At 49.4% G+C, this 141,328-nt stretch overlaps 2 protein-coding genes across 13 annotated transcripts; one reads left to right on the top strand and one right to left on the bottom strand.

Moving 5' to 3' along the window:
* The first annotated feature begins 5,104 nt into the window (after positions 1–5,104).
* On the top strand, positions 5,105–64,539 carry ADCY7 (adenylate cyclase 7). Of its 9 annotated transcripts, XR_009537152.1 has the most exons (28): positions 5,115–5,347; positions 10,157–10,225; positions 37,812–38,249; positions 39,600–39,803; positions 40,948–41,109; positions 41,964–42,113; positions 42,412–42,560; positions 43,598–43,709; positions 47,036–47,163; positions 48,552–48,710; positions 48,928–49,060; positions 52,201–52,392; positions 52,776–52,810; positions 53,306–53,389; positions 53,506–53,578; positions 54,845–54,942; positions 55,875–55,959; positions 56,355–56,480; positions 57,329–57,427; positions 58,448–58,641; positions 59,361–59,616; positions 59,983–60,138; positions 60,829–60,975; positions 61,563–61,667; positions 62,055–62,169; positions 62,780–62,904; positions 63,105–63,522; positions 63,662–64,539. XR_009537152.1 is itself a non-coding variant. In XM_060131382.1 (27 exons), the coding sequence occupies exons 3-27, from the start codon at positions 38,079–38,081 to the stop codon at positions 63,258–63,260; spliced, it is 3,414 nt and encodes a 1,137-aa protein (XP_059987365.1). In that variant the 5' UTR covers positions 5,115–5,347; positions 10,157–10,225; positions 37,812–38,078; the 3' UTR covers positions 63,261–64,539. The 9 variants fall into 9 exon arrangements, 8 of the variants coding, with proteins under 8 accessions (XP_059987368.1, XP_059987365.1, XP_059987370.1 ...); XM_060131382.1 differs by having other exon boundaries at positions 63,105–64,539; XM_060131387.1 differs by having other exon boundaries at positions 40,948–41,097; positions 63,105–64,539.
* A 4,349-nt stretch (positions 64,540–68,888) lies between these two features.
* Positions 68,889–107,201, bottom strand: BRD7 (bromodomain containing 7). Of its 4 annotated transcripts, none has more exons than XM_060130193.1 (17): positions 106,935–107,200; positions 106,279–106,487; positions 93,295–93,424; positions 92,886–92,943; positions 90,068–90,212; positions 86,185–86,295; positions 81,543–81,727; positions 80,423–80,546; positions 79,689–79,764; positions 77,099–77,206; positions 76,231–76,366; positions 74,007–74,118; positions 72,368–72,424; positions 70,196–70,307; positions 69,751–69,894; positions 69,398–69,541; positions 68,889–69,073 (listed from the first exon to the last, which is right to left on the bottom strand). In XM_060130193.1, the coding sequence occupies exons 1-17, from the start codon at positions 106,981–106,983 to the stop codon at positions 69,018–69,020; spliced, it is 1,956 nt and encodes a 651-aa protein (XP_059986176.1). In that variant the 5' UTR covers positions 106,984–107,200; the 3' UTR covers positions 68,889–69,017. The 4 variants fall into 4 exon arrangements, with proteins under 4 accessions (XP_059986176.1, XP_059986175.1, XP_059986177.1 ...); XM_060130192.1 differs by having other exon boundaries at positions 70,196–70,310; XM_060130194.1 differs by lacking the exon at positions 77,099–77,206 and having other exon boundaries at positions 70,196–70,310; positions 106,935–107,201.
* Between the last annotated feature and the right edge of the window lie 34,127 nt (positions 107,202–141,328).

The raw sequence follows: 141,328 nt of genomic DNA on the forward strand, positions 1-141,328 counted from the left end.
TCGAGTGGCCTAATCAAATGGTGTGTCAATCAATATTCAAAAGAGCGATTGCTCAACGTGGGTTGCAAACCACTTTTGTACTTAAATCACTCAGCAGGTATCTTTAGGAATGTGGTTTTGTGCAAGCACTCAAAATAGTTGAAAGGTGATTACATCATGCATCTTTGTTTTCTAAAATCCAATTCAGGGAAACAGTGCTTTCACATAAGTAGGCAAGACATCTCCACAGGAAGACCCAAGTGAAGGGGAAACGGCGACACAGAACAGCCTATGGAGATAGGGGTGCGTAAGGCAGCCAGGCTGGCATGAGGGGCCCTGCCAAGGAAGTGAAAAGCAGGTGGATAGGGACAGAGCAGGAGTTGTGTTGTAGTTTAAAACCAATAGTTCTAAAAGTTTGTCTCCCATTCCCTCCCTCTGCTTTCTCCCTCCCCGCTTTTTTGGGGGGTGGAGTGTTTACCTCCTTGTCTCTAAATAATATACCTTTAATACACTTCTTGATTTTTTGTTCTTGAAATTGTGTGTTGACTTCCCACCAACCCCAAACTTCTGTGCCCCAACCTCCCAACACAGTTGTATTGAATTTTGCTTAGCACAATAGACAGTGGTTGCATTATCATGACTGTGTAGATGCTGTGCTTATCCGTTGAGCTGGATGATAATATGACTCCCTTTTCTGCACAAGTTTTTTTGTTTTTCCTGGAGTTTTTTGTTTTCAGCTTTCCACATTAATTCACCCTAAACTCTGCCAATTTTCTAAGCCTCTCTAAATGCTCAGGTGCATCAGAGGCATCTCTCCTGGAGCTTATGGCCTGCTGTGCCTGTGCACACATCACCCTTGTCTGTCCAACCTCCACCTGGACATTCCTATCACGTATCCTGTGTTGCAGCTCCTGTTCTCTGTATCCCGTTTCCCTCTTTTTGATAAACTCTCTCCTTTCCTTAGCACACATTCCAGTACCCTGGAAAAGGGTGCACAGACAGTAAACATCTGAAAATGTCTTTGTTCTTCATTTATGCTCCACTGATAGTTTGGCTGGGTATGGAATTCTAGGTTAGAAAACATTTTTCCTTCAGGATTTGAAAGCATTCCTTCATCACTCCCACTGTTGTGAGAAAAGCTGGTTGTAACCTTTTGTTTGTTTGTTTTTTTTCTCTTGAAACGTTTAAGAACTTCTCTTTGGTTCCCAGTGGTCTGAAATTTCACAACTATGGAGATTTGGTGGTTCTATTTTTGTCACTTGAACTGGGGCGTTAGATAGTACGGGCCCTTCTGATCTGACACCGCATGACCTTTAGTACTGGGAAATCTTGAATTCTTATCTTCCTTTCTTCTGTTTTCTCAGGAACTCCACAATTATTCCGCTATTGTGTCTCCTGGATCAATCTCTCATTTTCTTATCTATTCTTCCCTATTTTCCATCTCTGACTTTTTATTCAACCTTATCTTCCAACGCTTCTGTTGGCTTTTCATTTCTGCTATCATGTTTTCATTTGAGGATTCTTTTTTTTTTCCTCATATGTTCCTTGTCAAAAAATAGTACCCTATTTGTTTTCATGGTTACAATGTATTTTTTGAATCTCTGAAGATATTAATGATACAGTTATGGTTTGCCTGTATAGTCTCTGTGAATGTTTCTCCCCCTCTTGCTGTCTTGGACTCTGCTTTCTTGGGTTAGAGGCTTTCCTCGGATTCCTGATGTCTTCTGCTTGCCTGCACATGTGTAAGAATGGGGCCTAACAAGCTCGTGGGAAGCTCTGCACTCAGTGTGGCAGCCAGCTGTGTGCTTCTCTCAGGGTGATCAGGCTTGATGGCGGTGAGGAGAGGATCTTCAGGGGTTCCCCAGGGAATCCCTCCAGCCTGGGGGTAATGGTCTGGCTGCCAACACCCTGGGACTAGCTGAGTGGAGAAGAGGGCTGGCTTGGGGCGGGGTATGTCTCAGCTTCCCGTATAAATGTGCCCTTTAAGTTTCTCTCTTCCCACAGCTGGGCTTAGTGTGGTCCAATCCAGAGACTATTTTAGCTTTTCTAGAGAAAAACCCTGCAGATTTCTGCTTGCCTGGGGAGGGGTACTCAGCTGGGCGGTGGTAGTCAGGGGTGGGGGAGAGACTGGCACTCTTAATTGCTTCTTAGGTTTTCAACCTACCTTCTTTACTTGAGCTCTACCTTGCTTCCTGAGATACCCAGCACTTCCACTTTCGGAGACTTTGGAGCTTACTCCAGTATAACTGGGATTGAGTCTTTCCCAACTGCCAGTGGGTGATTCAGTTTCTTGTGTCTGCCAAGTCAGTACCACTGGTCCATCTGCTTTCCACCCTCCAAGTTTGTACTCTTTACTTCCCCTCTCATTCTCTTCATTTTTATGGGCCTTAAAAAATCCCTTCATTGCTGTTTTAGTAGGTGTAAGGAGGCAGCAGGAGTAGATAACGGGTTCAGTCCACCATCTTTTCTGACCATTGTTCCCCCCTAATTTTATTGAGATACAACTGACCTACAGCACTGTATAAGTTTAAGGTATACAGCCTAATGATTTAATCTGGTGAGTTTTCTAACGTAAAATTGGGTTGCCAAGGAGAAGGGTATAGAAAGAATATATCCCAAGCCTTGAGAGTCAATTCTCTCAGGGAGTGGCATGAAGGAGAGGACAGATTTCCAATCCTTCATACCTTCGGATTGTTTCATTTTTCTACTGTGAAGTACATATCCCCTTTCTAATTAAAAATCGATAGCTGCATAGCCCATTCCACAGGTACCCAAAGAACACCTGTCCACGACAAGTGCTACTCGGGGGAGTGAGGGCAAGAAGAAAGCTCCTTCTTCCTTAGCGGTAAGTGACAAGGACCATCCGGCTGGGAAGGCTAACGCGGCTTCACGTAGTGACGAGTGAAGAAGTTGTACCAGGACTGCAATGACAAAAGCACCAACTTGGCATGCTCTCCTGCTTGGCCTGATAAAGAGAAGGGTTGAGTTTACTGAGATAAGCAAATCACAGCTTCCATTGTAGTGATTTATTTTAGGTTTTTGAATCTTCTCCCTACACAAGTGAATCAAGGCCCCTGAACTGTTGCCTACCACAGAAATTCATTCAGGCAACAAATGCTGACGGTTTTCTAGCGGCAGATGCTGGCCCTCCATGGGGGACTCTGTCCCTGGGGCAGTTAATGAGGGACTCTTCAGACAGACGTGCTCTGGAGGTTTTCAACACAGTGGATAATTAACATCACAAACATACTCGATGTGGACATTTGGAGACCCCTCACCTGGAGAGAGACGTTCAACTTTTAACTGCAGCCCTTCAGTGTGGATTTGATTTCCTGTGCAGACTTGTCCACTCCAAAATTACTAAAATATCTTCTTTTATAAGGTTTGTTTTCATACACAAAGATCTGATTCTATTGGTTGACCGTTGTTGTTACTGAGGTGCTTTCTAATAGTTTTGCCTCCACGGTAGCCAATTCAGCACTGGATTGAAGGAGCTCTTCCTTCCCTTTCTGATTTCAAGTGCCGTCTTCGTCATGAACTAAACTCACTCTGGGCTTTTCAGTAATGCATATTCGCAGACCTACCCCAGGATCAGAATCTCTGGGAATAGGATCCAACCGTATTTGGAGACCAGTGCCTTAGAGCCTTGCTACACAGGCTGGCCTGAGGGCCAGCAGCATTGGAATCACCTGGGAGCTGGGTAGAAGGTAAAACTCTTGGTAGCCATTGCCAGACCTGCTGCATCAGAAACTCGAAGCGGGGCCCGGCAGGGTGTGTTTTCACCAGGCCTCTGGGCGATTCTCATGCTGGCTGTAGTTTGAGAATCACTGACTGAGGACTGAGTATGCAAGGAGGTGACTGCCACTGAGGTGACCACAGCACTGATGGGGTGATGGAGCTATCCTGGCAGTTCATGGCAAACGCTTTTGCAGGCATCATGCTTAACTCACTTTCTCTGGCTCTGCTTTTCTGTTCGCTGTCAAGAGAGTTGGTCACAGAGTCGCATAAAGATGACACACACAACAGGGTGGGAAATCATAGCATAGCTCCCCGCCCCCCCGCCCCGCAACATCACGAAGGGCAGAAGGCTTCTAGCGCTCTGCATGGAGAGGCCAATGGAGGGAGACAGCTGAGAGCAAGCCCCAACTGGGCCATCCCATGCCCAGGGCTCCACCTCACTCTCCAGGGCTGACCTCACACGGCAGAACGCACTGCTGCGGGGCTGAGACACACACGGTTCTTGAGGCCTTGGGGTTAAACAGGTGGGTTCCCTGACTTCCTGGGTGGTTGAGGAGGAAGGGCTGCAGGAGGTAGGCAGGCACAGCTCCCAAGTCAGCTCTGCTGAGCATGAGGTGTGCCCACCATCTTGCGCACTGCAGGGCTTCCCATTTCCTGTGGGGGGAAGTCCCAGCAGCTGGGAAGACCTTCCCCTGTGAGCCCTCGGGAAGCAGCAGTGACCGCACCAGGGCTCCAGCCTAGAGGGCCAAGGGCCACTGTCTGGACACCCAGAGGCTGTGGGAGCCCAAGGAGGTGCCTGACCAGTCTCCAGGGAACCAGGGAGGGCTTGCTGCTGAGGACAGACGTTTCAGCTGGGATCTTCCCACCTTCCATCTGGAATGGAAATCAGATGTTCACCTTCCAGCATCCCATCATCTGATTCCTCATAATAGTTCCAAAGTAGGTGGGCTCTGGGCTGGGTTCTAGGCCCACTGCAGGGTCAAGGCTGTGACACATCCAGGGTCTCTTCCCCCTGGAGTAAGCTGTGGTAACTTGCTCCAGGATTCCACCACAGGGTCCCAAGTAGACCAGGGTTCATGAACCTGCTTCTCATAGGATCACCTGGGGGCTCGTTAAACTGCAGATTCCCAGTAATCTTTCCTGTGGGGCTCTGACCTCTGAGGTTGGACCTGAGAAATGGGTACAACAGATGCTCACGTGATTCCTCTCAGCAAAGTGGGAGCCTCGGGATTCCACGGTGGGCATAAGGGCGCTCCGGACAAGTGGGAAGGGAGAAACTCATGCAGGTGTATGAGTTAAATGCCTCCTCCTCTTGATTACCCCTTCAGTCAGCCTCCTTTGTCCCTCCCAGTGGTGACTCAGAGGAGGGATTTCTTGTTCTCCCAGCCTGGGTTCCTCGGAAACAGGACAGATTTTTTTGCTGCCAGCTCTGGGGCCTCACCTGGGTTGTAGGCAGCGGTGAGTGGGATCACGACGAGGTTCGGCACCTGCTTTCTGAGGACAACTACTTTCTGAAGCGAGCTTGGTCTTCCTGGTGCCCGAGAAGAAGGTCAATAAAGGGCTGAATCTCGCGGGTGCTGGGGCAGCTCCCGCCTCCGGACCCCTAGGAGTTTAAGGCCTGAGTGAGACAGTAGGTTTCGACTAGTTTCCCTCATCTTGGCAGGAGGGCACTAGACCACAGTCCATGGGTCCTTCTAGAAACGGCGTTACTGGTGGGGGTGGGATGGGAATCTGGAGCAGAAACAGCTGAAAGAATTTGCTAGAAAGTGTTTTCCTCTGGGGCTGGGGCTGCACCTGGCGCGTCCAAACACGTGCGTGGCCTTGAGTTAGAGAATGTGTTTTGAAAAGGTTTTGTTTTCTGCTCACGTTCCGAGGGTGCCTGGCCGCTCGCTCCCACACCCGCGTGGGAAGGCGGGCGGCGGCTGTGGGATGCTTGTGCATTTTCCGCGTTTCTGGTGAAAACCGAGTAGGGTGGCGGCACGCGGCGCCCGAATGGGGGCCGGGGCGTTGGAGCCGCCCTCCCTCCCGGCCGCGGGGCCCGGGGCCCGGAGCTCCGGGCTGGGCCGGGCGGCCAGCGGGGGGCGCCTGCGGCCTCTCCGCCGACCCCGCCCGCACAGCCCGATCCCGCCCGCGGCGGCGCGCCCACTCGGGCGGCGGCGGCGGCGGCGACGGCCGGCGCAGGAGCGGGGCGGCGGCGGCGGCGACGACGGCGGCAGGTGAGCGCGGTCCGGACGGCCGTGGCGGGGAAAGGCGCGGCGGGCGGGCCGGACCGAGGGGGCGCGCGCCGCGGCTCGGGGCCTGGGGACCCGCCCGCCGGCCAGGTCCTTGGACCCCCGCGTGGCAGGGCCTCGGCGTGGGGGGCGTCTGCGGCTTTTTCGTTGCTCGCCCGCCAGGCAGCACCCGAGCGGAGGGGTGGGCGTGGGCGGCTGCAGCCGGGCCCCTCGCTCGGCCCGCCTTCCCGGGCCTCGGGTGCCGGGGAGAGGCGCGGGGTCGGCCGACTGCCCCCTTCCCCCGCCCCGCGGAACCGCACCCGCCCCGTTCCCCGGCCTTGCTCTTTCTCTGGCCCAAGCTTGGGGTGGGTCTTCTCAGATGCCCCCTCGCTCAGACACTGCGGGGAGACGTTTCCCACATAGGACCTCAGCGCAGGAACTGGGGCCCAACCCCACTTCCCGGATGACAAGACTGAGACCTCACTGAGGGACATGGCTCTGCGTCCCCCCTGGGTCTGGCGCGCTCCGACCACTCTGTTGGAACGCCCACTGGCTTGTGATGGTAAAAAGAGGGGCTGGTTTTTCAGGTTTCTCAGACTCAGGCAAGGCAGGGGCCCCAGGAGGGTCAATATGGTCTGTTTAAAGTAAAAAATAACTCGAAGGCAGAAGGCTCAGGTAAGGGCAAGACTACGGCCTGGGGTTGGAAGCAGTCCAGTCACAGCCACAGTGAGCAGGACGCCTCACCAGTTAAGGGGGGCGGTGTGTAGATGGGAGAGCCGGTGAGGCGTTTGCTCTGGCTTGCGTCCCCACTGGGACACTCCCGAAACCTACCCTTTTACGCGAACGGCATGGTAACCATCTCTGCTTGGGGGTGAGACGATGGAGCCTTTCTCAGTGTGGGCTGGAGTTGTTCTCTCTCCTGGTGTATATCTCGGGTCCCCTTCCTCAAAGGCGAAGAATTCGTGTTCTTTCTGAGTCCCAGAGCCAGAGCTGGAAAATGAGAGTTTGGGCCCTTTCACTAGAAGTGGAGCCTTTAAGGTGAGGACCACTGGTGCCCTTGGTGGTTAGGCTGTGCCTGGAATGGCCAGATCTGGACTGGCCTTAGGTTCAGGGCCCTCATTGCTTGCTGAAGCCTCCTCAGACCTGGTCCAGGATGATGGTCAACAGACGCATGAATGAATGAATGAACGAACGAATGACCAGCAGGACTGCAGTGGTCTCAGGGCGTGAGGCTGAGGGCACTTGGCAGGTTGGGGCTTTGGGCTCGGAGATGAGGGCCTCTGGCACTCAATCAGTCACCGCTCTCACACGTGGGCAGGTGCCCTCCTAGGAGAGGTGAGCGTGTCCCGCTGTGGACCTGGAGCTATAGGGGCAGATCCCCAGTGTAGTGAGGAAGCCCCACAGGGGTGGCCAGCTGGGTCCGGGGCATGGAGTTGGGTCCACAGGGTGACCTTTGGAGCTGCCTCCCCCAGTGCTGAATGTTTGGGATCCTCAGAGGCTGGGTCTTCTTCCTCAGCCCTCGATGCCCTTGGGCTTTTGAGAGCGGTTGCTCTTGGGCCTTTTATGGAGGAAGGCTGAAAGAGGTGGGGGAGTTCCAATTTCTCAGGCCAGATGGCTTACAAAGCCATGGCATGTCCCTTGTACCGTTTGATCCTGTTAGGAACAGAATGACGAGCACCATTTATGGGTGGGAAAGCTGAAGTCCTTGAAGGTCTTGTAGCAAGTTAGGCCTGGAGTGGGGACTAGGGCCTGGCCTTCTGGTCTTCCCATCCTGTTTTGGCCTGGTTCTGGTGGAGTCTGACTAAGTACCCATTGGGAGCCTGATCCCATCCCAGCAGGCAGTCTTAAGTGAGAGCATTAAATCCCCCTCAAGGGTAGAGCACATTGCCTGCCCACCTACCTGCCCACCTCTCTTCCTCCTGTTCCTCCTGCTTACCAGGAGATGCTCTGGACTTCGCTGCTGACCTCACCTCTTGGATCCCCTTCCTCTGCAGCTGGGCTCAAAGGGACTGCTAATGGGGGGATAACGGCTTATGTTGCCTCTGTGGCTAACTCCAGCAAGGGAGCCTCGACTGGCCTGCCCTGGTAGGAGGCAGAAAAGCGAGTTAGGCGTGGTCCCTGCCCCCTGCCAATAGGGGCGACAGAGTGGTTGCACCTTGACCCCAAACACCTCTGTAGAGAGAGGCTCACAGAGCAGGCAGGCCGGCCTGTACACTAGAAGGATGGGCGGAGGGGTCTTCATTGTGATATCTTTGGGAGAGTTTGTCGATAGGTCATTTTCTTATTTCTTCATGCCTTCTGTATTTTCAAAATTGTCTACAATGAAGAAGAAAAGCAAAACTATTCCGTTTTTTGTTTGTTCTGGAAAATTTTCAAGAGCTGTTCTGCTTCTGAAACTTGGAATTGGGTTTGCAGGTGAGGTCGGTAAACTTCCGAATTTAATAGGGCATCCAAAGGGAAGGTCCCAGGATTTTGAGATATTTCAGCACAAATTAGTCTACAGAATGGCCTGGAGCTCAGGCAGAAGTTGCAAACTTCTTGTTGACAGTGTTGCCTCTCCCACTGCGAGTCTGCTGGTATTTGTGGCTCACGACCAACTGTTGGAGAGCTATCTGATGGGGCCTAGCTGGTGGGTGGGCAAGAGCTAGAGGTGATGGAGGCAAGGTTGGTGGCAGCTTCCAGGCCCTGAGCCACACCCATCTGGGAACCAAAGCGAGTGGTTTTTTAAGCTGATGCTGCCCGGCCTAGGTTGGAATTGGGGGTAGGGACTTTGGCCAGAGAAGAGTGGACAAGTCCACATCCACGTGGGTCCTCCCCGAGGAAGCTGAGTTTGTGGGATCAGCCCACAGCCTCCTGGTCCTCTTTGCACGCAACACAGGCTGCGTGATGCCCTGGAGTCCTGAGTCCTTGCTGCGAGAGCTCCGCTCCCACCTCCAGCCCTTCCTTTTGCTATTCCTTCTCCCTATAAACCCTTCTCTCCAGTGCAACTCCGTCATGTGTCTTAGGATGTGCTCAGCCCCCTCTTGGACAACTGACCTCAGGGGTCCCCTTCAGTCTGGTGCTCTGTGGGTCAGGGACATGGCCTGAGGGCCCTTTTGACTTCAGGCTCTGTCCCTGGGGTATTTGCCTTGCTCTGATTTTGGGACATGGGCATTTGTACCTGGACTGTCACTTTAAGAGGGGGAAAAAGCAAGGTAGGAGCTGTGGGCCCCTCCAGCTCTCCACCGTCCAGCTTGTATAGAGGGAGCTAAATGGGGCCCCACAGGGTGGGGTGGTGGGCCTTGGGCCAGGGCCATTGCCAAGTGTGGGGAGCTGGCAGCAGGAGGTCCAGCCAGTGTGTGCACAGGAGGCCACCCCTTCAGTTAATGACCACCTGCTGAGTGAGGTGGCTGTGATCAGCCATCCACCTGTTTGCAGAGGGAACCACTGTTTTCAGTTATTAACAATAAAAGTTACTATTTGCAAGCTTTTATGCTTGGAGGACAAGAACACAGGCTCTGGAGGGAACCTCTTGGGCTTGAGTCCAAGCTCAACATTTCCTAGCTGTGTGACTTTGGGCAGGGGCTTCAACCTCTCTGAGCTTCAGTTTCTTATCTATAAAATGGAGACAGAGTAAGACTACTTATCTCAAAAGCCAGGAACAGTTCCAGATTAAAAGAGACCAAAGTGACGTGACAACCAAATGCAGTTATGTGAACCTGGGCTGAAAAGAATTACATAAAGGACATTATTAGGACAGCTGATGAAACTGGATATGGACTGTAGATTAAAGTAGTGTGTCAATATTAAATGACCTGATAACTATATTGGTCCTTGTTCTTAAGAAACATGCACTAAAGTATTTAGGGGTAGAGGCTCACGGTATAGGCAAACCACTCTCAAATATTAAAGAGAAACATATGTATAGACAGATAGTAAAGAAAGTGAGACAAAATGGTACAAATAGGCAAATATGAATTAAAGTATAGGAGAGTTCTTTGTAGTTTTCATCTAACTTTTCTGAAAGTTTGAAACTGTTTCAAAATACACAGTTCAAAAAAATGCCTATCTAATAGTATGAATGAAATGACATTAACTGATGTTACTTAGAACAGTGCCTCACACTCCCTGAACATTAGCTGTTATGGTTAGTGTTGCTTTTTGTTATCATTAATATGGACAAAGTATACATCTTTGTCTTTGTCTTACTTCATTGTCACAATACCCTGTGTTATTTTTCCACTTTACAGATGACAGTTGAAGCCCAAAGAGGTTAAGTGGTTTGCTCAGGGCCACACAGCAGTGAGTCCAGAGCACTGGTAGGAGAACTGCTTAAAATTTATTTTGGATTCATCGCCAGCATCTGCAACCATGAGATTTTATGTAAAAAAAAACCAATTTCTTTTTTTTCAGTTATATATATGTAATGTATATATATTGTTATCTATATGTAATTATATATATATAATTTAAAAAAATACATATTTTTCAGATTATTTTCATTATAGATGATTATAAGGTGTTGAATATAGTTCCTTGTGCTATGCAGTAAATCCTTGTTGTTTATTTTATGTACAGTAGTGTGTATCTGTTAGTCGCATACCCCTAGTTTATCCACCCACCCCACCCCCCCTTTCCTCTTTGGTAACCAGTGAGTTTGTTTTCTACGTCTGTGAGTCTGTTTCTGTAAAAACCCAGATTTCTGATTTCCTTTGATAACTCAGAAGGCTTGCAACACTCGCCACATTCCTTTGTGGCAGCTACTGGCTGAAGCTCTTTACACAGCTTCTCTTTACACAGAGCTTGGGCCTCCAGTTTACCCTAGTCCCCAGCCAGCCAGCTGGCATCTCTGGTTGATGTCCCGTCTGATCTCTGGGGGCTCTGAGTTTGCGCCTCTGGGAGAGTGCCATTGTACGCCTGATCCCAGGGCTCCAGGCCAAGGCTTGGGTTCTTCCCTTCCCTCCTGATGCCCCACCTTGGGTTCTCCCCTCCGCCCACCTGCTCCTCCAGCCAGAGGGTGCAGCATTGCATGTCCTTTGCTCAACCTACACTTGAGCGCCTATCAGCTGTGTGGAGGGGGGCTGGGGGGCCGGATAGGAGGAGGTGCCGGAAGTTTTGTGGCTCCAGCCTGGTGTGTCCTATGACGTTCCTCGTCTTCCCTCGGTCCTGCCCGTGGCCCTAAGCAGTGCGCCTGGCTCTTCAGAAAGGGCACAGGATGGTTTGCTGATACCCCATGAGGAGGGTGTAGGAGGAGCTCACAGAAGGGCCCCCAGGCTGCAGTCTTCATCTTGGTTTGGTATATGTAGATGGGTGGTTATTTCTTTTCTCTGAGTTTCTGGTTCTTTCTCTGTAAATCGGGGCTATTCCGCCTTCCTGGAGGGTGGTCAGAGGGCTGGAGGGGCTAGCCTGTCAGCCTCGAGCAGCTGGAGATCTGGGGGTGTGGTCGTGGGGATTGTTTCATTCCACGTTCGGCCTCTGATGCCCCTGGTTCCCCACCACGCTGGGTGTAGAGTCAGCAGGTGCCCAAGAGGCAGAGGAATGAGCAAAGGCTGGAAATGAGGGCACCAGTCCACGGGCAGTGGGGGAGGGGAGGCTAGGCAGGTGGTGTTTATGTGGCCTTGTGGGTGTGCCTTACTGTACCCATCTCACACAGGAGGGAACAGGCTCTGTGAGGAGGTGGGAAGAGCTCACTTGGTGGATTTGGTGTCTGACAGATGGGGAAGCTGAGGCTCAGAGAGGCCGTGTGGCCTTGAGAAGTCCCACAGCCAGGCAACTTCTGCCTCCTGGGCCAAGACTGAGCAGCATTCCTGGGGAGGAGGAGAAGGTCAGCTCATTTTTTATTTTCAAATGGCTTGAATTTTGTGTTAATTACCCAAATAATTCACACTTATTACTAAAAAATCATAAAACCTAAGCAGTAAAGTGGGGATGGGCTTCCCTGGTGGCGCAGTGGTTGGGAGTCCGCCTGCCGATGCAGGGGACACGGGTTCGTACCCCGGTCTGGGAAGATCCCACATGCCGCGGAGCGGCTGGGCCCGTGAGCCATGGCCGCTGAGCCTGCGCGTCCGGAGCCTGTGCTCCGCAACGGGAGAGGCCACAACAGTGAGAGGCCTGCGTACTGCAAAAAAAAAAAAAAAAGTGGGGAGAAAAGCCAGAATCTGTACCCATTAATGTAACCTATTAGTGTATTGGTGTACGTCTTTCCAGACGATTTCTTGATTTGGGTTTTTTTTTTTTTTTAAGCATGTGACAAGAAAAAAAAAAAGCATTACAACATTTCTTACTGTGTCTGTCCTGCTTGCCCCCAGGCTTTGGGAGTGGAGTTGCTGGAGTTCTCAGACACATATCAGGCCCGCTCCAACATTTGGTATACTAGGAACCCTGGTTGATTTTCTCTGTACCTTATTGCTGGACATTTAGGGTTTTTTCCAGTATTTTTGCAGTTAGCTCACAGCGCTAAGTAGTCCGTAAGTTAAGTCTTCGTACACACTGGGGATTATTTTCTGTAGGGTTTGTGGCACTGCAGACTGGATGCAGGTTTGTGGTTGGGCCGTGTCTGCAGGCGTGGAGGTCCTGGGTGCCCCACTCCCCTGGTTAACTGCTTTGCGGTCAGAGGATGCGACGGGGAGGGGTTCCCACCGGAGGGCTTTGCCAGAAAAGGGGTTAAGATGCCGCCGTCCAGGCTGGTACTGGAAGCCTTTAAGCTCCTGTGCGGGAGTTGGGTGGAGGTGGAGGCGAAGGAGAAGGTGGCCGCTGCTCCAGGCTAGTACATGACGGTGGAGCCTGCAGCCCTGCAGCCTCCTGTGCTACCGCAGAGGGGCCTGGGGGCGTCTCTGCCCTGCTCAGGCTTCAGGCTGAGAGTGCATCCACCCCTCCCAGTCGGGAGCAGGGCTGAGGCTGATTCTGTGTTACTGGCTCTGAGACTCCCTGGGGGCAGGGTGGGGGGCATTCCTCATCTGTAGGAAGGGGCTGAACATGTCGCCTTCACCAAGTGAGACGCAAATGAGACAACAGACGCCAGAGCTCTTACAGTGACAGTGTTTCAACATTCCATTATGGAAAAATTAAACACCCACAAAGGAAGACAGAATAGCATGTCCACCCCCATATACTCAACCCCTAGATGCCACGGTTTCCAGCTCTTGGCTAACCTGGAGTCATCTCTCCTCCCACACACTTCCCTCCTTCAGACCTCATATCACTTCATCTGTAAAAATTGTAGTTCGGGCATACGTCGTTTTATTGTGCTTTGCAGGTATCGTGTTTCTTTTTTATTATAAATTGGAGGCTTGTGGCCACCTTGCCCTGTCAGATGATCTTTAGCATTTTTTAGCAATAAAGTCTTTTAAAATTAAGATATGTACATTGTTTAGACATAATGGTATTGCACACTTAACAGACTACAGTACAGTGTCAACATAACATTTATATGCATTAGGAAACCAAAAAAATTCGTGTGACTCACTTTATTGCAATATTTGCTTTATTGCAGTGATCTGGAACTGAACCTGCAATACCGAGGAACTATTCCTAAAGGAGAAGGAGTAGAAAAACAAAACAAAACAAAAAAACCCCAGAGTATTATTACCACACCTAAAACTTATCAATATTCTTTAAGATCATAGCTATCCATGCAGTGTATTGTTTTCAAATTTCCAATTGTTTCGTAAATGTCAAAAAAAATATGTATATATTATTTTCGTTTTTTAAAATCAGCGTCCAAATGAGGTCTATGTAATGAGATTGGTTGATATATTTCTCAAGTCTTCTTTCATCTGTATGATTGATATTCATTCACTCTCTCTCATGCCATGTTTTTTTTTTTTTGCTTCCTATAATGCTTAATGTGTTTTTTATCCACCGAACCTCCTATAGATTGGTAGTTGTATCTGGAGCCTTGATCTAATTTACTTTTGACTTTTTTTCCACACAAGAGCACATTGGAAATGGGGTTGCAAACTTCTACTGGGAGGCTCACATTGTCTGGTTCAATCTCTTTTTGTGATCTTCAGTGGCTTTTTTTAAAATTTATTTTCTTTATTTTTTTTGTCTGCGTTGGATTTTTAGTTGCGGCACGCAGGATGTTTCCGTTGCGGCACGGGCTCTTCGTTGTGGCCTGCGGGCTTCTCTCTAGTTGTGGCATGCGGGTTTTCTCTCTCTAGTTGTGGCATGCTGGCTTAGTTGCCCCCCGGCATGTGGAATCTTAGTTCCCTGACCAGGGATCGAACCTGTGTCCCCTGCACTGGAAGGCGGATTCTTTACCACTGGATCACCAGGGAAGTCCCTAAGGTAGTAATATTTTAAATTATCATAAAAACTTTCCATTTTCACTTGGGTACAGGTGGTGCTGAGTTTGGCATTGGGTGGAGACCTTCCAGTCTCAGGCCATTGTTTTTCCTTATTCCTGCTTTTTCTTCATAGTAGTTGCTTTTCCCTGTTATCTTTTAATTACATGGGAGGTATATTTTCATTAGAGAAAATTGGAAAACAGGCATAAATAAGAAAATATGCAATTAAAACTGTGCTAAATTTTATCACCTAGCGATAACTCCTAAGATTTGGAGTATATTTTTCTGGATTTTCCTCTGTGTTAAAAAATATACGTAAATCTGTGATATTGTTGAATGAAAGGTCTGTTTTCGCCTCGTGGCACCTCCATAACCTCCTTCCCAGGATCTGTAGGGAGGGTCATGGTTTTCCTCCCTGTCCATCAGTAGTTCACACCAGACGGGGTGTGGGGAAGACAGGCGGCCGCTGGTGTAGCCCAGCTGCCAAGTTTTTCAAAGGAAATAAGGACTTTTGGTTGGCAGGGCAGTTGCTTTCACATCTGTTCTTTTAGGATTCTCTGCAGTTACTCAACACACTGTGACCTGGGCTGCCCCTTTCCTTCTCCAAAGCCCTGTCCCCGAGGCCTGGCAGAGGCTGGGGCCATGGGGGTCATGGGAGCCAGCCCCCTGCCCTCTGGCAGGCTGTACCACCAACATGATGCAGGGTGGTTCATTTTTCCTTGTCTGGCATTCTAACTGAGACAAGCAGCAGCTATTTAGATTTCTGCATAGGAGGGGCAGTGGCTAAGGGAGCTGAGTTTGGTTGCAAAGGTGCTGTTTACTTATTAACACATGCGTTTCTTTGGAGTGGCTTTGTATCTCACCCCTTAGGACCACCACTGATTAGGAGTGAAGGCCTTTGTTCCATCCTATAACTTGTAACTGGTTGCATGACCTCAGTCGGCCCCTTCTCTGGACTGAAGGAGTGCGCCAGAGCATCTCCATATGTTCCCAGCCTGGGGAAGGAAGGGGTCCTAGCACATCCCTGAGTTTGCAGTCGACTGGGAAGAGATGGTGGCAGAGGGGCCAGAGGTGAGTCACTGCATTGGAATGCACCCCACCCCCCCAGTGTGAAAAATCATTCTGGGAGGAGGGTGAGTGATGGGACCCCAAGGCTGTGCCTGCCTCGGTGAGGCTGTCTCCTTGGGGATCTCCTGGCCCAGAGCGTGGAAGAACTGGGGGCCTGGAGGAGTGGGGCCAGCAGACCTGACACCGGTACTGAGCCAGACTGCTCTGTCCTCCCAGGCAGGGGGAGTGCTGCTGTCTGCACAGAGTGGGTTCTGTGTTTCTGCTTTATGTTCTTGTCAGGAGATTCTGGGTGCAGATCAGTTTGGCAGAGATGTCGTGAAGGCCTCCTAAGTGCCTGGTACTGGGGATGGGTGGGTCTGCTGGAAGAGCAGAGGTGCCCCCCTGTCTCTCCTGATCAGGTCGGGATGCTACAGTGAGAGTGCATCAGTCCAGTCTTGATGGGGACTGGAGGATCTGCTTCCGAGGTGACTCAGTCACATGGATGGCAGGTTGGTGCTGGCTGTGGGCAGGAGGCCTCAGTTCCTCACCACAGGGCTACTTGAGTGTCTCACGACACGTTGGCTAGCTTCTCCCCAGAGGAAGTAATCCAAGAGGCAGCAAGGTGGAAGCCAAAGTATTTTTCATGACTTCAGAAGTCAAACATGTGATTTCTGCAGTATTTTGTTGGTCGCCCAGGTAATGTGGGAGGACACCATACAAGGGCGTGAACACCAGGAGGCAAGGGTCATTGGAGGCTGACTACCACTGTGGCATAGATGAGCCCAGCAGCTTCCAGTTCATATCCTCCCAGCCTAGTGAAATGAGAGCATCTTCTTTTTCCAGTTAGTTCCAACAAAAGTCCCAGAATTCAACATTGTGAGTCCCATGCCCGTTCCTCAATGAACACTGATCAGGAGCCCACCCCTGCAGGGCTGGTTCTCCATAGGAATAGGGAGCTGTTACTAGAAGTGAAAATGGATGCTACAGAAGGAAGGGAACAGTGTATGTCCTCTAAGGAGAGGCCTGTGGCACTGTGCCCCAGCGGAGGTGACGATGGGGCGTTGCTTCCTGAAAGAGGTGGCGTTTGTACTTGTCTTGGCAGGTTGAGTAGCATTTTGACCATTCCTGGTTGCAGAAAGGCTTGAGCCAAGGTATAGCAGGGTGAGGCAGCTGGATCATGGGGTCAAAGGAGATCAGGATGGAAAGACGAATTGGGCCGGGTGTGGAGGCCCGAGAGGAGGAGCCAGGACTTGACTCAGGAGGTACCGTGAAGCCATGGAAGTTCTTTGAACAGGACAGGTGTGCAGTAGAGCCAGGATCTAGGGTTTATTACTTTTTTGTTGTTTGTTTTTTTGTTGCGGTACGCGGGCCTCTCACTGTTGTGGCCTCTCCCGTTGCGGAGCACAGGCTCCGGACGCGCAGGCTCAGCGGCCATGGCTCACGGGCCCAGCGGCTCCGCGGCATGTGGGATCCTCCCGGACCGGGGCACGAACCCGTGTCCCCTGCATCGACAGGCGGACTCTCAACCACTGCGCCACCAGGGAAGCCCAGGATCTAGGGTTTAAAACTGAGAGAGCGCCCTCTGTCCAGCCTCCCTTGTCTTCAGCTGTAACTGAGCACTTACTGTGTGCCTTATACACATTTCTCACTAACCCTCACAGCCTCCCAAGGAGCTGGATGATGATGTTGTCCTGACTTTACAGATGGGCTCCTTGAGCGGCCAAGATCGTGTAACTTGGCCAAGGTCACTTGATGGGGACTCTGCTTGCAGAGCTCTCAGCCTCTTCATCCCACATTCATGGGACAAGGGACTGGGTTGGGGGTGAATCGCCAGACCTGATTGCTCAGACCCCTCTCTGGGGTGTGGTGACTGTAGTATTGATGGTTTCCGTGCTCACACTCCCTCTCATAAATCTGCCTGGAGTTTGAAACACGCTGGGGTACTGTGGGGTTTCTTCCCAAGGGGAAAGGGATTGACATCTGGGTTTGTCAAATGGGGCCAAACTATGTGCTCAGAGCTCAGTGTTATTTGTCTCTTGGTCGACTGCCAACTGTGTCTGCCTTGTTTCTGCTGCAGTTTTATTCTTTCTTGCCCACTATTTGACAGCCTTGCCACTGTCTACAGCCTATTGCTCCCACGCAGCAGTCAGGGATTGGCTGGGCCATCTCCCGGGCCTGGGGCACCCTCTCTTGGGTCCCCTTCTTCAGGGAGGCCCTGAACCTCCCCCAGGTGGGTGAGGTCTTTCTCCCCTGAGCTCCGGACCACATATCTTGCCTTCACGGACGCTTCTCCCAGATCTTTGTGCCATGTCATGGGTGGTGGGCACGCTGTGTCCAAGTCACGCTTGTGTCCCCAGCCCAGAGGGAGTCCTGCCCACGGGGAGGAGGGCGGGTGCTGCTGAGTGGGACAGGAGAGGGTGGGGCTGTGCTTTGCGCCTGGCACCTTAGCGAACAGAAACCAGTCTTCCCTGCCTGATGCTGAGAAAGCCCGCGGTTGCCCCTCCTTTGGGGAAGTTTCGCTGGCAGGTTTGGGAGCACCGAGTGCCAGGGCTTGGAGACCTCGGGCGACGGCCCCTGCCAAGGAGGGCGTAGTGGGATCTGGATCAGCCTGTCTCCAGGGAAGCCCTTCTTTGCTCCTGGGGAGGGTCATGATGTGAGTGGTTGAGAGAGCCTAGGCCATAGAGTCAGACAGACCTGAGTCTGAATTCTGGCTCTGCCTTTTTTTTTTTTTTTAAAGCTGTGTGTGCTTGGGCAAGTGGGTAGCCTGAGTCTCAGTTTTCTCTTCTGTAGAATGGGCACAATAGCGGGACCTCCTCATGAGGCTGTCAGTGTTTAAAGAGTGATCCTGGGTGCGTTAGCCTGTGTGCACAGGTCCCGCCTGCTGGGACCTCGCAGTTGGTATGAGGGGTGAGGTGTCAAGTGCCGGGGGGCTGGGCCTCGGGGTGCAGCAGGTCAGCAGAGAAGAGTCTGCTTCCTCTGAGGAAAGAGCTGGAAGGGAGACCTGGGGAGGGCAGGACGTGCCAGCTGGGAAAATTGGACACCGTTCCCTACTTTGTTACTGAACAGTAGGGTTTACTGTCAGGATAGAAGGTGGAAGATGATCCCGGGTCCCCATGTCTCATGCTCAGAGGGCTCCCTGAGGACCAGGAGGTGCTTTCCCCCTCTGTTTTGGGAGGTCTGTGCGCCCTGCTTCCCAGTCCCTCCTAGTCTCCTGCCTCACCACTGAGCACCCCATGATCCCAGTGGGGAAACTGAGGCTCAGAGCCTTGTGTGAGTGGCGGAGCCAGGATGCGGCTCCCTGCCAGGCCGCTCTTGCTTCTAATTGCTCATTAGGGAGGCGTTTACTCCCTGCCTTCAGAAGCTGTCGCCGGGCTTCTCATGCAGGCTTTTGGTCCTTGTTTTGTTTGTTACTTCTTGAAAATGGTTCCAGCTTAAAGCTTCCAATTTCCATGAAGTCACTGGAGGCAGGAGCCTGGCCTGACAGCTCTGCCCCTCCTGTTGAGGGCTCTGTGTGGCTGGGAGAGCCCCACTGCACACCCGAGAGGCCCTGAGCTGAGGGTTGAACGTGAGGGTTTCTGCTGCTCCCACCGCCAGAGAAGGAAGCTGTGGGTCCCAGATGTGACTCACTCTCATTAGGTAGCTGGTGGAACGAGCCTTCACACGTGTGAGCCTGGACACTGGCCTAGGAGGGGCAGGCGGCGGCCACTTCCACGCTGGCCCTGACCCTGGCCCAGCTGCCGAGGGGCCCTGGAGGAGAGCCAGGTAATGTGGGGAGGGGAGCTGGGGCACCATGTGTCCTAGTGGCCTGGGCCTGAGGGGACCGCTGGGCAGCGCCCCTCCTCCCCAGGCGGGCCTAGCCTGGGAGCGGATGGACAGGATCTGGACTGGAGGTAGGGGAGGCTTTGGAGGCTGCTGGGCAGGCGGCAAGGTGGGGGGGCTTCTGGACGAGAAGGAGATGCCTTGTCACCGGCTTTTCCCGGCCTGACCGGAAGGTGCTGTTATGACTGTGGTGGTGTTTATTTGGCTTGGTCCACCTAGACTGCCGTGACTGTCTCTCAGGTGCCCGAGTTTCTTTGCAGGGTTGTAATTTTACATTTACAAGTACACTACTTTTCTCAATGAAAGTAAAAGTTAACTGGGGAAGTGCAACTGAATTTATGTTGTTAGATTGAAAAAGAATAAGCAAAAACCAAACCCTGAAAGTGATGCGTGCCCATGAGACAAAGAACCGAGATGCCTCAAGAAAATGGAACAGCCTCTCTTTCCCTCCAAGTCCTCCTAGCCCAAGGCCCCGGGACCACCAGTGTGGATCATGGGGAGTGGGTCTTTCTGCCCACTCATCCAGACACACGTGCACAGACACAGGGCGAAGCAGGCATCTCCTGTCCGTGTCATCACATGGGGTTCAGGACAGCTGGCCCTGGGGGCTTCCTTCCTGGCCAGCCCTGAGGGGAGGGGGAGGGGAGGGGGTTGGGAAAGCAGAGGCCTGGGCTGGGCCTCTGGGAGACAGAACCCCGGTCCGCAAGGCCTGGACGGGTGCCTGGAATGGCTGTGTGACTGTGGGCTGTCACCGGCGGTCCGCAAGGCCTGGACGGGTGCCTGGAATGGCTGTGTGACTGTGGGCTGTCACCGGCTCTCTGCCACAGACGTGCAGGTGGACGATGTGAGGGGGTGACCAGACCAGCGTTTCTCGGGGTGGGGACCCTGCTCCTCGGACGGTTTAGCCTGGACGTGGGTGAACATGCTTCACATGTAGGTATTCGTTTTCATACATTTCAGAAAAAAAATTTGGAAATAGGACATTGGATCTGTGACTTCATGCACGTATTTTTGCCTTGGACAAGGCCGAAGAAGACACAGAAATGAAACGGGTAGACTTAAGAGGAAGTATAGTGGGACTGGCTCCACAGGAAGTGCGGGCGTCCAGCGGGGCGCGGAGTCTGGAAGGCCCGTCTGAGCGCCCTCCGTTCTGACCAGGCTGCGGACCTCCCCGCTCCAGGTGGGCCCTGGGCTCCCTGGAGTTTTCCTGGGGCTCCTGGTGTAGGGGAGGGGACGCTCAGGTTGTGCACATTCTCTGCCCTCAGTGGGGAAGGTGTGAGCTCTGGCAGGGAAGTCGCCAGTGGTCATTCATCGAAAAGAAGTGACTGTTTACTGGCGGCCGTTTTCCCAGGGGTCGGGGGTGAGGGTGGTCTCACGGGGCCTCTTTGCCAGGAGTGGGTCTGGGGAGAGGCAGTCTTCCTATGGGCCCTATGGGGCTGGGGGCTGGCGCAGTGAGCCGGGGGTAGGGGGTGGGGAACGGGGCAGGAGTGGGGCTTCCACACAAGCCAGAGGTGCTTCTCAAGAGGAGACAGAGGCCCAACTTGACATCACTTTGGGCATGTGCACCCTCCTTTACAGTTTGTAACTATTGGTCTAACCCATTCCCTGCCTCCCCGCCACCCTGTGTGGTAGTGTCGTCTGTCCCCAGTTGACGGAGGAGAAGCCCAAGGCCAGCAGGGCACCATCTCGTCCTGGGCCACACAGGGAGTCGGTCCCCGGGGGCGTCCACTTGCACACACCACCTCTCACGGAGAGCCGCCGCGTTCGAGGCCTGGGGTTGGGTGGGGAGGCTGGTGGGGGGCAGCACAGCTGAACAGGGGCTCTGGGTGGCTTGGGAGGGCTGGTGCGGGGGAGCCTTCCTGGCGGAGGGTCTTGCCTGTCCCCGCTGCGGGGTGGCTGGGCTGAGTCAGGGCTCGCACCCCAGCTGGGCCGTGTGTTCTTGGACCCGTGCTCGAGTCCTGCCTCAGCGGGGAGGTGGATGACCCAGCCCTTTGCATTTTCCATGACTTGCCATCCCACCATTACCAGGGGTCATGAAGGGGTGGCCGGTGGCCTGTCCCTCACCTCTCTCCTCCTGTCCTGGGCACATCGCACTGAGCAGAAGGCAGCTTTCCACATCCCATTGCCCAGGCCAAGGGCAGTGACTAACTCGCCCGGGAAAGTTCCAGGGCCCCCTGAGGGAGCAGGCAGAGTGGGTCACACTGGGCACCTGAGTCTGAGTGGCTGATTCTAGCCTTTTGTGGGGTCGGGTCTTAGGGATGAGAGGGAAGCGCTGATGGTGGACCTTTGGGGCGTTTACTGTCTTTAAAAAGGCCTATGTAGAAAGAGCTGGGAGTTAGTTTGGCTCAGTGAATGAGGCCTTGGCGTCTGAACAGTCGCCAGAGGAGCTGGGTCTTCCGGAGGTCGCCGCGTCCAGCCTGTCTCCAGGTAGAGCTGGGTGATGGCCTGGGTTCAGCCGCACTGTGCCTCTTCCCGGCAGCGTGCGAGATGAGCGAGGGGCTGAGCTAGTTTCTTGCATCTATAAAATGGGCTGCTCGTGCTACCCAACGTGCCAGGTAGTTGTAGGATTAAACGAAGGGACGTACGTGGTACGGCTCGCACAGAGAAGCCACTACCCAAGTGGAGGTGTTTGTCGTTACTGCCCCGTCCTGCCTTGGGTGGGAGGGTGGACCTCCCTAGGGAAGGGCGCCTCGGAGGTGAGGATGGGCAGGGCCAGCTGAGGGGTGTCACTGAGAGGCCTCCCTGGTAGCCGGTGGGCCTGGGGGTAATCACTGACTCTCTATTCCTCAGTTTCCTCATCTGTACGATGGCAGTGCCCAGGCAGGTTGCTGGGAAAGTTAAATGCGTGAAAAATGCTTCCCAGGCATCTGAGACCAGCAAGCCGAGGCCTAGAGGTCCCTGGCAGTGGCGAGCCCCCCAGCCTGTGTGTGTGGAATCCTGCCAGCCCCTCCAGGGGTCCTCTAGCTCTGCCCCCACCCTCCCAGCTGAGCCTGCTTGCGGAGTCTCCACTTGCCCACCTGTGGCTCCTGCCAACACCCCCCAAGGAGGGTGGCACGGTGCCCACCTGACAGCCGCTGGCATCTGGCTCAACCTGCCGCTGCCCACGCATTTCACAAGGGGCTGCGTCATGGCTGGGGCATTGCCCAGTCCCGGGCGCAGACCTGCTGGGCTGAAGCACCTCCGTTCCCTGGGCTCCCCTTTCCTCATGCCCACACCCACCCCAAGCCTTCGGAGGAGGACAAGGTGTCGGGATGGGGCGGGGCGTGAGCCCTGGGCAGAGGTGGCCTCATTCCCTCTTCGGTTACCCTTCTCGCCGTGATGCCTGGGATGGTCGTTTCTCCCTGCACGTGCTGATCTCTGACGAGTGTATTTCACAGGCGTTTTCTGGGGCACTAAATGCTGTGCTGGGGGATAGACCTGAGCCCACCCTGTTGTGAAGATGGGGTGGGACAGCCCTGGAGAGGAGGCCCGTGGGGTTCCTGGGTTCCTCTTACACACATGTCAGTGAGTTCCTCCTGTCTGGTGTCACGTTTGAACCCCTTCTCCTGGCTTTTGCCCCCCTCGCCGTGTTGGCGAACCACCCGCCCGCCCCCAATTCTATGTCTCAGGCGCTCTGGGCCCACCCCCAGGCTTGGGCAGCAGGTCGGCTTGCCCCCTCTGCCCTTTGCCATGCATCCCCTCTGCTTAGAGTGCTTCCCCACCTCGAGCCCCCTTTTGCCTCGTGTCACCCCCTCGGGGTCCTCGGGCTCAGGAGAAGACGGGGTGCAAGTGTGTCTGCTCTACTCGGCGGCCTCCCCCTTCCCCCTGGGCTCTGCTGGGGGCACCAGGAACACCCTCCTCTTTGTGTCTCTGTCAGCCCACCCGCCTTGAGCTCTGAAAGGAGTTACCCTGCAGCTGTGTCTGAGGAAAAAGAAACAAACTGAGGCCTTTGTTGTGGGTGCCCTGGTCCTCAGACGCGATCCTGGCCCCCAAGGCCCACCTTCTCTGCTTTCTTCTGAGCTGGGCTGGAGGTGATGGGGTGGATGACCCAGGGGGGACTCGTGCCCACTTGGGGGTGGCAGCGTGGCAGGCCTGGCTTTGGGGCGTCGTGAGGCCCCCGGGGGTGACGCCGTCAGTGGTGCCACTACCCGCCTTCAGGACCCAGAGTACCTGCCGGAGGCCTCTTTGTCTTCCAGGAATCCAGGCCTTCTTGCCCTTGGAAGTGGCTTAGTTCACTACCTCAGGTGCCGCTGACTTGGGTCGACGGTTCCTGGAGTCACTGGCCGAGCAGGGGGAGGCCCAGGATCCAGGGCTGCGCCTTTCTCTGCACAGATGGGGAGACTGAGGCCCAGAGGGCTCCACAGCCCCGGGGCGAGTGTGTTTTCCTGGTCAGGGCTGTTTGGAGGCACATTTCCCTGGCCTCGCTCAGTGGGGGATGTGGATTTGGGGTGGTCGTCCTCTCCTCCTGGCCTCTCTCCTCATCTCTGCAGTAGTCAGGCTGACCCTATCCCTGCGCACCTCCCTGCTGTGCGGGCCAGGGACCTCCCGGGCCTGCCCACCCCTGCTGCCCAAGCCCTACTCCCTGGCCTCTCCTTCGGGCCCCATCCGCCTGGGGGAGGAGGTGCCCTTTGAATAAGTCGTCTGGAGGCGTTGCTTTAATGGGGTCCTGGGCTAATGGGGAAGTGTCCTCTTTTGAAATATTCAGACTCCCTGGAAGGGGTGCCTTAGTGCCAGGCAAGGCCTGGGACAGGGGCTGGCACCCCGGCATCCCTTTGTCAGACCCCGCTTTCTGAGCAGGGGACCAAGAGAAGAGAAGAGCTGCCTTTTGGGGGCTGACAGGAAGTGAGGCTGAGGCCCCTGGGACTCGCAGTGTGTCCCCCAGGTCTTTGTTGTTGAGGTCTTTGTTGTGGGTGCCCTACTCCTCGGCCGTGTTCCTGCCCCCCAGGGCCCACCTCCTCTCTCTCTGTCTCTCCTGGGCCCGGCTGGAGACGATGGGGTGGGAGTGATGTCAGCGTTTCTCAGGCCCACGCCTCCTGTTTGGAGCCAGTTGGGGTGGACCCACGTAAGAGCACTCTCTGTGTCCCAGCCTCTGTGTGAGGCCCTTGGGCATTCGGTACCATCACCAGTCCCTTCTACAAATGAGAAAACCGAGGCCCAGAGAGGTTAATTAACGTGCCTCAGGTCACACAGCTCCTCTGATGTGGAGCTGGGGGTCTCGCCTGTTTGGTCTCAGAGCCTGTGCTCACAACCACTAGGCTGCCCGGCCAGAGGCTGGGCCCTCTCCCACCCTGGCATTTCTTTGCCTCGTGTGGCTTCTTTGGCACACGTGTCTTCCCTCCCCGCAACATGGGCTCCCAAGGGACCCTGCGTCCATCTTGTTTGCTTCAGCACTTCACCTGGTACCTGGCATGGGCAGGAGCCCAGTGGGCACCTGTTGGATGGTAGCGCGGGAGCCTTAGGCTGGGGCCTGTTTTCCTGTGGTAGAAACAACACAGCAAGGTTGGCCCCCTTCCATGTGCGAAGTTTCTGGATTTGTAAGGAGTGTTTTAGCCACGAGGTCATTTCACTGCCAGAACAGGCCGGGGAGTGGGGGAGTGTTTTCATCCCCATCGCTCAGGTGAGAAATCGAGGCCTGAGAGGCAGGTGACGTGCCAAAGCTCAAGCGGATGGGACTAGGGACCCCAGGGTTGGGGGCCGGACCCTGCAGTTCAGGGCGGGCTGTATTTGACTCAGTTCGTGAACTTGGGGTTTGAGTGTCCGCTATGTGCCAGGCACTGTTGGGTCCTGAAAGCAGGGCGGCGCGTGGCCAGACATCGGCCTTGGTAGAGGCATCACGTGATTGGGCAGTGACAGGCCAGGGGCCCTGTTCTGTGGTGGGAAGTGCAGGCACTGAGTCAAGGCTGGGCAGCCCTCCTGGAGGAGGTGGCAGCTCAGCCTGGCTCTCAAGGGCCGGTAGGAGTTTGCCAGGCAGAGGGGGTTTGGGGGTGGGGAGGTAGGCAGTGCTTTTAGACTGTCTGAGCCTGGAGACAAAAGGGTGGGGCTTGTTTGGGGAACCGAAATAAGTCAAATCACACAGCCGAGAAGAAGGTCTCAGGAAGCCCTGGAGGAGTTGGTTGGCTGGCGGTGAGCAGGACGGGGCTCGTTGTCTTTGGGGTCGCGGACAGGCGTGGGGAGCCCTGGTGGAAAATCCCAGGGGAGGCTTGGGTTTGGGGGGCCTGTGGCTGCCGGAGACTGCGCCTCCATCACAGCGACTTCCTGTGCCCGGCGGAGGCTGGAAGGAAGGGGAGCCCAAGCACAGCCGTGGGGAGGGCTCCCGAGCCCCTGTGTTTGTGGCTCCGGAAGCCGGGCTTTTAGGGGTGCAGGGGAGGTCAGCTGGGGCTGCTTCCCCTGCAGAAGGGCTCTTCCGGGCTCTGGGCTGGGCTTTACCAGGTAGCCCTTCCGCCCCTGTCCCCCATGTGCCCCTTTGACCTCGCACAGTCCCCAGGAAGCCTTGGGGAAGGGGGGGTCTTAGCATCTTAGGTTAGGGCCGGGCACTCTTGGTGGCTGGTGTGGCGGGAGTCCGAGGGAGGACCTCTTGGGGAGGCACTGGCTTTGGGAGCCAGACTAGATAGACAGTGATGCCTCACGGGTGCTGGGGAGGCCACGGCCCCAACAGGGCCGGCTGAGCTCTGCGTGGAGGTGCCTCTCCACGTGCCTTTCCCGCTGCCCTCTCTGTGGCTAGCTTCTCTGGTAGTCTCAGTGAGGAGGGACCTCGCACACCCTGGGGGCCTTCCCTGCCCCTGGGGGAATCAGGCCCACCGAGGGCGAGAGGCGGAGCGGGGCTGGACCTTAGGTCTCTGTCCCCCGCGCTGCTTTGCTTATGGCAGGTGGGGAGACTGAGGCAGGGGGCGCTTCGCAGCCCTGCGCGGGAGAGGCAGGAAGTACGACAGGAGGGTCTTTCCTGGTTGGTATTCAGTGCCTTTTCCCACTTTCTCTTCCCCAGGGCAGATTGCTTCCCCAGCTGAAAACTGCCCTAGGGCAGGGCCTCCTCCAGTCTTCCCCGAATGCTACCCTGAAGGCCAAGGTCAGGGCTGGTCCCTGTGCGCCCACGCAGCCCAGCCCAGGGGAAGGTGGAGGCGGGGGAGTCGGGGCCCAGCTTGAGGGAGCTCCCAGGCTCTCAGAAAAGGGGCAGATCGTGGCCTCTGTGGGCCACAGTTGCCCAGGGAGTCTTCTTGGGGGAGGATCCCTGAGCCGAGTCTTGGAGATGCCAACGTCAGCATTTCCCCAAGAGGATCCCTTAGAGATTTAATGCAAAAAGGGCCTCGTGAGCCAAAAAGACTGGGAAATGCTTAGCTGTGTTCATTAATTCAGCAGCTTGCTTTCCTGCAGGACTTCTCAGAACCTTGAATTTGCTAATGTGCACAGGGTATCTTTAGAGAAGGAGGAAGAGAATGGGAAGCCCAGCACTGCCTGTGACCAGAAACTGGCGTGCGTGTGGCTTTTCACGGCCCTGCTGTTGGGCAGGGCACACCTCAGGAAATGCAAACGCAGGGTTAGGAAGGAGTCTGGGCCTTGGAGTGGGCAGCTCTGAGTTTGAATCCCAGCCAGGAGGCTTTGGACGAGGAGCTTAGGATCCCAGAGTTGGTTCCCCTGGCTGGAAACAGAGGGAGAGCACCCTAACCCGCCCTGGGGGTCTGGATGCAAGGACCTTGCCTCTTCCCTGCAGGTGCTTGGAGGCTGATGGCAGGGGCGCCTCCCGTCGGGTTTCCTGCCCTCTGTCTCCCAGTTGGGTTCAGGGTGTGCAGAGCGTGTCTGGAGGGCCGGGCGTTGTGTTTCCTCTCCTCTCCTCTCCACAGCCCTAGAGGCCTTGGGGTGAGGACCCCGTGCTGCCTGGAAGCTCTCTCTGGCTCAGGCCCACCTTCCCGCTTTCCTTGACCCAGTGGACAGCTGCTCCCTTGAGGTCCAGCTAGGCTCTGCGTGGGCGTGTGAGCCCACGCGATGCTGATGCTGCTTGTACCCCAGAAAGCAGTCCCAAGGTGCTGACGCTGCTGTATCCACCCCAGAGGCGAGGCCACTTCCAGAGCAGGGAGGGGGCCGGGGTGCCTTGACCTCGGTGCTGAGGCTCAGGACAGAGTGGGCTGAAGGGGAAGGGGCAGGTTCTGGGCCCACCCACAGCCCTTGAGGCCCTTTCTGCCAACTTGGTAGTACTTGTCGTCTTGACCTGGCGTGTTGTGCCAGGTGCAGCCCCCTCCCCGCCCCCCGCCACCGTGCTCTGCTTGCATCACCTCCACCGAATCCCCTCAAAGCCCTGGGTGGTCTGAACGTTATTCTCCCTTTCTTTCAAATGAGGAAAGTGCGGCTCAAGGAGGATAAGTAACTTTTTCAGGGTCATGCGTCTTAGACCTGATGGACCTGGGGCTCGTTTTCCTTTTCTTCTTCTTTCGTTTATAGGCTCTGTTTATTTTGTGTGTGTTCACATACATATTTTATAAGTTTTTTTAGAAAGATTATTTATTTTTGGCTGCGGTGGGTCTTTGTTGCTGTGCGCGGGCTTTCTCTAGCTGTGGCGAGCGGGGGCTACTTGAGGTGCGTGGGCGTCCCATTGCGGTGGCTTCTCTTGTTGCAGAGCACGGGCTCTAGAGCGCAGGCTCAGTAATTATGGCGCACAGGCTTAGTTGCTCTGCGGCATGTGGGATCTTCCCGGACCAGGGCCTGAACTCGTGTCCCCTGCATTGGCAGTTGGATTCTTAACCACTGTGCCACCAGGGAAGTCCCCACATACATATTTATATATGTACACACACACACACACACACACACACACACACACACACACACACACACACACACCGACAAACATGCCAGGAACACATCTTTCCATGTTAATAAACTTAGAGCATCACTTCAATGATCAGTCGCTTTATATTGCCCTTTAAGTTTTTCTGTTAGGGTCGTTATTTTTTACTTTATGTATTTATTTTAAAAACCCTTTATTGAGGTACGAGTGACATACAAAAAGCTGTGCATTTTTATTGTATACAACTTCATAAGTGTGGCGATAAGTATACACCCGTGAAACCATCACCACAACCCATGCCATAAACCTGTCCCTCACAGCCTAAATTTTCCTCCCCCCTTTTAGTTTATCATTATTATTTTTAAGATAAGAACACATAAAATCTACCATCTTGAAAAAAATTTTTTTAAATATATTTTTATTTAGTTTTGGTTGCATTGGGTTTTTGTTGCTGCATGCGGGCTTTCTCTAGTTGCGGCGAGCTGGGGCTACTCTTGGTTGCGGTGAGTGGGCTTTTCATCGCAGTGGCTTCTCTTGTTGCAGAGCACAGGCTCTAGGCGCGCAGGCTTCAGTAGTTGTGGCACGTGGGCTTCAGCAGTTGTGGCTCTCAGGCTCTAGCGTGCAGGCTCAGTAGTTGTGGCACACGGGCTTAGTTGCACTGCAGCATGTGGGATCTTCCCGGACCAGGGATTGAACCCATGTCCCCTGCGTTGGCAGGCGGATTCTCAACCACTGCGCCACCAGGGAAGTCTCTTGAAAAAATTTTAAGTATACAATACAGTGTTGTTAAAGATAGGCACTATGTATATGGTCGATCTTGTTTTTTCTACTGAAAACTTTAAAAAAATTGCATAAGCTACATTATAACAATAGAAATAGAAACTGAAAATGAGGAGGAGTAAGATTCGTTCACTCTGACAAAGCAGCAGTTTTGGTGTTTCTGTGTCCTGGTTCAGTCCTAATCCATTCTAGGCGTGACCTTCGCCATGTGGATTTTTCACAGGATGCCCTTCCACAGTATGGTTCAGGCTGCTGCATCTTTTTGATAGCTGCATTGTATTCCACTGTAAGAATGTATTATGATTTATCTTCCCCAGACTGATACACATATTGTTTTCAGTGTTTTGCAGTTACAGATAGTGCTGCAATGAATAATTTTGTACATATGTCAAATTTCACACATGTGAAAGTGTTTATAGGATAAATTACTTGATGTAGGTTTGCTAGGTCAAAAGGTGTGTGTGTGTATTAGTGAGTCTGTTAGATAAGATGAAACTGCCTGCCCCAGACGTTGTGCTGAATCACACGCCCGCCAGGGGTGAGTGTGAGTGTCTGTTTCCCCCCTCCCCCCGGCCTAGCCAACACAGATTTATGAAATGCTCTGATCTTTGCCAATTGGGTAGGTAGAAATGGTTTTCCATAGTAGTTTTAATTTGCATTTCTCTTGTTATGGGTGAGGTCAGCTTCTTTCCAAATATTTAAGAGATTTGTATTGTCTTTCTGTGAACTTTCTGTTCATCCTCTTCTCCCATTTTTCTACTGGGTTATTGTTCTTTTTGATTTGTAGGAACTCTTTACATATTAGGGAGATTAGCTCTTTAGGGAGATAAAAATTGCAAATGTCTCCATAATCTCTTGCTCATCTTTTGATTTTGCTTTTGATAGTTTTTACTATGTAGAAAAAGAATTTTTAATTGTAATTGAATGTATCAGTCTTTTCATTGTGGCTTTTAGGTTTTGTGTCAGGTTAGAAAGGACTTACTCACTACAGCATTATATGAGAATTCTTTCATGGTTTCTTGCTCTTTGGAAATCATCCTGGTATAAATTATGCCTCCAGCTTTCTCTCCCTCCTCTGGGCTCTGCTGACTTTTTAAATAGGCAACTTAGCAGTGCAGAAGTTAAGACTTAAACCTAAATCTTTCTTGCTCTTTCCAGGACAGTGGCTACTCTGGGTTAAATCTTCTGTCACCAGCAGAACCACTGTCTGGGTGGGCCATGGGAAGCCCAGTGTTCTGCCATCTTGGGCAGAAGTCGCACCACATGAGGTCCCTGAAGGCCAGCTAGACTTTCCCTTTCTGTTCTTTGTTATCGAGGGGAAAGGGATCAGGAATGAAACATGGGCATGAAAGTTTTCATTCTAAAGGGGGAGCCTAGTGAAGATAGTGCTTAAAGGAATGAATAACTAATGGTGGAATTTCAGGCAAGAGTTGGGGGAAGATATAGCTGTTCTTTCCAATATGGGAACCTGGTTGTTTAGTTGGTCAGTTAGTAAACATTGTTGCCTGAACACCTCCTGTGTGCAGAGCCATTTGCAGACACCTGGGGGAAGGGGGCACCAAGGTCTCTGCCTTCTGAAAACTTGTGCCTGGAGCTGAGTTTCCTCTTGACGCATAGAAGGTGTTAGTGCACATCTGCTGAAGGAGTGAATGCGTGACTCTGTCAAGATGCGTGAATGAATAGATGAACTCTTCTAGGCAATTACTAACCATCATTAGAGTTGGCACAGGAGATGGCAAACTGGATTTATTATCCTTGGCGGCTGGAGCCTTGCGGGGGAGGGGTGACAAGGTATTTGTGTTTTAGAGGAGAGATTGACTAGGGTAATGCCTAATCCAGAGGAAGAGTGGAAGGGAGGATTTCAGGAGCAAAGAACAATTCCCTACCCCACCCCTGGAATGAGCCCTCTGGGGCCAGATGGCAACACGCAGGCTTTTCAGCTTTTCCTCAGTTCTCTTTGTTTTATGATTTAACCTCCGTTCCTAGCCCAGCCCAGAGCTGGGCCTCACAGGTTTGACATAACCATCTCCTTTGGCAGAGGGAAAACCGAGGCCCGGATCAGGTAGGGGTCACAGAACACGTTAGTGGCAGAGCTGGGACTGGAACACAGGTCTCTAGACCCCAAGACTGAGTGACAGCTTGTGGTCCCTAGAGGCTGGGGTAGAGTCAGCCTGGGAGTTCTTGGGGAGCAGGGCTGCCTGGGGGCATATGCTACTGGGGGCTTGGCTTCTGCTCCTGCCTCGTGGCTTTGCAGACTGTCGCCAGGAGGTGGGGAGATAAAGTGGAGGGTTGTTAGGGGCTCTGCCCCCTGTGCACCTCTGTCTCTCCTGTTTGGACCTCATGGTTGGGCTTCCTCAGCTCTAGGAATTGAGCCTTCCTTCTGGGTGCATTTGCTATTTTGTTCTCACAAACTTGGCCTGTTGGCCGTGGGGACCTGCGCCTCGCTCTCCCCCGAACTTGGGTATCAGCACCTCAGTTTACTGAAGAGAAAACTGAGGCCCACTGCTATGGCCAAGGGTAGCAGAGCTGGAATTTGAACCCAGGCCTCCTCCCTCCAGGTACAGCTTACCTGCGGAAAGGTGTGATGCAGCAGGTACTTCCGGTTCTGGGGGAGACCCTTTTGTCTGTTTTCATCATCTTCCGCCCTAATGCCCGCCCCCCAGCCCCCTCACCAAAGCCGCCCTGCCTGCTCTCTGCACCTTTCTGCCTGACTCAGGACTCGAGTTGGTTGGCTCATCCATCTGTCATCCCACAAGCCTCTGCCAGGGCCTCGCTGCAGGACACAGACGTAAATCCCACTGCAATTTGGTGAGGCAGGTGCGGGGATGTTTGACAGAAGTCTCGGAAGGCCTCCCGAGGGGCGCAGATGTCCAGGAGAGAATGGTATGGGGAGGGAGGTTAGGCCTCGGCACGAGCTAAGGCTTGGGGAGGCCCTTAGTCCCATGAGGTTTTCTGGGTGCCCCTAGGTGCCAGGCCGGGGCTGGTGGCTCTCCTTCACAGAGCTCTGGGTCTCCTGAGGGAGGTGGCATTAACATGAGTCCCTCAGCAAACAGAACATCTGCCAGTGACCCAGCCCACCAGGCACTGGGCTGGCCTAGGGGGCAAGGCAGTGCTGGTGGGTTCCTGGCTGCAGCTGTACGGTCACCTGGGCAGGGCGTGGGTACAGGCTCCGGCCTGAGGGGCTTGAGTGGGCCCTCTCCTCTCCTCAGGCCTGCCTGCCTGCCCCGCTTCACACTCCGAGGCCCCACTTCCCCTTTCTGGGGCCACCAGGCCCTGTACAGCTCTGGGGCCTGCCAGGGCAGGGCCAGAGGAAGCCGGGCTGGGTTCCTGCCAGTATTGCTTGGGTGAGGAAGTGGGTATCCTGTCTGTGTCTGTGAAAGCTGGGGTGGGCTAGAACTCCCCCAGGGGTGTGGTAGGGCTGGGGGTGCTGCCAGATCAGCCAGTTCCGCTGGGGAAGGATTTCCTGAGCACCCCTGAGGGCCCCGTCCTGCAGTCATAATTCGAGGTCCCGGCGCCCTATCTCCAGCAGCTCTTCTAGCTGAGGAACCTGGACCCCGCCTGGCAGTATTTGGCAAGAAGACCCCAGTCCTGTCTTGTTGCAGGGAAGGGAGAAGACGGTGTGTATGGGGTAGTTCAGAGGGCTTCCTGGAGGAAGAGGCCCTCCTGGATCTTGCTGGCTTCGAGGAGGCTCCCTGGCATGGCTGCCTCATCTTGCCCCTGGAAGGCAGAGGGAGGTACCTTGATGGAGTCCACTTTGCCCCCCACCCTCTGTCTGGGGCCTTGAAGGGGGAGGGCAGAAAGGGGCTGACATTTTGAGATGTTATGGGCTCTTTGAATGTCAGCATTGGGAGGGTGACGGGCAGGACCCTGAGTGACCTGTATTCAAATCTCAGCTCTCTTTTACTCGCTTTGTGACCTCAGGCAAGTAACTGAATCTCTCTTTGCCTCAGCTCCCACATCCATAAAACAGACACAGCAGTCTCACCTACAGGGCAGGGGTGCAGATTTAGAGAGACTACAGTGCTGGGTACACAGCAAGCAGTCAGTAGCTTTTGTGATGGTCTGTCCTGCTCAGTCACAGGCCCTGCGGCTGCGGGGAACTGAGTCCACCAGGATCGCTTGGGGGAAGAGATTGATTCCGCCGGTATCAGTTTCTACCTAAGTACATCCCTCCGCTCCCTAATTCCTCCCGCAGCCTTGGGCCCCCTGCTGCCCTGCTTAGTTTGGGACAGGGTGACAGAGGTATGAGCTGGGGTGGGGATGGTGAAGGGTTCCCCTCGATGGCCGGCGTCCCTCCAGAGGAGGTCTTAGCCAGGACTGGCTGCGTCTGCAGGGGCCCGCTCTCACCTTTGCGCTAACTTCTCCCGACTTGGACTCATCAAGGGGCCACGAGGGCTTTCTGGACACAGCGAACTGGGCAGGAGGCCCAACATGGGCCTTGGGACTCGGTTGCAAGTGCCGGAAGCTCCCCTGGCTTCAGCTGGGAGGGTATTGATTATCCCTTGGAGGAAATATCTGGGGGTTGCCTGAGCCTCAGACAGAGCTGGATCTGGGGGCCGCAGCGGGTATGTTCAGGGCTCTGTCTCTCATCATTTCTCCGTGTGGGCTTCCTTCTCAGGTGGGCTGTCTACTGTGGTGGCTCAGGTGGTACCAGCGGCTCCAGGCCGCGGGCAAAGAGAGCATCTTTTCCTCGTGGGCCAGCAAACGTCCCAAAGAGTAATGTCACTGACGTGGTTTTGGTCACATGTGCATCTTGAAACCAGTCACTGCGGCTTGGGAGAGACTGCGCTGATGAGCCAGACCTGGGTCGTGTGGCCCCTGAACCAGGGCTGAGAGGGGGGGAGAGGACCGTGTCCAGCAGAAGCGGGAAACACCCTCCCAACTGGACCCTTGGGGTCCCCCTCCTCCGTGAGATGGGACTGCTCCCCTGCCAGAGTTATTGTGAGGTGTGGGTGACGGTGAGGGAGCCCTGGGAACCCAGCCTCTCCAGGTAAAAGGGCCTCGATGTCTCTGCTCTTGGTGTCTTTGGAGTTCACAGAGGACCCGCGGGGTGTGGGTGAGGGAGTGACGGGGAGGCAGGGCCTGGCTTGACCTCAGGTCGGACTTACAGCCCGAGCAGCGCCCAGTGCTGGAGAAGACTGGCCCGAGAGGGGCTGAGCTTCCCATCGCCGAGGCCTGCGAGCTGAGCTTGTGGCAACACTTGCTGGAGACCTGGCAGAGGGGCTCATCCAGGGCCTCATGGGGCCCTCCCAGTTATCAGCTGAGTTGGCAGCTGGCAGAAGAACTGGAGATTGGACAGAGGGGCCTTGAAACCTGCCCTGACAGAGGGGCCTCTGGGTCTCCTCCTGGAGAGGAGCTGGCCTGTGCAGGTGCCTCTCGGTGCTGGGTTGTCTGCAGGAGGGAGAAGTGCGGCCCTTCCTCCCAGCCCTGCCTCGTTCTGCCGGAGCTGGACGGGGTCCCCGGGGGGCCTAGTCTCCGTGCCCAGTATTGCCCGTTGTCTGCCTCCTCTCCCGCCTGCCGTTGCCCAGGAAGTGGCCTAATTAGATCCCCAAGAGGAGTGTTTACCAGGCCTGAGTTCCCAAGACTCTCGGAATCTTCCAACTAATCCCTCTCTCTTCATGCCTGGCTCAGCCCGGCTTTGTGTGCCTGGAAGGGCAGGTTGGCATCTGGGGGTGAAAGGCTCCATGGTGTGTGTGTGTGTGTGTGTGTGTGTGTGTGTGCGTGCGTGCATGCGTGCACACACGTGCACACTTGTGCATGTCCTGGCCACCCACAGCTCTGCTCTGGGGGCTTTGCCTGGGGGATGGAGCAGCTCTGGGGAGTTGCCTTGGCTCCTTGGAGTTTGGGGTTTCTCAGCCTGGCAGTCCCGGTGCACTGGTGTTTGCACCAGGCCGGAGGGACAGGCAGTGTTGTGTATACTTCTGACAACTGGTTCAGTCACTGGGACCTGCTGCTTCTGGAAGGAGCTCCATGGGGAAGCCTTTCTCATTTCAGTAAGACAGTGAGGCTGGGCCAAGGAGCCCTGGTTTGGTTTGGAAGCTGGCAGACTCAGGTTTGAATCCCAGCCCTTCTACCAACCAGCTCCAGCTGTGTAATCTTAGGCAAGGCACGCTCCCTCTCTGGGTTCAGTCTTGCATCTGGGAAATGGCTGTAACACCTTGGCCTTAGCAGGTTATGAAGGCGAGAGTGGAGGTGGATGTGCAGGCACCTGGCGTGACAGCATGGCAGCTGTTTTACACGTGCCCTGGAGTGGGGGCTTCTCAGGGCAGGGACCTTACCTTGTTTCGTGACCCCTTTAGCACAGGGCTGGGCATATATGGTTAGTACTCAAAAAATGCCTCTTGTGGAACAAAGACTGGTGAGTATAGCTTTAGAGGCGGCAAACTAGTGGGCTGCGCTATGCAAATTTTATAAATTTTTAAAATTGAAGTAATGTTGATTTACAGTGCTGTGCAGATCTCTGCTGTGCAGCAAAGTGAGTCGGTTACACATATATTTATGTTCTTTTCCATTAGGTTTATCCCAGGAGATTGCATATAGTTCCCTGTGCTATACGGTAGGACCTTGTTGTTTATCCCTTCTAAATGTAATAGTTTGCATCTACCAAGCCCAAACTCCAGTGCATCCCTCTCCCTCCCCTCTCCCCCGGCAGCTACAAGTCTGATCTCTATGTCTATGAGTCTGTTTCTGTTTTGTAGATACGTTCATTTGTGCCGTGTTTTAGATTCCACATATAAGTGATATCATTTGGTATTTGTCTTTGTCTTTCTGACTTACTTCACTTAGCATGGTAATCTCTAGTTGCATCCATGTTGCTGCAGATGACATTATTTCATCCTTTTTTATGGCTGAGTAGTATTTCATTGTACATATGCACCACATCTTCTTCATCCATCCCTCCGTTGATGGACATTCAGGTGTTTCCACGTTTTGGCTGTTGGCACCAAGCACATTTTAGAAATCAGCTGGCAACAGTTGGAAATCAGTATTTCACGTAGAAATCAGATTTGTAGCTTTTGTCCAAACACTTTGCACACTTTGGCGGTCCTGGCCCAACCCCCTCAGGGTTGCCTGGGTTAAACAGGTAGTTGCCGAGGCTTGTAGACACCTGCCTGGGCCCAGAAGGAGCAGAGGGGCCAGGACTCCAGGCAGACAGCCCCTTCCTCCCCCACCAAATATGTGGTTTTTCCATTTTGTTCCTGGGGTTTGAGGAACAGGAGCTCCCAGGTGGAATAGTGCCGCAGGTGACTCCCGATCCAAGGTGGCCCCAGGTTACTCAAGGCAGTTGGCACTCACTGGGGGACTTCACTCAGACTCTGGGATTCTGGGTGCCCTGCTATTTTGCCTTTGGGGGCTCTGGACCAACTTTCCTTCACAGCTTCCACCAGTGGCCATTTGCACCCTTTGTGACTGCCCTGAGCCTTCCCATGTCTTACCACCTCCCTGCCCCCTGCCCTGTCGTGGTTCCTATCGCTGATGCAGGCCTGGAGGATGTTGGGGGCCTGGACTCCTGGTCCAGGGCTGCTCCCTTGACACAAGCTTCCTGCTGGGAATATGTCAGCCACCCCAAGCCCCAGTCGCAGCATCTAGGGATTGCACATTTTTTTGGTAACTTTCTCTCCCTGGAGACTGGGAGCCCTAGGGGGAGAGAGAGCTAGCCTGACACACAGGAGATATAATGGGCTTGGTGTGCCCTAGGCATGGTTAACGAGCTGTTTGGGAATAAACAAATGGGCAAATAAATGAATGGTGCTGGGGAAAGAGGGAGCCCCTCTGGGCTAAGCATTGCAAGCCTGGGGTCCGCTCTCAACTTTGTCATAAAGGGTCCACCGTGTTCTTCTCTGAGGTGCAGTTTCCTTATCTATGAAGCGGAGCTTGCAAGGTTCTTAAATTCTTGTCAGTGGGCCCTTTTAGAAAAATTCAGTCTTACGTGGAAGCTTAACATAACATGAATGCAAGGGGTATGCTCTGAGTGAAGCTGGCGTTAGTGTCTGAGACACAAGACTCACTGAGAAGTTCCAGTAATCGAGTGAGTGAGGTCTTTGCACAAGAACCATTGGAACAGAAGAAAGCCTGCGAACAGACTTCACATGCATGGCCACCTGACTTAGGACAGAGGTGCGTCCACTAAAACTCTTGAGGGAAGGATGGCGGTTCCACGAAAGGCTGGTGGGGTAATTAGATATCCATTCAGAAAAAAGAAGCTTGGTCCCTGCCTCACACCATACACAGGAGTTCCTTGACATGGATCGGAGACCTACATGTGAAAGTAAACTGTTCAAACTTCGAGAGCAGTGCCTTCCAGTAGAAGTTTCTGGATAATGGAAGGGCTCTATCTCTGTGCTGCCCAGTGTAATAAACGCTAGCTGTGTGTGGCTGTTGAGCGCTTGAAATGTGACTGGTGTGGCTGAGGGGCTGACATTTTTTTTTTTTAACTTTCAAAATGCTTTAAATGTAATCATCAAGCTATTATTATACGCAAAAAAATTAAGTGTCATTTATTAACTTAATCCCACCTTCAGTTCACATTTAGATTTCACCAGCCGTTTCAACATTTTTTCTGTAGTTGCAGCTTTTAAAAATCAAAATCCAGGTAAAGTCCTTTCTATCGCATTGGGTTCGTAAGCCTTTTAGATTTATTTTATTCTGTGACATCCCCACTCTCTCTCATGGTACTGACTGGTTAATAGTGGGTTATTTGTCCTGTAGGCCAGTAGTTTGCAAAGTGTGGACCAGCAGCTTCAGCAGCTTCTGGGAACATGTGAGAAATGCACGTTTCTTCTCAGGCCCCTTCCAGTCCTACTGACACTGGGGATGCAGCCCAGTGATTTGTGTTTTAACAAGCCCTCCAGGATCTCTCCTGGGTACCACTGTTGTTGACTAGCCCAGGTCGTACATTTGGCCGCCTCCTGCCACCATTTGTCTTCTCCACGTAGCCTCTACATGGGACTGAACTTTTAATTTCACTTTTAATAAACAAATTAAATTTTTGATAGTCACGTGTGGCTAGTGGCTGCTGCATCGGGCCGCGCAGTTCTCGGAAACGCGGGAGACCAGCTTTATGACCTTGGGGTGGGCCAAGCTTTAAAGACCTAAAAGTTAGGTTTGGTTAAGGTTGATAAATCAGACCTGGGGCTATGAGGCCTGGCCTTGCTCTCGCCCGATGCCAGCCTTCCCAGTCCAGGTCAAATCTTGGTCTGCCTTGTGTCTCTGCAGAGCTGAGGACCCTGCGTGTCTGTTCATTCGGGCCTGGAGGCAAAAGCAGATGCGGGCTCTGCAGTGAGCGAGGCCTGGCGGCTGGAGCAGTGCAGGCCCCGCGTGTCCATGGAGCTGCTGGCTGAGGGGACTCCTGCCCAGCTCCGCCTGCCTGGCTCGGAGAAACCAGAGGCCTAGGCGCACAGGGGTGGGTGTCGGCAGACAGATGCTCCCCAGGCTGCAGGGTTTCCTGCGTGGACTGCTGGGCGGGTGTGCCAGAGGTGGAGGATGCCGGCCAAGGGGCGCTACTTCCTCAACGAGGGCGAGGAGGGCCCCAACCACGACACGCTCTACGAGAAGTACCGCCTCACCAGCCAGCATGGGCCGCTGCTACTCACACTCCTGTTGGTGGCCATCACTGCCTGCGCCGTCCTCATCATCATCGCCTTCAGCTACGGGGTGAGTGGGGGCAGCCCGTGGGCGTTGGGGGCTTCCCTGGGCTCCGGGTCTCAGCTCTGATGCTTTGTACTTGTGAGGCCTTGGGCAAGTCATCACCTTCTTAAAGCCTGAGTTTCTGCATCTGTAAAGTGCTACGGAGCATATTTAGGCTGGAGGAAGACACATTTTTTATTTTAATTTTTAAGTCTGGGGTGGTTTTAGATGTTACATTAATTTGGCCAAATAAATTACCCTCACTTTTCTCCACAATGGACTTTGATTTTACTGAAGGCCTGTGTATCACCACTCCCACTTCCAGTACCGTGGCAGACATCATGCATCAATCCCAGCACTCTTTCTCATGGAGCCGGCCGGGGTGGGGGCGTGTGTGTCTCAGAATCCTTCTTAAGACAGCAGGCACCACTGATATTATCTCTGCCTTAGGCCTCGTCCTGCTCTAGCCATTACCTCTGCGTGGCTGTTGAGCCCTTGAAATGTGGCTAGTATGACTGAGGAACTGAATTTTCAATTTTATCTTTAATTGTTGGAAATTTAATTTTGAATAGCCACATGTGGCTAGTGGTGGCTGTATGGGACAGTAAAGTTCTAGAAGAAGACATCAGAGACTACAGGCTGTTAACGGGGTGATATGTGTAAGGTGGCCAGCACCCAGTAGGTGCTCTGCCGGTGCTGCCTGTATCTCTGTGGATGTAAACCCGAGGGCCTTTGTTTTGTCATCCGGCACAGAGTTACTGAGCACCCACTGGGTGCTGGCCCCAGATTAGTCTCTGTGCTCATGGAGCTTACGGGCCTCTGGGGGAAACCAGGTGCTGTCCACCTGTGAACGTCTTGCCTGTTACCTTCTCCCCACAGTGTCACATTTCTGTACCTTTCCTTCCGCTCTTCCCCTGTCTGGGATGCCTTTGGTCATATTTCCTCATAAACATCCATTCATTCTTTATGAGTTAGGAGCACTGGCCTCTCCCCCAGGAGGCTTTGCACAACTTTGCTCCTGTGCTCTTGTACCTGTGCCCTGCAGGTGTGCACAGAGCTGCTGGGGACCCCGGGGGACGCCTGAGGGGGAGGGGTGGGGAGTGAGAACATCGTAGGGCTGGGCCCCACAGGTGACTGGGGAAAGGTGGTGGTGAAGGCACCCCTAGCAGAGGCAACAGCACAAAGCCTGAGGTAAGAAAGAACTTGATGTTTAGAGGCAGGATGGACACCACCCACGTGGAGGAAGCAGCAAGTGACCTTGCTTAGGGCAGGCTGGACAGGCTAACCTGGCAGGCTTTCTGGAGGAGGTGGCACCCTGCTGGGGAAAGCTATGGCATTTCTGTGTGTGTTCTCCCCCCGCCCCCTCCCCCCCCCCAGGACCCCTCCAGACACCAGGCTGTCCTGGGGACGGCGTTCTTCACGCTTGCTGTGTTTGTGGCTCTCTACGCGCTCGTGTATGTTGAGTGCCTCGTCCGCCGGTGGCTCAGGGCCTCGGCGCTACTCATCTGGGCCTGCCTTGTGACGCTGGGCTACGTGCTGGTGTTTGACTCATGGATGAAGGAGGCCTGTGACTGGGAGCAGGTAACAGGGCAGGGGACCCTGGCGCCCTTGGGGGCTGGGTGCTGCCAGCCAGCTGTGCGCTCGGTAGCTCCTGCCCCCGCTGGGCATCAGATCCCTTCTGGAGACCGGCCGCATTGGGTGTGCTAGCCACGGGCCCCTCCCTCTCTCCGGGCTGTGGTTCTGTGACTGAGATGGGCCCTGGGCTGATCTTGTTCTCTCGGGCCTGTGCTGATGAGATGGGGGTGAGGTGGGAGAAGAGTGTCCACTTGAATGTCTGGCTGTGCTCTTTCTGGAAATGACACATTTCCAGCTCAAAGAGGCAAAAAGGCACAAAGTGGCTCACGTGCCGGGAGGGGCCCAGGGCTTGGTCTGCGGCTTCAGCAGGAAGGCCAGGTCCCGAGTTCTCCCGGCTCTGCTTGCCTCTGTGCTCTTTCATTCCCTGTCAGGCCACCCCCAGCTCGGGACAGAGGTGCCCGCGGCACCTCCGGGCTGCCCGTCCACCAGCCTACCCAGGCCAGCTGAAAGAGACAGCCCTTTCTCAACCAGCTTGAGCTGCGCTGGCTGGCCTGGGCATGGGCCCAGCCCTGGACGGTCATTGTCACCGGGGAGGGGGGCGGCTCTGACCACTGGGGCTGGGTCCTGTGACTGGGGTGGGGTGAGGCTCGGGCAAGCCATGCAGGTGGGAAGCTCGGGGGAGGGTGCCGTTCCCAGCAGGGGTGGGAGCGGGCGGGTTGGGCGGGGTGGGGGGGGTGGGGAGCAGCAGGGGCCAGCTCAGAGCGTGGGCGGGGCCGGTGAGCTGGGCTGCTGGGGGTGGCAGTAGTTACCATTCCTGCGGAGGGAGGGCCGTGGGCAGTGGGCACCAGGCGAGAGCTCGCTGGGTCACGAGGGCGGCGGAGGCGCAGCCTCAGCCCCAGACGGTAAATAGCTTGTAGGAGATGATGCTGGCTGGGCATCGTTTTCTCCTTCTATCCTGTGTCTGTCGCTGCCTCTCGCCACACAGGGTGGGGGAAGGGGCCGACCTGAGGGCCGAGGGCGCGGGGAGGGGGGCGTAGCCTCAGAGTTCAGGCTTCCAGGGCCATCCCGACGAGCCGGGGCTGCGAGTGACCCCAGCTGGGCCCCGGGGGGGGTGGCGTGGTGGCCGCGCTCACGACGCCTCTGTGTGCAGGTGCCCTTCTTCCTGTTCGTGGTCTTCGTGGTGTACACACTGCTGCCCTTCAGCACGCGGGGTGCCGTCGTGGCCGGGGTCGTCTCCAGCACCTCCCACCTCCTGGTGCTCGGCGCTCTGATGGGGGCCTTCACCACGCCCAGCGTCCGGGTAGGGCTGCAGGTGAGGGGCGTGTGGGTCTGGGCGCGGGGGCCGGCTAAGGCCTTGGGTGGGGCTTTGGTTTGGGCCGAGGGCAGCCAAGGCTGGAGCGGGTGAGTTGGAGGCCTTGGAGACAGAGGTGTTTGCCGACGGGTGGCCTCGAGGCCGGGCTTCGTCCAAGTAGGCAGGTGCCCTGCCCTGAAGCCTTTTCTTTGCTGGCCTGGGGTACCCCAGAGGCTCAGCCCCTCCCTCGAGCCCTGACCCTCGGGCCTCCTTCCTGGGTCCAGTGCATTACTGCTGGGTGAGGCCCTGTTCCCGAGGTTTCGCTCGTTCAGCCCAGAGCCCCATCTGCACAGGGTCGGACGCCGCGTCTGGTGTCCTTTGCGTTGAGTGATTATGAACAGTTAGCGGTGACGCGCAGATGTGTTTTCCTCCTGAGCAGGCCTGGTGTCTGGTCTGGGAGGTGGGGTCCCGAGCTCTGGGCAGCCAGCCTGGCCCTGTGCCTTCCGTGGCTGTCCTTGGCTCTCCCTCTGGGCTCCGGGCTCTGTGAGCGGCTGTGCTCCTGCCGCCCTGGAAGCGGCTGGCTGCTCTGGTCTCTGGGGCCTGAGCCCTTCTGCACCAGGGAGTGTCTGGCGGATGCTGAGACAGGCCTGAGTCCTGGTCCTGGGGTCACAGTGACCTACTAGGAGACCAGTGAGTCTAGGAGACCAGTGAGTCTGAACCTGTTTCCCTGCCTGCCTACCCCAGGGAGGCTGCAGCCCGAGTGGGTTGGGAGGCCAGGGATCGGGGAGGGGGTGCCGTCACCAGCCCAGCAAGGGGGTCGGTGTCCTGGGGCACGGGCCTGGCCTGATGCTGAGCCCGCCACGGCCCGCCCGCAGCTGCTGGCCAACGCTGTGGTCTTCCTGTGCGGGAACCTCACGGGCGCCTTCCACAAGCACCAGATGCAGGATGCCTCCCGAGACCTCTTCACCTACACTGTGAAGTGCATTCAGATCCGCCGTAAGCTGCGCATCGAGAAGCGCCAGCAGGTGGGACCCGCCTGGCCCTGCCCGGCCCCCCGGCTGTCCCCCGGGCCCCACGCCCTGCATCCTTTCTCTGAGGATGTGCTCACTGAACGGCACGGTGAGGCGCCTGGGGCACCTGGCCAGACACCTGTGCTGGTGCCATCCCGGGGGCTGCTGGGGACACGGGAGGGTGTGTGCCTGCCGGGTTGGTAGCAGGGTGTAGGCCAGCAGCAATGGGGCACGTGGTGGGCAGAGGGGCAGGAGGGCAGAGAGGATGGAGACCCGGGGCCTGACGCCACCCTGCCTGTGCCCCACGTGCCAGGAGAACCTGCTGCTGTCCGTGCTGCCTGCCCACATCTCCATGGGCATGAAGCTGGCCATCATCGAGCGGCTCAAGGAGCGCGGGGACCGCCGCTACCTGCCTGACAACAACTTCCACAGCCTCTACGTCAAGCGGCACCAGAACGTCAGGTGGGTGGCTGGCCGGGCCCGTATGCACAGTGTCTCCCAGGGCGGCCCCGGCAGGTGGCCCGCTGCCCTCCTACCTGTAGGCCCAGGTCCCAGCCCGCACGGGGACTGGGGAGAGGTAAATCCAGGCGCCTCCCTGGGCCTCAGTCTCCCACTTGTTCCCCCAGGGGGTGGGGGCAGATTAGATTAGTATTGGGGGAGATCCACTGCCCCCTAAAATTGTGAAACTCTGTGCACGAACGTGACTGTTGGGAAGAAAGGGGTCTTTTCAGATGATTCTCAAAGGGGCACAGGCCCCCCAAAAGGAGATGAAGCCCCACCCAGGTGACCGCCAGGGACCCCCCCAGTCCTGACACCATCTTTGACTGATTTGAAGGGGCTGCAGAGTCTTACTCAGCGGCGCTGACCTGAGCAAGCACAGATGTGGGCGCTGTGAGCTCCACCCTGGTCCTCCGCCTGCAGGCTCAGCGTTACCCCCGACGCTGGCCTGCTGCCTCTGGGTTGTGGACGGTCCAGAACTGTAGACTCAGGAGCGGGGAGATCTGGCGCAAAATGCAGCTCTGGCTTCCCAGCAAGTCTTAACCTCCCTGGGACTCAGTTTGCTCGTCTGTAGAATGGGGTTCCTACAAGGGCAGCGTGAGGACTAGATGTGTGAAAGCGCTGGGTGTGGAGCTCAGCTGGAGGGAGCGTGCAGTCACATCTTACCAGGGCTTTAGCGCTGAAGTCTGCGCAGAGGTGAAATCCAGGTATAGGGAAGGGGAGAAGTTCCCAGGTGCCCGAGAACCCACCTGTAAGGGCTCCGTTCAGTCATCTGTGGTGAGGCTCTAAAGGGGTGGGGGTGCCCGAGGGCCCCTGCAAACTGGGGCTTGTTTCATTTTGCTTTGATGTGAAGCCTCTGGAACTTTAATTCATCCTTATGGCGGGGGGTTTCTCTCCCAATCCCTGGCGGCAGAGGGCTCGCAGGGGTGATTGGGTGCAGGGCTGGCAGATGCTCAGGGGCTCTTGGCCCTGACCCTCCTGCTGGCCCCCCCTACCCCCAGCATCCTCTATGCTGACATCGTGGGCTTCACGCAGCTGGCCAGCGACTGCTCCCCAAAAGAGCTGGTGGTGGTGCTGAACGAGCTCTTCGGAAAGTTCGACCAGATCGCCAAGGTGAGCCCACTGACCTGTGCTGCCTCCCCTCCGCTGATGGTAAAGTCAGGAGCCCTTCCCACCGCATCCACAGCGTGTCCTGTGTCCAGCGCTGTGCTGAGATGGGTGTGGGGAGGCCTGGGCTGAATTTTAGTATTCAGTCAGCAAAGCTTTCAAGTGCCCCATGGTCAAAGTGGATGTTGAGCCAGGATCCTGTCCCCCAGAGTGTGAGGCCTCTGGGGAGACTGTCAGTGCACACTGGGGAATGCACTGGGCTTCACGAGCTTAGAGGGGGACTCCAGAAGGCTGCCTGGAGGAGGAGACGGCTCCATCCTCACTACGCAAGGTCAGCAGCCTCAGCTTCCCCTGGGAGCATGGGAGGACTGTGGGATGCCAGGCCTCGCCCAGAATCTGCCTCTTGACAAGATCGCAGGGTGAATAGTCTGCACATTAAAGTTTGAGAAACCTAAAAAGAAACTGAAGAGGAAAGGGATCAGTGTTATGGGCAGAGGGAACAGCATATGCAAAAACCTAGAGAAGAAAGAAAGCTCTGTGTGTCCATGCAATGAAAGTGGCTCAGTGTGAGTGGGACAGAGTGTGTTGGCGGGGAACATGGTCACAGGGTCAGACATTCAAGGACTTGAGGGCTGAGTTGAGGAGCGGGATTTGACCTCAGGACCCTGGGGAGCACAGCAGGTGGCAAGCAGGGAGGGCATTGGGCAGGGAGAGCCTCCAGGGTTCGGCCAAGGCAGGAGGGGTCTGGAGACCAAAGAGGGCTGAGCTGAGATCTCACTGTTTTGTCTTCACAAGCAACACCCAGCTCCAGGGGTGTGTGTAGGGGGCTGGGGAGGAGCCTCAGTTATTCATTAATTTACCACCTGGTCCGGGAACCTGCTGAGTAGCAGCCCTGGGCTGCCCTCAAGTTGCTCCCGGGCTACGTGCTATGTGGTTGGAAGAGAGGGGTACAGGGGGCAGGACTTGGGCGTGCTCATTTAGCCCAGCCCCAGGTGGTCAGGAAGGCTTCCTGGAAGTGGTAGCCACTGAGTAGAGACCCAAGTGTAAGATTTAGGGCAGTGGCTCTCCATCCTGGCTGCGTGTTTGAATCACATGAAAAGCTTAAGTAAAACCCCAGTACCCATGCCCGCACCCATGAGAGTTTTTCAGAGCCTCCCGGGTGACTCCATGTGCAGAGAATCGATGGTTTAGAACTTGACGGGAACAAGTTCTGGCCTCGCACTCAATCTTGGGAGGGACTACCTCACCAGGAGCAGGCTCCACCTCAGGAGATGAGCTTCCCGTCACAGGAGGTAACCAAATTACAGTTGGACACCACTGGCCAGGGGTGCTCTGGAGAGCTGTCCCCCCTGGGTACTGTGGACTGTGTGACTCTGAGGGTCTGTTTAGCCGGGAGCCTTCCTTTAGGAGCTTCCTTCCTTCGTGATTTCTCTGGTGGAGGTTCCTAGAGGTTGGGCCTCATGTGGGCCCAGGCTCCATCCTCACTACGCAAAGCCACAGCTGGCTCTTCCCCTGCCACAAAGCCAAGGACCTGCCCTTGCCCTTTTGGACACAGTCCGCTCTCCATGGCAGGCCCAGGAGGCAGCCTCATTTTATAGATGAGAAGAGGGAGGCTATGGCAGGTGCCAGTCTTCAGGCCAGAGTGTCCAGTCCCTGGGCAGACACAGCAGGCAGAGCTGGTCCCAGCCTTTTCTCCTATCAGCAATCAGATTCCAGAACTGTAACCTCCTGGCGAGAGCCAGGGCCTCCTCTCAGAGGTGTCCGCATTGCGTCTGGGCTCAGGCATTTTCTGTCCCAACACACTCACACAACTCCTCCAGTGTGTAAGTCTCAAAGGCGCGGGGCAGAGCAGCCTGGGGAACGTGGCCTCCTGTAAATCCCTGACAGCGGGGCTGGATCCAGACTGTTATCCTGCGCCTGGCTCTGGAGGAGATGAGATAAGGGCAGCGGTGCCCTGAGCCTGTGCCTGGGTGTCCCAGCCCTCGCCAAGCTTCTGCTGCTTTCTAGGAAAGCGCTGTCCTCACCCACCTCCGTTAGGCCATTCAGGACTCAGCACGCACCAGACGGAGCACACCGGGAAGCAGCTGGCATACACTCAGATGGGTCATTGCAGGAGGGCTCAGGAAGGGGACTGCTCACAAAGGCCTGGCGGGTAGGGGACCTCGAGGGAGGCGTGGGGCCTGGCCTGGTCATTGGCGCTGGGTGGCCACCCACAGGCCTGGTGGGCATGCCCGGGAGTGGGCACTGGATCTGGAGACAGAGGGTACCCTGGTTCTAGGGGCCAGCCCTCTGGGAAAAGGCAGGAGGGAGCTGGGGCAAGGCTTCACTGGAGCCCAGTAGGCAGCTTCTCCTTCCTGTTCCCTAAAACCCCACCCTCAAGGCCTTGATATGTATGGCCACCTTTGCTAAGGGCTTATGGAGGTCGAGTAGCTGCAGCACCACCTCAGATGGAACCTCAGACAGCCTACCTGGGCCTCCCCTTCCCCTCCAGGGGCATTTTTTTTTACGTGACCCCACCCTCTCTCCCCACTCCCATCTTTCGTCTCTGTTCTTCCCCCACTCCCCAAACCCTGTATCCCTAGCAGCAGAGTCATCTCTTGGGTCACCTTGACACCTGCTGACCCCATAGCTTATGGCACCTGCTACCTCTGTTCTCATCCCTCCTGCTCTCTCCACTCCACCCACACTGACTGCTGTGCTGTGTCTCAAACACCCTTCTGGCCTCAGGGCCTTTGCACATGCTGCGTCCTTCTGCCCAGATGCTCTTCCTCCAGATCCTGGCATGGCTTGCTCCCTCAGTTCCTTTAGGACTTTGCTTGAATGTTACCTTCACTGGGAGGCCTTTCCTGGCCTCCTGGGAACTTCCTCTTCCTTCCCATTCCTCATTTTTCTCCATAGCACTTATCATGGGTGTCTGCAGATTTTATTTATGTAGCTTAGTGTCCAGCTCTGCCACTGGCTGCAGGGATTGTTTTCTGTTTTGCTCACTGCTGTGTCCCAGTGTCTGGGGCAGGGCAGGGCACTCCGTAGATGCTCAGACATTGCATAGATGAATGAAACGAAGGTAGCGCCTCCCTAGAGGCCCTCAGGTGGCCGCCCTTGGTAACACTTGCTTTTATCCCTGACACCTGCTTGGGGTTCCTCCTGCAGACCCCCCGTGTTCCCCGTCCTTTTGCCGGGCCCAGAGGCAGCTGCTGGTGGCTGGTGCCCCAGGAGAAAGGCCCTGGCCAGAAGAGAGCCTGGCTGACTCTGGAGGGTGTGGGGAGGTGGCCAGCATGCCTGCTCCCTGGCCCCTGGGCCAGCTGCTGACCAGGCCTCCCCTTGCCCTGCAGGCCAATGAATGCATGCGGATCAAGATCCTGGGCGACTGCTACTATTGCGTGTCAGGCTTGCCCGTGTCCCTGCCCAGCCACGCCCGCAACTGTGTGAAGATGGGGCTGGACATGTGTGAGGCCATTAAGTAGGTACCATGCACAAGCCTGGCGCACTGGGGCCTGTTCCCACGGCGGGCCCCTTCTGCTCCCCAAGGCATGCTGGGGAATGCATTGTCCCTGCTTTGCATATGAGGACACTGAGGCTCCAGGGGCGCAGGAGGCTTACCTGGACCACTCAGCAGTGTGTTTGCATCCCTCCCTCTGGGCCCACTGGGACTCCGAGTTCCAGAGAGTCTCAGAGCTGAGGGCCATGAGGGCGGGCAGCTGGGCTCCGTTTCTCCGGAGGCTGAGCCTTCGCAGCAGCAGGGGAGCTGGCAGACGCAGGGTTGGGCTCCAGGCCTCCGTCTGCTTCCTGTTCCCCCTGTGAAGACCCTAGAGTTGGGGGACTAGCCCTCAGCCTCCTGCGGCTCCTTGCCACCAACATCCCAGCTCCCCACAAGGCTCTCTGGAGCCCGAGCAGCCGTGGTCTGTGGTGGTCAAGCGGGTGGCGGAGGGCCAGGCGGGCTTGGCCAAACGGCCCAGCGTTCGGGTCAGAGCCGGGCGCGGCTGGGCTGCCGGGCAGCGCACAGCTTCCGCGCAAACCCAGCTCCGGCTCGTCCTCCTGAAGTCTCACCAGAAAAAAACCCGGTCAGGGAGTCGGTCCAGGTCACAGGCTGGCTCTGCGTCACCGCCTGTGTGACCTCGGGCTGGTGCCTCAGCCCTGGGGCTTCCTTCCCTCCCTGGAGCGTGTGGAGGTTGTGCGGGGCCCTCTGCTCCCACTGGCTTTGACCCCGGCAGGCTCGGTCCATCCCTAGCCCGTTGGCGGACACGTGGCACTGGCTGCTGCCCAGGCCCTCACGCACTTATCAAAGGGACCCGGAGGCCTGCTCGTGTTGGGGGTGCCTTGGGCCCCAGGGAACTCTGAAGTTGGGGCTCCTTGTACTAAGTGGTGCTGGCAACCCCCAGTACCCCCGGTTCCCAGAGATGGGGGTGTGTAAGGCCCCCCAGGGCTGGCCCCACGTCCCTTGTTTCTGCTGGCTTTGGGGCGGTGTCTGGATTCCTCTGCAGACTCCCGCTGGGGCTGCCAGGCGGGGGCAACACCCAGCGACAGTGTGTCAGGGCCTCCAGCAGGTGCCACCGCGACCAGTGACAGTTGGAATTCCTCCTCCTTTTAACAGCCTTTGAGCTTGGGGCGGCCACATCCATTTGCACACTCCTAGACATGGGGGGCTCATCCCCTTGCAAGGAGGCAGCCCCCTCAGGCTGAGAACGTTCTCTTCTGTGAGCTGGGCCTGCCCTGTTCCCATACGCTCCCCGCACCCTTGCTTTGCCCCCACCCCGTGCCACACCCCCTACCAGGGACCTTGAGCCTGTCCTAGGGTTCAGGGCCCCCCAGCAGCCCTGGCTGGGGTGGGCTGACGGGCCTCTGCCCCAGGCAGGTGCGGGAGGCCACAGGCGTGGACATCAGCATGCGTGTGGGCATACACTCGGGGAACGTGCTGTGCGGCGTCATCGGGCTGCGCAAGTGGCAGTATGATGTGTGGTCCCATGACGTGTCCCTGGCCAACAGGATGGAGGCAGCTGGAGTCCCTGGGTGAGGCCCAGCTGGATGGCGGTGGGGTCACAGGTCTGGGGCTGACTCTGGGCTGCGGTGGTGGGGTATCAGCATGGGGTCAGAGAGGGAATCAGCGACCTGAAGGTGGGGGGAGCCCGCCCAGGGTCCGGCCTGCTCAGCCCTGCCTGCTCTGCACCCCCGGGTGGGTGTCTGCCCTCGCTGGGCCCTGCTGCTGTCTGACTCTCGTCTCCCCCAGCCGGGTGCACATCACAGAGGCGACGCTGAACCACCTGGACAAGGCGTATGAGGTGGAGGACGGGCACGGGCAGCAGCGGGACCCCTACCTGAAGGAGATGAACATCCGCACCTACCTGGTCATCGACCCCCGGGTACGAGGCTCAGCTGCGGCAGGCTGGGGGGCGGCGCTGGGGCTGTGCTTGGGAGCAGGGCCCATGCCCGGGGCATGGCCCCCGTGGAGGGAGAGGTGGGGCCCGCCCGGGGTAGGAGGCAGTGCCCCGTTACTAGACATGGTCTAGGCCCCAAGGGACAACTTCTCTGGGCCTCAGTGTTCTGTTCTATGAAACGGGGAAAACAACGGCGCCTACCTCAAGAGGAGAAAAAGCTAATCTGAGTGAAGCCCTCCCTGTCAACTGGGTGCGTCATAAATGTTCTAGAAACAATAGTCACTGTTAGTTTATTTTCCATGAGGTTGTCACTAATCATCCAGATTTTCAAAAGACACGTTTTAAAAACACGCTTTGGATGGGAGTCAGGGAAGCAAGGAATGGCCAGGGGGCCAATAGGCAGGAGCCCCTGTGTGTCCTGGGCTCTTACCCGCCGCGTGCACCCGCCCAGGTTCTCGGTTGGCCCCACTCCCTTCAGGACCCCGTGGTGGGGCAGGCTGTGAGCCTGCTTCTGGGCCGTGGGACCCAGGCCTGCGCCGGCAGGGGCCTTTCGCTCCCGCCCGTGGGAGGCCAGCTCGTCTGGGCCCTCGGTGAATCATCCTTGGGGCTTGCTCAAGAATGTCGGCAGTGGCTGGCTCCTTCCAGCTCCGTCTCACTCTGGCCTTTGCCGTCCTCGGGGCTGGCCCGCCTGCCAGTCTCTGGGGTAGCCGCGGGCCCGCCTGTGAGCCTCCCCCGACACCCTCGGGCTTCATCCTGCTGACGTTCCCAGTGCGCCCTAGGTGGGTCAGCCATGCTGAGCGAGCATTGGGGGAACCCCTCCTGGTACCTTGGGGCTGCTCCCAGCCCACTATCGTGGAAACCACCCAGCCCCTCGCCCTGTCCCTGCAGCTCTGGGCCCCGCCCACTCCTCTGACCCCCCCCTTCCCCCCCCCCCCCCCCCCCCCGGCTTCCTTCCTCCCCCGCCCTGTACCAGCCTCCTGTCCCTCCACTGCCAGGCTCTTTCCACTGCAGAGCCCTTGTCACTGCTGCCCCCTCCGCCCAGAGCCCTCTGTCCCAAATGCTCCTGTTTATCCTTTTTACTGTTTATTGTCAGTGTGAGCTCCACGGGGGCAGGCTCGGGATGGGGTCCCTATTCTCCAGGCTTCAACCCCCGGTCCTAGGACAACGCCTGGTACAGAGCAGGGCCCCAGATAGCTTGTGAACGAGTGAAGCAGAGCCCTTGACCCCGAGGTGGTGGCAGGCGTAGTCCTGTAACCCACCCCGCAGGGCTGCCGGATCAGCAGGTATGACCGCGGGCGCCCAGTCAGACTCGTGTTCCGGATGAACAAGGGAGAAGGCTTTAGTACGAGTGTCTCATGCAGGGTTTACTGGGCACCCTGTCTTTTATCTGGCAACGCTACCTTCCCCGATCTTTGTTTAATTTTATTCATTCCCATAGTTGAAAATTCAAAAAGCATGAAGGGTGTGCTATAGAAAGTTTTTCGTGCATCCCTGTTCGCCGCCGGCACGTCCCCCCTGACGGGGACCCGTGTGGTGAGAGGTGTCTGTGCGCATCTAAGTAGAGGGGGAAAGACTCCTCTGGCCTCTCTGCTGAGCTGGCGGTAGCGCCTCCACCAGTGTGAACTTTGCTTCACCAGCGACGTAACTTGGAGACCTTGCCTTCTGCGCACAGAGACCGCCCTCATCTCTTCTGATGACTGTGCTGCACGCGCCGCGCCGAGGCGTGGTGGGGAGGTCCTTTCCCAGCTCTGGCTTCTGTAGGCTTACGTGTGTGTGAGGTGCCCCAAGGGATGAGTGTCCAGAGGTGGCTGGTAGGGGGCCCGTGGCCGGTGCAGGTTGCAGGTGCCCTCCCTGGGCCCTGCTTCTCAACAGATGCGTTTTTGCTCAGAACTGATGGATCATCAGGACCCGTTTAATTTTGGGGGACAGTGTCTGGCTTCCCTGCCCTAAGAGGGAAGTGGCAGTGACCTTGAACTTGAAGAGCTGGCTGCCGTGTAGGCAAGAGTTGCTGACGGTGGAGGGGGAGGCAGAGAAATGTAACCTCCCCAGACCCCCAGGGCAGGTCACTCACCACAAGGCTTAGCTCACTCTCAGGACCCCAGGACTCTCTTCACAAGGACTGAATTCCATGCCATTCCCTCTGGCCTGGCAGACAGACATGGCTCAGAGTTTAAGAATGTTTCTGTCCTAGGAGGAGGCAAGAAGTTTCCAGGAAAGTTGCTGCCTATGGCTTAACGAGTGTTTGTGGCAGTAGGTGTTGGTCTGTGTGGGTGTTTGTGGGAGCCGCCAGAGACTGGGACTCCTGCAGGGCAGGGCTGTGAGGGGATGAGGGGGACTCAGCAGGCCTCGAGCTTGTCCCTGGTGGCCTCGGGGGTCTTTCTCTTCCCTCCCCCTTTTCCAGTCCTGTCCGGCCTCGCCAGCTGAGGATGGTCCCAGGCGGGTTGTTGTTCTTGGCGTGGGGTTGGGGGAGAGGGAGGCAGGGCTGGGCCCCTCCTTCAGGGCCTGGCTAAGCCACCGTGTCCCTGGCATGGCTGCGGCAGGCTTGTGGCAGATACTGGACCCATGCTGTGGTTTGGGGGCTGTACGAGTGGAACTCCCTGGAATGCTGCCCCGTGGGGAGCAGCCCTGGGTTGGCCAGCATTCCCCTTCCTCCTGGCTGCTCCCACACGAATGATGTGTGCTGCCACATGTGGGTGGGCAGGGCAGGATGCCTGTGGCTTCTTCCCTGGGTGCCATCTCCCTGGGGTGCGTCCACCGGGAGGGGCCGATGGGCTTTCAGACCCAGGGAGCTTCAGGGGCCAAGTGGAGCCTTCGGGCTTGGGGCCTGACCCCACCTCTTGCCCTGGGGAGGCAGAGAAGGGCCTGAGGGGCTGTGCACAGTTGTGCCTGTGGCAGGGACAGGACCCCGAGCTGGGGCCTCCCCGGTGCCCGGCCAGGGAGAGCACTGGGCTTCCGCCAGTCCCCGAGGGGCTGCAGACCCAGCAGCTGTTTTGCCATTTTCCCTTTTCGCCAGATGGGCCGGCGTTCTGGGCAGCATCGCGCTTCTGGGGGAGCGGGATGGGGGCGGGCCGTTCCCGTGCTGAGAGGGGAGGGGTGGGACAGGCCGTGTCTGCGTCTGCCCGCAGAGCCAGCAGCCGCCCCCGCCCAGCCTACACCTCACCAAGTCCAAGGGGGACGCGACCCTGAAGATGCGGGCCTCCGTGCGTATGACCCGCTACCTCGAGTCCTGGGGGGCGGCGCGGCCCTTCGCACACCTCAACCAACGCGAGAACGTGAGCAGCAACGAGACCCCTGTGCCCCACGGGCGGAGGCCCAAGGTAGGACCTCTCCTCACAGAGAGCTGGGAGCAGGGGCCGCGGGCAGGGGCGGGAGAGCACATGCTACGGGTGTCCTTCCGCTAAGGGTGTCCTTCCGGCCAAGCCTCACTTTCCGCATCTGCAGGATGGTTCCAGGCTCTGCCCTCCCTCGCTCCCTCCTGGGGCCCTTGGGGAAGTGAAGGCATTTGGAGAATGCTCCAGGGTGGCGGGGGATGTCCCTGGCCTCCTGGTTCTCCAGACCAAGTTCAGTTTCAGTTCTGGGTGCCTGCAGCTTGGACAGTCCTTGCATCCGAGAGTGCCAGAGATGATAGATCCAGTCCGGTGAGGCGCATCAGGGCCCCGGGTCCTGGAGAATAACCGTCTCCCCCTCCCTTCCCTTCCAGGCCATTCCCCTACGGCGCCACCGGACCCCTGACAGGTTTGTGCCCTGTCTCCTGCCTCCCTGGCCAAGTCCTGCCCCAGTCACCTCCTCCAGGCAGGCTGCCCTGACCAGCCTCTGTCCAGGAGGGCAGCTCCACAAGGCCCAGCCCTGACTATGGGTTTCACCATGGCTTGGGTCAGAGTGTTTTTAGGAACCAAAACTTCACAATGATCGAGTGGCTGTTGTATACCCACCCTGTAGTGGGGTCAGTGGGGTTGGTGTGATGGAACCCTGGGGTTTAGTGGGAGAGACCTTGGACCGGGGCCTGGGGGGTCTGCCCTTTGCTTCTGGCTGGGTGATGCTGGGCCTTCGCTTGTCCTCTCTGGGCCTCAATGGGACCCGCCTGTCCCTCCTCCATCCTGCACGAGGCTCTGGGACCTCCTGCAGGCACCTGGGAACCCCACTTGGGTGAGCCATCTCGTCCACACCCCTGCCTCTGGGCAAGTAGATGTAGGTTCCTGGGCTGATGGCGTTGCGGGTGTCTGATTCCAGAAGTGCGTCCCCCAAGGGGCGGTCAGAGGATGACTCATACGATGATGAGATGCTGTCAGCCATCGAGGGCCTCAGCTCCACGAGGTGAGGCTCCGGGACCTGTGCTCGCCTTGTGCCTCATGCCCAGTGGCTGTGTCCCCACGCCCTCCCCCCGACTCCTCCAGGCGCCACCTCTCACTGCCTGTGTCTCCACCCCACAGACCCTGCTGCTCCAAGTCTGATGACTTCTACACCTTTGGGTCCATCTTCCTGGAGAAGGGCTTCGAGCGAGAGGTGAGGACCTCTGAGCAGCCCCAGGAACAGGGGCAACAAGGCCTGGGGTGGGGGGCGGGTGCTGGCCACAGGGCAGCCAACACCCCCAGAAGGTCTGCTCAGGGAGGGCGCCGGGGAGTCGCTCCAGCCGCCACTGGGGTGGGGACAGGGCTCAGTGCAGCCTGTTTGGGTTCTCTTCTTATTGGCCTCGCCCCTGCCCCTGACAGCCCCGTTAGTGGTTCCCCGACTTGGGTTTGGGAGACTTTGCTCCCTTCAGATGCCAAGCCTCAGCCAGTGCTGTCAGGGGCCAGCGTGCACCTTTGGCTCTGCACTTTTTAGGAAAAAGCCCCAAACTCAGGATCAGTTTGACGGGGCCTGACCGGTTCCCCCTTTTGGCTGCTGTAACACCATGCTTGTGTCCCACTAGTGACCATTGGCTTATTTTTCGAGAGCCTACTGGTTCTGGCAACGTCCAAGGCACGCGTGTGCCATTCTGCCCTCACCTGCAGGGCAAGGTGGGCGACGGTACCCATGTCACGGACCCCAAGGTTTGGGGCGTCTTGGCCTCAGATGTGGCCTGAGAGAGTGACCCAGCCCACGGCCCTCTGGTGCTGGGACCTCTCTGCCGCTTCAGCCTCCAGGACTGGGGGTCTCCCTGAGTTGGGGGCTCCCTGTGTGGGGAGCTTGGGGTCTGGAGGCAGGTGTGGTCACCAGCAGAGCCGCCTGGCGGGCCACCTGCTGGCTGTGAGACCTGGACAGGCTGCCGGGCTCCCTGAGCCTCGGTTTGCTCATCTGCGGCAGGAGCCCCGTGGGCTGAGATCTTGAGGTGGTACTGGGTGTGGCAGGGCGGGCAGCACAGGCCCCCCGCCCGACGGCGTGGGGCTCAGGCCTGGCGGTGCTCCTCGGTTTGGGGTGAGAACAGAAGCCCCATAGCCCCAGTCGCAGCAGCCCCAGAGCTCCCATTTGGTTCTCGCCCACGGACTTGGGCTGCGGGCTTTACAGGGACCTTGGAAATGAAGTCAGAGACCTGGGCGGGGTGGGGGAGGGGAAGGTAGCGCCTCTAAATATAAAAGAGAGACTGCAGAATGGAAACAGATGAAAATTGTTTGTTCGGTGATGATGTAACAGTCAAGGAGGGGAGGAAGTCAAGGAGGGGGTGTAAGGCTTTTCTTAGAGATGATTAACTCGAGCCAGGGTGGAGCCCAGGAAGGGGTCAGAGCAAGGAGCCTGCCCTGCGGGCGGGGCCTCGGCCGCCCGGCCACCCCTCACAGTCTCTGTCGCCCCCAGTACCGCCTGGCACCCATCCCGCGGGCCCGCTACTACTTCGCTTGTGCCAGCCTTGTGTTCATCTGCATCCTGCTCGTCCATGCCCTGCTGATGCCCAGGTCAGTCGGGGGGTGGGCCGGATGGTCAGGCACACTGGGGTCAGGCTAGGAGGGGTGGTGACCTTGCAGATCCCACCAGAAGACCTGCAGGAAGGGGCTGGCAGAGTTAGTACCTTTAGTCACTTTAGGCGTCAGAGCCCCAGAAACTGGACCTGGCACCGTGGCCCCCATACCTGGATTTGCCAACGTTTAGTTTTAGTGTTAGTTGAACATGCTTGCGCGCTCAAGCCGCAGGCCTCCCCACTCCCAGATGCCTCTCGCCTTCAAAGTCACCTGTTTTCTGTGTGGCCCTTCAGGCATTTCAGTGTCGGTGACTGTTGCCTTAGGCGTTTGGAGTCCTAGAAGGGCAGACCCCTAAAACGGTAGCTGCTGCCACCTCCCTCTTAGGGGTGGGAAATTGAGGCCCGGGGGGCTTAATGCCTTATCCAGGGTGTGTGGCCAGTACACAGGAGCCGCTGAGATTCACGCTTCTGCAAAAGGGCTCTGTTGCTGGGGACGGGGACAGGGGGCTGAGGTCCCAGGGAGGTAGGAAGGTCAGCCAGCTGGAGGCTTCTGGAAGGGTAGTTAGGCCAAAGGATCCACTAGGATCGTGGTTCAGGACGTGCTTAATAAAGACGGAATAGGGAACGCTTTTCGATGGTGCTTGTGTGCTGGGCAAGAGTCTGAAGGCTGTATGATCAGTTATTTCTGGTATACTTGGCCTGGAAAGCGGGGCGTGATGTTGACCTTGGTCCTCGTGTCTCGGCCAGGCCTTGTGTGTTGTTCGTGGGGCAGCTGGACCACGGTGTGCAGTGTGCCCCTTCGGCTGAGTGCAGAGGAGCCGTTTGGGAGGGGGGAGAAGGTGAACTGAGGCGCTGGGGGTGGGGAGCATGCCGGTGGCTTGGCCCCGGGCAGAGGGTCCCCCAGAACTTAGGTTTTTCCTTCCTCTCCAGGATGGCGGCTCTGGGTGTGTCCTTTGGGCTGGTAGCCTGCGTGCTCGGGCTGGTACTAGGCTTGTGCTTTGCCCGTGAGCTCTTGGTGAGTGGGGAGGCCCCTGACTGGGTGGTGGGCAGGCCGGGCCCCCCAGGTGTCGGGACTGTGGTGGTGCGAGCCCCGGCCCCACGACCCCTGCCCCTCCGGCCTGGAGCGCCGTCTGGAGGCTTCTCCCAGGGCTCTCCGTCCTATGTGCTAGTAGTCCGCAAGCGGCTGTGGCTGTCCCCAGCCCCAAGGGTGGGGCTGTCCCTTCTGTCTACGCACCACATGTGTCCTGAGCTCTGGGCCGGGCGGGCACAGCACCCTTGACTCCCCAGCAGAGCTCTCAGAAGCTCTCGCTCTGCTGGGCCCTTGGGCTGTGGGCCCCCGGGCCAGGCCTCCTGCGGGCTCTCCCTGCACCTTGGGTGTGGGTGCTGGGTGATGACACTGCGATTCCGCAGAGGTGCTGCCCAGCCCGGGGCGCGCTCCGAGCCATCTCCGAGAGGGTGGAGACGCAGCCCCTGCTGCGGGTGTCCCTGGCCGTCCTGACCATCGGCAGCCTGCTCGCCGTCGCCGTCGTCAACCTGGTGGGTTCTGCGGCGGGGACAGCAGGCCTGGCAAAGACCCCTCGGGCCCTGCACGCTTCCGGGGAGGAGGGAGCAGTCTTTGACCCTGGGGACCTCCGGATTCTAGAATCCTATAATCCTGTTGCCTGAAAGCCCATCTGGTGTGACTGTATCCAGAGCCCTGTGAGGTTCCCGTGGCGGCTCTGAGCTCCTCACGCTGTGTTTGTCACGTGAGGACTTGGGGGCCCCCAGAGCGTTCACGTGGCTGACCCCACAGGGCCACCACGGCGTCCTGACGTCCCGGTCTTTCTTTCCTGCCCCTGAGGAGGTCCTGTCTCAGCCTCTCTGAGACCCAGTCTCCTCGCTGGGGATGAGCAGCCCTGGGCACAAGCTGGAGGGGACGCCTGGGCCCTGCTTCTCGGGCCGGGCTCGTGTGTTCTGGGCTCAGACAGCACTTGTCCCACCCGGTCCTCCCCCGCTCCGACATTTAGAGCCAGAGTCTCTCCCATCTCCGTGTCCCCTGCACTAGGGACTCTGTGACCACCTCCCTCAGCGTCACCTGAGGAGAAGGGGGCTCACTGAAAACGCTGCTCCCAGCTTCTGCCCCCGCCCTGAGTCAGGCGCTGGGGTGGCGTCCCTGTGCCTTCCTTGGGCTCCCTCTTCCCACAGTGAAGCTGCCAGCTATGGTGGGACGTCGGGGGCACAGAGGCTCCGGCCAGGCTTAGAGCCAGACCTGGCAGGAGATGCCCGTGGCACTCTCGGAGGCTCCGGCCCTGCCCTCTGCCCGCTCCGGGTCCCCAGCCCCGCTCAGCCGGGGCAGACCCTGGAGCCCCTGGACCACCCCTCACGGGGACCTGTCTTTTCCGTAGCCGCTGATGCCTTTCCCGGCCCCAGGGCTGCCTGCTGGGAACGAGACGGGCCCGGGGGCCGTGGGCAGCTGGGAGAGGACCCTGTGCAAGCTCCTCCCGGTGAGTGTGTCCCTCGGGGCTCCTGGTGCCCTCACTCGGACTGTCCCTGCGTGCTCAGAACACACTGAGCACCGGAGCCCATGGGCATGGAAGAGCTGAGTCCCCCCCACCCCAGGCGAGGCGACAGAGCAGGGCCGGGTGGGGCTAATGGGTCCAGGTGCTGGCGCCTGGGTCCAAGGCGAGAGGGTGGGAGCGCCCTGCGCTGGTGGTTGTCTCCTGACCACGCTCGTCATGATCTCCACTTCATGGATGGGGGAGTGGTCGCGGGGAGGCCGACGGATTTGCCTCATAGGTGGCGGAGCCAGGACTGGGCCCAGGTGGGCTGACACCAGAAGCTGTGCCTGAAGCGCCCTCCCGGACAGGATGAGGGCTGTGGGACTTGAGGGGGCGGTGGCGAATTTGAGCTGGTCTCTAAAGGGCACAAAGGTTATGGGACGGGGGTTGGAAGAGGGGACAGCGAAAAAAAACCAAGGCAGGTAGTGGGCACAGTAGGTTTCAGGTGGTCGTGTCACGGGGAGGGGTGGGGGAGGATTGGGAGATGAAGCCAGAGGTAGGTTAGATCCAGCTCCAGTGGAGCATGAGTGCCAGGGTGAAGAGCTTGGTCTTTATTCTGGGGGCAGTAGGGAGCCACAGCATGCTCTTGAGCAGGAGAGTAACGTGGACAGAGATGCACTTTGGGAGGCACCGGCTCATGGCAGAACTCAGATCACTGCCTGGACCTTGTCACAGCCTCCCCAGCACCTGCATTTTTATTTACTGCGTTTCTTTTTCCTTGAGTTCACTTGCCATAAGTGGAAGTAAAAATATAGTAAGCACAACACAATATAGAAAGTTTTAGATTCCGTTGCCTGCTCTTCGTTAAGGGAGGTCAGTGAGGCAGGAGAGTGGTGCTGAAGGCACACTGGATCTTCACGGATTCCTCTGTGGCTAAAGATGTCCGTCCCTTGGGTGACCTCTGATCCGGGAGGTGCCTCTTGGTGACGGGAGATGGTGGGGTGACCGACGTCCCCGTCTCCCCAGTATTACACCTGCAGCTGCATCCTGGCCTTCATCGCCTGCTCTGTCTTCCTGCGGATGAGCTTGGAGCTGAAGGTCGTGCTGTTGACAGTGGCCTTGGTGGCCTACCTGGTGCTCTTCAACATCTCCCCGTGCTGGCAGTGGGACTGCTGTGGCTACAGCCCGGGCAACCTCACCAGGACCAATGGCACCCTCAGGTGGGGCCCAGACCCCACACTGCCGGGACCCCTGCCCACTGCCTGTCTCGACTGTGGCCCATTGTAGCACTTTTTGTCTCGTCTTAGTGTCATTTCAAAGTAAGGTGCTTTTGCATTCACAGTCCCCTCTGGACCGGACACCTTGTGGGCTGGACCGGCAGGTGGCATGGTTTCTGCTTTACAGGAGGGGAAGTGATGGGCTCAGGCCCTGGGTCTGCAGCACTCAGAGCTGAGTGGGACTCGTTTGCAGGGGGTGTCCCCGGCCCCAGAAGGCCACCTGGGTGATCCTGTCTCTAGGCCAGCCTGGGGGCGGGAGGCGGAGGCTTCAGCTCTGGCCCAGTCCCCTGCTTTGAGCCATGTCCTGGGTCTGCAGAGCTCTGGAGAGAGCAGTTGGCTCTGGTCTCTTCCCAGACTGATGCGAGGGGCTGGCGTGTGCGTGGTTCTGGGGGCTCTGGGCCTCAAGTGGATTGAGGAGCGGGGGCTGGCTCCCCTTGAACTAAAAGGCAGGAGCCTGGGGACCCAGAACTAGGTGTGCTCCCGTGGATCTGGCCTGCACCTGCACATTGCTTCTGCTGACCTGCAAGGCCTGTGGCCGCTCCCCTGCCTGCCTAGAGTGCTTTCCTTCAGACTTCGCCATGAATATCCCTTGAGACCCAGGTGTGAGCTCAGATGTCACCTCCCTGTCAACTGTACGTCCCCCTTTTCTTTACAACCTGAAGCGTCCTGTTTGCCAACCCCGAGAACGTGAGCTCCGAGGGCAACGATCTCCCATCTTGTTCACTTTCCCGTGGGCTGGCCCTGCGTCTGGGCCTCGTGCCATCCCCTGAATGTGGGGGGCTTTGGGCGGAAGTGGAGATGACGCCTGCCTTTCCCCTCATACCCGGCAGCTCCCCGTCCTGTTCATGGGATCTGAAGACAATGATCAATTTCTACCTGGTCCTGTTTTACACCACCCTCATCATGCTCTCCAGACAGGTACGGCCCAGGAGGCGCCCTCTGCGTCCCTAGCTCTACCTGGCTGCTTGTACCTCTTTCTGGAGAGGCTGGGGGTGAGGCTGGGGCTGCCTCAGATTTGGAGCAGCACACAGGACTGCAGGCTTTCGGGGAGCTCCGGTCCCTGGGTCGGGGTCCTGGGCAAGTGTCCTTACCTCCCATCAGGACACGAGTGACATTTAATCCTGTGGGTCACTTGGCTGACTGGGGAGTGGCTGTTGAGTTGGGGACGTTTGCCAGGGGCACAGGCTGCAGTGCTGATGGGCGGCTCCGTAGCCCCCAGGGTTACGAGTGCGCTCTGCCCTCGCTCACTGCTGCCGGGACACCGATGTTCCTTTCTGTCCGCAGATTGACTATTACTGCCGCTTGGACTGTCTGTGGAAGAAGAAGTTCAAGAAGGAACACGAGGAGTTTGAAACCATGGAGAATGTGAACCGCCTTCTTCTAGAGAATGTCCTGCCAGCCCATGTGGCCGCCCACTTCATTGGTGACAAGTTAAATGAGGTGTGGGTGAGAGGGGGCTCAGTCACTAGGACAGGGAGACTGAAGGTACAGATGCAGTCCCGTGGAGGGACGCACTATAGCTACAAGGTGCTTTCTGCACTTGGTTTCCATGGCTCTTGGCCTCACTGATGCGCCCAGGAGACCATGTGTGGTGTTAGCTGTAAGAACACAGGCTTTGGATCGGAGACTAGGGTTCAGGTGTGATTGTGGACAAGATCCCTCACTGCCCTGGGCCTTGATTTTCACATCTATAAAATGGGGCTGATAGTACTTGGCTGGCAGGATGGTTGCAAGGATCAGATGTCCAGGTATTTGCAATCTGGACCATCTGTTGATGAAAACATGCATTTTTACCAATTCTGTGTAGCAGAGAGTTTTTTATCTATGGAAACTCAGGCCCAGTGGGCATGGAACCCAGGCCTCCTGTTACCTTCTGCTACACACGGGTTCTCAAGCCCAGCTGTACAGACCCAGGGTACTTAAAGGAGCCCCAAACCAACCTGAGTCTGACCCTCCCCAACACATTGATTCAGAATCTCCTATTTTGTAACAGCCCCCACTTGAGTCCCATGTACAGCCAGCATCTGCTCCTGGAGCGCGACGAATCGCCTCCCGTCTGCTTCCCCCCACCACCCGCCCCAACGAGGTCTGGTGGCCACAGGGTCATGTTTCTACCCACCCCCAATCCAGGACTGGTACCATCAGTCCTATGACTGCGTGTGTGTCATGTTTGCATCCGTGCCGGACTTCAAAGTATTCTACACGGAGTGCGACGTCAACAAGGAAGGGCTGGAGTGCCTGCGCCTGTTGAACGAGATCATAGCTGACTTTGATGAGGTGAGGCCACCCTCCACACAGCCTGGAGAGGGCAGGCTGGGGCCGGGGGCACCCTGCGCCCACTGAACACGTGTGCTGCGGCGCCCTTGGGGAGAACACGTGGCACACAAATTATAAAAAGTACCTACACGTTTGCTTGCTTGTCACGATGTAATTTATCTTCTCTGTGAGGGGCAGCTTGCTTATTAGATTTAGGTTGTAGAACAGTCTGATTTCCTGCCAAGCCTGTGCTAGCAACCTGTTTCAAAGGAAGTCACTCAGTTTGGGCTTAACTCTTAGCTGCAAATAATCGACATTCCTGTGTAGATACTGTTGGGCGGGGTGTTTGCTCCTTCGCAGGCATGAGACCAGATGAGAATGGAAGAGACAGGGAATGTCAGGGAACAGAGACGAGGGAGCAGCAGGGAGAGAACCCAGAGGCTGTGTCCCCACCTGTACGGAGGTGTGAACTCAGGTGGGAAGGGCCCCCGCATGAGAAATGTTTGCATTAGGAGTGGTGGTGGGAGAGAATCCTACGCCCTTCTCAGAACCTGGGACAGGCCTGGGCTGCAGCTGTGTTGTATGGCCTGCTTCCTTTCGTCTTATAGCTGCTGTTAAAGCCCAAGTTCAGTGGTGTGGAGAAGATCAAGACCATCGGCAGCACGTACATGGCAGCTGCAGGGCTCAGCATCCCCTCAGGGCACGAGAACCAGGTACCCAGGCCATCTGGTGGTCTCATGTCCCAGCCCCAGATGAGGGGAAATTCAAGACAGCCCCAGACCGACACCTCTCCGTGCCCCCTCCTTTGAGGGGAGGGCAGAGGAGCTCATGGCTCAGCCTGAGGGAGCCTTTGGGTGGAGGGGTTGGGGCAGGCGGCCCCTCACCAGGAGGGGAGCTTAGGTGGGGGAGCAGGTCCTAGACCGTCTGTGGAGGAGCCTGGGTACATCTCTGCCCATCGGTGGTCCCCCATGGGTTTCATGCCCAGGCTGGCACGCAGCGCTCAGCAGGTCAGGGTGTTGGAGCGTCCGTCTGACAGCCGGTGGAGGCAGGAAGACGGGGTGTGATTGGCCCTGGCCCCAATGGAGTGCTCTGTCCTGCAGGACCTGGAGCGGCAGCACGCCCACATCGGCATCATGGTGGAGTTCAGCACCGCCCTGATGAGCAAGCTGGATGGCATCAACCGGCACTCCTTCAACTCCTTCCGCCTCCGAGTTGGTGAGGCCCTGGGGAGGCGGGCTGGGCCTGAGCTCCGGGTGGGGCTGTGCAGCCGCCGCCTCCTGGCAAATCCACTCTCCGTCCGGTGTATGTTGTCATCTGCCATGAAGAGTGTTACAAATCCCTTTCTGATCTTAAAACCCCAGTGACTGGGTAATAAGAATTCTTTGCGTACTATTTATGAAGTTACCTTGGCAAGTTTTAAGTAAACAGGAATATATCACTACGGGGACTGGAAAGCCCAAATCCCTAGCTGTAAAGAGGTGACCTTAAATACACTGAGAACAAAGCAAAATCATTAACCTAAGTAGTCACTGTTAGCTAACAGGGTCAGCGCTCAAAGCCCATTTACTGTTCAAGAGATTAGCAGATACAAGAAGTGTTAACAGTGGACTCAGGTTTCACATCCAGCACAGTCTGAAAAAGAACTGCCCAGGGAGCGCTCTCCTCCCATCCCAAGTACCACCTCCCGTCAGACTCAGGAAGCACCCTTCCAACCTTCATTGCAGTTGTCCCGTCAACGCCTTCTGTGGTTGTCGGGTGGATTCTGTGGCCTTATAAGCCTGAGGCTTTGCCTCTATGATCTGCTAACTGCAAACATGTTCTTTAGGCATAAACCATGGGCCCGTGATTGCTGGAGTGATTGGGGCACGAAAACCTCAGTACGACATCTGGGGAAACACGGTCAATGTTGCCAGTCGAATGGAGAGCACTGGGGAACTTGGGAAAATCCAGGTAAAAGCTCACCTGGGGAAACCTGTGCCCAAGGGGGAAGAACTTCCCAGAGGTGAGGGAGCCTGGGCATCAGTCAGCTGTGGGGTTCTAGCCACAGAATGCTCGAGGGAAACCAGACCCTGTCGGCCGATTTCTCTTCATCCCTCCCACAGCAGATTTTCTTTCTGCTTCTGAAGACTTAGGTTTCTTTTCCTTTTCAGGTTACTGAAGAGACATGTACCATCCTCCAGGGACTAGGTTATTCTTGTGAATGCCGTGGACTGATTAACGTCAAAGGCAAAGGCGAACTGCGGACTTACTTTGTCTGTACGGATACTGCCAAGTTTCAAGGGTTGGGGCTGAACGGAGGGCTTTAGGTAGGTGCAGAACGTGCTGGAAGCCGATTTCCTTCCCTGAAGCAAGCCGGGGGGAAGGCTCAGCCCCACGGCGGTCACAAAGGCAGTCCAAGGGTTTGGCCATTACCACCCCCAGCAGGTGGTTGTGCATGGCTTCCCTGAACTGGCACTAGAGGATTTCTCAGCTTGAGGCGACCACCAAGCCTTACACACAGGCAGCCAGAGCCTCTGTGCTGTCGGAGTCTGCAGCTCGGCCTCCAGCACAGCAGGGAACGGCTCATTTGTGAGTTTTAGACCCTCATCCCCCCGGGTGCTGTGGATGAGACCTCAGAGCGTGACCTGGAGACCCCTGCCCACCCCTGCTCCCCCTTGGCCTGTGAGCTGCACAGGCGAGACTCGTCTTTCTTTCTTTTCTTGTCCAGGATGGGTGGAGACTCCTTTCTCCCCAGCAGAACAGCTACAAGAGTCCACGTTTCTCATACAGGCATTCTGGTAAAGAGTTGAAAGGGTGCTTGTTTTAAATCTATAAATGGTTTCAAGCAATTGGGAGAAAACCCCACAGTGGACACTTCTTACTTCTTGTCATCTTTGGTATGTGTCTGTTTTAAATGGATACATTGTTAATGGAGGTATTTCTTATCCTTTAAATGACTTCTGAGATGCTAGACAAATTATCTTCTCTGCAGCGTAGTCTCTGCCTTTGTAACCACTGACACGTAAGTGGGACCACTGTCCAGTGTGAGCATATGAGATCAGCTCAGCTGTGGGATGGAGCTCAGAGGAATGCGGCTCATAGCAGGAAGGCAAGGAGTGTCACAGCCTTGGCTTTGAATCAAACAACTTTGAAGCCAGAATTTTGAGATTAGGTTTAATATGAGAAAAGCCTAGAAAATAAGGTATAAGCTCTTAGCCCTTCCTTGGCTCCTCATGCATTTTTGAGCACCCGCTGCAACCTTCAACTCTGTCTTAGCTTTATACTGGAAAGGAATGGAGTCTGTGTGGAGAGAAGCTGGACAGCCTGTAGTGCTTTCCTTTCCTTCAGTCCTCATAGCTAGCTCTGAAGAGCTTCAAAACTAAGAGCATCTACTCAGCATCAGCACCTGTAGAGCTTCCTGTATCTGGGAGGCCAGCCCTCTCACAGGTGCTCCGATGTCCTTGTTCTCAACTCAATGAATCAAGGCAAGGGAAAACGCCAGGTCTGTGAGGTGGTGTCTTACAGCACTTTAGCTCTAAAAGAATGGAAAGAAGTCTACCTATGTTGTTTCAAGGTGAGAAATAATAATAACCAAACTGCCCGTTCCCTTTTTCTGAACTGACGTCATTGCCTCATAACCACGGTATCCCTGGGGTTTCTGATAAATACAGCTGAATTTCACTATCTAGCAGGAACTCTTAGCCAGAAGTCATCCATGAACTCCTCTGAAATTATGCAGAAGATCTTGCATACGTGAGGCTTCAAAAGATGACACACCGTTGCAGCCAGGTGACTAAGCAGCCAGGCCTGCCTGGGACGGAGGGCCGCGGGGTGCGCTGGCACCCCAGCCACGGGCAGGGAGGGGACTGAAGCCCAAGCTGCTGCCTGCTGGTGCTGTGTCTTGTTGGGGGCTGGGTGGGCTAGTGGCAGCTCTGATGCTCTGCATGAAACTGGAATAGGTAGGAATCAATCACAAGAACTTGCTGGCCTAAAGGAATTTCATTGTGAAAACGCTGGTAAGGGAAATAAGCCGTACTTAAATTGCCTTTTTTACACACCAATTCTTCATCTAAGTACTACGCTGAAATCTATACCCTTAAAATCAGGAGTGACCAGGGCTGCTCAATAGGGCTCTCCTGGGAAGTCAGGAAGGTTCTGCACGGATATGCTGTAGACACACATCAGTGTGCTGGGCCTCTCTGAGGTGGGCATACTTCTGCTCTTGCAGTATGCAAATTACTTTCTTCCTCTGGCAAAGAAATCCCAGTTGGGAGTTTTAAAAAATAATTGGTTACCATTTGTGTATTTTTCTTTCACTGTGCTCAGATAAGAATATTGTTTTGAGGTTTTTTGTTTTGTTTTGTTTTTGCGGTACGCGGGCCTCCCACTGCTGTGGCCTCTCCCGTTGCGGAGCACAGTCTCCGGACGCGCAGGCCCAGCGGCCATGGCTCACGGGCCCAGCCGCTCCGCGGCATGTGGGACCCTCCCGGACCGGGGCACGAAGCCGCGTCCCCTGCATCGGCAGGCGGACTCTCAACCACTGCGCCACCAGAGAAGTCCCTAAGTTTTGAGTTTTTGATGACCAGATCATAGTGTATAACTGACCATAAAAATCACTTATCTTTCAAAAATTTGTTTTCCAATTACCAAGTCATTTCTTCACAGGTGTCACTTTGCTTTATGACAAGTATCTTTCTTAACACTGACCTTCTCTCTATGGGTCAGGGACCTGCTTCAGATTTCTACTGAGGTGGCCTCACTGATGCTAGTGAAAATCACACCTGAAGTTTTCTGGTTTACTTATTAAGAACATTTCCTAACAGACAAGATCATTAACCACTGTATACGTTGTGTATATGTACAGAAATATGCTTTGAGAAAGTACATGCAAATGACTAGGGGTTATTCTATATACTGAATATTTATAGACCTGTAACATTTGTTTCAAAATGTTATAATTTCATTTTTATAAAGCACCAGTGTTTCTCCTTTGTTTAGCTTTTCATAGATTAAATTAGCAATTTGGAAAACCTGATGTCCTAAGGTTTTTTTTTTGGTCAGTTTTTTTTTTAACATCTTTATTGGAGTATAATTGCTTTACAATGGTGTGTTAGTTTCTGCTTTATAACAAAGTGAATCAGTTATACATATACATATGTTCCCATCTCTCTTCCCTCTTGGGTCTCCCTCCCCCCACCCTCCCTATCCCACCCCTCTAGGTGGTCACAAAACACGGAGCTGATCTCCCTGTGCTATGTGGCTGCTTCCCACTAGCTATCTACCTTACGTTTGGTAGTGTATTTATGTCCACGCCACTCTCTCACTTTGTCCCAGCTTACCCTTCCCCCTCCCCATATCCTCAAGTCCATTCTCTAGTAGGTCTGTGTCTTTATTCCCGTCTTACCCCTAGGGTCTTCATGACCTTTTTTTCTTCAATTCCATATACATGTGTTAGCATATGGTATTTATTTTTCTCTTTCTGACTTACTTCACTCTGTATGAGACTCTAGGTCCATCCACCTCACTACAAATAACTCAAATTTCGTTTCTTTTTATGGCTAATATTTCATTGTATATATGTGCCACATCTTCTTTATCCATTCATCTGATGATGGACACTTAGGTTGCTTCCATGTCCTGGCTATTGTAAATAGAGCTGCAACGAACATTTTGGTACATGACTCTTTTTGAATTATGGTTTTCTCAGGGTATATGCCCAGTAGTGGGATTGCTGTGTCGTATGGTAATTCTTAGTTTTTTAAGGACCCTCCATACTGTTCTCCATAGTGGCTGTACCAATTTACATTCCCGCCAGCAGTGCCAGAGGGTTGCCTTTTCTCCACACCCGCTCCAGCATTTACTGTTTGTTTCTAGATTTTTTGATGGTGGCCATTTTGTCCGGTGTAAGATATCTCATTGTAGTTTTGATTTGCATTTCTCTCATGATGAATGATGTTGAGCATTCTTTCATGTGTTTGTTGGCAATCTGTATATCTTCTTTGGAGAAATGTCTATTTAGGTCTTCTGCCCATTTCTGGATTGGGTTGGTTTTTTTGGTTATTGAGCTGCATGAGCTGCTTGTAAATTTTGGAGATTAATCCTTTGTCAGTTGCTTCATTTGCAAATATTTTCCCCCATTGTGAGGGCTGTCTTTTGGTCTTGTTTATGGTTTCCTTTGCTGTGCAAAAGCTTTGAAGTTTCATTAGGTCCCATTTGTTTATTATTGTTTTGATTTCCATTTCTCTAGGAGGTGGGTCAAAAAGGATCCTGCTGTGGTTTATGTCATAGAGTGTTCTGCCTATGTTTTCCTCTAAGAGTTTGATAGTTTCTGGCCTTACATTTAGGTCTTTAATCCATTTTGAGCTTATTTTTGTATGTGGTGTTAGGGAGTGTTCTAATTTCATACTTTTACATGTACCTGTCCAGTTTTCCCAGCACCACTTATTGAAGAGGCTCTTTTCTCCACTGTATGTTCTTCCCTCCTTTATCAAAGATAAGGTGACCATATGTGCATGGGTTTATCTCTGGGCTTTCTAAGCTGTTCCACTGATCTATATTTCTGTTTTTGTGGCAGTACCATACTGTCTTGATTACTGTAGCTTTGTAGTATAGTCTGAAGTCAGGGAGCCTGATTCCTAAGGTGTTCTGAATTTAAATGTTTTCTTGGTCTTCGGGAACTTACCTTATTAGCTAAGTAGATCTAAAGTTTGAGTCGGTTACTGCCTGAATTATGTTTGAGAGACAAACTCTAAAAAGACTTGATAAATACATATTTGAACTGAGTCTTTAATTCTCCTGGCATATGATTTCAAGTATGTTTTTGAAAGATTAGGTCATCTTAACTCTCTTGAGAGATTCAATTTCCTTCACCCTACTTGTTAAGTGTTAGTTTTCAAAGTCAAGAAAATAATAAAATAGCTTCCTGCCTGGATGTTTTATAGAAGGGCTCCATGCAGTCTGAGTAGGGTCTTAAGCTTAATTTGTTCACTGAACTAGGCTACAGTCTAGTGCCTGGTTATAGAAGAGGACCACATCATCGTCTCCTACTTAAGTAATCAGACTGCTCGGGCACTTGACCTTTGCATTTCAGGTAGAAGTAGATGAGTATTAGTTTAGGGCGTACGGCAGAGGCATAGGTAACCTGTGAGAAACAGTAAACAGAAACGTAAACTTTCCTTTAAGCTTGGTGATTTCCTTACGTATTCATGGATGATTTAGTTTGTTATCTTATTTGGCTTATCCTTTTACTGTAGTTCCAAATAACCCTCTGACAAATGGCAAAAACAAACCAAAAAGGAACACTAGACAAGTTAGTTAGTGCTATGAAACTCCTGATATGTTCTGTTTGTTTTGTTTTGTTTTTGTGGTGGTGGGAAGCCCCTAATCCTTCTACATAAGGACATCATTCCCAACAGGTATACAGGGGACACACTAGTAAATTCTAAAGTTATTTTAAGTGTATTTGTTTTCATGGCATAACAATGGAAAATCTCATTGGATGGGGATTTTAAAGAAGAGTTTCTCAGTCATGGTCCTGCCTGTGAAACATAAGGAAGCAGCACTATCACTGCTCTGCAAGAACTTTGCCCAGGTCCACCCCCACCCACTTTCTGCTCATATGGCCAACAGGTCAAAATCATTCATTCCTCACAAGGCCACTTTTTGAATAAATCATCAAGGTGAAATCTGGTAAGTCAGGAACCATTTGGTTATAATTTCCTTAATGAGAAGTACAGCAATGTGGCAAAATGAGGGATTTCAGTTATTTGGGGAACTTCTTTCAATGGATGGTCATAAAAAGGCTGTTTTATTTTTTGAGCTTTTCTCTATCAATCATTTCATCCTCAGATTCAGCCCCAGGGAAAGGTGAAGGGGTGACTTAGCTGATATGCACAATACAGCTCACAGTCCCAGGTTCAGCTTTATTACCTAATAGAAGTCCAATCTCTGCAACATTAAAATTAATTGCTCCAAAGTTTAATTAAAAACACAATTTACAAATATTTAATATCTTCTGAAAAAGCATTTCCAAGTTAAGAATGAAAAAAATATATACATAATATATAATCAAATACCAGTTAGCTTCAAATCCCATCAGGTCCACACTCAGTAACATCAGTCTTTTTAGGTTCTTCAAAATCTGAAAGAAAAAAACCCCCTTCATTCAGTACTTTTTTCCTTTTAATTAGAAAAGGTATGTGAAGGTAAAAAAAGGGTGACTGTTGACAGCCCTTCTTTACTACGTTCCAGGTTAAAGACTAGGTGCATCACTGTGGCTTTTTTTTTTTTTTTTTTGGCAAATGTGTGAAATCTTTATTCCTTAGACAAGATGGAAAAAAAACTAAATAGTTTATATGTTAACAGCAGAGACAAAACCTTTCAGATGTTACTTGGAGGGGGAAGACCAATGTTTACTTTTACTCACACTTAGCCCTCCACTCTCCCGGAGACACAGGGCACGTACCTTCTGTTAAATCTACAAAGGTGTTTTCAACCACCGGGGAGGGGATGGAAATCCCCATTGCTTTTCGGACTCCATACATGCTTACAATATCACCCGGAGTTACTTGCTGTGCAAGTTCTTTAAGGTTATTGGTCACTTGTTCAGCTGGAAAGAAAAATCAACATAAAGACAGTTCAAGGTACTGAAATGTGGTTCCTTTAAATAACTTAAAAAAAAAAAAAGCCCAATAAATATATAAGTGGCAAAAAATAAACTGTCCATGGTATTCACTTCAGTGTTACTTTATTGTGGTATCACTACTCAGAAATTTTCCCTTTAAGCACCCTTATTCTCCTACCAGAGGTACAACATACCAAGATGCATTTCTCTGTATGAGGGACCCAAGAGACAGATCATGTTGGGAGGGGGTCTGGTGCTCAAACGCTCATTCTGGGCTTCCTGGAGCTCTCTGAGCAGTTTGGTGGTCTCATCAAGTTTCCTCTGGAACACTTCAGCTTCTGTGTGGTAAGAAAAATAACTTACTAAGGACAACATGGACATACTTGTATTTGATCTTGTGCAATAAATTGAGTACTATGCTCTGGGGTTTTGCTATTTATTGGTTAGTCTTCTCTCCTCAAAGGAGTAATCCCCCTCAAATGAAATCAACACCAAAGACATGCTTTATTATTCCACTGAAGCATGGCCAGTCAAGATGTTCCTGTAGTGAATGGCTATGTTAGTCTGTGCTACTGTGACATTAAATCTTGACTGCCTGTGTCATGAAGTATTTCCTTCAAACCCTCTGGAGACACTTACCTTCCGAGTCAAAAACTTCAACGGGAGCTCCAAAGTTTGCTACTGCTTTCAGTGCTGTAAGCCTGTCTTGATTATTGGAGTCTAAATGCCCTGTTGGTTCGATTTCTGTAATCTGCTTTAAAAAAAAAGATTAATTGAGCTTGCTAAGCCCTGACAGTGCTAGAATGAGAAATTAAGAAGATGGCTTGTGTTTGTAAGCCGAGCTATAGAGTTATAATTCTGATGCCTATAAAAACCTTTAAAATGCCATTCCCAAATCCGGGCAAAAGTGTCCATAAATCACACTTCTTGGTAATGGAATGGTGTGTCTTACACAATCTGCATCACTTGTTTTATCACCACTCTAAAGATAAGCCTTGTTACTGCCGACACTGTGAAGCGCTTTTGGTGACTGTGACAAGGCTGCAGTTTCTGAGGTTCACAGGCAGTGTTTCAGTCTATACACTTGCACTCCCCTGTGGAAGACCTTGAACATAATAAGATACTTCCTGGGTCTCCTCCAGGCCCCAAAGCCAGGCCGTAGTATTGCACGGGAGAAACAAAATCCTAAAAAGGGTGGAGTTTTATTTTTGGAATCACAAGACTCGGAGTTTTCCATAACCCCAACACTGCTTTTTAGGAACAGATCAATCCTGACAATGAGTAAACAAAAGTTAATGGTTCCTTTTATACTTTGGTATTGCACTCTCAGCTCGGACAGTCTGAACATCCTATTTCTCTACCGACATACGGGCTAAAAGTGTGTGGCGGAGAAAACCGTATCAGTACATATTGATACTTATGGTTTGCCATTTTGGCTGGGCCCTTACTTCTCTATTCAACAAACTTCTTACCCAGCTTTCTTTCCCATTCTGAAGTTTTCTTTCATTCTTGCCTGCTCACCAAGTACATGACCTTGCTTGGCTCCTCTTTCTTGGAAAATGACAGGATTTTGTCAGTACCATCTACACTACCATCTACATTTGCATCTGTCTTTACTTGATCTCACATCTTCAAGTTTTCTTTCCCTTCAAAGAGCTTACATCTCTCTGATCTTCAATGTCCCAGTTTTCCTCCAGTCATTTAACTCACGGTACCTTTATCTTGTCCCCACCATTTTACTGAAATTACTCTGATTAAGGTTACAAATGACACCTGCTGGTCTCGTCTTACTGGGCTTCTGTGCAGCATCTGACACTGCTGGACTCTTTCCTGCATTAGTCTTCCATGGTTTTCCCACCTTAACTACTGGTCTCTCCAAGGTTCTGTTCTTTGGCCTTTTCCCAGGCTACGTGTTCTGCCTGGACAATCTCAGTCACCTAATACCTACAATAATTCTACCTTGACACCAGTGACTTCCAGATCCACACCTCCACTGATGTCTCAAATCACACTCACCAGCCCTGAAACCAAGTGAAATTTCTTTCCCTGCCAAAGGTGTGCTCCTTTTCCTGTATGTCGAATATGAGCTAACAATACTAATATCTACCTCGTGCAGGTCCTGTCAATTTTAGTTCTACTGTATTTCTCTTTATTGTACATCTTCATTCTCTTCCATTGTATTGTTATCTAAGCAAAAAATTAACTAGTGTAAGTCCCATAGCTTTTCACTGGTCCCCTCCCTCCAGCCCCTCTCTCGCCTCCACATTTGATCACAGCAGTCTAACTTCTCAAATCTCAACTTCTTAAGCACTGCATATATGACTCGTCATCATTTGGTCCTCAATACCTTTCCTCCTCTCTCCAGGTACCCTGTGGTCACTCACTTTCTGGGTGCTCTGCACATGTGCCTTGCCTGCTCAGATCTATTCAGGTCATTACACATGAAGTTCTACCCACTTCACACACCTGGCCCTGTGCTGCAGGAACCCTGTTCATCCTTCTAGACCCAGTTCATCCGGAAGTCCCTCTGTGAGGATCTCCTCAGCTGTCCAAAGCAGCTGGTTTCCCCAACCTGCGTTCCCACAACATGTACATTTACTCTGTACGGTAACTGGCTTTGGCTCCCTTGTTTACGTGCGTGCTTATCTACTGCACTCGCTGCTACTACATTCCCCACAGGCAAAAAAAGTTCTTCGATCTCAGGAGACACTCGATAAATATTTTTCTTTTAAAATAAAAGCTTTATCATTTAGGCTTTTTAGCTTATTCGCCATTTAAATATTTCTTATAAAGAGTAAAAAATATAATCACCTCCATTTCTTTTGCTGTGTCAAGCATCCTAGTTTGGCCTTCATCTTCAGGAGATGACTATAAGGATAAAGAAAAACACTTTATTAAAAGACATATAAAAAGGCAAATATCAAGGAAAATAGAAAAACATCAAGAGTTTCACGGCAAGATAAAAGGAATAAGAATATGTAGTATCAAAATATAATTTTTTAAACCAAAAATGCATTAGATATAATTACTAGCATTTTGAGAGTATTTTGTGAGCCCAGAGTACATATTACTGGTGACTTTAAGACTGACAGTTCTATGACCAATCAAGAAGCAACATACATGTTTAAGAAGATACTTGGTAAATAGCATACAAGGACCTAAATAAATGGAGCCTTATTTTCAGCAATAGGTGGTTGAAATCTCTGACAAAGAGAAGATAGGAGTACTCCAGGGTGTATTCTGCATAAAAAGAGGCAACACTTGCAGACAGCAGAGAATGTAAAATATTCAAATGCTACAGAGAACATGAAAACTTCCCATAATCCTAGTCTTCAGAGATACTGCATATATGAACAATACATGTATCATGCAAAAAAAATCAATCACGATCTGTTATCTTTTCTTGAAAGGTTATACTGTGATTTAACTGATTCCCAGTTTTAAAAAATTATAAACACTGTATTGCTTATATATAACTTCTATCTTAATTTGCTAGTATAAATTCTAAGAGGAACTGCTGGATCAAAGGGCAGAGGAACTTTAAATTTGAAATATATTGCCATATCAACAAAATGAAAGACATGCAATTTTAGTTCAAGACTTTTAATTAATTCAGGTTAACTGCTGGGAAGGGTATAGTAAAAATATTTTTGAATTGATGTAAAGCTGAATGTTTTTTAGGTCATGTGAATGCAGTTTATGTGCTAAGATATAAGACTGTACAGCAGTTCTCACTGAACTTCAGGCGCTGACTCAGCTTTGCTGACAGGTCACCCAAGGACCAGCAGCCACAGGTACAGCGAGGGCAGAGGACAAGGCAACTACAGTCACAGCCACCAGGAAGAGTTATGACCCCCAGGAGATACAGGGTTCCTCTATCTATGGTGACAAGGACATTCTGGAGACCAACTCTCCTCTACACTGAAGGAACACTTTCTGGTTTTAATCTTTGAGCCAGGTCTCTGAATTATCCCAGATTATGAACTATGTCCAACTGAACTGGAGCTAGTTTACAAGTGTTAATACAATACAGCAATGAGGAAGCTTGTTACTTTTTTACTTGAGGCTCCACCACTGTATTATTACTATGTAATAAGGAAAAGGACATTCCCTATCATTTTAGTCAACTTAATGTCAAGCCAGTGAGCAAGACTTCCTTTTTTGTTGGGGCACAGAACACGAGCTGACTTCTGAGTTATAACCCCGTTTTTGATTCCTACGTTTCCAAGATGAGGAGATAAAGACAACCCTCTGGCCCTCACAGACCCTGGTAGCCGAGTTACGCGTTTCCGTTCATTGTCCTCCACCCATGGTCTCCACCCGGGCTGGGCTGTCTTTTCAGCGGAATGGAGTTCAGCTGTCACACTGGTAAATCCCATGGTTTCATAACACTGATGACTAACACCTGAGGGCCAACGATAAATCACTGTTTCTTTAGCAGCATTCTTACCATCTCCAACTCCTGCAGGGTTCTAGAATGTCCTCCTTTTGTTAAAACATCCAGTAAACTATCTGCCATAACATATGGATAATCTTGGCATGTGGCCAAAAACTCATGGATGCTGAAAGAGAGCGTGTTGGGAAAGTCACTTTCATACAAATTATCTCCACTGGCGTAATCTTCCTATCATAGCCAACTGTTTCATTAGATGCCCTTAATTTATACCCCGTGATGTGAAACTTTCCATCTGGACACAACACTGTATTTACATATTTACCAGTGATCAAGTTATCATCACAAGAGAATTAAACAATACCAAGAACACCATGAAAAGGAAATGCTCCTGGGGAAAACTTCAAAGAGAAACAAGACCTCAGTGATGGAGGGGATCAGGGCTCAGCCTCTGGAATTCTTTGCTTCTCCCCTTCACTTATTCCCTAAGGTGATCGTATTCACCTCAGGACTCTCACATATACTAAAAGACTCTAAAAGTCACACCTCCAGTTTGGACCACACTCTGGACAGCTCCATTTGGAGGTCTAACAGGCTCAAAATGTTCAAAATTGAGTTGCTGGATCTTCCTCCCGAAGTAGTCCTAAAATCTTCCCCTTCTCAGTAAAGAGCAATGTCATCCTTTTAGGCTTGGTCTAAAACCCTGGAGTCCTCCTTGACTTTGCTCTCTCACACCCCACTTCAGTGAGTCAAGAAATCCTCCTGTCTGACTACTGATCCCTTCTCAGCACCTCAGCCACCACTCCCATGGTCCAGTTCTCATCTGGATTATGACAGCTGTTCCTCTGTTTCTTCCCTTGCCCCCCTGCAATCTGTTTTCCACAGAGCAGCCATAGTGCTCCTTTTAAAATTATAAGCCAGACTTGGTCACTACTCTGCTCAAAAGCCACCAATATTTTCCCATCTCACTTAGAATAAAATGCCAAGTCCTTACAAAGATCTACTCCCACCAGTTATTTCCCCTACTCTTCCTGTCCCTTACTGCTCTTCTTGGTCTCTAAATGTGTCAGGCAGGTTCCCACCTGAGGGCTTTCGCACAGCTATTCCACTGGCTGGAATGTTCTTCTTTCAGATGGCAGCAACGCTTGCTTCTTTACTGCCTTCAGTTTTGCTCAATGTTCACTTAGCAAAGCCTTCCTTGACTACCCTATTTAAAACAGCACCCCTCTCCCAATCCTAGCACTATCTTCCTTTACTTCTTTACTTTTCTTCAAAACACCTGTTACCACCTGACAGGAGGGCATGGGTCTTTGTCAGCATTGTTTCCCAGGGGAATTCCCAGTATCTAGACGAATGCCTGGAAAATAAGGCACCTGCAATGCCTGTATGTGGAATGCGTGGATGAATAATCCAGAAAGAATTTATTCAAGCTGGTGAGAAGAGGTCTACAGGATATACAAATGGCTTGATCTTAAACCCCAGTCACTGACTAAGGACCCCTGCCTTATAAAAACACTGCCGCCACTACCACCATACATATATAGAAGTGAACAAACCCCCCTTTGTCAGAACACCAGGAGACTGGTTAATCTATTGGGTTAAATTCTTACATATGACGAAGTTAACGAAGTGCCAGGGCCCAGGAGGAATAACCCAAGCTCAGTGTCCCACCCCAAGCCAGAATCCCAGTAAATCAGGACATTTCATTATGTTGATGGGATGCAAAGTACCCAACATCCTAAATAAGAACACAAAGTTATCTTCCCACAGAAACAATAAGGGATAGTTGAGTGTAACTGCAATGGTCTACTGGTACGTGACAGGTCAAACAGGCTTGGATGTGGGTTGCGTTAGGAATCGAATCATGTCCTACCTCTGATCTTGGGGAAAATGGGTTGTGGCTTCCCAAACTGATCAAATTTGGAACAACTCACTGACACACAAAACTGTTACAGTAAAGCAGGTGGCACGTCAACATTTTGAAGCAACAAGCTCCTGAATTTTAGTAAGCATCTTTAAAAAGATATTTTTGTAAGAATTAAAATACTACAGATGCCAACATCAGAAAATATTAGGGAGATACATTCTTTCTTTAAAATATATGGTCTCTATTAAAGAACAATGATAACTAAGGGTCTATTTAATTACTGTCAATTAAAAAAATTACTGAACACATTTTCTACCAATTGAATAACTCTGTAAGTCTATCAATAGATCACTTACGTATATCAGTATTTTAGGACAATGTAGCACTCAGAATATTGACGAACTGGTGACTCACCTGAAATCACTCGGGAGGTCAGAGTCTTCCCCATAGGTTGAATAGATTAAATCAGAATCGTCCTTGCTGATGTTTGCAAATGTGGAGTCATAATGTGGTGCATAAGAACTGTAGGGTCCATAATTCAAGTATAACACTGTTGATAAAAACACACACACACACACAAAACCACAATACCATTCTTTAACTTGTATGTCAATCTATTTTTTTGTTTATTAAAGATTAATCCCTTCTAACTTTGCTACTTCATTGACTGGCATACAAATTTAGGGTAAACATTTTCTCCAAACATGTATTTGTGAAGTCACAACTCAGGTGAATCTTTGCCCACAAAGCAGAGAGGAAAAAAAAGAAATAACAGAACTCATTTTGAATACTAACACTGATTTTTTCAGGGGCTTCCCTGGTGGCACAGTGGTTAAGAATCCACCTGCCAATGCAGGGGACACGGGTTTGAGCCCTGGTCCGGGAAGATCCCACATGCTGCGGAGCAACTAAGCCCGTGCGCCAGAACTACTGAGCCTGAGCTCTAGAGCCCGCAAGCCACAACTACTGAGCCCACATGCCACAACTACTGAAGCCTGCACGCCTAGAGCCCGTGCTCCGCAACAAGAAGCCACCGCAATGAGAAGCCCAGCACCACAACGAAGAGTAGCCCCCGCTCGCTACAACTAGAGAAAGCCCACGCACAGCAACAAACACCCAACGCAGCCAAAAATAAATATAGAAAAAAAAATACTGATTTTTCAGTTTCTTAATAAAATAGCTAATTAATGTTGCAAAAATACCATAAAGAGAGTGCTTCTTTTCCTCAGCTCCTTGAGAAAGAGAGAAGAGAAAAAACTTGACTACCATGTGGGAGCCTTACCTGGAGTTACCTTGTTCCTTTTATCTTCTTTGAACCCCTGCAAAGTATTCACTCCAGACTGAAGTCTTCCAGTCGTCATTCCCAGTCTCACAGGGCAGTAGCCTGGTTCTAAAACATAAGAATGAGCACGGTGGAGGCAGCTCATGTGGCAGTGATCCAGATGGCGCTCTCACTCAGCGTCTGTGCGCACACTGCTTCATGCCATTCACGTGACTCTGGGCAGCCCTTGCTCTACCCATTTTTAACATAAGAAAATCTGAGCTTAGAAAGGCAGGAACGTACGCGGACCAAAATCTGGTCCTTTTCATTATACTCTACTGCATCCTGGAATTCTTTATAATCATGTTGCACTTCACTTTAAAAAACATGTTTAAAGTTTTTTAAACATGGACTTTAAAAAAATTTTTCTTTTGGCCGCACCCCACAGCATGTGGGATCTTAGTTCCCCCACCAGGGATCAAACCTGTGCCCTCTGCATTGGGAGTGTGGAGTCTTAACCACTGGACAGCCAGGGAAGTCCTGAAGGTCGGATCTTTTAATGTTAAGATGATGCAAGTAAACCAGTAGAAAAGGTCAAGTAAAAGACTAAGGGAAAATACATGATTAGAGACAAGAACTCATAATATATTCAGGATAAGTTAATCTGAATTAATCTGAGGCAGACTTGCACTGCAGGGAAGAATAGTCTTTAAAGATGTGATGTCTGTAAACCAGGAACGAACCCCTGTAATGATGCTAGAAATCTGTGATATAAGCATAAGAACTGAGAAGGATGGTATCAGGAGAAAACGTGGTCTCTAACAAATTCCAACAGAAAGGACATTTTCTCTTGGAGAAGAGACAAGATGATTTTTGTAGCATGACCACCCTGGAATAGAGTCTACTGCCACATGTGATCAGTGTGATAAAATAAACGCACCTGTGAGAAACTTCAAACACCTAAATCAGATCTTCTGCAATTTGGTGTCCTAATTGGTACTAGTGCCTCCAACCAGGAGGATGGAGCTGAGACAGGGACATCTTCTGCCTTAAACCAGTAAACTGGCCTCCTGGGGGAGCTGCTGTGTGTGTGAGGAGTCAGGTCAGCGCTGGCCACATTTGATAATGCCTACAGAAGCAGGAAATCCAGAAAACCAGACCAAGAGCAGAGACCAGACCCCAAGTACAAAGAAAGGGGCAGATCTTAAGGTGTGACCTAAATCAACTTAGCTGCGTCACCACATTTTCATCACGGCTATACTACAGAGAGCAATGCTCTCAATCCTGTGGCATTTTCTTTTTTATTTTTCTCCCCTGTGGCATTTTCTTTGACCCAAGACCCTAAAAAGTTCGTATGAAAAGTTCATATAAAAGTAAAAAATGAGTTTTGTTCTGAAAACATAGCACCAGTTCCTTTTCTTCTAAGTAAGGAGGCGATTAATGTTCTCCTTCAGCATTTCAAGAGTGGAATGCAATGCTCAAAGAGAACACTGACAGGCTTGCGTCAAATGCATCAAGCTCTTCTCTGCTTCAAGGTGTTTTTTTTACCTGTTATTCCCCAATCCCTTACCCACCATTTTGGGATCAACCTAAACATCTCTTAAGGAAGCCCTCTCTGACCCCCAGACACGAGACAGATATATCCTGTTACTACTCTGCCGCTCTGTTCCTCTGATGTACTGATTCATGGTGGACAAGTTGCCATCTCTTTACATGATTCTTTTTGTTTGTGTCCTCCTTTCCCCACTCCACAGAACGTAAGGGGGACTTGTCTCTTCTTGTTTTGCTCCCTTTTTACACCTAGCTCCACCTCAAGCTCCTAAGACAGTGTCTTGCTCGTGGCAAACAATAAACAATGGAGACTATTTCCTGAAGTGCAGGAATTTTGTCATTATTTTTGTATCTCCAATTAACTCTCTCCTAATGGTAGTATGAAAACAGATATTTATAAAATATTCTCATGCTTATCACATGATTTTCCCCCCTCAGATGAATGACATAAATTTCCCATTGTTACATCAAGGTTTAAAATATTCCCTATACTACTTCCATTAAAATATCATTTGAGAAAATGTAAGTATGACTTGAGTTTCTAAAATAGTGATCTCCAACCTTTGTAAACTTTCTATCAACCACAGTGAAAGATATGTCATTAACTATATATTATTCCATTCCCATTAAAGTACTACATGGCATATATATTCATTTTATTCCCTGAAATTAAAAAGTCAAGTTAAATTTATTATGCCATAGTCTGAGGGTTTTGAGATACTTCAAGAAATAACTGAGCCTTTATACCAGAGTCTCTTAAAACCAGGGCTAGAAATGACTGCCTAATATTTTGGCTTTGTTAATGGTGGGTATGATATTCCAGGCACTTTATATTTTAAAGAAAACTTGATCTGTAGTGTACTTATTTGGGATGAAATAAAGTTAGGCTAGCTGTTGGCGTGAAGTACACCATGCCTAGCCAAGTTCTTTACGGATGATGATACAGTTAGGTTTATCAATGTTCAGACTTGTTGCTTTAAAATGTTAACCTGGGTTACTGCTCTTTTCCAAATTAGCATCAAGTTCAAAGTTCATGCACAGTCTAATTCTGTGAACTTACCTCCTACAACAGGATCCACAGGATGGAGAAGTCCCAATGTTGTTGTTCCATCTGGTTTCCTCCTTTCAAATTCACACTGCAATGACCCAAAGTATTCAAATGGCATGAACAGTTTTATATACCATATGTACATATGCTGCTCATCAGAAAACCTTACCTTAGTTTAGTCAAGCTAATATTACAGGTAGCGATCATCACTATACTCAGATATCAACTTTCACACCTGTCTCCATGCACACAGGTGTTGATGGGTTAAAGAAATGAAGGTTAGAGAAATCTCAGAATTTTGAAGAGCTGTGTGGGTCCTTAAGGTCACCGAGTTCTGTTCACTCTATTAAAAAAGGATACTGAAGGCCAGGGAAGGGGAGTGACTTGCCCAAAGTCATGTATTAATTCATTTGGTTTTAGAACCAACGTGCTATACAATATGACTTGAAAAGACCAGTACATAAATGTTTTCTTTGTAAGCTTTAAGTCTGTGGTTCATTTTCCAACTTTAGAACACATTAACATCACTTAAAAAAACAAACAAACCCAAATCCCTTTATCCAGTAACAGAGGATAATACTATATACTTTACAAACCAAGTATATTATTACTTTTTCTTTTTGTGAGTGTTCTCCTTAAGAACTCTATGGCAGATATGGATTAAAAGGACACAAGCAACTTAAAAACTGTAAGTTTCAGACAACCCGAATCAGTAGGTAATGAAACGAAAGGAAAAGCTTGATCACCTGACTATTAACAAGCCGCCTGGTCAGCTTTCCTCCAGATTCCTTAACAATGCGGTCAATCTGCTCCTGCTCTCTTTCTACATTATTGCTTTTAAATTTATCTTCAAGTACATCTTTGTCTTTCCTGAAAACACACATTAGTACTAAGTAAAAAAAAAAAAAAGATAAAAACATTAAAATGTAATTCCAAATATGAATACAACTAAAGTGGAGAAATTTGCGCTACTGACACCAATTAAAACTTTGTTCCTTAATGACCTGGTAAGGGGCCCTAATAACACACCAACAGTAAGGCAAACCAAGTAGTTGGCTAGTTCCCTCCCTTTTTGTGTCCAGTGTTACTTGCTCTAAACGTTTTTCTTAGAAGATTCACAAAAATGAAACTCCACCTCAAATATGTTTTAAAAGGGGAGGGGCACACAATTTGTATTTATTAAGTTCAATATTTAAAATTAAAATAAATGTACATTTAAAATGTATAAATCTTAGAAATATAACAAAAACTTGTCACAAGTTTACTTTCTTTGCATTATGACAGCAGAAGTCGCACACTGCTAACTAAACCCTTCTCCCAGAGTTGACAGCGAGGTGCTGGGCATCAGAGTAGGCAGTGGTGTGAGCAGGATATACACGACTGCGTCCGGCCATGCCAGCTGCTGCCCAGTAGGACCAGTGGCTCATTACTGCTCCTACCAGCTGACACTGAGTGGAAAACATGCACACATCTCAGTGATAGCCCATCTGTTTAGAAGGTAGCTTTAACTGTGCTTAGGCTTAAGTACGGTCTCAACTCCTTTGTGGAATGAAATAATGAATACACTTTTTTCTTAAACAAATAGTTCTACTAAAATAAACTCACAGAATTATGAGTCCCTAAAGGTAATTTACTGGTTTTAAAACTACTTTCATACAGAATAGACATTCAGAACTATTTTCTGAACTGTGTTTGGACAATTCCATATAATGCTTTGCATGAGAAGAAGGGTATCAAATCATCAAAATGGACTTTCAGGACAAAACCCAACCAACCATGGACCCAAGGCAGGCCCCCAATCAGTATTTTCTCCTGATACTGGTGTGAAAAAGACAGCTTAACCTTAATATTCCAAAGATTCTTTACTTTTTATTTTCCTTATTGGGACTCTTGAAGCCTTGTGCCTCAGTGTCTCCAGAGTCTTCCCTCTCTCTTGGCCAGCAGCCGCTGTCCTCCCCACTCTGCGAGGTGTCTGTTCTATCTTTCTGCTTTCGACTTTTTTGCAAGTCTGCCATGAAGTCTATGCTCTGCTTCAGGCTCTGAATTCTCTCCTAAAAATATTCAAGAATATTCTTATTGAATGTTTGTCATTCATTTTGAAAGTAATGCATTTTTTCCCCCACATGAGTTTGCACTTATCCTGTTATTAACTAGGGAAGAAAAACAATTAAATGTAATCATACCAACAGAGTAGAATATTTAGGAACCAGGACAATAAAGTCTATTCCTTTAATGCAGATAATTTCCAACATAAGAGAATGCTCTATAACTTTGCTGCATTATCAAAAAGTTCACGGAAGAGAAAGTGTGAATAAATACTAAGTATTCTTTGCAGTACTAAATTTAAAAAGTAAAATTTAGTTTAATAGGATGTTAAAGTTTTATATTTAACAGAATGGTTTTATCTTCTGAAATTTAAGAATTATCAGGTATTTAAAACCTAGAGCATGTGAACATGTGAAGATCCCTTACATTCTGGTATCCTGGGATAATCAATGATGATTCTGGCATTTTTCTCTGTGTGAAAACATGCCTCAAGGAGAATAAAAAGGCTGCTAGCATAGTTTCTTTTTCAGAGTGCATAATGTTCTAACCAAAGAAGTAGTTTCTGTTTTGTGAAACATGCTGAATTTTCCACTGCATTGATACGCTGTGAAATTTTCATGGTGGTTAAGGACTTGAGGTTTCTGGACAAATGTTAAAGAGGCAGATTTGTTCCCAGTGACTATTCTGTGTTTTATTTCTGAGTGTTGTCACTGGATAAAATATGGACTGCAGTCTCCTCAGGGCTGCACAGCAACAGCAGGGAAGACTTCTGTGGAATAATAGAAACTAGAACTGGAAGGGACCAGAGGTCATTCAAATAAGAACAGTGTAACCCAGAAATGCTAAATGACTCACCTAAAGTCACAGAACCAGTGACCAAGACCAGGCCTCTTGCCTCTCACGATGGGGACTTTCCTCATCATACTCTGCTGTATTAGCAGTACAGACTGAGAGCCTCAAGAAATGAACCCTGCTATTTTTACTGGACTATAATTTTAAAATAATCTTAAAACTATTTAAGCAATATATTTTATGGGAGACAAAGACATGGGTAGAGGAGAAAATAAATACCTTGTTAATTTATTATTCAGAGAGGAAAAGTGTTAACAGGTTTAACATTCTAGTATTTTTCTAAGCATTACACATATTAGCAAATTGGAATTATAATGAACATTTTGTAACAAGCAAAGTTTTTTTTTTTCAGTTAATAAACTGCAAGTATCTCCCTTCTGTATCATAAAATATTCTTAACAACTGTATAGTATTTCATCCCAGTGCGTCTCATGGTTTAATTAACGACCCTTACTGGACATTTAGCTTATTTCCAAGTTTCTCCTATTATAAATAAAAGTCTCCAGGAATCTCTATCTCTTTAGAATAAATCCTAGGAGCAAAAATACTAGGTCAAAGGGAATGAGTATTTTTAAGGCTTCTGATGTGTACTACCAAACTGCTTTCTAGAAAAACTGTAACAATTAATAGTATTTGAAAGTTTCACCAGTGTTTGAAATTTTCTCTGAATCCCTGGCAAACTGATTAGTACCATTAAACAAAAATTACTAATTTGATTTTTAAAAACAGGTTTTATTTTAATACGCACTTAAAAAATACTAGTGATTCTTTCTGTGTGCATTTACTGGCCATTTGTGTTTCCCCTTGTGCGTGTCACTTAAGCCATTTCTTAACTCATCTATTTCTAGCACCTGAAACGGAGGTTGGCACATAGTAGGCACTCAATAAATGCTGGTTAAATGAATGGGCTTAGATCACAAAGTTCTCAGTAACCTATTTAATTTCCATTCTAGAGTTTTATAAAGCAGAACCTACATTTAATAATGTTTTCAGATTTTTAGAAAAACATAATATGCATAAAATTAAAATAATTCAATTAGAGAAATTTTCTAAATTTCAACACAAGTCATGGAAAAAAATTGAGTTTAATTAATTTTAATTTGAAAGCAATGTCTTTCTTTTTTGGTAACTAAAATGTCTCCAAATCAGCATACTGTTTATTAATTCTCAATTTTACAAATGTCTAAAGGGTTTGATTCTTTGCCATTAATAACAGCTAACACCTACTGAGTGCTCACTCACATAGCAGGTATAATTTTATAAGGTAAGTACTACTGTTATGCCATTTTACGTGATGGGAAAAAGGCTGAGAAAGGTTACATGGCCTGCGTAAGATCACACACAGTCTCAATAACATAGCCAGGACCTGAACCTTGATTAGTCTGATCCAAAGCCACTATGCTATGAATAGTACTGTTTATACTATAATGCAGCATTTAGTATTTGGGAGATAAAAAGAATTATTCTGCATATGTCCACCTTTTATAAAAATAGCACATCTAATAGTCACCTAATAGTCACTACTTGTGTGTAACTGAAAAAATGATGAATGACTGCTCTACAATCTTTACACTGAATTCAAAAACAGTTATCTTTGAAAAGACACCATTCACGGAAGGGTGTACTGGGCTCTCTTGGGAGATGTGCTATTAAAAGAGTAATTCAGAAGGTCTAAATTTAAACATTTAAAAATCACTACTGTAAGGGTCTCTCCCATCTAGCGTGGAGAGAACAGTCAACAGGAAGCTATAACACAAGATGCGTAGGGCTCCTCAACAGGAAGAGATCTGAAAAAAGGGAAGACAACAGAGAGAGAAAAGGGAAAGTGGAAAAGAAAGATTTTCTTTCCTGTGCTTCCAGCCACCCCATCCCCAATAAAATACAAGAGCTACTGGAGTCGTTTACATGTTATATTAACTACATTATTTAAAGATGAGAAAACAGTGGTAGATCAAAGTTGAAAATTTTACTTGGATATGTTATGTTTGCGAATTAAACTTTATCCTAAAAATTCAATGTACATATTTTGGAGTGACTAAACACTGCATTTGTTGGGTGCACTTTTACTTCAAATACAAAAATAGCAAGTATTTGCAGGTTTTTAAAACTGGAATATGGCTTGGTTCTGGATTCTGAGTTTTTCTGCAAAGAATGGGATAAACATTTTATATTCTCCTTTCCTCTGCATATTTTGCCAAAGATGGGTAACTGGCTTACATTACAGTTTCCCAAGTCTCTAGGAAAGGGTGGGAATTGATGTTGTCTAAATATTAGGAGTGCAAGAATGGAACATCAATCCAAATGTTTTTCTTTCCTCCGTTAAGTGGATACAAGAATCTTTCAGAGCCAAGCACACAGACACTAAGACGTCTGCGCACCAAGGCAATTCTTTAAATGTAAAACTGCGATACAAATGATCACATTTGATATAAAAATTGGAAAACCATGTGCATCTACACATGACTCATTTCTACTATTCTCTAACTCCCTTGAATTTGAACCCGAGCCCTTGATTCTGATTTCTTTCTCCTCATACCCATTCATTTCTCTTTGCAAAATCCCTCTCACATCTTGTTCTTCTTGATCTCCTCCTTACTCTAGCTCTTTCTAAAATCAGCACATTAATGCTAGCAATTATCTTTGAGATCTCAGATTAAACCTTCTTCTCTACAGATAAGAACACTGAGGCCCAGGGTGGTTAATGGGCCCAGGGGGGGCCAAGGTTCAAAAGTTAGTGGAAAAGAGCTAAAACTAGAACTCAGTCTTCTGACTTCCCGCTGTGATAAGGTGCCAGGTTTGTCTCAGTTAATTTTCCATCCTATGCAGAGTTGTGAGTAAAACCTCGAAAGACGTGATTTATCTTGTGAGCTCTCCTCTTCTCCCAGCAGATGCACATGATCACCTCAATTTGCCCTTCAAGGTCATTCATCAGCCATCGCTCTGAGATGAGACTCCCGTCACTTTCTGCCACTATCTACAGTATCTCTGTTTTGAATAAGTTATCAGATTAAGCTCCCTCATGAAGCTTGATGATGATGATGTGTCTGCGTCTCTGCACACGTTTCTCCCATGTCAAATGCGTTACTGTGTGCAACAGTTCTTATCCTTCAAAGGAAAGTCTGCTCCTGTGGGGAGGTGGCTTTGAGACAATTCCAAATTATCGTTCATTTGTGTATTTTGTTTCTTTCTACTCGAAGAAGTTCCTGTGCTTCACCAGAACATTAGATTCCATCCCTACAAAGGGAAATAGAGAGCTTTCCTTCTGAAAGGTCTCATAATTCATGTAATCTATCCTGTCCTGGAATTCATGTTGATGTTTGTTTCACAGCCAATGTAAGTCTATCTGGTGAATACCAACTCAAGAGCCTCTTAAGTAAATAATTACAAGTGACTGCCAATATTTATTTCTATCAATTCCAAATGAGAATCTTCCTGCTTTAATTTTCTTTTCTATGTTAAAATTTTTTTTCATTTAATATTTCCTACTTTTAATATCATCTGCCTGTAAAATAAAACCAGTACTGTATTGGATCTGTATCACTATAACCAAAAAACAAAGGGATATAGATTTTTATAACAATTATTATTTATGACAAAGAATTTCCTTTACCTGGCTAAGAATTTTCATCCCTGAGTGCAATAGCTTCTTTGCAGCTTTATAATAAATGGTCTCTGGTTTGTTGTAAATCATAGCATTAGTACACATTAGTTTGAAGTTATCCTGCAGAGAAAATATTAGGGAGAAATACATTAAAATGAAACAAAGTACCCTCCTGTCCTGTTTGAAATCATGCAGGTCTTCAAGAAATTAAAAACAACCACCACCACCAAAAAAACCCCCCCAAAACAAAAACAAACCAACAAAACCCGCTCCCATCCTTTTACTGTTTACTAAGCAACGTTAACAGCAATTTATTAAGTTTTAAAATTCACTAACAGGGCTTCCCTGGTGGCACAGTGGTTAAGAATCTGCCTGCTAATGCAGGGGACATGGGTTCGAGCCCTGGTACGGGAAGATCCCACATGCCGTGGAGCAACTAAGCCCGTGCGCCACAACTACTGAGCCTGCGAGCCACAACTACTGAAGCCCACACACCTAGAGCCCGTGCTGCTCAACAAGAGAAGCCACCACAATGAGAAGCCCGCACACGGCAACGAAGAGTAGCCCCTGCTCGCCGCAACTAGAGAAAGCCCACACGCAACGAAGACCCAACGCAGCCAAAAAAAAAAAAAAAAAAGAAAGAAAAAACTTTAAAAAAAATTAAAAAAATAAAACGCACTAACAAAACGAATACTGCTAAATTAAATATCCTACTACATTCCTTTCCAAATTCTTAAACATTCTATAGTAACTATATAAATTTTAGATCCCGAGATAAAATTTTAAAATGGGTTTCTTCCGTACAATCTTATTGCACAAAAAAAGAATTAGAAGAAAATACTTCTATCTTATGTTTAATAATTTTAACTGTGTACTTCATTTAATTAAAAAATATTCTTAGTTTTAAAACAAACATCTTAATTCTCCAGTTATGAGTTAAATGTTTTACTTCAGATCCTGACTGAAAACTGGGACAATATTAAATTATCACAATATTTCCTACCAGATTCAAATTAACTGAGCAAAAATGGCAAAACATTTACACTAATTTTCTTTTAAGTGTTTGGATACTGTTATAAGCTAAACATAATTTGCAGAATGTTGCAAAATCATGCCAACCTGAAATAAACCATACAACCTCAAAGAGTTACAACATGTAACTGCAGTAGGCAAATTATCAAAACTGTACTTTTGGTTTAAATTTCAAAGTATGCACATGTGCTGGGGAACTCAATCCCACTGCGTATTTTCATGGTTAAGTAATTTTTACATTGTATAAATGTGAGGGCGATTATGCCAAGGCCTTACTAAGTTAAAATGATAAAAACCCAACAAAAAATAATCTGAGCCCCAAACTCCTCCTCTGAATTTAAAACGAAACATTCAAGCCCCATTATTTAATAACTAGTGATGACAGCTTAGAACACTTAATGTAATGAAGATAGGTAGACTGAATATTATTTAAAAGCATATGAGAAGACTGTTCAAGGGTCACAATAAATTTGATATTAAATTTAAAGGAGATGAAACGAAGTATATGTGGCTCCTCAGTTCTTGGCCAAGTCTCTAATCAGTTAGGATTTTGCTCGGTCCTGGATCCCTAAGAATCTGATGAAAGCTATGGATCCACTCCTCAAGCACATACATGTAATACAAAGGTGAACACAAAATTTTCATGTCATTTTATAAGGTTCCTGGTCCCCCTAAAGGCTCATCCATGGCTACCCAAAGGACCCCAGGTTAAGAACCCTTTTACAGATATTCTGAAAAGCTTCCATTCCATTAAGAATTATTAAACATATATTTGGGGGTAGGAGAAGCAAATGAGGGGAGTCACTAGATGACTATTACACTAAATGACCATTGGTCTCTAACTGGCAAGAGAGTACTGGACCATTCTGATTGCAGGTCTGATCTGTTAAGGCAATTTGTAGATTCCATGAATCTTAACTGCCACATGCTAGGCTTTACTGGACTTTTGTGTAATGGCACTTCATCATTCTTAAAGCTGAATGACCTTTCTGCATACTTTTCATGTAATAATAAAAAAAAAACCTTGAACAGCCTAATGAGCTGGATAAGCTAATAAATACTACATTGGGCTATTGAATTTTCCTGAGAAAAAAGTGTAGTAATGTAGAAAATTCCAAAAAGTTAAAAATACTTGTTCACTTCAATTATGATAAATCTTGACCATAGCTCAAAAACACTTAGGGGGCATACTTCTAGTCCCTCATGTCATCATAAGGAAAAGATCCAAGGAAAACTATTCACTAAAAGGAAAAAAACTGTGAAAAATTTTCCATTAAGCAATATATAAGGTCCGAAATATGCTGAAATAAACAGTTCTAGCCTAATTTTCACCAGATGAAAAGTTGAGAAAAGTTTCCATTTCTTTGAATACAAGAGAATACAATTCAGGTTTTTCAGAGTGAAATATTATCTATACATTCAAGTTGATAGTAAAGACAGAACTAAATGGTAGTGTTATAAATTTCAACCGATCAACGTGGATGAAAAAAAAAAGAGACCAAGTAAACGTTTACTGTCTTATTTTCCTTCTGTAACTGATTAGGGTCTAGCCCTTAGGTCAGGTGAACGCTACAATGTTCAACCAGAAAAAACAAAGATAGAATAGATATTATCTAAACCAGTTAAGTTTGTAATGGTTTGGTACAGAGCAAATTAAAAAAGAAAACACATGGTTCCTTTTCTTCGGATGACTAAAATGTAAAGTGTAACTCTGAAACCAACATATATACCAAGGCTATTTAAAGATGGAAAAAACTTCAACTATAACATTAGGCATATGTATCATCTTGGTAGCTTGTAGGTTCTTTACTTGTAATTTATAAATTTCTCTCTTCTTAAAGTTGAAGAAAATATGCTAAACAAGTATAGCTGAAGTGAACACAGGGAGCAACTGACTTTCATCAAACTAGAGAATGTAATTAAACTTATTTATTTATTTTTATTTTTGGCTGCGTTGGGTCTTCATTGCTGCACGCAGGCTCCCTCTAGTTGTGGCGAGCAGGTGCTACTCTTCGTTGCGGTGGCTTGTTGCGGAGCACAGGCTCTAGGCGTGTAGGTTTCAGTAGTTGTGGCACGTGGGTTCAGTAGTCGTGGCTCGTGGGGTCTAGAGCACAGGCTCAGTAGTTGTGGCTCACGGGCTTAGCTGCTCTGCGGCACGTGGGATCTTCCCAGACCAGGGCTTGAACCCGTGTCTCCTGAACTGGCAGGCAGATTCTTAACCACTGCGCAACCAGGGAAGCCCCAAGAAAATGTAATTAAACTTCTGTTTAGTATTTCTAGACAAGCCAATTTATTCTGTATTAGGAAGATGTCTAGAAATAGAAAAAGAAACTACTCTAAATCAACTTCCATTAAAATACTGACTATTCAATATCTTGTTAATAACCTATAATGGAAAATAATCTGAAAAAATATATAAGTGAAGCACTTTGCTGTACACTTGAAACTAATACAATATTGTTAATCAACTATACTTTAATTAAAAAAAATCCATTTTACCTGCATTGATCTGAAATTAAAAATCAAACATTTTTTCATTTTAAAGGTTGAGAAAATATTTTATAGAATGCATGAAATTAAAAATTTTACCAAAACCCACAAAATAATAAAAGACAGCAGATGGCTTATTTTGTCTGGTTTTTTAATCACCAAGCTCAAAGTTGTTTTCTAAGACCAAAAAAATACAGATTTTAGGTATTAAAATAAACTTGAGAAAGATTCTGAATACCAGACGTGCAGATTTCTGCCAGGATTTTTCTACATATAGGATCCAAAAGTTTGACTCTCAATTGAATAGATATGTTACTTTGTAGCACAGCTCAGTCTATTTCTCCAACACGAGGTAAGTAGCCAGAGTTACCTTTAGTTCTTCTATGGACTGGTAATCATTGTTCTTGATCTTTTCTTTCATGGTACTAAAATCCATTGGGTGTTTAATGATCATGGAGTAGCCGGGAGCAATAAAATCAGTCACAGGAAATGAAAAGAAAGCACTTGGGTCTTTCCTGTGAAGACAGGAAAAAGGCAATTTTATTTCTACCACAAACAAATCTACTGGTCAAGGAGCATGAGTCAGAGGAAACCCTTCAGATGTAGAATTTGTAGTAGGCTAATGCGTTTTTCACTGAAAACTGAACTAACAATTTTAAAGACTACTAACTATTTAATAAGGTTAAGATGCTTTACATATAAATTGTACCCTTAAGACAGAGAATCTTTTAAAATATGCAGCTTAATTAATTCATAGCATCTCCAACACAGGGAAAGATGAAACAAAATAAGAAATCTAGATTAACTAACCAATATCTTGTACTCTGGAAGATTAGTACTATGTATTTTTATCAATCATAGAGGAAAAAGCAGAAATAATAACAATGAATGCACACCTGCAATCTTCCATATTGGTTTCTAATTAGGCTTGGACCCTTGGGCCACAGAGCTGTTGCCTCCTCACGAGTACAGCTGGCCCTCTGTATCCGTGGGTTTCTCAATGTGGATATGGAGGGCTGACTGTATTCACTGGACTGCTGTCATTTTATATAAGGGACCTGAGCATCCTTGGATTCTGGTATCTACGGGGGCTCCTGGAATCAGTCCCCTGTGGATACCAAGGGATGACTATATATATTTTCTTAATCAATGGATACAACTTCTATTGTGTGTGTAGGTGGGGGGGGGGGTCTCAAAAAACTGACATTAAAAAGGTCCTCATAATACCCCCATACTTGAGACCCAGTGCTTTCCATCATAGGTTCTTAACTCTGGCTGTGCGTGAGAATCATTAGAGGAGCTTTAAAAAAATTCCAGTGGGGTGGGAGGCTTACCCTAGACCCACTATATGAGAATCTCTTATAGGAGGGTGGTCCAGGCAATGGTTTTTCTAGGGTTGAATTTTGATATTTCCAGGACAGACAGGGTTGAGAACCACTGCTCTATAAGATTAGTTCATTAGACTGTTATTTTCCTCTGGAAATCTGGCATATCAAAGCTTTCTTACTCCAAATAATCACATCAATAAAAATGGTTATTATTAAATAAATATATTTATTATTATTTAAAAATAAGAATAGCAACAATTTAAAAGATGTATTTACCACATGCCAGGGCCAGTGGTAGGGAATTGAAGTATTTTATATCTAATCCTCACAAAAGCCATCAAGGAGGTGGTATCCTCACTTAGAGATGAGAATACTGAGGCTCAGAGGTCAAATGATTTGTTCCAGGTCATAAATCTGATAAAATACAGAGATGGAATCTGAATTTAGGTGTGTGTGAATCTGCCTTTGTTCTTCCCAGCAGGATGCCTAAGCAGTGAGATTAAAAAGTACCAAGAATAAGCAAAAAAGTCCAGTCTGGAACTTATACATCCAAATGCATATTATCCACGAAAGCTACTGTGAATAACACCATGAAGCATCTCTGGAGGGCCTCTTCAGAGCAAATTATCTATACCTCCTAAAATCAGTCATTTTAATATAGAGTCCCACTTGGTTTGACCAAAAATGCTATTATTAAACTTGGTCAACTATATTCTTTACCAGCATTTGCGCTGAGCCTCAAGGATGAAGAATCACTGAGGCTATTCCAAAAAAATGTGGCTCTGGATTCTAATTCCCAAAATGTTCTGAGCAATGTGAACATCCTTAGACTAAGAGAGACCCTGATAAGTAGATTTCTTTTAAGGAGACATCATTACCCTACATTCCGGTCTTACGTTGTAAGAAACAAAACTAAAAGGTAGCCAAAATGCTTTATAGTCATACATTCTAATTGAGTTGGAATGCTTAATACTTACCTGTTCACTCCTTTGGGACAAGTAATGAATGATTTACTCAAGTGTAAAGACTTGAGATATAAATCTCTCAATTGTTCTGTAACACCAAAGAGGAAGAGAGGCCACTAATTTCTGATTTTCACTGCAAAGCTGAATTGGTGTTGAATACAGATAGCAGTAGAGGCTTTACCTTAAAAAATGATTTATGATATGTTCTGGGGTTGACATACAAGGCCAACATGGTAAGAAGAAAACTCACTGTGAGAATGCATGCCCTATACCCATGAATCCTCTGCCAATAATGTAAATGTCTTTGAGCTGAGAATTCAAATTCTGAGTAAAGAGAGGTATCAAAACAAATATTTTAATGAAGATCATGTTATTCTTTTCTAAGAACTTATCATTAGTGTTATCAAGATATCGTAATTTTTAGAACAAATTTCTGCATTTAAGAGAGGGTCACAAATCTTATTTATGGCATTTTGTCTCTTCTCCCAGACTTGGTAATTGTTGAACATTGACAGCAGTGATAAGCACTGCACAAACATACAGAAGGTGTGTTTATGTATTAGCAAATGGAAATATCTATATTGTTTAATCCTGGTTTAAAGCTTTAACATCAGAAGTTACTTTAGATTAAGGAGAAATTTTCCATTAAGAGTATTAAGTAACACTCTTCAAGCTGCCATTTAAAACAAACCAAATGAGAACATCTAGAAGTCAGCCTCTTGGAGTACTTCTATTGCCAGGCAAAATATTTATCATCCACTTTAAAATCAAGTACATTTGGATACAGGCCATAAAATACGGCTTTAACAAATAATAATAAAAAAAAGACGTGGTTTGGATCCTGTATTTCCCATTTCAATTTCCATGTTATAAAAATGTTGGAAAAAACATTCACCTCTGCAGTTGTCTCATCAGTTGATTCAAAGCTTCTTGAAGGGGTGTCTGTTCTACTTCTAAAGTAAAGAAGAAAGGAATAGAGTGTTTTAAAAAGGAAGATTCTAGAGAGTATTGTTTAGCTTATTTTCTTTCTATATATGACTTATCTCATACCCATCATTAAACATCTCAGAGAAATTCCATTTATCTTTCAAATATGGTAAAGTATGAGAATATCAAGTTTAAAACTGAAGCTAATTTAAAGCTCTTAAGCAGTGATATAAATAAGAAAACTTAAAAGAAAATTTAATTTAACAGCTTTTAAACTTTAACTTAAAAGCTAAAAACCCAGTCACTTTCCCTGGCTACCATCTTTAAAATAACTTCAGCCTCCTCATTCAGGACAGTTAATTCAGAGTTATTCCAACCTTCTTGTTTGGCTAAAGAGCTTGCAAGAGGCTTCTCAGGAGGCAAGTCTAATCCTACAGGGGCCTGACACTGGAGGTCTTTTTCTGCCTCATTGTCCACGCGGTCCCGATCTCGCTTCTTTTTATCTTCCTAAATGGAACAAAGGGAGATAATTTAGAAATACTCCAGAATCAATACCTCTAAAACAAATCATTTTAATTTCAGTGGAAAAAAAGAAGACACCACTGAAAAGATTATTAATAATGAAATCTTAATGTATTTTACTGCCATCTGCTGGAAAAGGAGAGAATAATATGTTCATAAAGGGGAAAAAAAAAGTGCTTCTATATGGTAGAAACAACCAATTAGAAAAATAACACTATTCACAAAAGCAAGATAATATACCCAGGAGTAAATCTAATAAAAGATGAGCAATACCTTTTAGGAAAAATCATGAAACATTACTGAAAGGCCACTGTGGAAGATCTGAATAAAGGAGATATACCATGTTCATGAACTGAAAGATAGTCAATTTGCTCCAAAGTAATCTATAAATAAAATGTAATGCCTGGGGCTTCCCTGGTGGTGCAGTGGTTGAGAATCTGCCTGCCAATGCAGGGGACACGGGTTCGAGCCCTGGTATGGGAAGATCCCACATGCCGCGGAGCGGCTAGGCCCGTGAGCCACAACTACTGAGTCTGCGCGTCTGGAGCTTGTGCTGCACAACAAGAGATGCCACGACAGTAAGAGGCCTGTGCACCACGATGAAGAGTGACCCCGCTCACCGCAACTAGAGAAAGACCCAACAAATAAATAAATAAAATTTTTAAAAAAATGTAATGCCTATCAAAATTGTAAGACAGGATTTTTCATGAAATTTGATAAGCCAATTGTATAATCTATCTTGAAGAGTGAGTCATCAAGAATAGAACAGTTTTGAAAAAGGTCACAATAAAATGTCTTATCAGATATTAAGTATTTGTATAAAATGATAATTAAGACAACGTGGGTCTGACACAGGGACAAACGGACCTACAGAACGTATCATAGAGCCCAGAAACAGACTCATGCACATAGAAAAGTCTTTGATGTATCACAGATTGGCATTATAAATCAATTACAAAAGGGTAGTGCTGGGACAACTGGTTATCTACATTTAAAAAGAATATGAAATTAGATCTCCACCTCATACCACGTGTAAAAGTAAATTTCAGATAAATTAAAGACTTAATTTTAAAACTTGAGATAAAGTAAAAGAATCTTTATGACTCAAGAGGAGGGATTTTCTTATCTATAAAGCTAAAAGACTAGCCTATTGACTGAGAAACACAAATAACTCAAAGTATTAGCAAAGATTACATAAAGAGCACCTACAGATTCATGTAAAAAGGTAAATAACCCAACAGAAAATGGGTAACGGGTATCGTAAGTAATTCCCAGAAAAAAAACTGGAAATGTTAAGAAACATGAAAACTAGCTTCAGGCTTCCTCGAACTCTGGGAATTATGAATTTAAAAACTGGAAGGCATTTCACATCTCTATGATTGGTAAAAATTAAAATGTCTAAAAATGTCAAGTTTTGATGAAAATGTGGAGAAATGGGGCTCTCATACCTTGCAGATGGGTGAGTAAATAGGTACAACCATTAGGAGAACAATAAACAATATCTAATGAAGCTGAAGCCTACCTTTATCCTACTTCTCAGCTATTCTACTCCTGGGCATATACCCTAGAGAAACTTCCTTTCACAAGTGTACATGTAGACATGTGCAAGTTTATTACAGGACTCTGTGAAATAGTAAAAATTAGGAACAACCTACTAAAAGGAATATGGATTAGTAAATTATGGCATATTTACATAGCAAGTAAAATTAATAGTCTAAAGTTACACTGTATCAGCATGTATTATATTCAGAAACATAATTTCTGGAGGAAAAAGTTGAGAATTATTACAAGATTAGTTATGCAAGTTTTGAAAATATATTAGTGTATTTTACAAACGTATGCAGAAGGAGTAAAATTATAAGAACAAGTTTTCATGTGATGCACACCAAATTCACGGTCCTCTGTAGGGAATGAGGAAGAGGAATGGATTCTGGCAGGGGACACAGAAAGCTTCATCTGTGTCTGTACTCTAATTTCTTAAAAAAAAACAAAACCCAAAAATACGAGCAAAAGGCAAAATGTTACGATTTGTTAAAGCTGAATGGTTGGTATCCAGGTGGTAGTTTTTGTTTTTTTAATTCTGTTCTTTGAATTTTAAAAATTAAATTTTATAGTAAAATTGTCCCAAAATGTCTATTTTATGCTCAAGATTCTCAATAGGATCTTAATTTTCTTGGCCCATGTCCAAATTTCTTGTTCTAGTATCGAGAGCAGTGGTTCTCAAAGTGTGGTTCCCAGACCAGCAACATCAGCATCATCTGGGAAATTGCTAGAAATGCAAACTCTGAGGTCTCATTATGGTTCTCAAGCTTCAGTGTGCATCAGAATCACCTGAAGGTCTTGTTAAAACACCAATGACGGGCATCCCTGGTGGCGCAGTGGTTGAGAGCCCACCTGCCGATGCAGGGGACATGGGTTCATGCCCGGGTCCGGGAAGATCCCACATGCCGCGGAGCGGCTGGGCCCGTGAGCCATGGCCACTGAGCCTGCGCGTCCGGAGCCTGTGCTCCGCAACGGGAGAGGCCACAACAGTGAGAGGTCCTTGTACCACCAAAAAACAAACAAACAAACAAAGAAAACACCAATGACTAGGCCCTGTCCCCAGAATTACCGATCCAGTAGGTCTAGAGTAGAGCCTCCGAATCTGCATTACTAACAAGTTTCTAGGCTATGTGGGTGTTGCCGGTGCAGTGATCACACTTTGAGTATCACTGATACAGAACCTCACATTCAATTCTCAGAGCCCAAAGCATCTAATACAGAATACATGACTGACTGAAGCTCCAGAGAACAATGTTATAAACTGTACTCATTGTGCACTTGATGTCAGTTTCCATTAAGTTGACTGCTATCTTTTTTATGGCCTCATATTTTGGAGCAGCAATTTTTTTTTTTTTTTTTTTTTTTTTTTGCAGTACGCAGGCCTCTCACTGTTGTGGCCTCTCCCATTGTGGAGCACAGGCTCCGGACGCGCAGGCTCAGCGGCCATGGCTCACGGGCCCAGCCGCTCCGCGGCATGTGGGGTCTTCCCGGACCGGGGCACAAACCCACGTCCCCTGCATCGGCAGGCAGACTCTCAACCACTGCGCCACCAGGGAAGCCCTGAGCAGCAGTTTTTGACTCAGGAAAGTTTTGTATCTTTTCCCCAGAAAAACTAGTATGAATCTTTTATAGGTTGGCAGGTTTAGAACAACTGTTCAATGGAAAAAAGACCCTCAGAGACAAGATCTCTTCCTATTAAACATAAATTGTGGATAGAGGACAGCCTGAAAAGGCAGTAAGCACTCTCCTAGGTGGAAAGAACTAAGGCCATAGTACAAGAAGTCTGGAGTAGGGGCTGGCAAACTTTTTTTTTTTGGTGAACAGCCAGGTAGCATAATTTATGCTTTGTGGTCCATAATGTCTATCGCAACTACTAACCTTTGCTGGTATAGCAAGAAAGCAGCCACAGACAATATGTAAATGAATGGGTGTGGCTATGTTCTAATAAAACTTTATTTACAGAATCAGGTGGTGCTTGCTCTAGTTTGCTGACACATGGTCTAGAGGCTCAAGTTCTTGCTCTAGCTTCATCCTTAACACACTCTGACCTTCTCAGGCACTCATTTACTCTCACTAGGCCTCTTTATCACCTGCAAGATAGAGATGCAACTGTTGATTCTTATTTTAGAGTTTATGAGATGGTGAAATGACCATGAAACAGAAAAGCTGAAAAAGTACCAAGGGAAGGTATAATGTGTCTCTGTACTACCCCTATCTGGTAACTTTATCTAGTTAGACTGGTCTACAGTGACCACTTTACTATTTGGTATGGCAAGAGAATACTGCCTTCCGGGCCAGAGTCCAAAAGAAAAAAAGAATATAAAAAACATATACTTGGAAACTACCCTAAAGTGAAAGGAGATATTGTAACATGTTATTGCCAGACCAGATATTAGGAGATCTAGCTTCTAATTTACCAGAATGTAAACCTGAACAAGTTATTCCACTGTTTTAGTCTGTTTCACCTGTAAAACAAGAGGCTCTGATCTCTATAGTTCTCTCTCCACCTAACATTCTGATTCCTACCTTCCAATTTTTTTTTATGATTTCAAAATACTATAGAACCCTACTGTTAACGCCACTTGTAACAGATACGTAAAACCGGAAGTTAACACAGTTCTGGTTAAGAGCGGTTTATTTTTCTAATTACATAGAGAAAACTGAACAAAAATACTAAAGCCATTTAACTTCAGGTAGGAGGGTTTATAATTTCAGTTTATAAAATGGGTTCAAATTCTGGCTTTGCCACTTATTAGCTATGAGATCATGGATCAAGTACATAATTTTTGTGGGGGGACTAATTTCCTCATCCCTAAAATAGACACAACAATACCTACCTCAGAAGAGTGTTTTGAGGATTAAATAAGATAGTGTATGTGAATGTTTAGCACAGTGCCTACCTAGCACATGGTGAATATGCATTCATTCATGCATTCAATAAATAAATGAGGTTCTACTGTGTGGATATTTACTGGTGGATAAACAAACACAGCCCTGCCCTTAGGAAGCCAACAGTGTAAAAAGCCACAGACATCAAACAACTTAGTAAAAGAAACCCAAACAGATTTCAAGGAGAGGATAACTGTTGGGTGAATCTAATTTAGACTAGAGAAGTAAGGGAAGGCTTCTATGAAGAAGTAACATCTGAGTTGAGATCTGAAGGAGAGAAAATTTAGCCAGGTTGAGGGTGGGAACAGAATTCTAGGGAGAGTAAATATCCTGTGTGTATGAAGGTTTGAGGCAGGAGAGAAAAACAGTGGCTATTTCCATAACTACAAACACATTGCATTTATGTCAGACTAGATTCTAATTTATCCATGACTCAACGGCAAGTTATTTTATTAATTCATAAAACCTCTGAAGTAAATCTTTGCTCATATTATTAATATTATAACACTCATTGCATGTCATAGACACATTTGCCTCTTTCTGGAGTTCCTGGTGGGCAGAGGCCCAAGTCTTATTCAGCTCTGTACCCCCAAGCTCAATAATGCCTAATACATAATATTTGTAGAATTAATTAATCACAAAAGACAGCGTGAAACGGTAACGTGAAAGCATGAAAAGTAACAGCTGAAGTTCTAGGTACTATCCTTCACATTGGTCACTTTTGTAGGAGAGATATATATACATAGATATCTATGTCTATATTCAAATAATGCTTCCAGTGTACAAAACAATTTCAGAACTTTAACAGCTGATTTTAGAATTCAAATGAAAATATCAGTTTTATTACTTTGAAGCTACACCTCATCTTTGGCCCTCCGTTGCATCTGCCACATAATTTAGCTCTTACCTCTATGATGCTTTCCCCTACTTCCCCAAGGCATAATGAGAAACGCTTTCCTCTGGACTCCCAGAACACTTTATTCATACCTCTATTAGAACTTGCCAGGCCATGAAGTTTATTTATCCTTTTGTGTCTGATTTCCCAGCCCAACTTTGAGCTCCTGCAGAGTAGGAACTATATTTTATTTATCATTTGAGTCCAGTGCATCATAGGTTTCTGGTAGATATTTGCTGAATAAACAAACAAATAAATAATCCTTCTATCAGAGGACCAACACTACTCTTATGCCCTTAGTCAGAGTCCTTTCTTCTCTGGGAAGATCTTCTGTGATTAAGAGGACCACCTCAGAGGGCTTCCCTGGTGGCACAGTGGTTGAGAATCCGCCTGTCAAAGCAGAGGACACGGGTTCGAGCCCTGGTCCGGGAAGATCCCACATGCCGTGGAGCAACTAAGCCTGTGCGCCACAGCTACTGAGCCTGCGCTCTAGAGCCCGCAAGCCACAACTACTGAAGCCCGTGAGCCTAGAGCTGTGCCAGCAACAAGAGAAGCCACCGCAGTGAGAAGCCTGCGCACCACAACGAAGAGTAGCCCCTGCTTGCCGCAACTAGAGAAAGTCCGCGCGCAGCAATGAAGACGCAATGCAGCCAAATAAATAAATAAATAAATTTATTAAAAAAAAAAAAGAAAGAGGACCACCTCAGGAGGGAACAGCAAAATGGGAAAAAGCGGAGAGGATTTTCTGCCAGCCCAAATAAGCCATAGCAGCCCTGAGACCTTGGGTATGGCAGATTCATACAAAAGAAGTCAATGAATTGTGTTTTGAGAGAATTCCCACTTTGCTCAACAATTACAGTCATTCATTTCTCCTCTCTAGTTGTAAGCTACTTTACAGTTAACTCAGCAACAAAATGAGATACTAATAGTACCTACCCCATAAAGCTATTAAGTATTAAAATAGTAAATATAAAGAAGTCAGAACAATGCCTAGCATATAGTAAACACTCAAATGTTAGTTTTTATGAGTATGTATGCCCCTTGGGACCTAGTATAGTGTTTAATAAAAACGGGAATTTATTGTATATGAATAAGTTTTAAATTTTCATTAGAAGTCTTACTTACATTGGGACTTCCCTGGTGTCCAGTGGTTAAGACACCACGCTTCTACTGTAGGGGACGTGGGTTCGATCCCTGGTCGGGGAACTAAGATCCCACATTCCACATGCCGCCTGGCGTGGCCGAAAAAAGTAAATAAATAAAAAATTTTAAAGTTTTACTTAATTTGAAAAGATATATGCACTCCTATGTTCAGTGCAGCATTATTTATAATAGCCAAGATATGGAAACAATCTGAGTGCCTATCAATGGACGAATGGAAAAAAGGATGCATATATACACACACACGTGTGTGTATATATACATATGTATACATACATGATGAAATATTACCCAGCCATAAAAAAAGACAAAATCTTGCCATTTGCAACAACATGGACGGACCTTGAGGATATTATGCTAAGTGAACAAGTCAGACGGAGAAAGACAAATATTGTTATGATTCCACCCATATGTGGAATATAAAAAACAAACAAGAAAACAAAATAAATGAACAAATCAGACAAAAAAACCCTGAACACATAGATACAAAGCACAGAGTAGTGGTTACCAGAGGGTAACGGGAGGAGGGTGAAATGGGTAAAAAGAATCAACTGTATGGTGATGGATGGAAACTAAATTTTTGGTGGTGGGCATGCTGTACTGTATACAAAAGTAGAAATATAATGCTGTACACATGAAACTGATATAATGTTATAAACTAATGTTACATCAATAAAAAATAAATTAAAACAAAATTTTACTTAACTCTAGCATTGTGAATAATATCCTATATATTTAATGTTCATGATTTTAAAAAATTTAAAGAAAAACACCTGTCATTTTATTCTGATAACATCCCTAGCAACGGGACTAGCCTAACTTCTTTGAGCATCTAAACCTGCAGCTGACTCGCAAAGTTGTTAAGACAGAATTCGGGTTAGGATTATGCTTTTCTGAAGAACAGGTCTGAGTTTTAATGAAAGAATTTAGACCTCTCATCTGAACTACTTCAATAAAAAGCCTTCTAAGTAGGTCTCCTTACACCCAGTCTCTACTCTCTTCAATATCTGCTAGACACTGTTAACAGATTACCGTTACTAAGGCTCAACATTTTATCATTCTTCCACTCACAAAGTTTTTGACTCTCTACTGCTTACACATTCAAGTTCAAACTCCCTACTCTGCCATCTCAACTGCCTCTCAGATCTTATCCCATACTCCTCTTCTCGTATTCTGTGCTTCAAAAACAGAACTACTTTATGTCCCTTGTACACACCCTCACATCTGCCCACTTTCATGCTATTGTTCTTAGTTCTCCACATGGTGTGCAAGCTTCCTTACTTCTGCAGTAATGTACCATTCTGTTCAGGTATCAGCTTCTCAAGTCAGCATATAAATGAAAAGTGGGTTGTCAGGTTACCTCTGAAAATATCTGAAGTAGCCCATAAAGTATAATACTCATGGCTTTATACATATGATCCTTTATGTTTAATAGTATGATATGAAAAGAATATTTCTACTATACTACAGTAATAGCTCAGAATACATAGTTGACTGTAGTGTTAACATGTTGACTGTATACCATGTTGACTGTAGTGTTAACATCACTGTACCCTGATTTCTAAAGACTAGAGTTATGCCAGCAGGCAAATTCTTTGCCAACTGCTTGGCATTCAAATGTTTAAGAGAAAAAAAAGCCAACACACTTCGGTGTTGTGCAGATTATGGTCTGATTAAAACTAAAGCATGGGGACTTCCCTGGCAGTCCAGTGGTTAAGACATCACCTTCCAATGCAGGGCGTACAGGTTCGATCCCTGGTTAGGGAGCTAAGATCCCACATGCCTCGTGGCCAAAAAAACAAAACTTAAAACAGAAGCAATATTGTAAAAAATTCAATAAAGATGTTAAAAAATGGTCCACATCAAAAAAATCTTAAAAATACAAACCCCCCCCCAAAAAAACCAAAAAACTAAAGCATGGTGTGCTTTTAATGCTATGGTTGGTATTAAATACTACTGCTCTACAGGGAGAAACAATACTGATCCTATCTGTTGGGGCATTTTAAACTAGTATAATCAGAGCCTTCCTACTCAAAAGAATATTACTTAACTTTATATGACATCTTTGAGAAATTACAGGGTTTTGTGTTGTAAACATCTGTGCTTTCCCAAAACTTTATCTTCTCCTTATTTTCCTAAGTAAAAGATTCCTGATTTTTATTAGGATTTAATGCCCCCAACCCTTTCCCTAAACTAAAAGACATTTCCCAGCCTCCCTAGCAGCAAGGGTGGCTAAGTGATTAAATTCTGGCTAATGAAATATAAGCAGAAGTTATGAATGCCTTTTAGAAAAACACTTTAAAAGGGAAAGGGCATGTTTTATCTTTTTCTTGTGCCCTTCCCCCTTCCTGCTACATGAACTAACAGAAGAGTCACCAGTCCCTCAGAACCACACATACTCTAGCCCCTTTCAGGCCCACAGGTGTCACATGGCTGACTTCCCCAAGAAAAGACCAGAAGCAACTGCTGTTCCTAAAACTCTCTGGAGATCCAGAGTACAGCTCAGAGAAAGGTGTCCTTCTGAAGTCTCCCTAGCAAAGGAACCCCTCTTCCCCCTCCCCAGTCCAGCCTGGAGAAAAGGGATAACCCAAACAGGCTCTATAGAACCAGTGACACCCCAGAAGTATCCCACAGTCCCTAGCCCTGAGTCCTGGGGAAGTGGGACTTTGGGCAAATTCACTTCAATTCTGAGTTTCCACTTTACCTTCTGTACAATGGAAATCATCCACCTCCCTGCCCTACTTTGGGTGTTATTTCCAAATGAAACTGTGGATAAGAAAGCATGTTAATTTGCAATGAAATAAAAATATATAGGTGGCTAATGATACTTAGAGCCACCGTCAAGAAAGGGCAGAGGGGGAGACTTCCAGGAACCTATCCTGAAGATATCCTTATAAAAGTATACAAAGCGATGTGAACAATGAGGTTCAATGCAGCATTATTTGTAACATTCAAAAGTTATATAAAATAAAATATGGTACAGTAATATAACCAAATACAATGTAGTTAATAAAAAGATGAGATAATTGATAAAACAAGAAATGAGGAGTATGAGTATATCAGCTGGCATAATGGTAGAAACTGCCAGAACTAAACCCAGAAGTGGTTAAAAGGGGTTCAACTTCCAGTTAAACGAGATGATGGCGGGAAAAAAGAGTACAGAAGAGATGACAGTGGGTGAAAGATATCAACACACTTGGGAGATGAAAGGCAAGTGGAGGAGTCTACAGATCAGAGAAAGCAAGATACCTCCTGCATGCAAGGAGGGAGACACCTCTGAGAAAAGTTCTAACCCCAGAAACCTGGAAAAGCACAAAACTTTGGCGGCTCCCAATCAAAATGATCAGGTCTCTGTTTAGTGATGCCCAGTGAAGTCCATCAGCTGACAAACTTTGTCTAGGCCCAAAGCATATAATCAGCCTTTCTGTGCTTCACATTTAAATACAAATAGATTACAAACACTCAACAGATAACTAAATGATGCTTTTAACACAAAAGGAAGAGACCAAATAAAATGAAGAACTTGAGGGGAAACAGAGACAGTGCAAGGAGCAAAAATACTTAGAAGAAAAATATCAAAAAAACTCATCAATTAATATTTCAGAGAAATAAAAGATCCTGCATGTAAAAACAAGAACAGGATGTTATTAAAACAAGGACAGTTAGAAAACATGAAAAAGTTCTTGGAAATTCAAAATACAAGGTCTGAAATAAAATTCAAGAGCAGAGCCAGAAGACAAAGTTTAGGAACTCTCTTTGAAGGAAGAACACAAAAAACAAAGAGGAAAAAGAGGAGAAAAAAACATAAGAAAATTAGAGAATCAGTCCAGAAGTCCAACATCTAAATGGCAGGGGTTCTAGAAAGAGAGAAGAGAGAGAACAGAGGGAAGGAAGCTATCACAGAAATACTTCAAGCAAACATCTCAGACCTGAAGGCAAGAATATCCATTGTGCAACAGACTACTGAAGATAAAAGGGAAGATTCTAAGCATTTTGAGAGAGCACATACTGGTCATGTACAAAGGACTAAGAATCAGAAGGCAACAGACTTCTCAACAGCAAATCTAGAAGCCAGAAAACAACATGCAATGCTTTCAAAATTCTTGGAGAAAATAATTTCCAATTTGGAGTTCCACGCTGAGTCAAACCATCAATCTACATGAGGAGAGTATATGGGAGTAGAATAAAGATGTTCAAACATGTAAGAACTTACAAAAATCTACCTCCTATGAATGCTTTCTTAGGAAGTTCGTAGAGTTAAGACTCCACCAGAACAAAGGAGTAAATCAAGAAGACATGGGATCCAGAAAGAATGCAAAGGAGGCCTAGAGAACAACTAGTCCAGATTAGAGCAGGAAGGGACAGAGGGCTGCAAGATGGATGTTTCCAAAAAAGGGGAAGTGTCTGACCATGTGAAAAACAGAAATCAGATGGGTTTTACAAATCTGTTAGAAGTTTGGGAAGAATTAGTACATGATAACTAAACAAATGAAAGCAATTAATTAACTGGTCAAGATCAGATCTGTATTTGTATATTCCATTTGTCTCCAGTGAACAATAATTAGAAATAAACACTGAATATTGAGCTGTATCTACACTGGGAGAATGCAGGAAGGGAAATTGGGGGCGTGGAGCAATATAAGGATGCTAATTTAAATTCTCATCTTTTGCAACATGCTGTCAGTAAAAGATGTACACATAAATCAGTAAACGGCAATATAAACCTACATTTAGAAATGGAGATAAACATCCAAAGAAAAAAAAAGTTTGGGAAGTAAAGCTCCAGGATGGAGCAGGACACCGCTTTTATGTTAAAAGCCTTGTAGTACTCTTGACATTTTTTTTAATATAATTTTTTTCAATTGGAGTATAACTGCTTTACAATGCTGTGTTAGTTTCTGCTGTACAACGAAGTGACTCAGCTATATGTATACATATATCCCCTCCCTCCCCCCTCCCCCCCCATCTAGGTCACCACAGAGCAACGAGCTGAGCTCCCTGTACCGCAGGTTCCCACTAGCTATCCATTTCACACATGGTTGTGTATTTATGTCAAACCTACTCATGAATTACCTTACTCCTAACAGTAAATAATTTTAAAAAAACGAAACAAAACTGGTTACCTCTGAAGAGGAAGATTAAATGAGGTACCTGAGTGAGCAAAACTTTTTCCCTTCCATTTTGTTCACTTCTGTATTACTTGAATTTCTTTTAAAAAAAAATCATAGGCATATATGGCTTTTATAGTTTAGGGAAAAAAAAATTAGACAGTTCTATATATTGTCACAATCTAGACAAAAGCAATAAACACTGGGGCAGAAAGGCATATAATTAAGAAATTCCAAAAAGAGAATCTCTAAGATTTAGTGACTTACCCATGTGTTTCATCACACGGACTAGAACATTTCTGTTGTGTATATAAATATTAAAAAATTATAAAACTAAACCTACAGAAATCTAGCTTCAAGATCCAGTAACTGATTCAACAAGTCACTTCGTGACAGGTTAAATTTGGGAAGTGCCGAAGAAGCCTAGGACAATTCCAGGTATGTATGTGATCATCCTTGGAAGGAAAGTTAATTATTATTACTATTTATATAGAGATGGCAGCTACTTTCTTTTTTATGTTCTATTAGCTGCAAATGGTTAAGAAAATGCTTATTTTCATCACTGGTGTCATATCCCTTAAAGGTCTCTGATCAAATTATCTCATCAATAGACTCAAACTTTGTTCTAAAATATGAAAGTTGTTCATTATGTATTTGGAATTATAGTATTTATTTCAGAACAAAACTTGAATCCCAATAGATCCCATTTACTTTTTTTTTTTTTTTTTTTGCGGTACGCGGGCCTCTCACTGTTGTGGCCTCTCCTGTTGCAGAGCACTGGCTCCGGATGCGCAGGCTCCGCGGCCTGTGGGATCTTCCCGGACCGGGGCACGAACCCGTGTCCCCTGCATCAGCAGGTGGACTCCCAACCACTGCGCCACCAGGGAAGCCCCCCATTTACTTTTGAAATGACTATTTTCCACAAACCTCGAACACTGAGGCTTTCTTGAGCATGACTTTTACCTTTCCTAGATGGTAGGAAGCAGCTCCTGAAAATCAGGACTTAGCTGCTCACTCACCTGATGTGTGAGTACAACTAAGAGTATAATTAAAGACAGAGCTGGTGAAACTCAGATGATTCATGTTTCTATTCTGCCCTGCTCCTGCTCAAGACAAGTCCGATTTTACAAGCGTTTCAGCATCTCACTAGACACAAAGAAAATAAAGCAAGGTTGACAGCGGGAGGCGGCAACCCTCAGAAACTGGTACCACCTGCAGAGCTGAAGCAACGCAACGACCTTTACCTTTATTCGTCTCCGTTTTCTCCCCTTTTCCTCCCCTGGAACCTGTTTCTCTCCTTTCTTTCTCTTTTTCCGCTTTCGGTCCTTGTGTTTGTCGTGATCGTTTTTGTCTTCTAAGAGGGTGGAGTCGTGCCCGGAGCTGCCCGTGGAGAGTTCGGTGACTTCGTTCCCTCCCACTTTGAGGACCAGCTTCAAGGGCTTCTCTACATACTCTTAAATGAAAGGAAAGGGCTTCAATTAAAGGAGGCACTCGCGGGGCAGTATCCACAACGAAGAGTGACCGCTGGACGGGAGAGAAGGAGGCGCACAGGCCGAGGCGGCCCGGGGCACGCAGTGGGCGCCCCACGAAGCACCTGTTGAATGACGGGCACTCGCCGAGTGGACGCCCCGAACGTTCAGAACAAAACTTGAATCCCAATAGATCCCATTTACACCCCTCAACAAGAGACCCGCCTGGATCGGGGGTCCCGGGTTCGAATGCCGCCCTAGCCTAGGGTATGCGCGGCTCAGACGGGTCGCGTCCCCTTCGCGGGTCCGGTCCTGCCCGCGGGAGGCGTGGTCCCCGGCCCGCCTCGGACGCTCGAGGGTAGTCTCGAAGGCACGAAAACCCCACCGAGACGCCGCGGGCTCGCCACCCTCCACCGCGGCCCACTCCTTACCCTCGTAGAGGTGTTTCTCCGACTTGTGCTTCTTGTGCTTCTTGCCCATGTCCGACTGGGCCCCGGTGCCCGCCCCCCGCGCCAGGCCCAGGCCGTGCGGCGCCGCTTCCGGTCCGGGCCAGGCGAGCGGAGGGCGGGAGCGGGGCCCACGAGACCCCGCGCCTCGAGGCAGGGGTACGGCGTGCGCCGAACGGCGCGAGGCCTCTCACGAAGAGACCTAGCAGCGGCCGAGCGCGCGAGACCCAGCCGGAGCCCGAGAGCGGCTGCGGGTGGGCGAGCGGCCGGCGGAGGCGGGAGAGAGGGCTTGCCGCGCGCGCAGAGAGCGGCCGGCTGCGCGTGGCGGCCCCTGGCGGCTGGAGGTAACGCTGCAGTCTGCGGCCCGGGGGCGGAGTCCGGCCCGGGGGCGGGGCCAGGGTGGGATCCACCACTCTGAAACTCTTTTTTCTCCGTCACTCTCCCTGCATCTTCATCTCTCTCTCTTCCTTGCCTCCTTTGATGCCTTCCCTCCCTCCCTCCCTCCTCCTCGCCCCCTCCTTCCTTTCTTCCTTTTTCTTTTCATCACCCTTCCTCCTTTCCTGAATCCTCCCTTTTATCCCACTTTCCCTAGCTTCTATCTTCCCTTTAACAGTATTTGTTGAACCCTGTACCTGTACTGGATGCCAGATCCAGCAAATCCAGCACCTTGGTAACTGAAGGATTGTAACTTAAAAAACAACAACAACAGAAAACTTATGTGATGATATGTAAAGGCCTCCAAGACCTTAATTAAAACAACATCAACAAAGTATGGAGCAGAGTGTATTTGGTAAGATGCATGTATGGAAATAAATGTTGTCATCTGGATTAAAAGGCTGTGATGGATACACAAGAACTGTTAACAGTGGTTATCTCAGGTGAATAGGACTGGAGGTGGAGTGGATTGGTTTAGTTTTATGCTTCTCTGTACGGTTTGAAAAGTTTCTCATGTGCATGTTTAATTTTTTTGAAATAAAAAGAAAGAAAATTTAGAAATTAGATTGAAAAAATGATGAAAATATATCTGGATCCACACCAAGTGGGGGTCCAGACTAACACTATTGCTCTGTAGATGGATGTCCACTCCTCAATCCTGTTTTAAGCCCTTCTTCTCATTCACTTTTATCCTTAGATGCTGAGCCTTACTGGTGAGATGAATTATTCACATTTTTGCTCACCGGCATTTACCTGAATAAAATGTTAAGGTGTGTTTAAGATAGCAAATCCAGGGATTATGGCTGCAGGGAAACAAAATGATGTTGATATTTTTCTACATGACAACCTTGTAAGGTAGGAAGGGCAGAAATATTCTTATTCCCATTTTACAGATGAGGAAATGGATACCCAGAGAAATTAAGTAAGTTGCCAGTTAGTGGTAGAGCCAGGCTTCAAATCCAGGTTTTCTGAATCTGAATCATAAGCTTGTGAACCTGATGAAGGAGGTCTTGATTGTCTCTACCTTTAGAGTTACAGTGCCCTGTTTGTTTTCAGATAAACCTATAATCACAGCTTGCTCTCCAGAAAGGAGCTGACATTAATCATTTATACTTGAGTAAGAGTTTGGACCTCGGGATTACTTCTCCCAGGAAGATCTGTAGCTTTAACTTGAACTGCAGTGGTGAAATGGTAGACTTGTAATTCAGAGCCCTATGGTTGGATAATGACAGAAATCCAGTTTGAATTATTTCAAGTAAATAAAAAAGATGTATTGGGTCACATGTCCAGGAAGGACAGGAGTAAAGGTCACCTGAAGAAAGATGGGAACCAGGGATTTGATGCTGTGACGTCTCTCTTTCTTTGTCTCATCCCTTGGGCTCCATTTTTTTGGGCTCCAGTTTTTTCCCCCTACATGGCTGAAAACACTGTTAACAGCAGCTGTATCCTGACCAATTGGGAAATGGGTCTTTTTCTTTCCTATCAGCTTCACCCAGGAAAATATTTCAGGGGAGGGCTCTGACTGGCTTGGCTTGGGTCACATGTTTTATAGGCAAGGGAATGGGAGATTGATCCAGCTTGGATACCAAGTGATCCAGCTTGGATACCAAGTCCACCCCTATGGCCAAGAGGAGTTAAGAGTCTATGACTGGCAGTCCCCACCAGACCCCAGTGATTAGTCAGTGAAGATGAGGTTCCTTTAGAGGAGGGGAGCCGCTTTTTCACAAAGGCTAAGAGTTTGTGTCTGTTAGCTCCCTGTAACACGCCTCTCTGGCATCTGTGAGGTGGATGTCAGAGTGGAGCAAGAGAGGTGTTGGCGAAGGGAACCTCTGTTGCTCTGAAATCAAGCCACCAAAGCCCCCTAAGTATAGAGCAAAGCTTGGTTTCAGCTTTTCAACTACTGGCTGTAACTGTTTTTGCTTTAAGGAGAACCGCTATGCCAGCTCCCCCTATGGGTCTGGCCTCACTCCAGGCTGAACCTGTGAGTTTTCCCGGCCTTCTCCTCATCACCCAGTATGCTCCCCCAGGGCAGGGTTTGGTCTGGGGAGCACAGGACCTTTGTGTCCTTAGCACCCAGCACAGTGACCACTACTCTGCAAAGGCCCCTCAGAACTAGCTCACTCTGTGTGTGTGTGTGTGTGTGTGTGTGTGTGTCTTCCCTCTGAGCGCCCTGTGATGGAGGGAAAGGGTCCAGTTAACTCATTTACATTAGGGAGTTAGTAATTTCCTTCCTTTTCTCAACAGAGATCTTACCTAGGTCCCAAAGTATTCCCAGCAGTGAAAAGTGAGTAAGAACCTGAAGCAGAGAACACTTCACAGAAAAAAGTTCCTGGGAGATAGAAAGCTCAACTCATCTACTTTTTTATTCCCAGCCCAAGGATAGTGCCTGGTGCCTAAAAGGCACCAGAAAATTCTAGTTGAAGTGAACATTGTAGAGTCAGGCAGAGTCTAAAATGACCCCTCAAAATTCCTGCCTCCTGGTGTCACTTCCTCCAATTGACCGTGGACTGGCCTAGAGACTTACTTCTGACCACAGAATATGGCAAAAGTGATGAGATGTCACTTCTGTGATCTGGTTCCAGAAGATTGTGGCTTTCGTCTTGTTAGCCAACTCTGTTGTCTTCTTGGCTTGCACGCTTCGGGGAAGCAAGCTGCCCTTTTGGATAGGCTCACGTGCAAGGAATGGAGGGCATCCTCTAACCAACACCCCCAAGAGCTGAGGCTGTCAGTCCAGCTGTCCTTGAGCCATTGGTCCTGCCAACAACCACCCGAGCTTCAAAGTGAATCCTTCCTCAGTGGAGCATTCAGATGAGACCTCTGCCCTGGCTCACACCTTGATTACAGACTTGGTGAGACCCCAAAGCAGAAGACCCAGGGAAACTATGCTCAGACTCATGACCCACAGGAACTGTAAGATAATAAACGTATGTTTACTTAAACCACCAAGTCTTAGTGTAATTTGTTATATGGCATTTGTACAAAAAGTTTATACAAATAAGCTTTCTGAGCCTCTTACATATGTCAATAAGAAGGACTGAAATGACAGAAACTGAGCAATTGCCTGTGCAGGGGACTTGGCTGGAGTGTTGCCCACGCTGCCACCCGCTTTTAACCTCTTCTAGGTGGGTGAGAAGAGCACTCTTATCCCTGTCCCACAGGTGAGGAAACTGAGGTCTGGAGAGGTCAGGTGGCTTATGCAAGGTCACACAGCTTGCCTGTCTGGGATCTGAATCCTTGTCTGCCCACCTCCGAACCCCACATTCTCACCATTAGTTCACACTGCTCTTCAAAAAGAGGGTCAGATAATCTCCAAAGTCCCTTCCTGCATGTTTGGAGTAGCGTTAGATGAAAACAAATTCCAGAAGAAGATGCATATACTCACATAAACGTGTAGAAATGGATGTTTGTGCCTTGAAAAGGATCAGAAGGTAAGTTGAAGAACGGAAATAGTTTTGCTGTTATGGAACAAGGGCAAGTTGACCAATAAAAGATGACTGCTTGGGTTTCCCTGGTGGCGCAGTGGTTGAGAGTCCGCCTGCCGATGCAGGGGATGCGGGTTCGTGCCCCGGTCCGCAAGGATCCCACGTGCCGCGGAGCGGCTGGGCCCGTGAGCCATGGCCGCTGAGCCTGTGCGTCTGGAGCCTGTGCTCTGCAGCGGGAGAGGCCACAACAGTGAGAGGCCCGCATACCGCAAAACAAACAAACAAACAAAAAAGATGACTGCTTGACTTGATGGATCGGCTCTCTAATGGCCAAACTTCAATTGTTTATTTTTTTAGTATTTATTTATATTTTTGGCTGCGTCGCGTCTTAGTTGTGGTATGTGGGCTCTTTCCTTGTGGCGCGAGGGCTTCTGTCTAGTTGTGGCGAACAGGCTCTGGAGCGCGTGGGCTTAGTTGCCCCGCGGCATGTGGGAATCTTAGTTCCCCGACCAGGGATTGAATCCGCGTACCCTGCATTGGAAGGGGGATGCTTAACCACTGGACCACCAGGGAAGTCCCCAAACTTCAGGTTTTATGAGACCTGTGTAGGGGTCTGGTTCTGACCTGAGCTGCAAGGGGAGGCTCCTTGCCAGCAGCTGGTCACCCCTCATAAGGAGAGGGAGCTTCTCTCTCGTGCATCCTTATTGGTGGAAAAGGAGGAGCACAGTGGGAGAGGACAAGGCTGGCTCTGTACCTTGCTTAGTCCCACCCAGCACCTTCCTACATCTGTGGGCCTCTGTCAGTTCCCTTGCAGCCTGGTTTGCCGCACCTCCGTCGTGGAGGCTGAATGGATGCTTTCTCTTTCCAAGGTGGACTAGCCTGATGCATTTCACCAGATTCCTAGAACACAGCCCCTGATGCTTTGGGCATGAATAACTGCTGTGACGCCTGTTGAGCATCTGCTGTGCACTCACCAGCCTGGACCCTTCCTCAGTGTCCTCCCTGCAACACCCAGAGGAGGAGATAGCGTGTCCACCTTACAGAGGCAGCATCAGGACCAGACAGGAGCCACCTATGTTACACAGCTAGAGGGTGGAAGTCAGAATCAAAACACCGAGAGTGAGACCTGGTGTAGAGTAAGTGCTCAGTAAATGTCAGCTGCTAGCATTAATTTTTTAAAATAAATTTATTGATTTATTTACTTTTGGCTGCATTGGGTCTTCATTGCTGCGTGCGGGCTTTCTCTAGTTGCGGCTAGTGGTGGCTACTCTGTTGCGGTGTGCGGGCTTCTCATTGCAGTGGCTTGTCTTGTTGCGGAGCACGGGCTCTAGGCGTGCGGGCTCCAGTAGTTGTGGCCCACAGGCTCAGTAGTTGTGGCTCGCGGGCTCTAGAGTGCAGGCTTCAGTAGTTGTGGCGCACAGGCTCAGTTGCTCCGTGGCCTGTGGGATCTTCCCGGACCAGGGCTCGAACCCATGTCCCCTGCATTGGCAGGCGGATTCTTAACCACTGCGCCACCAGGGAAGTGCTAATTTTAAAATATTCTATGATCCTTTAAAAACGTGATTCAGATAATGTCACTCTCCTGCTCAAAACTGTCTCGTGCCTCTCCATCTTCCTCAGAGTCAAAGCCAAACCCTTACCTTGGCTTTCAGGGCCTGATCTGGCCTCATTATCTCTCCAGCCCCACTTCTTGCCCCTGTCACCGTGGCTGGGCCACACCGGCCTCCTCACTTGTTCTGACACACCCAGGACCACAGCCTCTGCTCTTCCCTGCACCTGGAATACTCTCCCCTCAGCTCCTGGCCTGGCTCCTGCCCTCGGGCCATCCTGGGCTCCAGAGTGACTGCCTCAGCAGCACTTCTGACTCCTCAGCCCCCGTGGCTTTGCTTCTCTTCATGGAGTTACGTGTCAGTTACCTGTCTGTGTGTGTCTTTGTCCACTCTCTCCACTGGACTCCCAGCTCCTTGGGGACAGGGACTGGGTCTGTCTCCCTTACACTGTGTCCTCTGCACCTAGCACAGTGCCAGGCTCAGCGCAGGCCCTCAAATATTTGTTGGATGAAGGAATGAATAATTACCACTGTTTTGTGAGATGATTCCCCCCTCTCTGTCCTCTCTGAGGGTCTTTTAGTTGGGGACAGGAGGTAACTGGTGGCCTCTGGGAGAATCTGAGAATGAGGAGGGGGAGAAGAGGCACTGGGGAAGGCTGGCCACTGGGGGGTGTGGCATTCCCAGGAAATGGCCTCTGACCGGCTCTCCCAGGCCCAGGCCTCTCTGCAGCTGCCCAGTGGGCCTGAGGCCGGGGCAGGCCAGGCCCTGAGCAGACTCATTACCTTGAGGTGTGCCAGGCTCCCACCACAGCTGGGCCTTCTTTCTGACCTTGGCGCCTCTGTGGAGAGGGCGCCTGGGACACAGCTGATGTCCCGGACACCTGACCCTGGGATAGAGTGTGGTCTCCCTTGGTTGGGACAGTTCTGGGAGAGCTGGTGGGGACCCTTTACAGGAATCCCCTTATAGCTGCCAGACGAAAAATGCTTACTGGGAGCCGACCCCCTGATCTAGACACACACGGCCTGAACATAAGGGGCTCCCACGACCTTCCCCTCTGCCCTGCTGTGTTCACCAAAGCCCCCTAATGCAGCAGAGAGGCAGGACAAAGATCTCCCATCACCTGTTGTCCTCGGGCTACTACTTCTTCTCTAGTCTTCCTTTGTCTGAGCCTCAGTTTTCTCCTGTGAGGAATGGGCAGAACCTGCCCTGTGTATCCTGTGTTGTTGGCATAAGGGTCAGGGTAAGTGAAAAGGCTTCTTGCACAGTGAAAGCCTTCCGAAGTAAATATGATGGAGCAGGAAACTGCTGTTCTCCCAGATGCTCTGGGGGTGCCCTGCACTCTGTCCCCAGGGGTAAAGGGGGAGGTGGCATTTCCCAAGCCCAGACCCCCAGCAGCTGGAGCACGTGCCCCAGTTTGGCAGCAGGGATGGGCCTACCTGGCACCAGCCTGTCTGTGCTGCTGGGAGAGCCCCGGAGGGGGCCGAGGCTGGGTCGATGAGCAGCTCTTTGGGGATGCAGCGGCCTGAGGTGATTTGCTGTGACAGGCTGTCGATGGTGCAGCTTCCAGGGCTGTTCATGAGGCCCCAGCTGCCTGCCTCTGAGTGAACAAAAGAGAGGTGGCAGATGACAGCTGTCCATGTAGATATCCTGGGCTGCCTCTGCCCTTGTGGCCCCGGAGCCGCTTGCTCAAGTGCAGTAAGTCCAAGCCACGGTGCCCATTGCAGACAACCGCAAAGTCATTTGGACTCAGATTCTGCCATGATAAAGATAAACCTGGAGCCCTCGATCAAATAGGAAACATGAGTTAATCTTTGCAAAGGGTGTAAGGTTTCTGTCCTGATTCATTTTTTTACATATGGATGTTCAGTTGTTCCAGGACCATTTGTTGAAAAGATTCTTTTCTCCATTATACTGCCTTTACTCCTGTCAGTAGATTATATTTATAGACATCTATTTCTGTGTTATCAATTCTGTTCCACCGATCTATTTGTCTCTTCTTTCATCAACACCACACTGTCTTGATTACTGTGGCTTTATAGTAAGTCTTGAAGTTGAGTAGTGTGTCTTCCATCTATTTTTTAAAAAATATTTATTTATTTATTTTGGCTGTATTGGGTCTTAGTTGCAGCACGTGGGATCTTTCGTTGCAGCGTTCGGGCTTCTCCCTAGTTGTGGCTTGCGGGTTTTCTCTCTCTTGTTGTGACGTGCAGGCTCCAGGGCTCTGTAGTTTTGGCGTGCAGGCTCCAGGGCTCTGTAGTTGTGGAGTGCGGGTTCCAGAGCGTGTGGGCTCTGTAGTTTGCAGCATGCAGGCTCCCTAGTTGAAGCACGTGAGCTCAGTAGTTGTGGCGTGCGGGCTTAGTTGGCCCACAGCATGCGGGATCTTAGTTCCCTGACCAGGGATTGAACCTGCATCTCCTGCATTGGAAGGTGGATTCTGGTCCAGTAGTAACTGGACCACCAGGGAGGTCCCTGTGTGTTTTCCAACTTTGTTCTTCTTTAGTATTGTGTTGGCTACTCTGGGTCTTTTGCCTCTCCATATAAACTTCAGAATCAGTTTGTCAATATCCACAAAATAATTTGCTGCAATTTTGACTGGGATTGCATTGAATCTATACATCACGTTGGGAACAACTGACATCTTGATAATATTGAGTCTTCCTATCTGTGAACATGGAATATCTCTCCATTTATTTAGTTCTTTTTTGATCCCTTTCATCAGAGTTTTGTAGTTTTCCTCATATGGGTCTTGTACATATTTTGTTAGATTTATACCTAAGTAGTTCATTTTTCTAGGGGCGGTGCTAGTATAAATGGTATTGTGTTTTTAATTTCAAATTCCACTTGTTCATTGATGGTATATAGGAAAAGGATTGCCTTTTATATATTGACCTTAATTCCTGCAACCTGCTATGATCACTTATTAGTTCCAGCTTTTTAAACAATTCTTTCAGATTTTCTACACAGATGATCATGTAATCTGTGAACAAAGACAATTTCTTCTTCCAAATCTGTATTTTCTTGTCTTGTCTTGTTGCATTGGTTAGAATTTCCAGTATAATGTTGAAAAGGAGTGGTGAGAAGGGACATCCTTGCCTCGTACCTGATCTTAGAGGGAAAGCTTCGAGTTTCTCACCATTAGGTATGATGTTAGCTGTAGATTTTTTTGGTAGCTGTTCTTTGGGTTTTTTTTTTCCGGTACGTGGGCCTCTCACTGTTGTGGCCTCTCCCGTTGTGGAGCACAGGCTCCAGATGTGCAGGCTCAGCAGCCATGGCTCACGGGCCTAGCTGCTCCGTGGCATGTGGGATCTTCCTGGACCGGGGCACGAACCCGTGTCCCCTGCATCGGCAGGCGGACTCTCAACCACTGCGCACCAGGGAAGCTCCTTATAATGTTTTTGCCTGGTGTTGGTATTGGGCTAATGCTGGCCTCATAGAATGAGTTAGGAAATATTCCCTCTGCTTCTATCCTCTAAAAGAGATTATAGAGAATTTGTATATTTTCTTTCTTAAATTTCTGGTAGATTTCAGCAGTGAACCCATTGGGCCTGATGCTTTCTCTTTTGGAAGGTTATTAATTATCGATTCAATTTCTTTAATAGATATGGACCTATTCAGATGGTCTATTTCTTCTTTTGTGAGTTTGGCAAATTTCATCTTTCAAGCAATTGGTCCATTTCATCCAGGTTATCAGGTTTGTGGGCATACAGTTGTTCATTGTATTCCTTTATTATCCTTTTAATGCCTGTACAAGCTGTAACGATATCCCCTCTTTCATTCTTTTTTTGTTTTTTTAAATTAATTTTTATTGGAGTATAGTTGCTCTACAATATTATGTTTCTACTGTACAGCAAAATGAATCAGCCATACATATTCATATTCCCCTCTCTTTTGGATTTCCTTCCCATTTAGGTCACCACAGTACCTTAAGTAGAGTTCCCTGTGCTGTACAGTATGTTCTCATTAATTGTCTATTTTATACACAGTATCAATAGTGTATATGTGTCAATCCCGATCTCCCAATTCCTCCCACCCCCCCCTTTCATTTCTGACACTAGTAATTTGTGTCTCTTTTTTTCTTAGCCTGACTAGAGGCTTATTGATTTTATTATTTTTTTTCAAAGAACTAGCTTTTGGTTTCATTGATTTGTCTCTATTGATTCCCTATTTAACCAATTTTTACACCTTGGAAACAAACACATTGAAATTTAGGTCGCTGATTTTTTTTTTTAATTTCTTTATTTTTTATTTACTTTTGGCTGCCTTGGGTCTTCGTTGCTGCGTGCAGGTTTTCTCTAGAGGGGGCTACTCTTTGTTGCGGTGGCTTCTCTTATTGCGGAGCACAGGCTCTAGGCACACAGGCTTCAGTAGTTGTGGGTCGCGGGCTCTAGAGTGCAGGCTCGGTCATTGTGGCACATGGGCTTAGTTGCTCCACGGCATGTGGAATCTTCCCGGACCAGGGCTCGAACCCGTGTCCCCTGCATTGGCAGGCGGATTCTTAACCACTGCGCCACCAGGGAAGCCCCTAGGTCATTGATTATTAAAAAAGTAAATGTTAAAACTTTTAACTTAAAAGATAAAATACATTTGCAGTAAAGAGACACTGCTTTTATTTCTTACACACAAGAGCTCTGCTTAATATTTCATTTGAAATAAGAAGTTGCTAAAAATCTTTGAAAACCACTCAATGATATGATCTCCAGGGATCCCCCCATGGCTCTGTGATTCAGTTAGATTAAACAATGTTGTGGTCAGATGTTTTTGTTTTAAAAATATTTATCTTTTAGTAAACCATAAAACCATACAGATTAGTCAAGTTTGGATATGTGGTTGGATAAAGTCACCTGGAACGTGATATAGGGTAAGAGCACCGGACTAGAAATCAGAATGCCTGGTCTTCATCCTTGTATCGTAGCCTTCATGTGAAAGTCAGAATGCTTTTTTTTGACGGTGTCAGAAACCCACCCCTAATGAGGTTGAGCTTTAGGTATGGCTCCATTCAGAAGCTCAAATGATGTCAAAAATTCATGCTTTCTCTATCTCTTGGCTCTGCACTGGTCTTATTCTCAGACAGACTCTAATGGCCTCCAGCAGCTCCACGCTGACATCCTCAGAGATCCCAATTCAGAGAAAAGAGAATGCTCCTTCCCCCAGGGGTCCAGCAAAAAGTCATGGGGTTATCTGATTGAACTGAGTTAGATCATGTGTCCACTCTGAACCAATTACCATGAAGGGGCGGGATGGGGGGGGAGGTGGCCCTGAGTGGTGGATTTGAATGACAAGCCAAGTCTAGATCGTAAGTCCACCCTGGAACTTGGGTGGGAGGCTGGTGCCACCTAAACCATGTGGCCTAAGTTGAGATCCCCAAGAAAAATTAGGGAGCTGTTACCACAGGATTGGAGAATGGATGCTGGATAGGCAAAGCAATTTAGTAGAAACAAAAACAAAACAGTTTCTAAACTCAGTTTCTCTCCCTGCCTTGAGGGGACCACTGTTGTGAGGGTCCAGTGAGAGGAGGATGTGGACAACAGGGAGGACTGGTCCCTGTCCTGAGATGGATGCAGCCTGGAGGCAGGTTGCTGTGCAAACTTGGCTGGCAGGCAATACCTGGTTGAACAGAAACATACGGTATTTAACGAACACAACAGGCTTCACAAAATGTGACTCTTGGCTCTCACGAGGCTGGTCACCAACGAAGGGCTGGCAGAGAGACTCTTCCTGACTAATCACATTCTGATCGGCTTCGTGGACACTGCCCCGCTCATCCCAGAGGCGAATGTGCCCATTTGCTCAGGGAAATGCAACCAGGGAGGCTTTTTCTGCCTCTCTCTCCTGTGATCTTGTCTCTCAGAGGCCAGCGGGGATCAGACTTGGAATTGCTGACGTTGTCAGCCCCAGGACAAAATCTGTGAGGCTCAGCCAGGTCTATTTATGCCAAATTTGATAACGTCATTGGGTTATTCTCACTTGGAACTGCCGATGGTTTGTTGTAATTGTTGTTTAATCCTCCGTGTAGGTGATTTGGAAGGTACTTATTGATGAATGCTCGTCTCTTTCTAGTTTCTGAGGCAGAAAAAGGAAAAACAAATTTTCCCTTTATTCAGGAGGAAAAAGCTTGGAAGGGGGAAATGCAGCCTTCTCCTTTGTTCCTGCCTCTTGAGCTTTCACTTGGGGAAAAATCCCCTCCTCAAAGCCCTCCCATATGTCCCCATTAGGAGGGAATAACCCCCTCATCTATGTGTCCTTGACATTGACTTAGCATGAGCGCCATGTTTCCCAGCTTCCACTCTGCCTCACTCTCCATCCACTCTCCCCATGACAGCCAGAGTGACCTTACAAACACAGATTAGCTTAGACCATAACCTCACCCTGTTCATAACCCTTCAGTGGCCTTCCTTCACACTCAGATAAAACCTGAACTTTGGGGGAATTCCTGGCGGTCCAGTGGTTAGGACTCTGAGCTTCCACTGGAGCATGGGGCATGGGTTTGATTCCCCGGTTGGGGAACTAAGATCTTGCATGCCACGCAGCACAGCCAAGAAAATAAAAAATAAAATAAAATAAAACTTGAGCTTTTTAAAAATTGAAGTCTAGTTGATTTACAATGTTGTGGCAATCTCTGCTGTGCAGCAAAGTGACTTAGTTATACACGTATAGACATTCTTTTCTTATATTCTTTTCCATTATGGTTTATCACAGGATATTGGATATAGTTCCCTGTTCTATACGGTAGGACCTTGTTGTTTATCCCTTCTAAATGTAATCGTTTGCATCTACCAACCCCAAACTCCAGTCCATCCCTCTCCCTCCCACCCGCCTTGGCAACCACAAGCCTGTTCTCTGTATCTATGAGTCTGTTTCTGTTTTGTAGATAGGTTCATTTATGCCATATTTTAGATTCCACATATAAGTGATATCATTTGGTATTTGTCTTTCTCTTTCTGACTTACTTCACTTGGTATGATAATCTCTAGTTGCATCCATGTTGCTGCAAATGGCATTATTTTGTGCTTTTTTATGGCTGAGTAGTATTCCAGTGTATATATGTACCACATCGTCTTTATCCATTCATCCGTCAATGGACATTTAGGTTGTTTCCGTGTTTTGGCTATTATGAATAGTGCTGCTATGAACATAGGGGTGCATGTATCTTTGAATTATAGAAACCTGAGCTTTTGTCCTGGGCCCTCCTCTCTGACCCAGTCTTGTGCTGTAATCCATTTTGACTCATTGTACTCCAGATATAATATCCCTAATTTTCTTTTATTTATTTATTTTTTTTGCGGTACGTGGGCCTCTCACTGCTGTGGCCTCTTCCGTTGCGGAGCACAGGCTCCAGACGCGCAGGCTCAGCGGCCATGGCTCACTGGCCTAGCCGCTCCGCGGCATGTGGGATCTTCCCGGACCGGGGCACGAACCCGTGTCCCCTGCATCGGCAGGTGGACTCTCAACCACTGCGCCACCAGGGAAGCCCAATATCCCTAATTTTAGTCTTAAACATGCCACATGCTTCTAAATGCATGGCCTTCATACATGCTGTTCTCTTATTCTGGAAAGCTGTTCCCACATTCTTCATACAGCGGGTTCCTTCTTATCATTCTCAGAAAGGTAACCCCCTAAACCCTGCTGACATGAGCCTCTTTCATCAATAGTTTCTTTCCTACCACTCTGTGCATTTCCTGTTTCCTTTAAATACATCACATTTGCAACTGCATTTTCCTGTTTCCTTTAAATACATCACATTTGTAACTGCATATTTATTTATTATCAGTCTCCCCACTGGACAGAGAGCTTCATGAGGGCAAGAGCTGTCCTATTTTTCTTTTGTGTTTACTGCTATATCCCCTGCACCTGGCACTTAGCCTCTGCATAATACATTTTTGTTGCCCAAATGATTAGAGAGCTGGGGTTCTCTCTTAGGGTGGGCAGGACTTCCTCTGTGTTCTTCCTTCTGGCTGCGGCTGATTTTTTCTTCCAAGAGGGGACTAGGGATTGTGTCACACTTACTGCTATCTCCCTCAAGCCACTTCCCTGGTGTTTGGCTCACAGCGGGAGCCCAGTGGGGATTGCTGAATGAATTCACATTACCTGTGCTCTTCCCCCGCCCCCTCAACTGCATAGCCAGCAACTCTTGGAAGTGGCAAAGATAGCAACCTACAGGATGAGACTTCAGAGTTGCCAAGCCATTGCAAAATATAAAACCCTCTCTTCCGCTGGTGAGTTGTGGATCCTGAGATTCTGGTACAACAGAGCCAGGACAAGCTCTAAGAATCATTGTCCAAGAGACAGCACACCTAGATGAGGTAGTGCCTGAACTAAGCCTAGTGATCTCCTTCAGGGGCAGGGATGAGTGCGGGGGTGGGGGGGAGGGGGGAATGCAGCAACAGCCCCTGAGCCCCTAGGCTCTCACTTTAACAGAATTTATTAAGCAAATAGTGATTGTGTTAGAGTCTGTGGGGCCTCAGACAAGAACAAGACACAGCCCCTGAGCTCAGGAGGCTCAGATTTTAGTAGAACAGATACATGACTTACGCCTTTCTAGTTGTATGACCTTCGACCCATTACTTAACTTTTTCAAAGCCTCAGTTTCCTCATCTGTAGGACGGGGTAATAAATGTACCAACCACATTGGTGATAATTCAGTGAGTCGATGCACGGAAAGTGCTTAGGACAGGGCTGGGCTTAGTAAGGGTTGGCAGTGAGTAGTATTATTTGCTATTCTGAGGCAGGGATGGGAGTCACTGGCAGCCCTCTAGTGTTAACCTCCTGTTTACCATTGTCTCCAGGCAGAGCTGCCCTCTGGTGGTAATTGTGCGGCATGACCATCTCTCCTGGGACCTTGCCTATTCTGCCTTCCTCCCAGCCCTGGTTCTCAGCCTGGGACCATTTAGGCATATGTGTGAGGAAACTATCATAAAAACCTTTAATAAGCAGTTCTAATTGAAGATATTCTCAGGAGTAAGGGTTCTGGGACTGGAAATATCTCAAGCTTGGGCAAGTGGGTGGGTGGTAGCAGAAAGAGGTGGTGCTCGTTGGGCTGCCTGTCAGTTTTGAGCAGCACGGAAGCAGAGGTGGGAGGAGTCGACATCTGGGAAAAAGAAGAACCAGGATTCAAAGAAGTTTGCCAGGCAGGGTTGATGGTATCCTGGTTCTGCAGCTACAGACCTGGGGTGGAGACTTGTTTTGACCATTTAGTATCTTAACGACCTTGGGCAAGTCACTTGACCTCTCTGAGTGCATTTTCATGGAATGGAAATAGCAGCGATATTACCCCTGATAGGTTTGTAGAAAGCATCTAATGGGATAATGCCTGGGAAAAACCCTGTATGAACTATAAAAATATTACTGTAATCCATCAGTTCTAAGATGGGCTTTTTAAACATTTCCTATTTCTGAAATTGGAAGGAATTACAATCTGTGGTGTAACATAATTTAATTGGTGGCTTTTAGTTTTGCTTGGTGGTTCATAAAAACTGTGGGTATTGCAATCAGGGGCATCTCATGAACAGATATGATGAGATGGTAGTTGAAACAGTAGTCATTGTCTTTTCCTCCCCCACTGCTACCCTTGCCCAGGAGCTTTCAGAGAATAGAAGTGACACCTTTTTGTGTGTGCCCCCTCAGAGCTTGGCACAGTGTCTGGCACAAATCAGCACTCAATTAATGCTTTATACTCTGATAAGGGCAAGTGGCCAGCTCAAATGTTCGACCAGAAGGGCTTTTGACAAGCCAAACACAACCTTCTCACCTTCCAATTAACTTGGCGATTGAGGAGTGGTCCTTTGCGTGCTTTGTTTTTCTGGCCACCTAGCATCCATCAACCTTATTGCTGAGGGCTGCTGTGGTCCACCCTCACCCATTTAAAAGAAATACAGAGGGAACACCTCCTCACCACCTTCTCATGTCCCTGCCCCCCCTGACCTCCCCCCTCCCCCCCACCCCATGCCTAATATAATTAGCATAGCACATCACTCTGGCCTCAGTGATTGGTCCAGGGATAAACATATGACCCAATCAGAACCTTTGAGATACAATGAGACTTTTGTCGGTGTAGCTGCTGTCTGTGCCTCCACCATAGCCCCCTGGCATCTGCCATTTCCATGAACGCTGGCTGAACTTCCAACTGCCAGTGTTTGGGACTCTGCCTGAGGGCTCTCTCAGGCTGCTGGAGCCCACTGTGCTCATGCGTGCAGCAGGCCAAAGTACCAGAGTCAGTTCTACCAGGGACCGCCAGGGCCGGGATTCGGGTGAGGAGAGTGGCATGCCTCGTGTGTAAAATGTAAGGAGTCCTAGGCCCAGCCCTGGAGCAGCCCTCAACCAATGGCTGATGGGAGCTGGTAGATAAATGCTGCAATTCCCTTTTGGATGCATGCTCTACCCTGTTTCTCACAGCTCCTCAGTAAGATTAGGCTCTGGACGCCTGCAGAGATAACTAGCTCAGTAATACATCCTTTATTGGCTTCTTTTCCCTCCCTGGCTCACTTTCTCATTCCCCTACCAGCATTTCCTGTGATCACTTCCTAATAAATGACTCGTATTCAAATCCTTGTCTCGAGGTCTGCTTCTGGGGGAACCCAAACCAAGACACCTGTTGGCTATGGTTAAGGGATGATGCAGCTCTAGGAGATGCTGCAGCAGCTGTCTTGCCAGCCACGGGGGGCAGACCCTTCAAGAATGGAGCCGACATGGAGGTGAGCAGAACCGAGCTGGCAAGTGAGGTGATTTTTTTTTTTTTACATCTTTTTTGGAGTACAATTGCTTTACAATATTGTGTTAGTCTCTGCTGTACAACAAAGTGAATCAGCTATATGTATACATATATCCCCATATCCCCTCCCTCTTGAGCCTCCCTCCCACCCCCCCATCCCATCCCTCTAGGTGATCACAAAGCACCGAGCTGATCTCCCTGTGCTATGCAGCAGCTTCCCACTAGCCATCCATTTTACATTTGGTAGTGTATATATGTCCGTGCTACTCAAGTGAGGTGATTTTAATGAAGTTTTGCTATTAGGATCACACACCACAGTTCAGACACTTTATGAAATTCCCCATGAGATCTCTCTGTGCACCGGTATTTTCTCTCCTACAGCCAGCCACCTCCTCTCTTCTCTCTCTGCCTTCTCCAAAAATTCTATTGTCCAGAATGATTGATCTCCGTCTCGCAGCTTTTGCACCCACTCAACAAAATGAGTCTCTTTTGAGATTTACCATTCTGGAAGTTGCTCAAATGTGGGAGGGAATTGTCAAGAAAAAGTAAAAAGGAGTGCGTGAATGTTGGTAGGATGGGGTATGGTGTGTGTGTGTGGTATGTGCACATGTGTGTACTCTTCTTGTGTTTGTGCACATGTGTTTGTGCTTCTTGGCAGGATTCATCTCACAGGCTCCAAAGTCAGGAGTTACGGAACAGATTTGTCTACTGGGAAATCACGTGAGAACCCCAAACCGGGGGCTCCCCCCCATCTCTTCCTGTCTCTTAGGAACCTTTTGTTTCTCTCATCTCTGCTGTTCTCAATTTTCTGTATCTTTCTCCTCCTCACTGTCTTCTTCCTCTGTTCTTCAGAGGACCATCGATCCACACGACCTAACAGACTGACCCCAGTTCAAATTCTCCACGGAGAATCAGACAGGCTCTGCTCAACTACCAATATCTAGCTTCCCTTGGACCAGGTCCCACCTCTTGTCCAATCAGCTGTAGCCTTGGTGCTGGGGGCGAGGCCTTGGGGGTGGGTGGCCAATGAAATATCCCCAACAGCTCCACCCCTTTTAGGTGCCCGCTTCCTGAGCCTCAGGACAGTATCTGGGAGGGAAGACAATGATAATAAGAGTCAGTAGTGACTGAGTACTTCTTTAAATCAGGCACGGGACACATGTTACCTCTTTTTTTTTTTTTTTTTTGTGGTACGCGGGCCTCTCACTGTTGTGGCCTCTCCCGTTGCGGAGCACAGGCTCCGGACGCGCAGGCCCAGTGGCCATGGCTCACGGGCAGTCCGCGGCACGCGGGATCCTCCCGGACCGGGGCACGAACCCACGCCCCCCGCATCGGCAGGCGGACTCCCAACCACCGCACCACCGGGGAAGCCCACTTTACCTCTTTCATAATGAAATTTTATCAGAGTATAACAAGTGCACGAATATAAAGCGTACAGCTCAATACGTGTATTATTTCTTGCAATTCTAGCAACTCCATGATTACGGGTGTGATGATTATTATCTTTAATGTACAGGTATGAAAACAGGCTCAGCAAAGTCCATTCACTCGCCTAGAGAGTGGATCTGGGATTTGAACCTAGGCAGTACAACTCTAAAATCGGAGTGCATGACCACTACTGTACACTGCGCATGTCACCAAGTCACCTTCGAGGATAAGCATGACCTGTGGTCCCGGGCAGTGACAGGAAGACAAACAGGTGACATTCATTTACAAAGTGTGTCAGGTGCTGGGTGGAAGAACTGCAGCCCAGCTTTCTTCTCTTGGCCATCCTTCCCCCTCTCCCCCTCGTGGCCACTTGGTACCTTCCTCTGCTTTTCCGGGCAGCACAGCCTCAGCTGGAGACAGCCTCTGGGAACCACCAAGAGGCTTTATGATGTGCAGATGGCGTTTCCGCCGACCCCTCTCTTTTCATGTCGGTGGCCTCTGGGAGCTGGGCCAGCCCAGATGTCCCTGATCTTGAGAAAGGCTCCCGTGGCAAGCCTGGCGTAAGATGCCAGCGATGGGGGCCTCGGGCCAGCTCTGGCTGGGATCCTCTGGTGAGGGGCCTTGGCTGGATGCTTGTGAGGCAGACGATTCTGCGTCATTTGTGTCCAGCCCTGTGGATTAGGATGGTGCATCTGCAGAGCCAGGAATATCACTTCTGAGGCTACAGACAAACAGAGACACTGCACGGCTAGCTTTTCAAAGGGACTCTAGATTGATCTCTTTTTTCCATGCATGTTGTTTTATCTGACTCTCAAGCTATCTATGGGCACAGACTGCCTCTCCCATCAGAGGAGGTGCCCTCCTGTGACAGGAACAATCTCATCCCCATCAGTGATACACTGATTAGGAGCCACGTGTCTCCTGCATCAGACTTGGAGTTCTACAGTCCAGGGATAAATATGTCTCTGCCATCGCGGAAAATGAGAGTCTGCTCTCAGCTCTCAGACTAGGAGTTCCCCAAGTCAGGAAAATGTGACTCTCTCATCAGATTGGGCGTTTTCAAGGTTGAGAACTATGTATTTGTCTCTTCCATTAGGCTGAAAACTCCCCAGGGATGAAGTGAGTGTCTCCCGCATCGGACCAGGAGCTCCCTGAGAGTGGGGTGATGGTATCTCTTCACCTCTCTCTTCCAAGAGTGTTCAGACAAGGATCTGTCTGCAACGGATGTCTAGTGTTGGAGAAATGTCTGTGGACAATCCTAGTGGGCAGGCAGCTTTCATCCTGGACTCTGCAGGCCTGCCCTTAGCCAACCGCCTGGGAAGGGTGGGACAGCATCAGCCAAAGTGGGTGCTGGAGATACATGGAGAAGAAGACCAACTGTGAGATTGATGGGCATCCGGCCAGTGTCTGTCTTGCGACCTGCTGGAGAGCCTAGCTTTTGTCTCAGGGCTTGCTCCTTGTCAGGAGCTCAGTGATGATGGCTGAATGATGAATGAATGAATGAATGAAGACCTGGTTTCTGCCCTTGAGATGCTCACCCTCTGCTAGGGAAGGAATGAAGCTCACTTTTCTTGCATACCTGTATGCACTGGACACAATTTCAGGCTCTTTAATGTATATTACCTTATTTAATCCTCAAAACCACCCTAGAGGAAAAGTTTTATTTTCTCCACTTTACAGATGAAGAACTTGGGGCTCAGAGACCTGTCCAAGGTCTCACAGCTGATAAATAAGGGAGTTGAGATTTGAACTGAGGTTCTTTGATTTCCAGACATAGGACCTCTTTGTGGAAAAATTATTGTCATTTAATTTCAGAGCTACCTAAGACAGGTGTGTATGAAGTGGCATGTGAAATGAGGGAGAGAAAGCCTTCAAAGAATGAGTGACATTGGATATGGGTTTTTTTTTTTTTTTTTTTTTGCGTTATGTGGGCCTCTCACTGTCGTGGCCTCTCTCGTTGCGGAGCACAGGCTCCGGACATGCTGGCTCAGCGGCCATGGCTTATGGGCCTAGCCGCTCTGCGGCATGTGGGATCTTCCTGGACCAGGGCACGAACCCGTGTCCCCTGCATCGGCAGGTGGACTCTCAACCACTGCGCCACCAGGGAAGCCCTGGATATGGGTTTTGAAGGATGAGTAGGAGTTCACCAGACAAAGAAGATGGGGAGGCATGGTTAGAAAAGGAGAGATGTTTTGTCTACTTGGAAGACTCCCATATGGGGTTTTTGGGCAGCTGCCCCCTCCCTCATGTGCTCTTCTGTGGCCCTGCCTTTCCGGGAGCTGGACTTCCTCCCTCTTTTCGAGAGGACACACAGCCTAATCTTATGCTGCCACATCACTGCCGAGATGCCAGGAAGTCTCTGCTGTAAGCCTCCACCCTGGCGCCAGGGCCAGCTGGGCTTCTAGGAAGAAGGAAGGATGGTTGGGGGCCAGCTCTGATGAGAAATTTCCTCTTGGGCCCTCTGCAAAGGGCAGGGCAGTGGAGGAGGAGGAGCTGGGACCCAAGTCCTGCATCTGGTCAGAAGGAGGAGGTCAAGAAAGATGGGGATGGGCGAGTTGTCCCCCGGACCCGTGACCAGTGGCCCTCTCTTTGTGGTTTCGAAAACAGAGGGCAGTTTATTGCATCCCCCTGTGAGTGTGGACATCCCTTAGATATCTTTTCTGGAGACAGGCAGGTGCTACATTCTCCTGGGTGGAAGTACAGAGTAGGTCTTCCATAGATTCTTGGTTGTTGATCAATGGTCAGACTTTGCGAATTCATCATTTTTCTAAAACTGGGTAGAATGAAGTGTAGCTCTTAGTTGAGTTCATCAGGGTCCAGTTAGAATCACAGCTTCAAGGAGGTCAGCAGGAAGGAGCGGAGACCCTCTAGATCTGCGCCTTTTAAATTATATGTGTGTTTTTATCAGCAGGACCTTGAAACAAGCCTGGAGATTTTACCGGAAGCCTAACGTGTTGAACAGATAAAAGCAGGGAAGCAGGGACCCAGAGGACTGCCCGCTCAGCTTTCTCTTGACCCCACCTTGGCCCCCTGAGGAATGTTCATAGAACCCCATTCTTCCCCGCACCTGAATGTCTCTGGTGAACTCCAACTCTCAGGTTTTACTAGGATAACCGAGGCACTGAGAGAGGAATGATTTGTCTGAAGTTGCATCAGTAATGGGTATGCAGGGTGATAGCTCCCAAATTCCTGGACTGAAAGTCAGTGTGGATGAGGGTGTCTATTCAGCTGTACTACTGGCTGTGGTACCAGCTCCTCCAGGCTCCCCATCCGGGCCAGTGGAACACCCGTGACCAAGGCTTTGGTCTCTGGGCACTGCTACCCAACAGGATAAGAGAAATTCTGCCTGTGAGGGTAGGCCCTGTCCCTTTTGCAGGAGGGCCATCTGAGATCCCAAGAGGGCCAGCCTCTGGATTACGTGGATGGCAGCCAGGGTGTCAATGCAGCACTGGGTCAGAGTTGCCTTTGGTTCTGTTCCTCCAGATTTTCGTTTGTCCCAGGCTCAGTCAGCCAATGGAGACCCTCCCAAGGGCCCTGGCAGACAGCCATCTGCCCGGGCTTCGCCCAGCCAGGAGCTGTGTGAAGCAGGTTCCGATGTGGAAGCTGCCAGGGCGTTACTAACGGGCTGTCGGTTGCAGTTAGGGCAGCGGCCTTTCATCTCCCTGCCACTCCCCTCCTGCTAAGGACAGCCTCACATCAGCTTCCCGTCCTGTCCTGACCCTGTCTGGCCGGTGGCAGGCACCCCTCCTGAGGTGGGACACCAGAGGGGGGCCCGGATGAGCAGGCCTAACTGGAAACCATTGCCAGGGCCTGGCTCTGGATCCAACTGTGGAGTCTCCCTGGGGGCGCAGGGCCCACCTCCAGCGGCCTTCCATCCATCCCTCAGTCCCGCCCGGCATGGCCAGGCCCGTCTCTGAGCCTCGGCCTGGAAGGCTCCATCCACTGCAGTCAGGCCTGCCTGAGATTACCTAGGTGTTCTGGTGACTTCTGAGGGCCTCGCATGAAAGATAACGCCCAAATCAACAAATCTGCCATTGTGGCTTTGAAGAGACTGTTTCAATCACTTTATTTTGTCTTTATGTCAGGTTTGCCAGATGGCTTGGGTCTTTCTGAGGTCCTGTACCGAGGGGGCGCAGAGAGAACTGGTGCAGCTTCAAAGCTCCTTTTTAATCTTTAGCAACATCACAGCGGCTGGGAAACTGCCTCGGCTCCCTCAAGTCTCTCCCACAAAAGAGGCGCGGCCGAGGCTCTAATGAAAGCCAGATAAAGGGATGGCTGGAATCAGAAACAGAGGGAAAGGAGCAGTCGTTAGTCTTTCTTGTAGCTGTTTCAAAAGAAATTCTAAGACAAATTATGGCTTTGGGTGTTTTTCTAAAAGGACTGAAGCAAGGAGAGGAGCTGGGGGAGGATGCTTTGACCCCTCAGCACCCTTCCCCTTGCATAAAAGGCAGAGGAGACTGAAAAAAGGCCGCAATACAACAATAAACTTTCCGCGTGCGCGTGGGGATGAAAGCCTGGCTGGCATAATTATGGGCGAGGGTGCGCCGGGCGGGTGCCTTTACCTTGCCGCCAGCGCTGTTAATGATGAAGCTTCCTCCTCTTTCTTCTCTGGAAGGGATGCCTTTGGTTTTTGGGAATGGGGGCGGGGAGCCGTGCCACGTGCCTGACATTTGGCACAGGCTGTGTTGTGTGATGCGTCGTTCCATCACATGAGGGTCCGAGCGCCCTCGCTGGCCGCCAACGCCCGTCATCCGTGAGAAGAAGGCCAAGGTGCCCGCGGGCCAGCCTCCCTTCCCGCTCGCCCTTCTTTAAGGTTTCAAGGTCTGTCTCTCAGGACCCAGGGAGGGGTTTTCTGACCTGCGATTCTGCCCGCACATGCTCTCTCAGCTAGGGATCAGCCCTGTTCTAGGCCAGGGGTCCCCAACCCCCGGGCTGCGGACCAGTAGCGGTCCTCGGCCTGTTAGGAACCAGGGAGCCGGGCCGCACAGCAGGAGGTGAGCGGCGGGGAAGCAAGTGAAGCTTCGTCTGCACTCGCCGTCGCTCGCATTGCCGCCCGAACCCCCGCCCCCGACCACCACGTGGAAAAATTGTCTTCCAGGAAACCCGTCCCTGGTGCCAGAAAGGTTGGGGACCGCTGTTCTAGGGGACTCAGAGGGGTGGGGGAGCCTCTAGACGTCCTCCCACGGCACGTACTGTCTTAAATGCCCACCATCAGCCTGTCCTGTGCCGCCGCCGTGTTCTCCAGCAGGGGGTGCACCGGGCTCCACTCAGCTCCTGCCTCCCCTCCCATTTCCCCATGGGTCATCTTAGCTCCTGTGGGTGGTTGGTCAGCTCCTTGGCAAGGCCTTGTGGGAACGGGACAGCTAAGATTTGATAGGCGGGGAAGGAAAGAGGCAGAAAACTGGACTGTGTAAGGGGGCTTCCAGGGGAGGGGCCGGGTGGACATTTGGGGGATGCCCTCCTTGTGAAGGCATCACTGGCTTTGAAGGTGGGTGAAGGCCGACAGACTCACAGGCCCCCCAGAATGACAGCCCTAAAAGGGCCCTCACTGTACAGGTGGCGGACTGAGATCCTGGGAGGGGAGGGTCTTAATCAAGGTCACACGGCAGGTTAGGGACAAGCAAGCCCTCAAGTCCATGTTCCACAGGAGGACTCAGACATTCTGTGAGAATGAGGGACTTGTGTGGCGTGGGGTCAGAAGGGGGTTCAGAGCCTGATGAGGGAGTTGGACGGGGTCTGGCACGTTCCCTCCACACTGTCCCCCGCCTTCTCCCTTTGCCACTTTGCGGGGCTCAGTGGCCATGGCTTTGGCCTCTGGAGCCTTGGCCGAGAGGTGTTCCCGGGGCTCCCTGCGCATCAGGTCCCTTGCTCAGGGTGCGATCAAGTGAGGGACATCGCCCCGTGGGCGTGTCTTTGCTCACTTCTCCTCTGGAGGCTCTTGCTGTGCGTCTGAGACTTGAGGAGAATTGAAACTAAAGAGAAGTAGCCGTGCAACGTTTACCTGCTCGTGTTAAAAGGTCTTCCTTTTTCCCCATCTCGTTCTCAGCCCCAGCGAGGGGAGAGTTAGATGTGTTGACAGGTGGACGAGGGAGGCGGTAGTCCCATCTCTTTCTTTCTGCCTTTGCTCTTTCCCTGTGTGTCTCCCACTTTGTCTGTCTGTCTGTCTGCCTGTCTCTTCCCCATCCCTCTCCCATGATGTCCGCGGGGCTCTGGTATTTTTTTCTTGGCACTGGGGCCTCTGTAGCCTCCTGTGTCCCCATAGCCTCCCAGTACTTCAGGTGCCTCATCTCCCTGCTGCGCCTGTTGCTGAGTGAGGAGCTCGGGGTGCTGAGAGGTGGAGAACCTCTGGATACTGAGGGGTGCAGGCTCGCTGGAGGTGGGGAGGGGTGGTGCTGGGGCAAGGGCTGGCATGTCACATCGCTCTTCCTCCCTTGGGGCAGAGCCAGGCAGAAGTGGCCTGCCAGGCCCCTGGGCTATTTTAATGAAGGAGAATTTGGGCAGATTACAGGTTCTAACTGTGTGGGGGTGGATTTCTCCTGCTCTTCTGTGTGTATGGTGCACACCTGACACCACCAAGCTCCCCTTGTGGACAGTAATGCACATTGGGGGGGGTCACAGGCTCTGGGACCACATTCCTGAAGTTTGAATCCTGGCTCCTCAACTTCTTAACTGGGGGACCTTGGGAAATGACTTACCCTTTTTGTGCCTCACTTTTCTTATCTGTAAAATGGGACTAATAATTGTACTTAGCTCATAGGGTTGTTATGACGAATAAATGACTTATGACATGTAAAGTGCTTAGAATAGTGCCCACACACTGGTACTCAACAAATCTGAACTACTGTTGTTGTTGTCCCCATCTAGATCTCTTCAGCCATCATTGTCAGCAACAACCCAGTTGGCAATCCACACTGTGAACCAGTTCTCCTGCTTGGGTGTTGTTGGGTTATTGGGGTAAGTCAACTGTCTTCTTTCTCTCTCTCCTTGTCTTCTGACAACAGGCCCTCTTTCCTGGGGGCCTATTCCGTGTAGTTCTAAAGGGGGTGTGGCACCTGCGGGGCCCATGTGACACACGCCTGGCCAATCAGAGAACCTTACTCCTCAGGCCAGAGTGATCGACTGGCTTAAGGGGGTCATAGGACCCAAACCAGGCAAGAGTCCTCCCCAGAATTTTGCTGCCAGAATTGTCAGGAAAGATGGTTTTCCATCTTCTGAGACCCAAGTTCGAAGGATGCTGTAAGCTGGAATCCCTAGAAACCACCTTCTCCAGCTGCATGAAGGAAGCTACAGTAGGAGGAAATGAGGCCATCTGGTCAAGGAAAGGAGAAACAACGCATGAAGAGGGGGGAGAGAGAATGAAACCCTGAATCCAGCTGTGCAGGTGTCCCCATTTGGCGTGTGTGTATGGCTGAGCCAATTGCTGTTTGCACTTAAAGCGTTTGACTTGGGTTTCTTGCAATTGAAAGAGTCCTGATCAATGGCAAGGCTGGCTTGATTGCCCAGGAGGCCTGATCTCACGCTCACGCTACTGTCACTCACAGGAACTCATAGCTTCCTCAACAGAGAAGCTACACCAGGAGACGAACGCTGAGGAGGACCAGAGGATGAAGGGCTGGGAGTCAGAAGCAAGAGTGGCTGGGCTGGGGAATTGGAGTTGGCATGGATTCAGCAGAATATGAACCCTCCTGATGGGCTTGATTTCAGGGTCTCAGAGAAACGAAGAGGGGAACAGGTGAGCACTCCAGGGGAAGGGCAATGCATGAGCTATAAAGGCTCAGAGGAGAGAAAACATGGATTAGAAGAACAGCAGCTAGTTTGGTTTGGATGAAATGTCAGGTAAGTGGTGAAATGAAACCTGGAGGCAATGAGGCTGGAGAGTTTTGTTGGGGTCAGAGCAGGGAAGGTCTTGAGTTTCAGGTCTAGGGCCTTGGATTTTTTATGGGTTAGACAACAGAGAGCCATTGAAGTGTGTGTTTGTTTTTTTCTTTTGGAGTGAAGTGGAAAGATGCAGAGCTGTGTAGAGGACAGTTAAGATGGGGGGGATGAAATCAGGGACTTGTCCAGAAGACCGGGTGAGAAATGATGGCCGTCTAGAGTTGGCTGGTGGCCTAGAATGGATATGGATATCATGGGAATTTGTTGTTTTTATGTTCAGCAATCATTCGTGCTTCTTCTGGTAAGAATGTCCCCATTTTCCTTGGGGAAACCACTCCTCCTCCAAACTCAGTCTGTAGAGTGTGGGTGGGACTGACCTCACACCCAGACCTAGGGCATAGATTGTGACCCTGGCCTAAGCTAACTCATATATCCATCCCATGATCACAGGAAATAGTTTAAGTATGCCCAATGTCCCAATATGGGGCAATGAAGTTCAGGCCCACTATTTTTGTGAGTTAGGGAAAGGGAATTCTATCTTCCAGTAGACCTACGGCTGAGGGGAAGTGAGACTGGAGCTTTGGGGGCCCCCATGAGGCAGAATGGCTCAAGTGGATGACCTTAAGGCAAGTTCCTCTCCATGGCTCAGTTTGCTCATCTAAGAAGTGGACACAATGATGTCTGTCTTGTAAGGTTGAACTTTTCTATAAAGTGCTTGGCACATAGTTGGTGCTCAATAAAGTCTTGCTTTGTTACTGTTATTATTTTTTAAATTATTTATTATTATTTCTCAAGGTATGGAAGCATGGAGGAGCATGACGGGGTGTGTATTAATCAGTCTTCTTTCAGTTTCAAATAAAAGAAAACCAAATCAGACTGGCTTAAAAAACAAAAGGAAGTTGTTGGCTCACATGAGAGTAAAGTCTAAGGGTGCTAATGAATTTCAGGCACGGCTTGATCCAGAGGCTCAAATAATATCACCAGGATACTGTCTATCTCTCCATCTTTTGGCTCTGTTTTCCATGGTATAGGTTCCATTCCAGGCGTGTGCTGGAGCCAACTGTAAAGCATTCAGGAATTTTGGGCAGTGTTGTTAAATCATTGGTAGCATGAAATTGGCCATGGTGAGAGTATTTATATCATGGAAACTGGCAAATGCTGCAAACCAGGGCTTTCTTTCCTTCTTCTTTTTTCTTTGTGGGAGGAGAGCTAGTTCACAAGCACACAATGGCTCCATTCTCCAGAAGCCACTTCCTTTGTAGTGGCAAGAAGTCTGCCCACAGCAACTGGTTGACATCCCAGCACCTATGCAACCCCAGTGGGAAGCAAGTACCTCTTTTGCAGGAGTCCCAGAAAATGTCCCAGGGTTGGGTCTCATTGGCCTGGCTTGGATCACATGCCCTTTTGTGAAATAGCAACTGAGGCCAGCGTGCTGGGGCACAGAGTGTACTGACTGGTACTGTCCTTTCTGGAGCTGGGAGATGGGGTCAACTCTCTCTCCCCCTGAACCACGTGGACTGAGAATGGGTGGGGATGGTTCCCTACCGTATCAAACAACCACAGAACCTGGTAGCCTGCAACAGGAAATGTTTATTTCTCGCATGTCTGTGGTTTGGCTGGAGGCTCTGCTTCAGGCTGGGCTTATCTGAGGCAGTTAGGTGGGATGCCTCTGTTCCCATTCTCTCTTCTTCTCCTCCTGGAACCAGCTGAGCAGCCCAGAATGTCCTCCTCGGGGTGACAGCAAAGTCACAAGATGAGAAACAGTGATCCCTCATAAGGCCTAGGCTTGGACTGGACACACCATCAGTTCTGCCTCATTTCATTGCCCAGAGAAAGTCACAGGACTCTGCCCAGATTCCAGGGGTGGGAATATACGCTTTGCTTCTTTAATGAGATAAACTATGAAGTCCGAAGGTGAAGGGTTTAGATGTGGAGAAGGGAGAAGAATTGGGACCATGGAAACAAATCAGCACCTTCCCTAAAGAAAACCAGGGCACTGTCAGTAGCAGAAAGAGAATGGTTACTGAGTGAGTATAAACAATAGATGTCCACTGAGGGTGTTGGGAGGGAGGGGGCTGGATGTGGCTGTGCTGGGTGTGTGGGTAGCAGGGAAGGAGGGCCTGCAGGAGAAGAGGCTGGAGTATAATGTAAGGACTGGAAAAAGGCCTCCTGCCTCTGTGACACCACCGTGTGACCCAGATGACCATTCTCGGTCTCCAGACTCAGGGGAGCTGTCTTCATTTTCGTTTCCCCAGGAGCAGATCCTGAGCAAGGGTTTGGGTGCAAGTTAATTTATCTGGGAGGTAATGCCAAGAAACACTGATAGGGGAGCCATGCTGTGCTAGTAAACTGGCTCTCTGGAAAAAAAAAAAACCACCCTGATTTCCAGTGTCTGCCAATTTTCATGGTGTAAATGTTTCCACCATGGTTGATTTCAAGCTACTGGCATGATGTACCTGAATGAGGAGCTGGGAAGAGATGGGGAAAATGGGTTGTCATGGGCTGGTCTGAGCTGGCTTCAGCACACCTCTGTAAGTGAGGCAGGGAAGGAAGGTGGCCGGAAGCCAGCTTCCAAGGCGAGCCCCTAGAGCTCAGTACCACTGGGACGGCTGGAAATGGCGTGAAGCACCGGGCTCTGTGTTACCTCATGGGGAGAAGGGCTGGGGTAACCACCCACCAACTCCCCGTCCATTGTTCGGGGGGGGGTATTCCCTAGGGGATGGTAATTCTCTGGCACTTCTGGCCGGGTCTCTGGTTGCACAGGGGCTGGAAGTTGCCAGTTGGGCCGCAGCGGATGTGGAAATGGTAAGGTCTGCCATGGGGGCCACTGGAGAATTGCGAGCAAAGAATGCAGCATCCTGTTTTTCTTAAGCTACTCTTAATTTTACAATGACTAGGTGAGCTACACTTCCACGGCTATAAAATAGAGATTTTCCTCTTTGCAAAGCTAATTGACTGCTGAAGGATCTAATTTGGCCTCATTAGCATGATAACTGCTTTGTGCCTCGGTTTCCTCATCTGTAGAATGGAAATATTAACTACATCGTAGGATTTCTACGAGGGCTTAAATGAGATAATACAACCTCTTTAGCAATATGTACTCTTCAACATATGGTCCTTAGGTGCCAGTTACTGGTGCATGGGGAGATAAGTATAGCATTGAGAAACTTTGCTAGCAATTTGCCAGAGTAATTGTATATCTGTTAAATCTAACAGTTAAAAAAAACCCTTGAATTTTGCATTTTTATTAAAAAAATTTCATTTTTCTAAAAATAAAAAAAAATAAAAAAATGAAGCGCCCAACATGCCAGCCTCCAGGGTACCCTCACCAGGTTCTGGACCCCGTTCTCCCCCAGCATACTACTCCTTCGTTGAAAGAAACATTACCTGCTTCCCTCGAGCAAGAAATGTAGTAAACATCTTTAACACATTCAATGAAACCATTTTGTTGTTCTCTGGATGTGGAGGTGTTTCTCTGGAATATTTTCAGATGTGTCCCTTCTCTGGGCTTCTGTCTGGCCCTCGATGGGGTGGAAATGGGGTCAATTATATTTATTTCTTGCTTTTTCTTATGCCCTCTTGTATTTCCTTCTTGTGGTTGGGGAGTCTGGAGAAAATGCTCTCCGTAGTTTTTTTTATTTTAAATAGCAAAAATCCATTCCTTTATTGGGAACTCACTCATTTTGGTGATTTGCTGCCTGCAGCAGACATGGTGGATGCCCTGCTACTCACAGCTCTCACTTCCGGCTTCTCACCACAAAGAACTGTGCAACTATCTGAGCTCAGTCTCTGAATGCCAGAGGGTGAGTGGCCCCACGTGGGACGGGCCCGAAGTGTCCCAGGAGCAGCCTTAGTGGAGGACTGTTGGCAAATGGTGGATGAATCTCTCAGCTTCATTACGCCTTGGGTGGGACACCCCTCAGGCAGGTCCCAGGGGTCTGGTCGGGATGGAACCCATTTCGCCCACAGCAGCAGTCACCTGCTCAGTAACCCCTCTCATATTGGCTGGCTTCTCCTCTCGCCTCGCTTCCCCACGTCCCTACCGGGGCTTCCTGGGACCACTTCCCTGTTAGTCATATTCTTGTCTCAGGCTCTGCTTCGGGGGAACCCATCCTGGGACACAGTGTGTCATGCCTCTTGGCTTCTGAACGAGACTAATCTGATGGGGTGGGAGTTGTGTCTGATGGTGCTTTTTGATTCCCCTCAGGGCTTGGCACAGTGTGAGGGACTCACCAGGGTTTCAACTTCAAAGTCCAGATCCAAGGAGGCCCCAGCTAAAGGCTGAAGGGCAGACAGGGACGATGCGGTCTACAGGTGCTGTGTCCTCTTAAATCTGCATGCCCAGGCCCCTGTTTCCTGAGCTCCAGACCCAAGCATCCGACCAGATGCCTCCACCTGGGCCAAAGCTCAAAATGTAATTTATCACCCCTCCCCTGCCTCCCCACCCAGCATGCCTCCTCTCAGGCAACGAAGACAGACACTGCAGCCAACCCCTCTCTCCCGCGGTCACACAGGGTCTTGTTTTGGTCCTCTGTGCATCCTTCCCAAAGTTCTCCACTTCTCCCCACCTCCCCTGACACCTCTCTGGCCCCTGCCAGCATCACCTCTCATCTCCAGTCTTGTGACCCTGCAACCCCTCCTTCTGAAGCAACCTTGGCCACATCGCTCCCCGCTGAAAGGCCTCGACTGTGGCTCCCCATCTCCGTGAAGAGGAAACTCAAACTCCTTGCTGTGGTCTAACAAGCTCCCCACCGCCCCCATCCCAGGAGCTGGTCCCTGTCCAACATCCAGGCCCCAGGCTCTCCCCTCCCCTTAATACCTGGAGGCCCATGCCCACGGGGCAGAAGTGCTTTCAGTTCCTTGGACTCACTTTCTTTCACCTGCTAGCCTAACGCTTGCTTTCTCTCTGCCCCCAACACTTCCTCCCACCTCCCCTGGCCAACCTCGATTCATCCTTGAGGTTTAGCTTAAACGCCACTTCCCCGGAGCGGGTGCCTCTGGGTCCCTGGTCTGGATTACAGGAGCCTGTTTTCTCAGGAACCCCTGTGGTGATGTAATCCCCTGGATTATAACCTGTTGTTTAATCACGTTGCTCTCACGCAAGGTGAACTCTCTTCGAACAGGGGCCGCATCTGATTTGTTCCTGGTCGTGTCCCTGGCCTTTGGGGATGTCGTAGTGTCTGGGGAGTGACTCAGGCAGTGGAAGGGTGACTTTTCTCTGGCCTGGCCCGGAGGAGTGCATCCAGAGAGCTTGGCTTCAGGCTTTCCTGGAGGAGACAACTTTTGCTTGGCGGCCTCTGTGTTCCCCAGGACATCTTATTCAGGTCCTTAACAGGAAGAGAGGGGCTCGAGGAACGGAGAGGAGGAGGGAGGGCAGGAGAAGAAAGGAGGCCCTAATCCGTGGCCCAGAAGAAATGAACATCTCCAAGTTTCCCACATCCCTCATCTAAGTAGGTCACACGGAAGAACTCAGAGTTCCTGTCAAAGTTTCAGGCAAAAACAATAACTTGGTTTTGACCTTGCTCTCTTCAAAAAGCAAGTCGCTGCTGAGCTGCAACATCAAAAAGAATAAATAATTGTTTTTCTTTTTTGTTGTTATGATATGGATCATCTGAGCGGTTAGTGGTAAGCAAGCGGCTTTGATTCGGCTCTGGCTCCCCAGCGCTTCAGCCCCTCTTTATGCCAGCAGGCTCCTGTTTCCACCCCAGGACAGCAGAATCCCTTGATTAAATTCATATTTGTTTTAATCTTTCCCTGTGTCTGATCTCGAGCTCAAAGATGGTCAGGAAAAAAAGCTGGCTGCCCCGCTGCGGCCACGGGGAAGGCCCGTGTCAGGCCCCACGCTGTTTGTTCTGTCCGGCGCGATAAGGCAGCCAGCCCGCCAGGCCCCCTGTGCCCCTGCCGATAAGGCAGCCAGCCCGCCAGGCCCCGCCAGGCCCCCTGTGCCAGCCCCAGTTCCCGCACTGCTGGTGGCTGCCGGGACGGCCCACCGAGCTGCCAGGCCGCAGGTGAGGGCGAGGAGGGTGGGGGGCCAGGCAGCTGGCAGCACAGGGCACGGTCTGCGATCGGACCCTCATGCCGGACTGGGAGTGCTAGAATTCTCTTTAAACATCTTAAAGCTGAAGACAGTATGGATCTCAGGTGCGCCGAATGGAGTCTCAGTCCGTAGCAGGCTACTACCATTTGTCTGTTTTATACCCGCTCCCCCGCACCCCGTCACGTCACTTTCATCCCTTCCCCCATTCTGCCAGCAGGGAGGCAGCCTTCTCAGTGTGTTGCGTCAACATCCTGAATACATAATGTTGCTTTGTATGTGGATGTGTGTTTCTTTTTTATTTTTAATTGTGGTTAAATACACATAAAATTTACCTTTTTGGTGTAGCAATTTTAATATAGAGAGAAGTACTGTGTTCTGTACAGTGTAGCAGTCAAGAGTACAGGCTCTGGACTCAAACTGCCTGAGTTCAAAACCCCAGCTTTGTCTCTCACTAGCCGTTTGGTGGCTCAATGTCTCCATCTGTGAAATGGGATGGTATATTTGTTCCCACGTCATAGAACTATCTGGAAGATTAAATGAGGTAATACGGAGCACTCAGAACACTGCCTGGCATACGCTAAATGCTCAAAAAATGTTGGGCTTCCCTGATGGCGCAGTGGCTGAGAGTCTGCCTGCCGATGCAGGGGACACGGGTTCGTGCCCTGATCCGGGAAGATCCCACATGCCGCGGAGCGGCTGGGCCCGTGAGCCATGGCCGCTGAGCCTGCGCGTCCGGAGCCTGTGCTCCACAATGGGATAGGCCACAACAGTGAGAAGCCCGCGTACCGCAAAAAAAAAAAAAAAAAAAAAAGTTAGCTATTTTCATTATTCTATTTCTCATTTTTTGGTTTTCTATCACTCAGCCCAATATTGAGAAGCACCCATACTGCTGTATGTATATCTGGTTCTTTGCTTTTAATTTTATTCCACATTGTGTATTGCCTACATTTTACTTTTTGAGTCCCTAGAGATGGACCCCCAATCGGCAATGTAACAGTGAGCACCTCGTGCAGATCAGCAGGAAGATTTCTCCCTGCAGGAGTGGGGTCAACGCGTCCTAGGTCAGGGTTTGCAAATTTTCTTTCTTTTTTTTTAATTTATTTTTTTAAAATTTTATTTTATATTGGAGTATAGTTGATTAGCAATGTTGTGTTAGTTTCAGGTGTACAGAAAAGTGATTCAGTTACACATATACTTGTATCTATTGGCAAATTTTCCATAAAGAGTGAGATAGTAGATATTTTTGACTTTGTGGTCCATACAGCTCTGTTGCAATTACCCAACTCTGCCGTTGTAGCACTAAGGCAGCCATAGGCCATATGTAAGTGAATGTGCATGGTTATGTTCTAATAAATATTTATTTACAAAGACAGGGTCTGGCCAGATTTGGCCTGCAAGTTTGTAGACCCCTGAACCAGGTCATAAGTAGACTAATGTTGCTGAATCCCTCCAGTTGCTCTCAGATTGGCTACACAGTCTATTCTCCTGTCAGCAATGCCCATGAATTCCTGTTTCCCCATGTCCTCCTAACAGAATTCTCCAAGTCATTGATTCAGAGGGCAAGGAGAAGGCAAGGGGGCCCGTGCCTCTGCCCTCATCCTCTGGCTAAGACTTTCTTTCACTGTGACATTTGGGCTGTTTACATCTGTTGTTTGAGACCTTTCCCTATGAAATTTAAATTAATGTATATCTGGGACATTTGAACCATTGTCACTACCATTTAGTGTGTGCCAGGTGCTGTGCTAAGCACTTTACATGTATTAGCCCCCTTGGTAATCCCAACGACCCTGTGAAGTAGGTACCAGTGGAATTTTCTTTACCAGATGAGGGAACAAAGGCTCAGGTAGGTGGAATGACTTGCCCAAGGTCACGTGGCTAGGACAAGGTAGAACCAGCGCATGAAACCACATCTGTTTAAAGCCAAGTTGAATTCCACTCCAATCCCTCTTCCTGAGGGTGTGTGGGGAGGGCTGGGCCCAGCAGAAGAAGGTCCAGGAAGTTCAAGTGGGGGCTCGTCCATGCAAAGTACTTAGCACAGCGCCTGGCACACAGTAAATGGGAGGTAGGAGGGTGCAGAGCAGGAAGGGGAAGGAGCTGATAGGAAACTTGGGGGTGTCTCTGGGTAAGGGGCCTGCTCTGACAGTTCTGATACTCAAGTCCATGGTGGAAAACTCCTCTGTGGAATCAGCAACCTGAGACCCAGGCCTGCGACGAGGGAAGGACTTGAACCAGAGAGAGCAGAGGCTCAATCACATGTGCCGTGTTGAGGAGTCAGGGCTGTGTCTACGCCACCTTGGATCCCCTCTGTGCTTAGTGCTGTGCCTGACATTTTTTTTTTTTTAACATCTTGGAGTATAATTGCTTTACAATGGTGTGTTAGTTTCTGCTTTATAACAAAGTGAATCAGTTATACATATACATATATTCCCATATATCTTCCCTCTTGCGTCTCCCTCCCCCCACATCCCACCCCTCTAGGTGGTCACAAAGCACCAAGCTGATCTCCCTGTGCTATGCGGCTGCTTCCCACTAGCTATCTATTTTACGTTTGGTAGTGTATATATGTCCACGCCACTCTCTCACTTTGTCACAGCTTACCCTTCCCCCTCCCCATATCCTCAAGTCCATTCTCTAGTAGGTCTGTGTCTTTATTCCTGTCTTACCCCTAGGTTATTCATGACCTTTTCTTTTTTTTCTTCTTAGATTCCATATATATGTGTTAGCATACGGTATGTGTTTTTCTCTTTCTGACTTACTTCACTCTGTATGACAGACTCTAGGTCCATCCACCTCACTACAAATAACTCAATTTCATTTCTTTCTATGGCTGAGTAATATTCCATTGTATATATGTGCCACATCTTCTTTATCCATTTATCTGATGATGGACACTTAGGTTGCTTCCATGTCCTGGCTATTGTAAATAG

Source organism: Lagenorhynchus albirostris, chromosome 19 (assembly GCF_949774975.1).
Source record: "Lagenorhynchus albirostris chromosome 19, mLagAlb1.1, whole genome shotgun sequence".
In the NCBI taxonomy this organism is placed as follows: domain Eukaryota; kingdom Metazoa; phylum Chordata; class Mammalia; order Artiodactyla; family Delphinidae; genus Lagenorhynchus; species Lagenorhynchus albirostris.

What these genes read in the sequence shown, in the direction of transcription:
- ADCY7 (XM_060131385.1), top strand. Translation starts at nt 38,079, where the DNA reads ATGCCGGCCAAGGGGCGCTACTTCCTCAACGAGGGCGAGGAGGGCCCC. An exon ending in CGCCACCGGACCCCTGACAG is followed by an intron (nt 52,811 to 53,305) that starts GTTTGTGCCCTG and finishes GTCTGATTCCAG; the next exon opens with AAGTGCGTCCCCCAAGGGGC. An exon ending in CCTCAGGGCACGAGAACCAG is followed by an intron (nt 61,668 to 62,054) that starts GTACCCAGGCCA and finishes TCTGTCCTGCAG; the next exon opens with GACCTGGAGCGGCAGCACGC.
- BRD7 (XM_060130192.1), bottom strand. Translation starts at nt 106,983, where the DNA reads ATGGGCAAGAAGCACAAGAAGCACAAGTCGGAGAAACACCTCTACGAG. An exon ending in GGATGAAAATTCTTAGCCAG is followed by an intron (nt 81,728 to 86,184) that starts GTAAAGGAAATT and finishes GAATATTTTTAG; the next exon opens with GAGAGAATTCAGAGCCTGAA. An exon ending in ACACAGCAAAAGAAATGGAG is followed by an intron (nt 70,311 to 72,367) that starts GTGATTATATTT and finishes TTTTTTTTAAAG; the next exon opens with CAGATTACAGAAATCGAACC.